We start from the raw sequence: 144179 nt of genomic DNA on the forward strand, positions 1-144179 counted from the left end.
ACGTTTTTGAAAATGTAGTCGTGTCGAGGGATCTTTAAAGTGTGCAAATAGGCAGTTCACGTCCATCGCGAAGACAGCTCACTAATTGCATTACTGTTCCTATAGCAAATTGTGAAAAAGTGATGTGGAAGGAATGGGGGAAAGACAGGAATTTAATCCTCCAGATTAAATGTACAACTTGCTCTATTCCTTCTCATATATGAGTACATGTTACGATGCTTTATGTTCTGTATTCTACCATATGAGAGGCTCATTCTTATTTTATAAATATTATATCACAAATCACATATATACTTCTCTAGATATGTGCCCATAATTTTTTTGGTGGAAATTTAAATTCCTAATTTGGGATTTGGACTTTAAATCTGAAACGCAATGGCTTGCTCCTGCGACCGATGTCAACAGATGTTAATGTCACTAACACCCCTGAGGGACTGTGCACAGTCTTGGTGTGGTCTGGGACTATTGTTGTTATTGTTTTGTTGCCTTGCCCAATCTTGCACATTGAGTGTTGAAAATATCGGCAGGAATTGCTGTTCTCATTTAATTTGAACTCGTATACTTCATTTATTATTTTTATTAAGTGACTTGCTTACATTTCCTATACTTTGCACTCCTATAGTTTTTTTTGTATTGTTGTTGTAACTTTCTGACCCGTCCCTACTGGGCATCTATGAAAAAAATGAGCTTCATAGCTCATCGGATCCCTCCGGGATAAATAAAGATGCAGACTGTGAAAACAGATAGAACCCTTAAATAACCCATTTCAACCCCCTCACGTCTGAGACCGTGGGAACAATTGTCATCAGGACGGACGCTTTGTTAACCCTACGAGAAAGCCACCCTTCCAGCCAGAACTGGACAGCTCCTAACCCTCCTAAGTTACCCCCACTCCCTCACAACCCCCTCCTCTTTTCCCACCCCTCGTGCATTAATTTGTGAAAACATTTCAGCGAACCATGATGCAATAACAACACTAAACTCTGTAAATAAGGATGTGTGTGGAGTGTAACGCCAAGACAGTGTGTTTAGTCTTGATTTGAAGCTTTCGTGACTGCAGGAATCCATACTCTTTAATCCAGCAGTTCCACTGCTGGATTATTTTTTCCGCCTGAGGACGACCGCTTGTGTTGCGATTGAAACGTCGTGATATATTATATTTTTTATTTTATGTTTCTACTTTCGTCACTTTACCGATATAACCAAAGAGCATAGTGTGTTTAGTGTTGGAATGTTACGTACTGTGCATTGGAAACGTGAACTAAGAATACTTTTTGGAAAAATGCCAACACGGAAAACGCATTTTTCATTTCCCACCAAACAAATTGCAGGGAAAGAAAAAAAAACCTCCAGCTGTGCAAATTTACCCAAAGGCGCATGTCTTAACTACAAGACCGTTAAGATGCTTCTCAAAGAAAATGTACAAATATGTCTGGAGTACATCGTGAATAAAAAGTAATGTTTAGAAACAACAGTATGATAATCACAGGCTTGCATTCTTTTTGCAATTGATGTTCCAAACTTGTGAAAAAAATGAAAACAATCCCAGCCACGTGGGTTACAGTGAAGTTGCTCCTGATTAATTTAATATCACGATAATATCCAGGGTGTACGAATGTTTTTTTTTGTTTTCAAATGACACTATATATGTACCTTTGAGATGGTACCGCCAGTATCAGATTATAGCCACAGAATAAAAGTGGGAACGAGAGATTGAGGAATATACTATAAAGATCACTAAACATTATCACACGAAACGATTTGCAGTCATGTTTAAGTTTCTACCTTTTACATCATCTCTTATTTGCCCACATATTTAATGAATACTGCATGTTGATAGAAAGTCTTCATATCACTATAATCATAACTTTTCACATATTATTATGAGCCGGGTGCTGGAAGTGGGATTAATGATGTGTAAAGGTGCAGCCCTGCAATTGTTTTCTCGCACAACTTCTGGCAGAATAGCCTCCAACAGAGGGAGCTCTTATAGAGCCCCTCCCAATGGGTGCTTGGCCTATTCTTCCATGCTGGCCACACATCTTGAAAGAAGTGTAAATGGGGGTACCCAACTTCACCTCACCGCACGCAACTTACTGATCGACTGTGGTGTATCCAGTTGTGAGTAACCATACCCTATATATAATGTGTGTACTACGTGACTTTGAAGTAGGGTAGACGGATCATGTAGAATATAAAACATGTATGAAAGAAACACACCGGCAAAAACGAGTGTTGTTCTTGCAGGAGACAGTACATAGAGTCGAATGATAGCCGACAATATTTGTGCAGAGTTTGAGAATTCTACCCTGGTATGGATCGGTTGTTTTATTTCTGGTAGTCTGTATTCCTCTCTTATGGCATGTGTATAATTTTCAAGGAAGTGTCCAAATGTGCTGAATAGCATTTTCCTTTTCAACATATCTTGTGAAGCTATCCGAAAACTACGTGAGGCTTTCTTGAATAAAAACTCATGGAGCAGCCCACAAATAGATTCCTCACAGCACTGCAGACGGAAGGGCCTCGACGAAAGGGAACTCAAGAGGGCCCCTTCTAGGGGGGTGTTTGGCCTACTCTTCCACACAGGCCAGTTCATTTGGGAAGAGGTGGTAGAACCTACACTTTACCCCACCACACATGACCTGCTGATGAACGTATGTGTGGTGTACCCATGTATACTGCTGCGTGGACAGAGGTGGGGGGGGGGGTGTAAGAATCGTGACCAATTGCGTCAACTGCCTTGTACTTCATGAATGCGTACATAACTGTTCTACATTTTTTCGCGTGTTTTTTTTTGTTATTTATTCGAAAAGAGCCCGGAACAGAGCACGAGCAATAACAAGGGAAGGGTGGCACAGAAATTCCGCTTGGGCAGAAGACCTGAAACGCAGCGCTCACACGGGCTGCGGGAGAGGGAGATACAAGGGCCTCATCGCCCTGCTTGCATAGGTTAATGCGAGCGGGAGCACGGGATTTTTATCAGGGGAAGGGAAGGCAAGGGAGGAGGCGAAAGATGTAAGCGGTGGGGGGAAGTGTACAACAACAAGGTCTACCAAATAAAGTAACCGGCATGCGCCAAGTGAACTTATTGTCGATATGAATCCCGCAGACCAGCGGTTACCTTGTGTGATACCTCAAACGCCCATCCCCGCTCCGCACTACACCTCCCTACCATGCGCACCTTCACACCATATTCAGGAGGACTGAGGGACCATCTGGCCTCGAACTCCCCACTCTTTGCCCTTGGGCTCATGGCTTAAATGCTCCTTCCCTGCAAGGGCTACGAGGGTACATTATTATTGTTATTATTTAACCCACCTGGCCAATGTGGGAGGAGTACGATGGATGCCCCTGGAAAGCAGAATGCTTTTCAACTGGTGGACTGGAAGAGAATGTATCTTTATCTTACCCCACCCCCCTCGCCATCTGCTGTGGGCTTTCCAAATTCCTCTAAGCAGCAGTTGCTGCCAGATTGACTATCATTAAATTTACATTCACTTTAGACATTATCCTCACTTGGTGTCTGGGACACCTTAGCTCTAATGGAGACCATCAATGAATCAGAGACAGATATTGAAATTTTCCTTTGAAGAAGGGCAGTCGTTTAGACGTAAGAATAACCACTGCTAAATTTCCACGAAGTGGTATTCAATGTATTGACCCTGAAAAAGCGATGGGCTGAGCCAATCCACTCGCGGAATTTTCTTATAAAATTAAAGTGCAGGCAATAAAGTGTGTAAAGCGTCGATAGTTTGTGAGCAGAGCATCATTTAGTTTGCTCATTCACCTACCTGCATTCAATCGTAACGGGAGGATGGGTCTGGGCTCTAAAGGTAGGAGGACATTTGACTAAATGAGGCCCAAAAAACAAGCAGACACAAATTAAATGATGCACGTGTAATTGACAGCTCGTGCACAACTTTGCAAAGGCACTGGGACAGTTTGTGTCATGCGTGTCCCTGCTGTTAATATGCTGCAGCAAAACAAGTATTGGATTTCTTCTGAGACTTCCAATCCACTTGCTTGGTGACACGAAATAACCCATCCATGCCTATTCTTAGGTTTTTTCGGTAAAGTCACGTAGGTAAAAAATTTAAATTAATAAAAGTAAAATAAAATAAAAATCACGTTTCAGAGGCAACACAAGCTTCCGTCTTCAGGTGAAACCGTCACAGCCACGACAGCTGTATCACGTAAATGAGAGATTACAAGAGCTACCACTCCGTATATATAATGGTTGAAGAGGGGAAGGGCCAAGTACGGCACACTTTTTATTGATATGGTAAGGTGATGCTTAAGACTAAGAATAGACTGCATAACAAAATACTGAGCCTTTGTTATGGAGAGGTGCGGTTTGTGACTACGCCTAGCCTACATAACAAAAGTGTGAGAAAAGAAAGAAAAAAAAACTAAACCTGGTAAAACAAAATTGGCTGTCTATCAATAACCTGTAATAGTTGTCTGTCAAATAAGATGGTCCAAATAAGTGTAGTTAAATCTTTTTTGCATGGTTAATCACATCTTTCCAATGATTACTCAGTTTGTAACCATCATCACGGTTGAAATTATGTCTGTGTTTGTATATTTGTATGGCTTCGTGTACAAACCTTTGATGGTAGCCAGGAGGTTTGCAGAGCACCTTGGTCTCGGAAAAGACAATTTCACTGTTGCTCTGATTTCCACTTTTGTTATGGCACGTCTGTCTTCAGTACTCATGTCACACATCTCTTGCTATTCCACCCGTAAGGCAGCCTGCTGGGGAGCGCTATGAACCTTGGCATTCATTTCCCGGCCACAGTTAACATCAGTGGCGAGTGATATCCGAACCTGGTCTTGGGGCCTTCCCTTCACCAACCCGCACTGATCAGTGTGGTCAAAGAGCTCTCATTACTGATGTGTCACGGGGAAGCCTTTACCCAGCAGCATTATATTGATAAAGGGCATTACGTTGCTATCCTGTTATCATGACTACTACATCTATCTGCTTATTTATTTCCTTCTCCATCTCAACATGCCCACTGCGAAGGTCATATGCATAACGTTACCCCCTTCCTTACCACCAACATACTTGACGCCCGTGTGCGTAGTTCACACTCTGAGCAATTGCGGCAGACATTGGGATGCGAGTTGCAATTAGTGGAGACCACAGAGGAGGATAATCATGTGTACTCGCCAACCCATGTAAGCTTGATTCCGCCGATAATAACAATGCAATTTATAACGCGCGTTATAAATTGCCGATAATAACAATGCAATTTATAACGCGCGTAAATTTGCGGACGTAACTGCTGCAACTCAGAGGCGCGGAGCCAAGCTCAAAGTCACTTGAAGGCGTGGTTGTAGAGGTGAGTTTTTAAGTGTCTCTTGAAAGAGACGATTGAGTTGATGCTACGAATGTGCAGAGGGATAGCGTTCCAGACGTGACCATCCTGGATCTTGGTATCAAGAGGAGGTAGTGTGTCGTGCTGCGCAGGCATCTGCCGTGTGCTGAGCTGCAAGTCGTCAATAGTGAAGAGAGGTAAGGGGGGCAGGTAGATGTGAAGGCACGGTGGCAGAGGCAGGCGATCTTGTATGTGACCCTGCTGGCAATGGGTAGTCAGTGGAGGGCACGGAGACAGGGAATTGAGGCGAGACGGGGATGAGTGCGGCCAATGGCAACGCGTGCCAGGTTGTTTTGTAGTCTTTGAAGTTTTTTGAGGTTGCCAGAGGAGGACCGGACTAGGTCGGAGTTGCAATAGTCGAGGCGAGACCCAACTATGCAACATGCCAATGTGTTGGCGGTTTCAGTGGAGATGAGAGGACGTCTGTGTCTGAGAGCCTTCAGGTGAAAGTTACACGAACTGATGATATGATTGGTTTGAAGGTCGAAGGATAAAGTTGAATCTTTGATGCCACCGACTGCACACTGATGTTTAAAGCAAACATTGCACCGAAACATCTTTTTTTTTCTTCCAAAATATGTTAGGCGGTGTGATTAGCTTTGAAATGTTATGTGTTTATTGTTTTTAATAAAGCAGCAGAATGCCGCTTAAATAAGTAGCGAGTGTTTGGCGAGCGGATATTATTGTCCTACTCGGTATTCTCTACCAATTACAACCCGCATTATATGTTGCCCATTGCATTTGCTTCGAATTTGTAGATGCACATTGCTGGCAGTGACCTTGACTGTAGGTGGTCACGCTTTATGATTGTAATACTCTGTCAGAAAGAAGACACGTGACTTTTTTCACTGTGGAGGTGGTGTTTTAATGTTTTCTGAAGATGTAACTCGCGCGCGCACACGCACGGTTGTCCAACAGCACCACTAGAGGGTGCTCAAAAAGTTGGCTGAGTCAAGCCGATTCAGCCGCTTGCCCCCGTTGTGCGTGGGCATGACCGAATAAATAAAAGCTGCTGCTGCCAGCGCAGCCACGGCAAACAGTCACTGCTGATGGAAATCCTGCGGCAGGCTTTTGGCATGCGGAAGGCTGCGGAACTGTGCGTCTTGTATGCATATCATAGTCATGATGATGATGGCATAACACATTGGTCATGTTATTATTATTACTACAGAACTTTGCAGCACATTGTAAATCCTTGCTGTTGTCGATCGTGGCAGTTGTTTGACCATACTGTACTTCATCACGATCAGTAGAGCTGGCTGGTAAACGGGAGGGATGCAGGACTGGGCTCAGATATGACTCACCACAGAGTGAGTGATTAAAAAAAATAAGCTCAGGGTTCTGTTTGTCGTGCAGTGCACTCAAGATTGTTAATTAAAATTCCTTAACTTACAAATAATTTCCCGGATTGATTCATGCAAGCTATGTTGACTGTCATTATGCCACTGTTCAGTGGAGTGATGGTCGATTCAACTAAAAATTCATAATAATTTCGCATTGGACAGGTCACGTACGGCCAACTTTATACAAAAGTTAAAACATTCTGCCATTACTCATGGCACAATTGCAAAATGGTCCAAAGCATGTGCGGGAGTAGGAAGGAGCCAATAATTGTGAATGATGATAAATGGATGCCGATGGTGAAGAAAAATTGATTCTCATGCTGTTGTTGCAGATGATGATTAAAACATAATTATACTGTTAATTGGATGCTGCTAGTGTTGCATATGATGATCAATAAGATATGATCATGATGATTTGTTGGAGTATATTTCATCACCGTGATTATTATTATGGTAACTGAGAATAGTGGTACATTCGAGGATAACAGTCATGATGATGATAAATGGATGCTTATGATGATAAAAAGGGGATGATGTTGATGCTACCATTGCTACTGTGAATGCTGATTTTCCATCAGCTACTAATGTTGATGAAGATAACACAGCAGAGGTGGAAATCTATACTGAGTCATAATAATAATTTGAAGAGTGTTTTGCTTGTGAGAGGAAACTTCAGTAGCGAGAGATGAATCATATGTTCACATAGTTTGAAGAACCTATAGCTCTACCGTCTTCTCCTGGCCATCTCGCAGCCGAGCGGATTGCGAATTTTTTGTATAAATCTCCATGTGATCCATCAACCCATGCCTCACGAGGAATTATATGTTTCATACACACATTGTACCAGGCACCATTTAAGACTGAGTTGACCTAGGAGAGGCTCGGTACAGGTTATCAAGTTTGATACATCCCGTCACTCACGCGTGCTCCGGGCTGGCAATCAAAATCAAGTCAACGCAATTTGGAGCGCAGTGCACGCACCGCCACATTTCGCACAAGACGTACACAAACACCCACGTACATTAATGCATTTACATGCACAGGAGGCACACGGATAAACATAAACAAAATACATAGACATGTTCACGATTGCAACCATACACACAAACAACAATTCCCTGTGTAGCCTTATAGACTATTGATGTGAGTCTCGGTGTAGTGGAGCGAGTGGGGGGGGGGTCAGGAGGGTTCAATTTGCATGACAAATGTCACTGGAGATCGTTCCCAGGCCCCTACCTTCATCAGCCCACGCTGAGTAGCATAACTGAAAAAGCATGAGAAGATTTTCCTCCAACAGTGGGTTGGCAATGGGCTTTACATCTTCATTACATGTGTTTTACCAAAAGCCTGTGGATTACCTGGTAATGTGGACATTGCTGTTGTCCAGGCATGCGGTTTATATTAAGCGTCATCATTGTCTAATATATCTTTCGTTTTGAACTTCAGGGTAGTGATTTGGGCCGGAAAATTGACATCTGGATTAAGCAGCATACATGGCAGGGGCGGTTTCTTCATTAGGGCGATTGGGCGACGCACCACCAATGTCATTCAACCACAGAGTCACGCTAGCCGTCACTGTGCCTCTGGGTATAGTCCAATCAGCGTCATGCTACGTTCTGTGGAGTACCGCCTCTTTTTGGGCGATTTCCCTCCAGCTGAGAATCGCCCCGAGTGGTCCCATAGACTTACATTCAAAGATGTTTTTTTTCGAACGAGGGCGCTGCAATGCATTCTCTATGGCTTCCGGGAGGGCTCGCCCTAACGTGCTTACGTCATCATACGTGCTTACGTCATCATCCAACAATATAATTTGTCGCCAACTAGTGGAATCTTTAATAAAATAAACTTGAGTGGTTTGTTTTAATAGTGAGTATAGAAACAAACAAGATGTATTGTAAGAGTCACTTTTTTTTTCATTAATATTAAAGAAGTGAAGTTGTCTTTACAGGCTTAAGCTGTTAATTTATCCATTGCATGGGTGGACCTTATCCTTATCAATCATCCAGACATTTGCCCCCCCTGAGAGATGTTGCAGGAGCCGCCACTGATACATGGTATGGCATTTCCGTATCAAGCAGGAATTTCACAAATTATGTGCAGCAACAATCTTTATAGGAATCAGTACCCCGATTTTTGTTGGTAGTTAACTAAACCCAATATTCACTTTGGGTAAATAACATGAAAATGTATTTACCCAGGAAAAGCTACACTCAGTCCAAATGCTCTGTTTGTCAGAAAGGTCGTGCGATGGCAAACCAGCATCGGTTACATTAAACGTGTGTTTAGTTCTGGGATCTAATTGGAGAACCCGCAGGGAACCCATGCAGAACTTGGAGGAGATAACATACACACTCCGCACATAATCGGTACCGTTTTGTGGCAAGCCGTTAGTGATCAGTAGTGTGTATTAGAGAGTCCATAAATGGCCATTGGCAGTGTTAAATTTTCACCACTGGCTCATGGCTACGAAGAGAGATTAGAACGACTGCATTGCTTGAGCAGGGATGCACTTTGAGTTATTTGAATGACTTATGATTGCATTAGTTCTCTGAATGCATTAGGCTCTTTTTTTCGTGAACACTTACATGTTATAAAGATTATGATGTGATTAGTGTATTTTTGGGTTATGTAGTGTTGGTATAATGTACATATTTCACTGTGATAGTCCACCACCAAGCAATGCTTCGATTGCATTTCAGTATTCTGGTTTTCTGAAAAACCAAATACATTTTCATCCTTGAGTACGTGGCAGCTTTGCAACAGATCCAAAGCGGTGTTATTCCAGACTGCACATCCGTGACTGGACTCAAAAGAGTGCACGAGAACAAATGTTTAGGCTTCCTTGCTAATTGGCATGTTAGTCCACGTGTCATCTTGATTTTATTGGCTCTGTCGGATGGTTTTGGGTTATATTTAAACATTAACTTTTTACCTACGTAATCTAACCCAAAACGAAGTAATTATGATGAGTAATATTCGTTGTGAAAGCCGACGTATACAATTAAGATGATGCCACCGTGCAGTAATATATAACTTTTATTAATACTAAATATTAATATATGCATTCACCTAATAAGTAATGCACCCTTATAATGGCTCGCCATGTTATGGTACCATAGTAATTATGGTGATTATTTGTATTAAGAAAGCCTCACAGAATGGCATGATGCAGCTCCCGGAGGGTCCTGCACGTTGTTTAACAAATTTCTCAGTGAGCATTACGCACGTGCAAAGGCAACCGGATTTCTCATTAAACATTGAGGCAAGGCGCTAATGCTAAAACATGATTACAGAGAGGTTAGAAACCTCTCTGGTTTTATTGCGATATCTTGGCCACCTCACAGATCAGCAGGGTGGAAGTGTCACTCACTCACATGCTCGTCTTTGCATGTTAATAATCACACCTTTCTCTCTCTCATGATTACTCTAATTTCTCCATTTCTACTCGTAATTATATGGTCAGTGCTCATATCAAATGCCTTATATTATGCAATGCTTTATGATTTGCGCACCCATTACACTCAAGTGCCAGAAATTGAATTCAACCACTAGCCCCACTCATGCATTCTAATAATCTGGCCTCAGAATGAAAAAAAAACAGTGTAATTGTTCAAGCCCTGACTAAAAACTAGATATATAACAAGACGTGCATGACTAAAGTTGTAATAAAATGAAAGCTAGGTCCGTAATGTTGGAATATATTTGAAAAATTGTCTTACACTCATGCCAGCCAGAGGAGATAGTCAGCCTTCCAACTACCAGGGAACAAATGCCTCCAACATCTGACATTAAAGAAAGTATTGGAGGTCGCCGGGTGGCTCAGGGATACCACTGAGATCCTGGGTTTGAATCCAGGCAAATGCTTGTGATTAAACCGGATTCTCAAGTACTTTGAGTTGTTGGTCTCAGCGAGGTCACCAATGCCTGCACGAAAAAATATATCAATAGGAAGTTTTATTATTAAATTTGGCTACATGCTGGCTCTGTAAATTATATTACCGAGTAAATTGTCATGCAAATAATATTACTCTCACATGTTTCCAACGCGTAAGAGCTGGTGGAAAAGTGATTTCCTCGACTGTGTGAATAAGAGGTCACTTAAAGGGATCTCAGATGGAGCCCTGTGATATCTGCCTATGTGGGCTGTGAGCTTACATGCAGATTTTCACTGTTTTGTGACATATTTAAATGCATACTTTGACTTGTGACACGACGGCGAAATACCAATTGGGATGAAATTCGATAGTGCAAAGGATTATAATTTTTGGGTGAGATGATGCATGCTGCATTCGTTGAATGAATACCGACATAAACACACAGCACGGGTCTTACCTCCATCCTCTGTGAGCTCTCACTACGCCGCCACGCATCAATTTTACACCACAGGCTGGCCACTAGCACAAATCACCCATGGAAGAGGCCTGTTATGGTACTGTGCAGAATAGGTGACCAGAATTGGCACCGAATGCACGGGGCTTGTTCTTCATTCCACAGGGAACAGGCTTCTCTGCAGGGGTCCTTTTCCGATTTCCCCACACTGCTGTCTGCTAAGTGGCTGTGTGTAGTAGCGGGCTGTGTTCTGAGTGATTGTGTGTGTTGGTAGCCTGTACGGTGAGTGGCTGTGTGTGTGTTTGCGGGAGTAGTAGTGTAGCTATTGGCGCTGCGCTACAAACCCGGCTTCCCGAGTTCGATTCCCGCTCACAGCCGACACCAGTGACGATTATCTGAACTGGGCTTGGGCCTCCCCTATGTCGACTCAGTCTCAAATGAGTACCTGGAGAGGTGTCTAGTATACATCGCCGGTCGGGAGACAGAGGCAGCCAGGCGTGGTGCTGGTCACCCACCCCCTCGTGTGCTGTGCCGGCCGTCATTGGTGCTTGCTAACAGCACTTTCTCCAACAGTCTGTTAAGGTGAAATGGGGGATCTTTGTCTTTGTGGTAGTTTAGTGGTTAGCGTGCGGTGCTGCAAACCCGGAGACATGAGTTTGATTCCCGCTCATGGCCAACACCAGGGACAATCATCTTAACCAGTTCTGGGCCTCCCCTAGGTCGACTAAGCCTCAAATTAGTTTCTGGTGCCATCATCGCCACTAGGGAGACAAAGGAGGCCAGGCACGGTGCAAGCCAAACATACCCTCGCGTGGGGTGCCGGCCTTCATAGGTGTCCACTAACAGCATTTTCCACGATAGTCTGTTAAGGCTATGCGGGGGACATTTTTAAGTGCTGGCCACACATTAACCACACCACCTTGCTGAACTCACCAAGGAGCATCACACAAACTCCAGTCATCCTCGCAACGGCTTTTGGCTTATCATCGAACAAAGATGGCTACTGCTTCGCACACTTTCAGATGCGCTTCTGCGGCCATCTTGAATGCTCTTCCTTCTGATAATAATTCGGAAGCCACTGGAGCTCGGCACTTTTAAATCTAGATTGAAAACCCCAAAATTGCTTTTTGTGTATCGTTTGTTCTCCTTGCTCCACACCTCCGATTGGCTACATATGGTGCAAATGAAGTTCAACTTATATAAATGCCACGTTGGCGAGATGTTAACTACCTCACCTAGTATACAGGAGGTTGCGGGTTCGATCCCAACCCTGATGCCTGCATATTTGAAGAGTGCATGTTCTCCCCGTGGTCGCGTGGATTTTTCTCCGGGTCCTCTGGCTTTTCCCTCCACATTTAGAATCAACATGCGTTTTAGAATATTTAACTGCTATAAATGTCCACGTGATAAGCTACTTCGGCTATATGTTGTGGCCAGGTCGCTTCTGAAAACGAGCTCTATAGCCCAGTGGGCCTTACCAGCAAAAAAACACATTTGAAATATATAGTTTAGTTTAGAAATATTCATTTATATTCATTTGTCTCGTCTTTATGTTGGCAGGCTGGTGGGCAACCTGGTCGGAGTGGGGTGCCTGCTCGCGCTCGTGCAGAGGCGGGCTGCGGGTGCGGAGGCGGGAGTGTGACGCACGCTGCCCGCACGCCTGTGAGGGCCTGGCGGAGGAGACGGACGGCTGCAGCGAGCAGGACTGCCCCAGTAAGAACACGCACAGCAGCGGTGGCGGCAGCTGGGAGCCGAGGTTTGGTGAAGCACCTTCTAGCCACACCACGGGACAATTGCATAGCAAAGTCCCACGTCCGACTCGCCGGAGGCTGAGGCATAGGCAGATGTGTGAAAAGGAACGGATTTGTGAACACCTTTGGCAAGTGACAGTTACAGAATCAGAATATGTATGCATGCTGGAGGAATCCGATGAGATACAAAGCTTTTTTTAACAGATGTCCAGTCGGGGCGAGTCAGAACGTTACAACAGCAAACGATACAAGAACACGATAGGAGTGCAAAGTAAAAAAAAAATCTTATTTTCTTTATCTTACCAGGAAAAGCCCACTGAGCCATTGGCTTATTTTTTAGAAACCGAAAACGTTAGCTCAACGAAGTGGCTTATCGTGTGGAAATCTATTGCAGCAAAATAATCTAGTAATCTAACTGTGTGCACAGATACTGCATTGGGTAGGGCAGTTAATTGGTCTGGGCAGATATGATACGGTTGGATATGCGACGTGGTCATGTAATTGGATGGTTGCGAGTTCAATATCCAGTTGGAGGTTGATAAAAACAATATATATCACCCATCTGGGGGTCAATTAAATGAATGATACTTTTCCAAAGTCGGCAGTAGTTGTCCAAATGGCCCCAGCTGGAGGAATCTGGAATATGTGCTGCTGGTTCAGGACTGCCAATTGAAATGACCACCGCTCCATGTTCATTTCAGCAGGGAGGCAAGACACTCGGATTTTGGGACACCGAGTCCCAGTCAATGTATCTGCATCACATTTTTCGCAACGCACGAGTCATTGTTTGTTATCCTAAATGGAACTTAATTGTCACCGCCGGTGGAGTCTCCGAAGGCCAGCCGCTACCGTAGATATTTGCGTGTAAGTAGAATATGTATAAATCGTCATTTCTCCAAACCCCATAGGTGCCTCAAAGCAGCACAAATGTGTACGGAAAAAGAATCACAAGCCCTATTATCCACGTGCGTTGTGAAATATTTACATATGCCACATGATAAATTACCAGGTGTCCCAAGCCACAACATAGACCCAGCGTTGCATGAAACACAAGGGCTCAATTGTATCTTCTTTGGGAGTGCACCACTTCATTGGTAAAAAGCTCAGTAAAATTAATTATTGTATTGTTACGCAATAATTAGTTAATACAAGTGCTAGCCACTGTCAGTATACTCATACACATGGTCATTATGTGCTGTGTTCATATTGTAATGAGATTAAACTCTTACGTATTGTTGCCTTGTGAATCATCATTGTTATTGCAGAACTAAAATCTCTCTCTTCACTTTGCATTTGGAACATTGATGCGGTCTTTCTGACAAGGAGCCAAGAGGTTTATAATAAGCGATGGAATAAATGCCCTTCACAAATATATGGTTAATGTATTGTGTAATTATAACGTCATGCAAATCACATAGTTGGTTAATTTACATTAAGTTATACTGATCTATAAACATGACCAGACTTGTATTTATTTTCCTTTATATATTCACAACTGCACACGAGCATTCATATTAATTCATTTAAGACATAATGCTCAGCTTTTTTCCTAACTTTTATATTGAAGTCGGCATTCAATGACAAATATTATCAACAGTAATACATTCTCTATAGCAATGATTATATTCAATATAAGCATACAATAATCTGATAATAATGGTGAGATCAATAAATCCCACCAATTGTGCCGATTTGAATGTCTAAGTATAATAAACGCAAATTAACACATTATATGATATATCTTTACATATTACTCAAGATAATACGTGGCTGGGAGTGCAAATTTAGATACAATCATTTGGGTATTTTTCGGCAAGCTAATACATTTAAAGATACACTCCACTCACACTTCTATTAAGAGGCTCTCTGTTACATTAATGGGCATATATGTTCAACGGCCGAGTTTTATGAGAGTACTAATGTGTGACAATTATCTTTAAACTAGCCATAACATTCCTTCAACTGTGGTGAATATTCCTGTTTGTTCAATTTATATGAATACTGCACATGTGCCCCTGAAAAATAATGATGGGGAACATTGTCAAGATGTGAAAATAATCCATTATGCAGAAATGCCTGCAACAATTTGCAACTTAAGTTATAGTAACAACGCCATATCATTTACAGTTATCATTATTATCATAATCGGCCCTGCTCTATCTACTGTTGGATAACGACTCTCCAAATGCGACACCATCCCCCGTGGTTACATTGCCAACGTCCACAAGGCTGTTGCACATGAGTTGTTCTCATCACTCAATGTCCACAGTGGTCATCCTCTTGGGTGTGTTCTCTCCTTTAGCTGCCATTGTCACCAGTTTTGTCCATCGGCCATCACTCCTTCCAGCGACGTGTCCAAGCCCATTTACTTATCTTTACAATTATTATGATGTCCCTAAGTTGTGTTTGTTCTCTGATCCGTGCAATTGTGTTTCTTTCTCTATGTGTGTTTCCAAGCATCGATCATCTCTCCATGCTTCTTTGCACACTTTTCAGAATTTGTGCCATATTCTTTGTCACTGTGCTTGTTTATGATGCATGTAAATGCGATAAATCTACACTGATTTATTTGTTTCTTAAGGCACAACACATTGAAGCATCACGTCAATGGAATGTGATTCACTCATTCACAACAGCATGAAACGTATGAAAAATGAAATTCATAATAAAACAACTCCATCCTCTTGTTAATTGCATTCAGTCTAGGTCCAAATGTCTATACTGGTTCATTAAATGAAGTAATCACTTGGAATCTATAATCTTCATAGATGCCCCTCGATATCTGTAATATTCATAGTTGCATTATCCATACCTACAATATGTATATTTATGTCCATGCAACTCTTGTTGTTAGCAGATCTTTCTCCTAAATCAGCAGTTGTCCTGCTGTATCGGTTCCACCTGATGACGGTCGCTTGTGTTGCAATCGAACCGTCGTGATTTAATTTGTATTTTATGTTTCATACCTGCGTGACTTTACCGAAAGAACCAAAGAGTATAAACACATACTCTATTAATGTTGTTTTAATCCATATCTTCTCTCTTCTCCTCGTCAGACAGAAGGAGCCAGACAAAGTATGCCCTACGAAGCCACGGCCTGCGCTCCGTGGACTTCCGCAACAGGGAGACACGGCCTGCTCCTCCCTACGTCGGCTCATCCTACAGCTCGCATTCAGGTTGGCTGTGCACAGGGCTCACACTGACGTCTGGTCGCACTGGGCTGTCTTGGGATCGGTGCTTCTGCACGCTTGCGGCATCACACGTTTGCCATGCACGTGCCAATTGACCCCCCTTGGACACCCTTGAAAAAAAACGAAATGTTTCATCAAAAGGGACTTTTGCAGTTGGCATATTTACTGTAGTAATACTACTATAAGAGTTGCAGAAGTGCTTTATCGTGCTGTGGGTGGAAGCTGGGATAGGTAGACAATGCCAAGTGAGCTGTTGCCCCTGCTAGGATAGATTTGGAGCTCGTTTTTTTTGTTCTCTCTCAAAATTGTAGGTTCAAAGTAATAGTGATTTCAAATCCAAAGTGTCTCTTCTCCAACACTGGGGCAGCATTCATCTCCTTTGGCAGTCTACGTGTCAGTTGTGGGAATCCGGTAAGTGCCATTCTCTTCAAAGCAGAGGGTGATCCGTGCATAGATACGCCTCTAAAATAACGAGGAATCATAAAGAAGATTACATTTAAAATATTAAAGCGTTAATGTGTGCTCCACCAATCGAAGTATGCTTATTAAATATGTGAATGCTTTACTTTGTAAGGAATGTAATAATCACATTCTCAATAATCAACAGCTGTAACAGGATAAGAAAGTAACAAGGTCATTAGAAAGCAGTGGGATATCATACCTGTCAACCCCTTATTATAGACCAATTCACCCCGTGCCGTTATAAATCTCAATGTTCATCCTACAAAGTCCCATCACAAGGAAGAAACACGAACAAATAGACAAAAAAATGCCAATATTGAAACGGCTGTATGCCGTTTGGACCTGAAAACTCAATTTCCCTCTACAAGAATATGGATAAACCGTATGTGTTGACAGGTATGGGATATATATATATATAACTGGATCAGATTGTACAGCCACTGTGGACGACTTGGTACACATTTTAATGAACCTCGAGCCATGATGGGTTTAAATTTGCAAATGTCCTAGCGAGCAGCAACCACATTCCACTCTTGCAGTATTCAGACAGTTTCCTTGAACAGCAGCAACAAAATGCATGATAATTAAATAAAAGCATGAGATTGTTATTAACTGCAATTGGTGTGTTTGCACTGTAATTGAAAATATACTGAATGCATTTTATAAGACATATGAAATATTATCTGCTGAAAATTCCATTTGCAAATGTAGCAAAAAGGAAGATTGAATTGATTTTATTGTTGCACAATAATTGCATGGAAAATGGGACTGTAGCGATTTGAGGAATAGCATTTAAAATCCGTATAATTGTAGCCACAACGTCGCATGCATGGCATGAGTGAGTTGTCTGCTAGGGTCCTCCTTGTCCGATTGATGGGAGTGACAAGGTGCGAACTGGGATGTCAGGACTGCCTTCTTAACCTCCAGCCAAAGAGACGAGACTGAAGACTTGCCGGTCAGAGAAGATGCAATTGCTTAGGACCGTCTCCTTTGGACGAGCAAAACATGTTTTTTGGTCCAAGTATAATGCTTGTGTATTTTTGTGGGTACAACCTACGAAAGGCAGACTTTACATTCACACCCTGTGCCTTTCTCACGAGCTGTTTCTGCTGATTAATTCTCAGTTTGGCATTTTCCAGAGAATGGCATAGTTAGATCATGTGAAACTGTTGATAGATCACATATCATATCACAACTCTCTTAAAACGAATCAATGCATTGAGTTGCCTGGCTGACTGCTGACTGGGCTCCTCTGCACCCCTAGACAATAGCCTTATTGTTCGTGGCTGCAGGCCATTGCCACCAAATCTAACTGGGTAACTGGCTCTATGCGGATGTTCGTGTAATCGATGCAAATTGAGGTGAATTGAAATGGTGGAAGGAGTCCGGCAGACATTTAATAGATAGTGACACTGAATGGGTGGCTGTAACATTTCCAGAAGATTGACACGTTTCTCTCGAACCTTTCAATATGTGCTCCTATTAACGTAATAGTGCCCCGGGTTATCGACTCGTTTTTTCATCATTGTGGAGATTATATATTGAGAAAAAGAGATAGGAAGATAATATCTCTTTCATATATCTGTCTCTCCACGTAAAAAAAAAATACACTATTTATTTTACACCCCATTGACCACGTGACCTGATGGGTGTGCATCATTTTAGCAGCATTGATAAAAAAAACAAGCAAACTCATTTGACCAGCATTCAATCCATATAAGGAAACGTGTATACCAATGGTCCTTAAATTATATATTTCCTCAAGACTGTGCACCCGATGGGTTTTGTAAAACATACTTTGAGTTCTTTATTTTTACATGGAGAGGCCAATATATATGGAGACATATTTTCTGATTATCTCGATGTACATATTACAATGAGAAAGTTGGGAGCTCAAAATCCAGGTCGTGGATCAAGTCGGCAAATCATTAATCTGGGGTTCGTAAAATAGGTACCACTTTTGTTAAAACAAAAACAAACGCGGTTGTCCTGTGCAGAGACTGGCCCCATCATAAGGAATATGACATTTCCACCAATAGCTCAGGGCCACCGATGGAGACGTGATAATTTTAGCAGGGAGACATGTTTGAGTCTATGGAAATGGCACTCCGTCACTTATAATATAATCTGTTGAGTATTGGCCTTGAACATGCGGCAATGTCACGTGTATTGTTTTATTATCTCTCTTACGAGCACTGTTGCCCACGGACAAGGCATACTTCTGGTCATATTGCATAAAATATCTGTTCATGAAATCAGTTTTTTCCCCCACAAATATTAAATAACTTCCCTGCAGAATTCCTTGAATGCTACAGCAAAAATAACATTATAGGTTTAAACTATCATCATAGAGCAATCTGCAAAATGTATTAAATCGTGTTCCTTTTGTAATTTAACATATGATACCACCACCATCGCTACTCCATATACAAATAATCACCTACATTTTTTTTTATTCTCAGAGTGCTATCATAATTTAACATATGTTAATATGCCCCTTGAATATTCTCACAAGACAGTGTAATATGTCCTAGATTTCAGAACAAATTAACCAGCGCTACACTTTTAATACATTTTCAGAACATTTGGTGCACGCACAAATGATATGCTATCTACATATAAAGGCTCCAACGTATGACACTTTCCTTGTTCATTCAATTAATTAAAGTTTTGTCCAATTCCAGCTATCTAAAAATATTTGCATCCGGTCCAATTAACACGAGTGATTTGGGAGTGGGTGCCCCTTGCGTGACTTCCTTGCAGTAATTTCTTTAGTTACTCCCACTGAGAGATATTACCATATTTTCCAGGTAAAAAAAGATGCTCTGGAAAGTAACATTAACCCTAAGACTTGTACCCAGTATCCATTATGTTCTCTACATCACACACCCACACACACAACTGCCTTGACGATGCACCCAAAACTTTTGTTTAGGGAAAAAGTGCGTGTTATGATCCAGAGATACGGTAATGCATTAGGGTCGGAGATATAACAATGTATATCTGTCTCTTCATGGACTCATCAACCAGGAGGCCACATTCTCAAATAAAATAAACTCTGGACTTCTTAAAATAACTGCCAACATGTAGCTATAAAAAGAAAATCTCAATTATATGTAATTTATAAACTAAACTACCAAGTAAATTGTTATTTTACCAGGTAAATTCCACTGAGCTATATAGCTCTTTTTTATAAGATACCTGGCTATCATGTGGACATTTATAGCAGTCAAATATTCGAAATTCATGTTTCTAAATGTAGAGGGATAAACCGGAGGACACGGAGGAAAAAATTCCCCGCGACCACAGGGAGAACATGCAAACTCCAAATATACAGGTGTCAGTGTCGAGATTTAAGCCACAATCTCCTGCACACCAGGCGAGGTAGTTAACATCTCGCCACCGTGGCACCCTTTATACATTTGCCAAGGGCTCAACATGTCCTATTTGCTGTATCTGTGTGCAATGAATGAATGTGCACTCATGGGTTATTCATGAGCACATACCTGCCCTTCTGTAAAATATACAGTCGGTGCAACTTTTTCGGAACATTGTTGTGAATAACAATGTTTAAGTTTAAATTTCGATTTAAAGCTTTCGTGACTGCAGGGATTCATCTTCTTGGTTCTTTCGGTAAAGTCACGTAGAATGGAAATAATAAAATAATAAAAATTAAACATAATAAAATAATTCTCACGACGTTTTGGCCACAACGCAAGCAGCCGTCCTCAGGTGGAGAGCAGGTCTGTCAGACTCTGTTTTCTCGACAGACCTGCTCTCCACCTGATGACGGCTGCTTGCATTGTGGCCGAAACGTCGTGAGAATTATTTTAGTATGTTTTATTTTTATTATTTTATTATTTCCATTCTACGTGACTTTACCGAAAGAACCAAGAAAATGTTTAAGTTTGTGTTGCCCCAATGTTTCATATGCCAGTGTATTCGGTGCAGTAATGTTGCATATGAGTCTGCGGCATTCAGCTATTCAAAAGTGTTTGAACAAAATATGTTCCACGTGCACTGTGATTGGCTGGAAGTCTTGTGGGGTTATCATGGCAACGCAAAGGTAATAATTATAGTCTAACACGTAGGCTTTCGCGACCAATGTTATTCATAAGAGGTTTTTGAGCTACATCGCGTAAATATATTAATGTGTCGTTAAACCCGCCACCACCCGACACTGCCAATTAGCAAGGTTTGTCACGTAAACAGAACGTGCCAATTAGTTACAGCACACCGGTGTGTTGGAGAGTAAACCCACAACATTTACAATTGGAGTGCAACGTTTTGCCAGTGGAAACATCCTCCTGTTTCAGTCTTAAATAGAGGGATACATGTGATGTCGTTACTTGTGAGCCAATCAGGTGTAAAAGCCAGCGGGGATAGGGGTAATAATTATATGCGGTGGATTTATTTTTTAATGTATGCCAGCATGGAATGGCAGGGACATGCATAATATATATATAACTGGATGAATCTGTCCTTACTGGAGTAATTTTACTTTTTTTTGTAATACATATATTTCTCTGAATTACTTATCTGAAATGCCTACTTTTTTCATTGGCTGAATGTGCACATTGCCTTGCCTAAGATGCTCTTATGGGCTCCATGAGCCAGGCATGCAGGAAAGATGGGAGAGCAGCTGCTGAGTCTAGAGCCTGTAGTCTGTACACAATTAATGGCATAAGCTGTAATTGATTGTAATCGCCTCGTGTTGAAAAATATAAGCGGCAAAGTTACATTGTTTAGCGTTGGATGCTTTGCAACATTTGAAGAATACAACAAGGGAATGTGCAACAACGTTCGAACATTTAAATCCAGCTCTAGACAACATCGATGTGCTCATTCACATTTGAGACATTACGCTAAAGACGTACGATTCGCGGCATTCGATTTTAGTCAAAGGGAGTCTGCGGTGGTGCAATGGTTAGCACACTGGATTTGCAATCCAGAGATATCCTGGCACTGCAAATGCACATTGGTGCAACGATCTTAAATCCTCCTACCTCTGTTCGCCCAGAAATACAAACCGATACACCACAGGCAGATCAGCAGGTCTGCACGCGGTGAGGTGAAGCGTGTGTAGTCCCACCTCTTCCAAAACATCGGGCCAGTATAGAGAAAAGTAGGCCGAATTACCTACTCGAAGATGTATCTTGCGCTCCCTCTAGTGGAGGCCCGTCCACCAGCAGTGTACATGAGCAAGCAGTTGTATCTCTCCACCTTTAACCTTCTACCCCCTGACTCAAAGAACCAACATCAAGTCGAATTAGAAAGAGAAACCTTCCGTGCCAGTTGTTGTAGTTTGCCTTGCTTTTTGTTGTTGTTCTAACGTTGCACGTGTTTTGTTTCCGCAGGGAGTGAGCTCAATACAGAGGAGTGGTCTAAGTGGAGCGCTTGCTCCGTCACGTGCGGCCATAGCATCCAGATCCGGACGCGCTCGTGCGTGACGGCGTCGTACGGCTCGCTGTGCGCCAGCCCGCTGCGCGAGACCAAACCCTGCAACACCACCGTCAGCTGCCCCAGTGAGTGACCTCCCATTGGCCGACCTCACGCCTCTTTTTCACCATGCGGATCAGAACCGTGTCTGGGGCCGTTCCTGAGCCGGCCTGGCATGGCACAGGAAGGCGACGGGTTATTGTTTTTTTTATTCCCACTTCATGAGCAGAGGCCGTGCCGCCCATGTCACGCAGAATGAACGGGTTGAGTCGCGCGTACGTGACGTGGCGATGCTGTGTTTAAGTTGTCCTGATACGTTGCGGAAAATTAATGTGTCATTAGTCAGGCACCCTAGTTGTGCTTGGCACATAGCCAGGTTCACATGCTGTATGAGGCCAGCATATATGTTATGGTTCTGCTTAAGCATAGCGAATAGCCAGTGGAAAACCACCTGTACCATGAGAGTCCCACAGTGGCTCAGCTCAGATGTGCCAGAGGTAAGGGGGCATTACATTCCAGCTGTACTGTTTGATTATTCCATGAGATTACGAAATATATTTTATGAAACTATCACAGTGAAACATTACGATTTTGAGAGCTGCCCCTGGAAAGTGACATCTTATCATTCCTTTTGGGGGTCACGTAAAAATACCTGTTATCCACACCTGGTGGTGCAGTTTTTTGTTTACTGTAAATATGGAGTTCAATGGGTTTATGGCAATAACAATCAACATTTCCCATCATCAGAGGTAGAATATACCTAATTAAGCCGCAAACTAAATGTTCAACTATTTTGTTTACGTATTTATTTGGGCCCAGGCTATGATGATGAACTCTCTACACTTGAGAATTTGCTTTTAATCACAATAGTTTGAAACCAGGAGTTGAACCTAGAAACTCAGCAGTGCTGGATCAGTGCTCTCGCACGGTACTTGCATGCAGAGGTACCTGACCAACGTCTTCATTGCTGCCTTCTTCATTCGACCTACAAATGTGAAATGGGTTGGGTAGTGCTTCTGACAAAGTGGCCCACACAGTTGGCTGGTGGCAAGTTCAAATACTGGTAAGAGGTCATCTCGGCTCACCATCATCATCAGCCTTACTTTACAGTCGGTGAAATGAATATTGCTTCATTTGCGAAGTGAGTAGTTGTTTTGTGGAGGGACTGGTCCTTGCCATAACCATGTTGAATTTCCACTGCCTGCTCTGGGTTGGAAATGGAGGTGATTGCTGTATCATTGCGTGTTTGAGCAGAGGGACACTTTGACTCGACTCGTCTCAAGTCGATGTGCACTAGTCTGATTACACTGGTAAAAAAAAAAAATCTGGCCTGGACTTTTGCAGCTGTTTTAGACTAATTTCAGGGTGCTGATTCCAAATCTGATCTCAGATTTGCTCTATCACATCTTATTTTTATGCTATCGGCATACCCCATTTTCATTGATTTTACCTGAAATTAACTCTGTCACTTATGATTACAAGTTGTTGCGAGTCAGTGACTGCTTTAGTGTTAAAATATGGTGCTGTATTTTTAGGATAGTGTGTTTATAATAAAATTTTATGTAGATATCCACATTTATGTGAAATTTTTCTTCTGCAGTTTTTATTGAAAATGCAATATATGATATCTCAAAAACCTGATGTGATAGACAAAAACTGATGTCTGATTTGGAATCAGCACCCCAAAATTAACTTAAAACCGTTGGAATACCTTATGCCAGAAAAAGTGTGTTGACCAGTGTTATATTATCACCCCAATGCATATGCGAGGCAAAGCATTTGAAACACGGAAACACTGAAAACTGAGTATTTGCCCATGAACACGTGTGGCTTTACTCAGAATGTAGGTTGCAGCTTGAGTCATCTCCACAAACTCGAGATTATATGACCGACCATCTGTGCGCTGTGGTTTACATAATAAGCTACTGGGTAGTACTGCATTTAATGTCAGTCAACCTTGGAGGCACACAGTCGAGCCAAAGTCTGTCACCGTTAAAGTTTTCGTGATGTTTTTTCGGGAAGGATGTCATATTTCAAAGGAACAAATTCAAGGTTATTGCATTCATAGCTCTATAAACAAGCACTAAACATCAGCGTAGAGTCTACACATTTTATATAATAAAATGCCACCTGAATATATTCATGGGTAAGAATTTTTATTTTATTACTATAGGGACATTTGTATGGAATGACAATGGTATTCAAAATATGTTAAGAGTACTGTATCTCTGTTGAGAAAGATGCAATAATTACTTGGGAGGCCTTCATCCAGCAGTGAATGGACCATTGATGATTATGCAATTAGTAACACTAATTATTTTATTGCTCAACTAACAATCAGAAGTTTGCGGGTTCGAATAACAGTCAGAATTCAACTCAGTCTACATCAACACTGTGTGGTCACTAAAATATGTACCAATTTGTGGACAGACTGACCCCTTTTATTGAAATGCTGAATTTCTACTATGGGCTCAGATCGGACAACAAAGATGAGAACTACTCCGTGCTCCTTTGTGCATAGACATACTTTATTGTTCATAGTTTTATAGCTGACGGGAATGGGCGGGTGACAAGATATAGTGGGGCGTTGTGAGTTAACGAACGAGCAGCTTGCGTCTTCAGCCTGAAGCTGCTCTGCCACAGGGCAGAGTCAGGCAAAGGCAGAGCTTTCATTTCCCCACCGCTGCTCTCCACCTGCCACAGCTGTGCCCAGGCAGGATGTGCTCCTGTGATGCTGTGCATGCAATGGATTCTAATGGACTTTGATCAGTTGCAGGATTCCCCCATGGCAATACCGGTGTGCACCAATACTCCGTCGTTGAGCAGATTCGCACGTTCAATGATCGTCGTTTTCGGAAAGGCCTACACGTCAACCTGCTTTCTTCCAGCTTGTTTTATACAAATGTAATTGCGTCCGATCTCTTATAACAAATACGAAGCTCAGGATACTAATTGTATTATCAATATTTTACGATTGAAAGTGGAATATTATTGACAGAAAGGATACAATAATATTGATATATGTAGTTAAGATATATCACGGTCATACACATTTATTTTTGTTAGAGTAATGGAAATCATAGCTGCCGTGGTGTAATGGTTAGCACACTGGAATTGCAATCCAGAGGTCATTGGCAGTTGAAACAATGGCTCACCATAGTTAGTCAATCAGCAGGTCATATGTGGTGGGATAAAGTGTGGGTAACTCCCACTTCTTGCAAGACATCTGCCCAGTGTAGGCCAAATATCTTATAGAGCTACTCTCTAAAGCTCCCCTTATTGGAGGTCTTTCCACCAGCAGTGGCCTGAGCAATCAACTACAATTACCTATAACACTGCTCAAGCCACATAATAGACCAAACAGGTATCCAGATAATATGCATGTACTGTGTATGTTGTATACCTGCATTATTACAGGATTGTTTACCTTTTCAATATATAATCCCCAATACTCTCACATTAGACCGCACTCCCAATACAGCCTATGTTCATACGAGTTTTTGGCTGTGGTAATCGTCATTGGTGCTCATGAGCCAGTGAGAACAATTCCACATCTATGACAAAAGCAAGTCTCTACAATGGAGAGGCATTGTTGAATTCCTCCAAAGTCATAGCTATTTTATCCACCTAAGTGGGATGATGGGATTTACCTCTCAGTCTTTCAATTGCGAATCAAGCCACGATGCCTCCCATCCAGATACAAAAAGCACGGTGCAAAAATAATAATTTTACAAGTGCCAATTTTCACTGTTCATGAAACTACAAGTAAATAAAAATAACAAATCAGTCCATAGACCAAAAGTGTCAGCAATTCAGTTTCATTTTACTCCTTAATCTTTTTCCTCTCTTTTTGAAGGGAAAAAAACACAAAGGTGACGATGGATTGTTGGGCCTCTGCGAGTGCTTGACCTGACCTCGGTCTGGTACAAGCAAGGCTGCAACAAGGCAGCCTCTTAAAGGCATGAACTCTCGCACCAAATTATTAGAACAGAGTCAATGCCCCTTAGCCTTCCGCTGAAAGATCACTATCGAAGAGCAAAGGGTCAGAGATAATCTCAGATGAGAGAAAAAGCATGACGGCACAAGATATCTCCAGCCTGGTGTCCTATTTTGTCTGAAGACATTGAGAAGGAAGGCAAATCCGGAGTTATATTGTCTGCTGTTTGCAGCAGTTGGTAATATGGTGGAGGTAAAAAAAGGCTCAGAAGATTCAATCGTTATGTTTTACAATGCAAAGGAATTTCCTGATGTGTGATTCCTACCACTTTAACCAAATACATACTCAACCTGGTTTTGCCAGCAACATCAGCTGGAGCCGTTTGAGAAAGGCATTCCGTAATATTGTCTTTTATGTTAAATGACGCTCCCTATGCAACCTGGATTATGCAAGTGTGTATTATGAGCTTACTATCACGTGTGCTGTGAAATGGAGTGTTTTTGCAACTGCTTTGAAATACACTTTAATGCAGTACGTAATTAATGTTTTAATGTCTATATTTTACAATGTGCACGTACTAACTTCTGATATAATTTGCTGTTGGCTCCATTTTAATCACAGCGACAATATCAAACGGTGCACGTTGTAGGCTTCTGTTCTTTAGTTTTTATTCCTTTTGTGTTACTTTATTTCATAGAGTGAAATTATACACAGACCACGTAGCAGTTAACACTCAAAGTTTCCAAATTAAATTAATATATAGAATCCACCTTCACTGACAACCCAGCCTGGTCCATATCCATTTACTGGATCTCATTGTTGCTCTATGGTCACTTCGACCAATGGCTGTGTTGTTTGAAACAACACTCAACGTGTAAATAACACACAGCTTCTGTGTGAGCTGCACTTAAATAGCATCCTGTATGGTCGCCCCCCACCATCCAGCTCACCCCTTCGAGTTTCCCCACGTGCATTCTGTCTCCTTATAACCCTGCACAGATAATTATCAGAATCAGAATCTTTATTTACTCTGAATGAATCTCATGAGGTGTCCAGTAGGCGTGGGTCGGAAAGATACAACAACAAACAAAAAAACACGATAGCAGTGCAAAATATAGAAAAGGTAAGCAAATCACACGAAAACACTTTTTTATTTTTATCAGGTAAAGCCGACAAAGCTTTGAGCTTATTTTTCAGAAGTGACCTGGCCACAAATGATAGCTCAACGAAGTGGCTTATCATGTGAAAATGTATAGCAGCCAAATATCCAGAGGACCCAGGGAAAATCCAGAGGACCCAGAAAAAAAAATCCACACGACCATGGAGAGAACATTCAAACGCCAAATAATGAGGCATATGAACAAGGAACATCACACCACTGTTGCGCCCCATCATTACAAATTCAACCATTCACCCCATCACCAGCAATGTGATGAATTTTCATGAATCAAGGTAATTATTCACTAGTAGCTGCACGCATCACATGAAACCATTGCAGTGAACGCACGAATTACATACCCACATGGCATTGCATTGAGAGACTTAAAGAGGAATGCACAGATTATAAAGATTATAAAACAGATGCAGATTTAATGTGCCGTTCAAATTATGCAGGAAAGTAAACTTGGCTTGGACAGGACACGTCACGAGAAGAGATGATGGATAATGGACAATAACAATAGGGGTAGCAGCTGAGGAAAAAAACTACTCCGAGAGGGGACTGCCACAGAGGAGATGGAGTGACGAATTTAGTTAATGTGCCGGTGTTATGTTGCAGAATTGTGAGTGGCGGTGGTGGGTTGGGCAGGCCTTTATCCAGCAGTGGATTGACCATGGATAAAAATGATATACGAACCAAAAAGCTAGTTTAACACGTAGGTTTCCACGGCCCATATTATCCATAATATAGGGGGGTGGTGGTTAGGTCGTTTAAATAACGAAACATTTATATTTACACAATCTAAAAAAACCCCTCTATTTTGAATTTTAAAAAAGCATTGATTCTTACCCATGTAATTTGAAACGTGCATTACATGCTTCATTTTCCTTCTACTCTTCAACCTCCTCTGTCTGCCTCCATCTGATTATAACGTTCAGTCTCTCAAAGTCTATGGTTACTTGCTTATCTGTTTTTGGATAATTGTTGCCGACGGGGATTATGGTCAAAATAGGTATGGACCATTCCTTAACAGCATTCAATACAAATTTAATTGAAGACATGCATTAAATTTGATCCCAGTGATGAATGATGGCAAATGACTTTGATGATTAGCTATTGATTGCTAATTGCCGAATACCAAAGAGCAATGGTTTATAATGGAAAATGCTTACGTATGACTTATGATCAAGATTAAAAGAAACTCACAATGGTCATTAGTAATGACAGATGACGACTATAACAGTGATGAGGCTGTCTGAATATGACTATGATCGTAGCAATGGATTATAAGGAATTCAAATTAAGAAGCTAACGACTCTTGCTATTGATGACAATGATGGTAAAGATTGTAGCACGATATTATATACATTTCATCATGGTATTTTTTAGATAATCTTTTATTAAAATAAAAACAGTAATTTGGTAGTACAAGAAAGAGGTATCCATATCTAAGTTTGCGTTCATTTTATCATTGACCATAAATACCCCAGAAATATCGAATAAACTGTTCACAGTGTATTTTGGTGGATTGTGCTAGCCAGATGACTGAAGGTGCTGAATGAACATTGACGTAGAACATATTATTAATCGGTTACATTTAACAGACCTACAAAACTAGGCTGCATCAAGGTTATGATAAATAAATGCAATAAATGACTGTGGTCTGATAATGCCCGTGGTAGTGATGATGATTCTGATGAAACGTGTAATAATAACGATGATGATGCTGCATAAAGTTAATTCAACAAAAGTGAAATTCTCGAGGCATGTTGGAGTCTTTCAGCCCAATTGAACAATCAGCAATTCTTTTATGAGTCTAGTGTCCTCACATTGACAGGGGTAAACCCTGCTTCTCAAGCTTCCTGTGAATGTTTCTCCAGCACCTATGCTATAGAATCTAAATTAGCGATCAAAATAACAATTGGCGTAAGCTAAATTTGCAGAACGGTTATTTCAACACTGCACCCACCAAAAACCAAGAGAAACATGGCCACAGGTGTTTGAACTGCAAACGTTATGACCAAGATGATGACAGTCACATTGATATTATTTATATTATCGTGATGACAATAACAAAATCAATAATGATCATGAAAATTACGTGATAACGATGGTGGCAATTATAACAATAACAAATACCATGCAGTTCATAACACTTTAACAATGACAGTCATAATGATGACTGTAATGGTGACATTAATGATAGTTCAATGTTTTTTTTTATCAGTTGCATTGATGTGTTTTATGGATTGTCCGACGTTCCGTTCCATTCGCTGGGAGCTTCTGTCGGGAAAAGTTTCTGGGAATGTTTTGCTTCAGGTGCTGATTAGCTTCAGGAACTGTATGCTGGAACTCTTCCTGAAGAATAATGTGGTGCAACATGTATTTTATTTTAATGCAACTTTAATTTCCATTGCTAGTTCAACTTTAGCAAGTCATGACTGCCCCACTTTGCCGAGATCCCTTGCATGGTTTAAACATACCTGGGCCTTGGTGTCTAGGCATGAAGGGAGGGGAGGTGTAGGGCCACAGTTCCTCACGAAGCTCCCAGCACAAGGTGCAAAATCGTCGCACAATTTGCCCCAACAACCGCAAAACACAATGCAGAGCAACAACGATGGTTATCTCTGCTCGACATAGATTACCCCTCGAATTTACCAGCCTTGACAATGCATTGTTGACTGCCTTTGTTCCCCTTCCCACCGCCACCAGTTAACGGGCTGTGGGACGAGTGGAGCCCCTGGAGCCTGTGCTCAAGCACGTGTGGCCGCGGCTACCGCGAGCGCGTGCGCTCCTGCACTCAGCCCCAGCACGGCGGGCGGCGCTGCGAGGGCCCCGAGCGGCTGACCAAGAACTGCAACATCGCCCTCTGCCCGGGTAACTTCGGTAGCTACCACAGGACCCGACACTTCTTGTTCTGCCTTGCGTGCCCCGCTCACGCTGTTTCCCCATGTGTCCACGCTCGCCGGCGGCGCTTGCCCCAATGGTCTCTTACGGCTGTATGGGGGATCTTTGTCTTTGTGCCCTGCCACACACCATCACCACTACCCACCACGCTACCTCAGCCCCTGACCCTCCTAGAGCCCCCACGTCTATCGATGTGAATCCCATGTCCGGCTGGATTCAGCCTGTGGACATTCTTTGGTGGGGGGAGGGGGTATGTTAACCAATCCTTCTTGACAGATTGAGTGAGGATATTATTCCATCTTTGCTCACATCCCTCTGGAACTAAATTATATAACGCATATATCTGTAACCTTTTTTGCCAGTATCCAAAATGATGAAAAATAAGAATAGGTTTTACCCTCTCTGGAAATCAAACAGGTGTTAAGATGTTCAACCACAAAATGGCTACCTTTTGCAAGGCATCAAGTCTGCAATAATCACACGTATTTGTGGCAAAAGGTGCCAGCAAACATGCTCTGATAACGAACGCATTGTCTTTTAAACTGATTGGCCTAGTCTTACCGGTGACGTTCTCTGGTTTAACACCGGTGAGGCAAGGCCATGGATTAAGTTGTCTCTGGTGTAGGCCAATCAGTTTCAAAGACAATGCATTTGTTATCAGGGGATGTTTTTTTAATCTTTTACCGCAATAATGTGTGGTTAATGCAGACTTGATACCTTGCAAAAGGTATCTATTTGGTGCTTGAACATGTTAATACCCGTTGTATTGCCAAAGGGTAAAACCTATGTTTTTCATTATATATAATACGCAATTACCATTTCCCGTTATTTTTTCAAATATAGATAATAACATAGATATGCAGAGAGTATACCTCCTGTATATATACATCTCTCCACGGACATTTTTCAATAAAGCATTATTACACGACCCAATGGCTGCAAAGACTTCTGGAAGTGCGTAATTTCAACAGCATTGAATCAATACAAGCAAACCGTGGACCAGTTTTGACTCGCAGTGTCTCATCAGCAGAGCCAGGCCTGCTTCGTTTGCATAATTTTTGAACGGCCAGCTGATATAGGGAAGTACATTTTCTTTAAGATATAGTTCCTAGTTCGACAAAGATATGGTTTCTCGTTTTGTTGAACTCGAACCCTTATCTTACAGAGAGAGAGAGAGTAATTGCCTATACCATCTGGCAGCATTGATTAAAGCAAGCCTGACTACTGATGAGGCACTGTATGTTGAAACCAGTCCAGAGTTTTTTTGTGCTGAATTAATGCTGCAGGCATTATGCACTTCCAGAAAGCCGTGGGGCTGATATGTTGTGCAAAAAATCCTATTATATTTTTTGTAAAGAGAAACAGATTCATGGAGACATTGCTTATCTATTTTTAACCAGATAAACAAAATCCTTTCAACCGGAAAGTTTTACTTTGCAAAGAGTGACCCGAAATTAATTCAAGGGCATTTTTTTTACAGGATATGGAAACACTCAAAATAAGCTATGTTAGAAAGAAAAAAATATATATCGTGTAATTAAACGTCATGAAAATGTCTAATGTCATCAATAACAAAAGTCTTGTCACGAAAACTATTTTTATTGAACATTTTACACATTTTGTAATCTTGAGCTCATTCCCACACCTATGCTAAAACTGCTGAGAAAAAAATCACAGTATTTAATTGCCACTGTGCCAGTGGCAGGAGAACAATCTCATTAGAGTTTCATTGGTTAACATGGCACCCATGTCAATACATGCATTTTGAAAAGGCCATGTTTAACATTCAGTTGCTACATTACATTTAAATTAGCTCCCCTGCACTCCCCAAACGTGTTTGTAAGCCTGGGGAGCTTTTCATTGCGATCGCCGATGACAAATCTAGCCATCTTACACCTAGACAATGTTGTGGTGTAAAAGTATCAAAGAGGTCTCACTTAGCCATGATAATTATGTTTCAAACGATCCACTCTTGCAGATATTATCTCTTCCCTGCTTCCCTTGTACGTATGCATGTACAGCATAATATTCATAATTAACACCATGTTGTCAGTCCACTGCTGAATGAAGGCAACCACGTTTTGTTCATGTGTTGTTTGAGCATACTTCACCAAGCTGGTGTGTGGGTTGGTGAAGGAGGGTTCCAGGTCTGTTTCGGATATCATTCGCCACTAATGTTAGCCGTGACCATAAATGAAACTCATGTTGCAGGATTCATAGTAAACTAAAACTGAACTAAACTATTTTTTTTATTTCACCAGGTAAGGCCCACTGAGCTACATAGCTCTTTTTCAGAAGCGACCTGGCCACAAATGATAGCTCAACGAAGTGGCTTATCATGTGGAAATGTATAGCAGCCAAATATTCTAAACGCATGTTCATTCTAAATGTAGAGGGAAAAAAACTGGAGGATCCAGAGAAAAATCCACGCGACGATGTGGAGAGCGCATAAACTGTTTACCAGGTGAGGGAGTTATAATTTCGCCATCGTAGTGCAGTGTGCGAACCAAACTAAGGCACAAAACGATGCAACAGTGAAATCTCCCCCCTCCCACCAATATTTCTTTTTTTGAGGGGGAGGGGTTCTCTTATCTGGTTATGGAGTCCATTTAAAAGGTTCCCATTCATTCACCATGTATGTACATTGTCAGCACCAAAGCAATATCACAGATGGTGGCACTGAAGAGAAACACCAAGTAAAATAAGTTATGTGTAATTATAGCCAACAAGAGCACAGTTGTGGGTTGATAGGACAGTGTGCTAACCACTGTACCACTACTTCACTCAGCATTGTGGTCCCCTTGTCGGAGGTCACCATTTTGATGGTGTTAGGTCACCATTTTGATGGTCCTCTTATATTAGGTCGCCATTTTGATGGTGTTAGGTCACCATTTTGATGGTTCTCTCATCTTTGGTCACCAGTGTCATTTTCCTCTTGTCTTAGGTCACCATTTTGACAGGCCTCTTGTCTTAGGGCACCATTTTGATGATGTTAGGTCACCATTTTGATGGTCCTCCTGTCTTAGGTCACCATTTTGATGGTCCTCTTGTCATAGGTCACCATTTTGATGGTCATCTTGTCATAGGTCACCTTTTTGATGGTCCTCTTGTCTTAGGTCACCATTTTGATGGTTATCTTGTCTTAGGTCACCATTTTGATGGTATTAGGTCACCGTTTTGATGGTTTTTGCTGATGGCTTTTGCATATGCATGGAAGCTGTGTGCTTTTTTTACATGTCCATATGTCGTCGGTATTCCACATATCACACGTTGTTTTGAGTATAATTGATCATTGGGAGTCAGCTCAGTCCATCCCTCCTGTGTTGATAAGTATGGGAATCACATTGTGAGAAGGCAACATTTTATCAATCTATAAAAAAAAAATCAGTCTCTGACTTAGGAATGTGGATGTTCCCAACTTGCTGCTCAGAACTGAAACTGAAATTAACCTCACCCCATTGCTGATGTTAGAAGGGAGTCGATTCAACATAACTTTGACTTAATGACAAATATAAACTTGCTTTATAACCAACCATAATATGCAAAACCAAGGTAAAATAAAAGTTTGACGTGGAAATCAAACATAGTTATCATTTAGATGCCCCCTAAACTGACCTGATATGGCTTTTTGAACATCATTATAAAAATCCATCTCCCTTCTGAGTCATTTAATTAAAGTTAATTAAAGCAGCCCATTAGCGTGATTATTTGAAAATGAAATGCAGGTTCACATGTTTTGATTATTTTGGCATAAACCAAATAGAGTGCTGTGGATGTGGGGAATGTCTAATTAGAATATGCATGTCATGATGAATGCCAACAAGTCTCATGCCTAAGTGAAGGTCACCTTTACTCTAATGGCATAAAAGTTTGAGGTTCACTGATAGATCGAATTATATTCATTACATCATGATTTTGTGAATTCATTATTCATGACTTAATGCATTAGTATTTACATTCACTTAAGCACGAATGGGAAACTAAATATTTATAAGGATTGGATTTTTGGGGGGGGAATGGTTCCAATTAGTACAGTAATTGGTGATTTAAAATTTTGAATTTTATAGACAGAGAATTTCGATATAATTAAGTGAGGATGCTCTTGTGGTGTAATGGTTAACACACCAGACCGTTTCATCTCCCGGCACTGCAGTTTCTGAAATCCCCCGGCCTCTGTCCACCAAGCAGGATCAGTGTTCCATGGTTAGTCAAATGGCAGGTCATGTGCAGTGGTATGGTGGGCTAATGTGTGAGTACTCCCACCTGTTCAAAAATGTCTGGCCACTGTCAAAGGAGACACCAAAATAACCTCAATAGTGGCTCGTTAGAGCTCCCTCTATTGGAGCCACTTGGACCAGCAATAGCATGAGCAATAAATTGCACGGCTGCACCTTTATATATATATTAATTATAATGCATACTCAGCATGTTGAATGCTGTTCAAATCACATTCATAAATGCAAGATGTATTTATGAATGTTTATGTGACGAAATTTAAGCACAGTTTTTATACAACTTTTGTATATTATAACATTAATATTTCTTTACATTTCAATTATTGAGTGATTTATTTCTAGAATAATTGTTATGTAAGCGATGCAACGCACATTTGATAAGATGAGTTAATTATTATCATTGTCTCAAATGACATTGTTAAAATAAACAAATTATTAAAAAAATACGATTTTTAGGGTAATGATCAAGGCGCTATCAGATGTGGCATTAATGCCACAGATGGTGCCTTTACAAAATGGAATTGGTGCACACAGTAACAGAATTTTATTTTCCCCCTCATTATGAAATATTTGGCCTGATTCATGTAGCCATAATGGCCATCATTTTTTGTGAATTGACATCCATTTTCACAGGAAATTGGACCCATTCGGCAGTTTGAAATTCACAAGGGAATTATTGTTGTACCATACACAGCCTATTCTGCTATAATTGTGGAATGGCCCAAAGTGAGCGAGGCTTCGAGGTGGAGCCTAGCTTGCGATGATACCCGCGAAATACAGACGCATTCCACCACTGTGTGGGATCCGGCCAATTATACTTTTGTGATGAACGCTGAGGGAGCTTCGTGGCCCATTCCTCGCTCATTCATGGTGTGTTTGTTGCCTTCATCCTCCAACATTTTCGGGGGGGTGAATTTCTGCAGTAAATGTCGCACAGGTTTTTGAACCTCCTGTATTCTACGGAGGTGCAGGCAATACCAGTCCAGCTCCTGACAGAGGAATGGCAACCCCTCCTCTGCAGTGAGCAATCAGACATATCATGTGGCCATGCCCAGTCACCTCTTCTTTCCCAGTGCTGATGTTCACATGTACAAGTCAAGCTCAGATATCATGCTTCTACCCTTGCTGTGCACAGCGAGGAAGCAAAATCGGGTTGCCTGCACACTGTGCCAACAGCTGCACCACCACCCTGCCCCCCACCCCCCGGGATCCTCGCAACCCACCTCCCACCCACTCCTCTCTTTATCCCATCACACACACACATAAAGTTAACCGGAGTAGCTGAATAAAGTTATGGATCAAGTTATGTTAGCGAGCACTTAACCGACTAGGTACGTAATAAATGGTGTGGATAACAATGCAGAGGCTATGGCACCTGAATATACCATGACAGATTATCATTTATGACTGAGTTGACCTTGGAGAGGCTCAGCCATGGATGAGAATCGAACTCAAGTTGCCTGGGTTATAGCAGAATCTGCTTATCACTGCACCACCACTACTCACTCTTCACACATGCCCACCAACAACATAAAATACAATAACCATTCACCCCTATTATGTGATGTCGCTAACATTTGTTTGCAATAATTGGTGCGAAACAAGTCCATGTGAAGGCTCAATGAATAAAAGCAATAGGACACCCACGTATTACGTGTCTGTCCTGTGTTCACTCTATTAGTATTATTAGTCCCATAGCCCTATTCAAATTGCTAACAGCACATTGGGTGCGGCTGTTTGTGTTTAATTTAAAATAAGAGTTGGGATGAGCCTGACCTAGTTGGCACATGCCTCACATCTGATTTGCTTCACTGTCATTTATATTTACTTGCTCTTGGACCAATCAATAAAGCATAAGTGAATCTTGTTTTTGGCTTCACAACTTTTATTCCAAGGGTTAAGCGCACATCGTTGTCTGTGTCTTTTGTAATTCAATGTAGTTTGTGGTTTATCCATGTGTGTACCACTTTGCAGTACAAAGGGGATAACATTCCCATCATTTGATATACAATATGCAGACACGTTCTATCCACCACATAGTTTGTCTACTTTTTTTCTCCCAACTTATATTTATGTCATGAGAAAGTTGGGACATTTCCACTGAACATCGCATCACATCTTGTCAGAGAATGGTCCCAGAAGATGATATCATGAAACTGCTTCGGAAAGCACTTCAGTAGGCCTCCTTTACCTCCATGGATGGTGCAGCTTGGTACATCCTTTGTAAAGAGTGTTCTGCACGTGACAACTAAACAAATATTCCAGTCTGCATAGCTGGAATTTAGTATCTTAAGTGGCAAGTACATTTAACACGATATAGTTTGCGCAATCATCTGTGACTGGGCTGATAACATCAGCCGGCTACTCTTGGTAATCCCGTTTACTCCTGGTTGGTCAAATGGATTGAAATCCAGGATGTAAGTTGCTATGGATGTAAAACATTCTGAAAAGTTAAATGGTTTATGTTTCATATATAGTATTTATTGTTATACGACATATCTGTATCTTTTACATTTCATGTTATAATACAAAAAAACAATAATCTACCAAGTGGTTCCTCTTATGGCCCACTTCTAAAGCTCAGCTTTCCATTGGTTACTTAACCATAAGGTCATATAAATGACACATACACATCCCCAATTACGATACAAACCTGCCCAGATCCTTCATGTGATTACATTTTTCCGTTCTTAGCAAGCATGCGGATATTTTATAAATAAAGTTGATAACATTAAAAAGTAACATTTTTTAAATTAACCAAAACAGTACAACGTTACAGAGTGAGGTTACAATTTACGCACAACAGTTGAGATATTAAGATTTTTATATTAAATGCACAAATTGTGCTGGAATGGGGTGCTTTCATGGCACCATGTGCTCATGTTTGGAAGTCAGGTCTTGCCTGTCCTCTGTTGGCTTTCCATCCACGCGGTGGGCTTACATCCAGCATCACACTCTCACACTTGTCAAGATTCCCATTATCGGCACAAGACTCCTGCTGACAATTGGGATTTCCCAATTGCAAATTGAGTTTCACAATGTGGAATTTATAATTAACCTTTACCCGGAGAGACATGCAAAGCACAACGTTTCGTACCTTAATAAGCGGTAGAGCAAATCCAAACTGTCCTTGGTCTGTGTAGCTAGCTGTTACTGTGGCAAATCAATTGCATGATAATTGGAAGGTTTGGTTGAAAGTTGACCATGTGGTTGAAAGTCAACTCATGACTGTTTAACACGTAGGATTTAACGACCATGAACTAATGTCTGGTCTCTGCTATAGGAATGTGGAATTTCTACAACTGGCTTAGAGCTGTCTTTTTCCCAAAAGTCTTTTAAAATAAATCTGCCAAATATCTAAAGGACCTCCTGACTCCGCAAATTCCCCAGCAGCAACCTCAGAAGGGCCTCCATGTTTTGTTTTATTGCAGCTATTAAAACTAGAGGCTGACCGAAACTGAATTTCTGGTTTCGGCCGAAACCGAAACCAGACCGAAAGTTAAAATTTGACTTTCGTCGAAACAGAAAGGTATATAACCGAAGCTACCGAACACAATATTTATGAAATGTCATGTTACTTTTATTAAAAATAAATCTAGAACTAATAATTCAGAGCCTGCAGTGAGAGTCGCTAAATATCAAATCTTTAGGTGTAACTTATTTAGTAATTATATCCAAACAAACGAATGTTGTAGTTAACCGCATTCTCGCTCAGCAGGTTGCTGGGCCTTGTTTTGATCAGAATCGACTTTAGTGAAGTAATGCCACACCGCATGTTTCGACATTCTTGACGGTGATTAACTGCTCCGTTTATTAACTTTAATTTTCTACTTCACTCAGATTCGTAATTTCGTTATCACTAATTCGCTAAGGAACTATTAACTAACGAATATCAATATTGTCAGACTTCGAATCTCGGTATCAACACACGTGTAGACTTAAGCGGACGCAACACATAAGCCAAGGCGGGCAGGGCAGGCGGCTGGGAACAGACAACAGATGTACTTTGTTGTCGTCCTACCAAAGAGACTCCACCCACGGATGCAGATGCAAGCTGCCGTCTGTTGACATGAGTAGACCAAGCTGCTGCTGCTGACGTGTGTGTTTGCAGCCTATCGCATAGGATTGCCTAGCGCCGACTGACCGACCGATTGCAGAGAGATAGACGTAGCACTAGCGTTATATAAAAAAAATAGATCTTCGGTTGACGACCGAAAGTCAATATCAGTTTCGGCCTAAATCGAAACCAGACCGAAAGTAAAAAATTTACTTTCGGCCGAAACCAAACGCAAACCGAAAGTTAAAAATTGTCTTTCGGCCGAAACCGAATGTATGCCGAAAGTGGCCATTTGCCAACTTTCGGCGACGAAACCAAATTTCGGTCGGCCTCTAATTGAAACTGGTCGCTCCTGCTCCACCAGGTGAGCGGACAGAGGCCTGGGCTCAGGTGAGAGCCTGTGCCTGGCCTGAAAGGGAGAGTCATCGTTTCTTTTCGTTTCCCTTTCTCGCTAAGACCTGCGGTTACTGCTGCCTTTCCACCATGGCGCAATATCCAAGGCTCGAGTGTCTTTCGCGAAGGAACGGTTTAATCTGCTATCCACCGCCCGAGATCACAGCCGACATCGTCGCTGCTGCTGTGGCCACGTGTGTGGGCCATGCGGGCATCCTCACCGCCCAAAGGCAAGACCGAGGTGTGGTGGTGTACGTGACCCAGGAGAGTATGGTGACGCGCCTGGTAGAGACGGGGCTCGACGTCGGGGAAGGGCTGTTTGTGCAGTGCACCCCGCTCTCGTCGCCCGCCATCAGGGTGATGCTCTCAGGTGCGCCGCCATTTCTCAAGGGCACCGAACTGCGCCGAGATCTACAGCGCTTCGGCACAGTGATCTCGAATATAATTATGCTGCCTTTGAGGTCGAAAGACCCAAAGCTAGCACACGTTTTGTCGCTGCAGCGTCAAACGTTTATGATCTTAAAGGAAGGCAACACGGAATTGGATGTGAACTTCAAGTACACCATTGATGGTCACGTCTATACCGTGTATGCCTCCACGGCCGCGCCGAAGTGCTACGGGTGTGGTGGTGTCGGACACACCCGAAAACACTGCACGGCAAACAAACAGGAAAGGGGAAAAGCAGCTCCGCCTGCGCAGACAGCAGCAGCAGAAGTGCGGGAGCAGCAGAAGCAGCAGCAGGCGTCGCCGCCGCGGCAGCAGCTGCAGCAGCAGCAGCAGGCGCCGCCACCGCGGCAGCAGCAGCTGCAGCAGCAGCAGCAGACCTCCACCGACTCTGCTGATGGTCACGCGCAGCCAATGGCTGACGGCGGGGAAAAGGGTTTCACCGTCGTTGAGTCGAGAAAGCGGAAGGCGAGAGGAGGCAATGCGGGGGGGGGGGCGCGGTGGCACCTTTCCAAAACGCGTGGCCGCCGCCGCCGCCGAGAAAGACAACAGCGACAGTGACGAACGGGACAACCGCCCGAACGCAACAGCAGGGCGCGGCGGTGAGGCCGAGCCACAGGGTGAGGTGATCGTCATTGACGAGGCCCACCGGCCGGTTGATGCCGAGGCAGAGGGGCGACCACCAGACCCGGACTCTAATTGAAACTAGGTTTGGCGATGGGTCTACGCTGCTGTTGCTGCTGCCCCACGTGACTGGATGCTCGACTCCCTGCCCTCCCTCCACCGATTCCAATCACTCCTCGCTCAAAGCGTTCTCCGTGGTGGTTATTTTACTCGCTCAATCGTATTCGCTACACCTTGTACTCATCTTCTCTCTGACCTCTCTGACGCTTCGATACCTCGCCCTTGTGTTTGGTGCAATTGTGTCTTTTTTCCTTTGTTAATATTGTTCATTTATGTTCTTTAAACATCATTTTTGCCCAGACGCACCCCCCACCCCCCCGACCGATCCCTAGTTTTGAGGCTATATTGTACCGAGATTGTTACACATTATCTTCAGTTTTTTCCCTCTTTTTCAAATCTTCTCCGTATTCTGTTTTTTTTAATTAAAATAAAAATACATTATTTTTGCATGCACCTACAACACTTTCTATTCCGTTGTTGCCTGTTTCCCCGTATGAATTACTTTGTTGTTCTTGTTCTGTGCTGATGCACCACAGATCTCGCTTGCAAACTAGTTGGGTCAGTGGCTCAATGGGATTTCCATGTAACAACTAAATATTGATTGATTCACACCGAGGTATGATCTCATTGAGAAACAATGTCTTCTGCAAATGAAGACCCACGGAGAATAAACGTCACGTGTCATGCGCCAAAACACAGTGGGACCTTACGATAATGTATCATCTTTCTGTTACCACTTGATTTAAGTTGCTATCCACACGACCAATGATTGCCTCTAATGTATCAAGGCATTTGTAGTGGATTCCACTGAGTCGCAGATGTACTTCTTGAGCGGAAACACATTTTTATTAACACCAACACATAACACAGGGGTTACTGCCCCTTTACCAAATAACCAATGGTGGTGGACCACCAGGCTAACTACGCTAGTTACTGGGAGTAGCTACAACGGGCAGGACCCTAGCTTGGGTCCTCATCCACGTGAAGGTCACTTCTTCTCGGATGTAGATCATAGATCTTCAGATGACGATAGCAACGCTGAACCCCGGTCCCTGTGCGGAGCCGGTTTATATGCTCCTGGGTAATGACTGGCCCCGCCCTTAACCACGACCACCTTGGAGAAACCTCTTGTCGTTTCTCGACCCTTCCCGTAGGATCTCACCCTGACACGTGACCACCCCCAAGCCCCCACCTAGGGCCCTTGTGTAGATCTTACTGGTCACGTGCCTTCCAGGGTCAACCAGATTGCCATGGCCTAGGGTAACCTCATCCCATGGCTGACACTCTCATACTCCATCCTGTCGGAGTCAGCACTGCATGCCACGCGTAGTGCCACTGCGATATCCCAGCACTCACCGAGCCCCCTCTACGGCTGGTACTACACCCACCTAAGGGGTGTCCGTGATGACAATGCATCGCACGACGTGCCTTGCGAGAGCCGGCATTACTCAGTGACATTCACGATGTCGCTTCATACGTGATGTCCACAATGTGAGTACATCGCACACCGTGCCCCTCTAGGGCCATCTTTCTACACAGTGCTTCAGATGCTGCTGCTGTTGTATGTATAGTGAGTCACTTCTGAGACACTATTTTAGAAGGTAACAACGTTTATTCTACACTATATATTTTACACACTGTTCACACACGGGATAACTAATTACGGGTGAGAGCAGCCAACATGCTGTCTGACCCACGACGCCAGAGACGGAGACGAAAACGTAGCACCTCGGGTTCCATTCCACCTGGAGACAGCCCTGATTCAGCCTCGGGGCTTCCCTTTAATGCCCCTCAGCGTGGCCTGGCTCTGCCCTCGGCCACGCCCCCTCCTGGAACCCTCCAGAAGGTCCTGGGCCATGCTCCCTGTGTCCCATCCGTCATATTTGCCCTACATCCTTCACCCCGGCCCATGACGTGCTTTGCCAGCCGGCAAGGGTGACGTATCCCCACATGCCCCTCTCCACCAGCAGCCAGTACCAGGCCCCCTAGTGACCCACTCCGTGGCATTACCTGCTGTGATGGCGGGATAGCTGCAATACCATGCTCTGCCTGTAGGACTCATATGCCTCTCTCTGCCAGCAGCCAGCACCACGCACCCTAGCGACTCACTGTGTGGTATTACATGCTGTGCTGGCTGCTACACCCATATATCCTTATTCTATTGTACCTATTGCTATGCGCCGTAGTGATCCATTCTATGTCACTACATCACCCCCCCCCCCACCCCTTAAAAAACACAGCCGTCCCGGCTGACCTCCCACACCCTGCGCAGTGGGACGACCCATCCGGAACCAACAACAATTCTGACATGACAACAACAACTGTCAGCACCTTTGCACGAGTCAACACAACAACGACAACCATAAGCCTCCCTCGCGAGTCAACATAACAACAACTGTTAGCCCCCTTGCGAGTCAACACAACAACCAACAAAAAAATTTGCGACGCACCGTAATAACCCACCTCCGGACTTTAAACAATACCTGACAAATGCTGGCCCGCCACAGCCCACGAACCCAGGAAGGACCCAGTTCAACCGGCAACACACAGCCCGGCTCGTGTCTGTGACCTCTTGCCAGACGGTGGCGGGATAAATAGGATGACTGGGGCGGTCATTTAAACCGCACAGTTCTCGAACGGTTCCTCGTCGCCGGGCCCCCGGGTGGGACAAGGGCGGGTTTCTCGGGTGCCCCAGGGACTAATGGAAGATGGCCTCATGGGCGCAGCCCCTCCGGGACAAAAGATGGGGGGGAGAAGAAGCGATTGTCGGCCGCTCCTTCCTCCTTGGATGGCTTTCCGACGGCTTAACGGGTGGTTCCGTGGTCGTCAAGTGCTGGATTCATTTGGGCTCAGAGGAGCGGAGGTCGACGGGGTGGAAGACGGTGGAGGTGCGATGAACTGTCCCTGCTTGGCGCGGCATCCCTTGGAAACTTGGCCTCGCAGGCCACGCGTCCCAAGGGTGGGCATCTCTGAGCGTGAAGTCGGCAGCGTCTCAAATTTGGCGGGAGCAGTTTCCCACCCATCATATGCCCCTCTCTGCCAGCAGCCAACACCACGCACATTAGTGACCCACTGAATGGTATTACATGCTGTGCTGGCTGCTACACCCATATTTCCTTATTCTATTGTACCCAGCGCTACGTGCCGTAGTGATCCATTCTATGTCGCTACATATGTATAGTAAGATTATGAGCTTTAAAAATGCATTAATATTTTTTCCTGAAAGTAATTATCTTATGTTTTGTACACTTTTATTTTTGTGTATACATCCGTAGATGTTTTATTTTTTCACGTGCAGCATCTTGAGGCGATTTTATTGTCATGGTGTCCGTATATAAACGAAAACCCAAATTAATCGATTGAGCAAACTGCACTTGCCGTAAGTGAAGTTGAATCGTGTCTGAAACGTGTAATAATCTCAATTCCACCTCGCTTTTTTTTGCAGTGGATGGACACTGGTCCAAGTGGACGAGTTGGAGTCCCTGCTCGGTGAGCTGTTCCAATGGCACGCAGCAAAGGACCCGGGATTGCATGGAGCCTTCATTCGGGGGCTCCGACTGCAGAGGCAGTGTGTCTGAAGAGCGCCCTTGCTATAATGCTGACTGCCCAAGTAAGATGGTTTTATATTCTTCTTTTTCTGCATTCACCATGGTCAATTCACTGCTGAATGGAGGTCTCTCCGAGCTGTCGCTGCCTCTTTTAATCATGCCCTGTAATAATGATCCACGTTGAACCTGCACACGAGTTAATTCCATCGCTCCATCTCCTCATACGGATGGCCTCTCAGACACGTTCCATTTCCTGGCTGCAACTCCATCGTTATTCTTGACCATTGGCCATCATCCCTTCCAGTGATGTGTCTTCCCCAAGACCACGTTGATATTATTATACGGTGTATGTTCTGTAATCCATGTGTTCCTTTTTCTGTATATCAGTGTTATTCCAAGCTTCCATCTCTCAATTCTCTATGCACTTATCAGTGTTTGTTTGATATTTTATGAATATTTTCATTTTATTTTAGTATTACGGTATTATTGAGATACCACTGCCATTGACCACAGACACCATTTTTGTATCATAATGGGCTTCATAACTACGTGGCCTAGTGACAGCTAATAACGTCTGGTTAATCCACCTGGGAAATCAATTCCCTGCTATCGATAGCATTTAAGAAATATCTATATAAAAATCCCCATACGTAGCACTCGACAAATAGGAAGGAATAACCCGGGAGTTAAGAACAACCAATGTTGCTATGTGCTTTAAAAAAACATTGTGTATTATGGACACATACACTACCTCGCAAACACGTGTATAATTACAAAAAATATCATTGTAATCTTGTACATCGCTAAGTTGCACCTTTCTCTGTAGAATATGCATTGACAGTGCACGTGACTACACACTATCTGGGAGAGATTGTTATTCCTTTTTCAATTGTAACATCACAACAATACAAAAATATATAACTAACATTCGAATAGACGGTGACACTGAGAGTGGGAAGATATATGAAGAGGGATGAACATGCAAGACAATAGACATATAGACCACAGAGAACTATATTTAAACAATTTGGAAAATTATGAGAAACTAAATCGGTGGTGAATGCAAAACAAAAATAATAATAAAATGTTTTAACACGCATGAAAGTGGAAATGTGAAATAGGTGATGGGTAAATCATGAATAGGAGCCATTAGATACCGAGATTAAAATATAGCGCATGACAGAGACAGAAAATAAGACTGGCAGAGGAATCCATCCATAAGTTTCAGGAAAAAAATATTGTATGTACCAGGAAACTAATCATTCTTTTTACTTATAGAAATAACGACTGAGTTTTGCAGCAGGAAAGTATTATATACATCAACTAGTATGATATGAGCAGTCTATATAACCACACATGTGCATATATACTGTTCACACATACACATAGCTGATGATGTAATGACACACATATAAGATACTTTTATAATTCTTAGGGCTTCATGTTAATACCCCTGGCTCACAGAGCGAGACTAAGGCACCTTGAAGAATCTTAGGGTTTAATTTTGTACGTCCAATAATCAGAGAACCAGTATTGAGCAGCGCAGCCATGGGCATCCGTCTCATAATGAATACGATTTTTAAAGGGAAATCAATTAGGGAATTAACTTTTGGAGCATTCGGTCTTCAAGAACTACCTAATGCAAATTCAAAGCGTGTGGTGGAGTGTCATGTTTTAGTGGAAATGACCCACATGTTAAGTTAATTAAAATCGTTGAGAATTCTAAGAGGAAATGGAAATTACGTCCCAAGATGTATACGTACAATGGCAAGTCAAAGTCAATTGTCAAATTATCTCTGCTCAAGTAAGCGCTAGTGTTCCTCTTATCTCTGCCGTATGTATGTCCATTGAACTAATTTCGCAATGTATGTAGCCAACCGTGCTTATCGGCGGTGGAAGGACAATAAACTAAACTAAAAAAGTTGTAAAGAAATTAGTTTTCAATCTCGACTTAAAGGTGCAATGCTCCTGTGGCTTCCTAATATCAGAAGCAAGAGCGTCCCAGATGGCCGCAGAAGTACATCTGAATGTGTGTGATGTAGTGCCCGTCTTTGTTCTGCTGGAGGCCAGTATACTCATAACAATGAATATTGACAGCAACATGCAAGGTGGTAGTGTTTTTATAAACACAGGAGGAAAAGTAAGCTGTTATTACTCCAAGCAGGGTTTGAACTTAACAAGTTCTCGTTGTGAGTCAAACCCTCTAACTACAGTGCCAATCACATTCAATCCGCACACAGACATCCACACACATAGATGCCTGAAATCATACAGGAAAGCAGCATGCTACAAACTAAGAATCACATATCACCGAGTGTCTCTGATCTTTACATTGCTGTGCAGGTCTTTATAATTTACTGAATAATTCCATCTCACATTTGTTTTCATCCAGAGCCAACACAGCTTCAAAAAGATAATTGTCCCAGTCATTGGAATCAAACCACTTATTTCAAGAACTGCCTCACCCAACCCACTAGGCTGTTGTTGAAATCATACACACTCTTCGATATCTTTTAATTAGATGGTGCAATAGTATTGCTCGTGCCTCAGCAAAAAAGACCCTAGGTTCGATTCCTGACTCGGTGTGGAGTTTGTATGTCCCCCCCCTGTTCTACACGGCTCTCTGATTTAATTCCAAGGCTAAAAGAATGCCACTGGTATTGACCAAACATCCAATATTGAAACATTACCTGCAAATTACTCAACAGGCATTACAGCCATATGTTATCTAGAGGCCGACCGAAATTCGGTTTCGGTTTCGGCGCCGAAAGTTGGCAAATGGCCCCTTTAGGCATAGTTTCGGTTTCAGCCGAAAGTCAATTTTTTACTTTCGGCTTACTTTCGGTTTCGGCCGACCTCTAATCTTAACAAGTTATTGTGTGTTGAAGTAATCCTGCGGGTGCAACGTCACATATCTGCCATGACCAATTAACTGCTCACACGCAGTGCAGTACTTGTGCACGATGGCATAACCGTAAATTTCTTTAGATGTTCACATATCCGATCTGTTCACATATCTGACTATATGAGTTGGATATTCGGCGTTATACTGTGCTATATATTTGCAAGAGAAGGACGATTTGTGGCAATGTCACGGCTAATTTAGTCACCTGCTGTATGATGTATTCTCATTATATATTAATTAACAGGTGCAGGAGGTTATTTGTTGAATCCCCTGGTGTAATACACCCTCGCCCCACTCACCCCGGGATATTTGAAATACATTTGCTGGAATTTAATCAGGCAATCTCTTGGTGGATTTTTTTCTTAGATGTTCATAACAATCAGGAATAAAATGTAAAAAGTTGCTCATCCCGTGCTAAATGCAAATTAAGGAGCAATTTCCACAGTGCAGCAACATCATTTATTACCAAACAAAATGTAAATATAGGCCGGTCTAACAGCTTTAACGCGAATATATTTCACTGTATATCAATGCGGGTTAACATTAATGGCAGCAAGCCTACTTATTTTCATAATAATTTAGGGAAAGGAATAAAAATGTGTTTAATTAAGCTGGCGCTTTGGTGCTTTTCTACTGGCTATGTATATCATATGGCTCACACCCTTTAGGGCAGATGGCACATTTATCACTGCTTGGGCTATGCAAATAAGCCCCTTCAATGCTCCGCACAATATTTCAGAAGTAATGGGTGACCACTGTGGTTAGGGTGCTTGAGTCACTTTCCGAAGTTTCCGAGTTTACAAGCCTCTTTGGAGATTGACTTGGAACATGGTACTTCCAGGGCAAGATACAATATAAAATGAGTCCCATTTTTCTTTTGGATGATAAAGTTCTTAACTCTACTCATCCCGACAATACGAATATGAAATTTCCACCACAGGCTCAGGGCCACAAATGGGCTACATGAGCACTCTCCCACTGCTCACACATGCATGGGAGAACCTTGAATACAATAGGCTTCAGCAAGTGAGTGCACACATTGTAACTTGTCACGCATATTGGTAAGTCATCTCTCCCTGTTCGGTAATACTCCAAATTTGTATGGGCCACTGTTTGTAAGCTCAACGTCCTGCCCCTGTGCTGAGGGATAGCCATGCGCAGCGGATAAGTCACGGATGTCTGCACTGGCGCAAGCTGCACCGGCCAGCACGGCTGCATGAGTAATGATCGCACGACGTGCAAAATTTAATGGACTAATTTTCATGAGCAATGTGGCCTTGTGTCTAGAGAATCAGATATTTCAATTACACCCCCCGATTCCATCAATCCAGCACCTCGGGAGGCTATTTACAGCTGTACGAAATCATTAAATATAATGAAACTGGCCCAAAATGCTATAACGATGCGTTTGGACAAATACTATTCAATTATATGCAACAGTATGGATATAGGTATTTCATGATTTAAAGCAGGTTAGACACATTTATTATCCACTGAGCAAATGCTTAAATCTGGGATTTTAATAGACCGTCGATAAAAATTATCATATATTCACACTAATAAATTGTATATGCACGTTGCCAAAGATAATAATTTGTTTAATGTATATGTGCCAATATTGATTGTAGGGTCTGTCTATTTAAAGTTATGGTAGTATCAAATAAACAGAAATGCAATTTCAATACATTTGGCATTTGCAATTCAAGTGCTGTTATGTCCGCTTTTTTAATAGCTTCAGAGATGTTTGTGTTACATTCCAATGCAAGAACAGGTACTATTTTATAATAAAGAGTATATAAAAAATACCTGCATTATGTGATCCTCATTATTGTTACAACACCGTGTAATAAGCGCTGCTCTTTGATACCTTAGTGGCATTTCCATCTGCCTGGCTTACATTTACAAACGATCATCAACAAATGAAGACTAAAATTAACATCGTGCCTTCCAGCCAGGGTGAGAAACACAAACAGATTCGCAGGGAATATGAACACCGTGGAGAACGTTTATCCTGACGTGCATGTGCTGCCCATAACTGTGGGAAAAGGCTACCGCAGTATTGGCTTTGGATTAAAATTCTGCACAGAGTGCGATAGCACAATAAGGTCAAAGCAGGCAAATTGTGGGATAAGAGGCAAAATATACCCATCATAAACATTGCTAAAATATGCTATCCGCTGGAACATTCCAAATCACAAATAACTGGTCTTTACAATTGAATTGAGGCTGTGAGGCATGCCTCTTCTGCTCTTTAAAACGTGTCAACATGTTGAAGCCGGAAGATTAAAGTTTATTTACAGTCTCTCTGTGTGCCACGTCCTTTCTCGAAGACGTCAGCAATATTGTCCTTCCATTTAGCTCCGTCCATGATATTACTCAAGGACTCTGCATTTATTTAGTCACAGATGGGCATTGCTGCGAGGATAATACATATTTTATTTGAAGAAGACTTTGCTTATCAATGTTTTTTTTATTTAAAGTATCCATAACAATGCTAATGATTATTTTGAATCCGTTTAGTGATTACTTACCATTTTCAGAAGGAACATCATCATAGATTTTGTCTTATCAAAGTAACATGTAATGTAATTACTAACATTGCTTTCTTATAAATTAATACATATCAGGGATCTTTGACCTTGAAATATGACAGCACTGTACTGATAATGTAGAACCCCGATTAGCACGGTTGGTGACATACGGTGCAAAAGAAGTTCCAACATACATACATTTCCTCGCACTGCTGCCATCCTTGCATTGACCCAACAAACTGACGCCAGAATTGTCCCATTAAAATTGGAAATTTTTTATTTTAAAAACCTCAAAGCTTAAAATTATTTACATAATGCAGACTTGATTTCTTGAAAAAGGTATCTATTTGGAGTTTGAACACCATAAGACCTGTTTTATTGCCAGATAGGGTAAAACCTATTTTTACTTTTCATACTTTATAGATGTTCGACCCTTGTGTTGAGGTCTAAGTCGCATTTCAAAATAACGTGGCTCTAGAAAAAAAGGTAATCCACGTTTACAAATGAACAGAGAGTTATAATCAATGAGCAGCGTGCCACTCTACAGGTGAATGAATTACACTTCGTCTATGCAGCCTTTCGTCATCTTAAGGCTTTGTAAAAAAAACACATTTTTGAATACATTCCCTATCGTGTGCAAGCAGTCGACATTGGTCATAATGTTTTATTCATTTTGTTACAGGCTCTCTAGAAGAGTTAAGAAAATGCAACGGTCGAAAATGCACAGGTGGATATTCATTTGATGTGTATGTGTGTGTATGTGTGTATATATATGTATAAAAATGAATAAAATGGCGAGCGGTGGCATAGCTGTTAGCGCGCTGCACTATGAACCCGGCCACTTGGGTTCGATTCCTGCTCACGATTGACACCAGTGGCGATTATCTGGATCAGTCCTGGGCGTCCCCTAGGTCGACTCAGCCTCAAATTAGTAACTGATGCGGTGTGCAAACATCGCTGCTAGGGAGATAAAGATGGCTGGGCGTGGTGTTTGCCACCCACCCCCTCGTGTGTCATACTGGCCTTTATAGGTGCTCGCTAACAGAACTTGCCCAAACAGTTTGTTAAGGCTATAGGGGAGGGGGGGGTATTTGTCTTTGTTTCACACTGCACAGAATAAAGACGATACAATACAAGAGTGGCCATCTCATGTTAACCAGGGAGTGCAAGTAAATAACTAAAATAATTGTCTCATTTTACAACATGAAATTATAATGCTCCGTAAAACACAAAGGGTTGTTTTGACATTGCTTGGCAAAGCTTTTAAACATGCATCTTCAATACAGATGTATCCTGTCAACATATTGAATCGAATATAAAAGCACAGCTTTTTTACGTTGAAACTTAAAAACGCATGATCTCAAGTGAAGTCAAACTTAACGGTGCAACCCTACGGCTACGTGTTCGTGCCATTTTCGGGCCTCCACGTGTATTTTTTGCCGACGATTCGATACTGACCAGACCTTGGCATAGGTGAGAGTACCCACACTTTACCCCACCGCATGCTACCTGCCGATCAACTAATTGTGGTGAACCCATTCATGCTGTTTGGTGGACAGAGGCACGGTGATTTTAAGACATGCGGACCCCGTTGTTCCAACTGCCACGGCAGGAGAGTGCAAGCCCGCTGTGCTAACAATTACACCACAGCAGCATCCCATGGCTTAATGTGTGAGAAATGAAACCATAATAGCATACAAGAGTGGGTGTTCAATGCTACTATAATCCAGATAATAACTTCATTTGACATTTCATATGACAGTGGGTGAAAGCCAGTTTGGCAGCGCAAACTCATGCGGTAAATAAAACGCACACATTTCGTTTTAATAATTTTCACAACAGCTGATGACAATATAAAATTAAAACTCTCCCTTTGTAGTTGTGGGCTAATTGGTGTGTGTTTGTGTGTGGTGGGGATTTGGGGGAGGTGTAATATGAAATAATTTCAGTTGAAAATATCAGTGACAGTTCTGGTTTTTATGTCCCCCTCCACCCCGCAGCTTTACATGAATTTTGCGACCAGGATGTCCACATTGGGCTGACGTGGAAACAAATATCAGCCGGAGAAACCGCCATCAATCGCTGCCCACCCAACGCCTCTGGTGAGGAGGGTGATTATTTAATTAAAGTACCGCGCGCACTCCACCTGAGTGCCCAGATTACATTGGCTTGCTATGTCGCAAACACTGATGCTGTAATCATTGTACCAGCTCCGTGAAAGTGGCAATTTGCAAAGGCTCTCGTCTTCACGTTATTTTTGTTCTGTTGTCAAGGTACACGGGCTTAAGTTGACAGAGAAAATTAAATGTTACTGGAATGCCTTGCCCTTGTGTTGTCATTGAAGTCTACAACAGAAATTTATTTGAACAACCAGTGGGCATAAAAGGTTTTTTTTCAATGTACGCGACGTATGAATTATTTATTTATCTTACCATTGAATGTAACATAAATAATGAGTTTGGTAAGGGGTCTTGTTAAATATCTTGAAGGCGATGACATTTAATCAATTGACTGATGTATTGAGAACTATTTTCACTCCGCAATCTAAGACACCTTCAAGTCATCGTTTAGGTTTTATTTTATTTTATTAGTTGAAAGGTAAAACATTGTAATTAACCTTGTGACCATAAATCCTTTATGCTAGTTCTTATAAAAAAAACTGGGTTACAGAGCAGAATTCTACTGGCTTATGGTAGTTGCTTTAATTATTGCTAACGATTATGTCGTAGCTGTGATGGTCAAAAATGAAATTCAAAGTGTCTCTGTGCTTCAAACAATTAATTGGGCAGCGCTAATCTTCGCTGGTAGTTTATCTGAGCCAGTGGTGGAAATCCTCATCCCCATGGCAGGGAAACTTGTCTGTGGCAAGGCAGCTGTTGATACGATTATGTTAGAGGCTAAACCCAGAAATTAACATTGAGGCACTGTTAAAACAATACAACAATTTATTGCCGCATGGGTACAAAAATAATAAACTTAACTTTCGTCATCGTTAAAAACAACAACAGCAACAACGATAAATGCAGCAACAAACAAAGAATACAAAGTAATAAAATAGTCAACATTCTGTATGTAATTACTTTTCTGTGAATACATTTCCCAGCTTAATGTTTGTTTGTTTAGCTGCATTTGCTTAATTGGGTGAAACTACAATGTAAATGTTATATCCATAATATAGGTTTTTAGGGTTAGATTGCGTAATTATATAAATGTGTTGTTAAACCCGCCACCACCCCACACAGCCAACTAGTATGGGCTGTCACGTAAACATAGCATGCCAATTCATCACTATTACAGCACACCAGTGTGTTGGAGAGCCAAGCCACAACATTTACAATCTGAGTACGACGTTTCGTCAGTAATTACAATGATTACAATTTGCTTCATCAGGCGACAGCCAGATTTGTGGAGAAGTCCACCTGTTTCGTTCCTCTTATTGAGGCGTAGATGTCGTGACCATACTTGTGGGGGGATTAATGAGTCAACGTACATTATGCACGTGCATGATGCGAGCCCATTGACCTTGTACTTCCTGCCCATTATGTGTACTAAAATAGCTGTACCAACGGTAATCCCTATTGAAGTATGGTGGCCTGTATAGGCATGCATTTAAATAATGTATTATTTGATGATTCGCTTCCACGCAGCACGAAGTCGGTAGCTATCCGAATGGTTCAAATTATTTTTACTTCTTTCAATTTAGATAGATTCTCGAATTAGTCTTGGCCAGTAGTAACTAGTATTGCACAGACCTTCAACATGATCAAAATCAATTGAGTGTCCTTGTTGGCAAGCATGTTCTGCTACTGCTGACAGTTGTATTTTGGAGTATTTAATACTTCTTTGGTGTTCTTTTAGTCTCCTGCTGATCATTCGTTCTGTTTGCTCAACATAGCAGTTGCCACAAATGCAATTAATCCGGTACACACCTTCTGTTGATAGCTTCCGTAATTAATCTTTCGTGCCAGATATTAATTTCTGTATTTTATGTACCATGCCAAATCTGAATCGGATGTTTTGTTTATCCAAACATCTGGCAGTTTATCAGTTACTCCCGCAATGTACGGTATTTTAATATGTTTTATTAGTTGGGCAGTTTCAATACTCGTGTTATTTGATTTGGTTTGGGCATTCAATGCCCTGTTGATTTGTGCATAATTGTAACTGTTCAATTGCAGCGCTTCTTTAACATGTTTAATTTAACTTCGCAGACTATCACCATCTAACACTTTCTTAGCCTGATGAATGAGCTTCTTGATGAGAGCAGATTTCTGTGCCGGGTGATGGTGTGACTCTGCATTCAGATAGACGCCAGTGTGCGTATTCTTTCGGTAAACGCTGTGTGTTATTTTATCATTTCGACCCCGTCCGAGCAGAATATCCAGAAATGGTAGAGTTCTGTCAGCTTCCACTTCCATGGTGAACTGGATGGATGGGTTTTGCGAGTTGAGATGATTTATAAATTCATTAAGTGTATCTTTGCCATGTGGCCAGGCCACCAATGTGTCATCCACATATCTAAACCAAGCAGAGGGTTTTAGTGTGCTTGAAGCTATTGCTTTAGTTTCAAATCTTCCATTTACAAATTCGCCATCACAGGAGACAAAGGACAGCCCATTGCTGCTTCTTCCTTTTGTTTATAGAAGTCACCTTTCCACAAGAAATAGGTGTTCTTTAGACAGTGTTCACCTAGTCGTGGGATAAATGATATATATATGTATAATTTCCAAAATGTCACCATTTTAGCTACCAAAACATAAATAAAATTATGCCATCCCCATCCTACCAGGCAAAGCAACCTGGCCACAAATGATAGCTCAACAAAGTCGCTTATATTTTGGACATTTATAGCAGCAACATATGCTAAATAGTCTAAACCAGTAGTTATTCACCTTTATTGCAGTCTTGCACCCCTTTGGTTCTGAATCGTTAAAAACATACAATGTTAATAAATACATAGGCTTGATGAAACAAAGTAGTTATACTTACGTGCCTGTGCTTAATGCATGCCAGGACGATTTACCTTTAAAAAAATCTGTCATATCTCGCACCCCCAGAAAGGGCAACTCACATCCCCAGGGGTTTCCTGCATCTCAGGTTAAGAACCACTGGTCAAAACGCATGTTTGAAATTATATTGCAAGCTTCACTTTACCACCTACACTCTAATCCATATATCAAAGGCAAAAACGAAAGGGTCTCGCTGTTGGTGCAGGCATTAACGTCATTGTCAGCCCCGAGCCAGTGCTGGTAATTCCACATTTCCATGGTCGGGGACAATCTCTCTAGAGTAAAACCACAGTAAAAAAATTATGTAAAGGTGCTACCCAAAAATGCCTTGCTCACATCACTATTGCAAGAAGGGCCTCCCCGCGCTAGAGGGGGCTCTACATTGTGACCCTCTAGAGAGTATTTTGGTCTACTCTTCCACACTTGGCAAACGTCTTGGAAGAGGTGGGAGGACCCACACTTTACCCCACCCAACGCCACCAACCGATCGACTGTGGGGGACCCATTTATATTGCTGGAAGCGTGGGGCGGGGGCATCTAAGAAACTTGGTCATTGTTTCAAGTGCCCTGTACTTGGAGGTCGAACGGGTGATCTCTATGTGCTAACCATTACATTACAACAGCACGCATAATCATGTTAATACATGTAATGCAGTAAACCAATGGGCCTAATACATATATCTATTTTGAAGATACCAAAACATAATTGAGCATATGGTGCATTCTTACAGGTGTTGACAAAACATAATTGAACAAAAAAACATCTTTCTGCTGTCTACCTGTGACGTGATTTTTTTTCTCCAGACTCATTTGACTGTGTGTGTGTGTTTACATGCGCAGGGATCATCACGCGGAGATGCTCATTGGATTCCCGGGGGCTTGCATACTGGGAGCCACCAAGCTATTCACTTTGTGTGTCACATCATTTCAACATGCTTCTGCAAACGGTAAAGTCTGTAATTATTTTCGGACAAAATTTTTGCTAGATGAAAAAAGGAAATATTTGAAGTCTGTGTTTGTTGCAATGGGGGTATTATAAATAATTTTCAATTTAGACTCCACCAAGTCCAATTTTTGCGAGGAAATTGCAATTTGTTGTATTGTGTTGGTGTGTGCACATGTGCAACGTGGTGTGTGCTCTGGTGTTACCGGCAGTGGTAGTGTTGAGGTTAGCGGACTGTGTTACATACCTGATAAACCTTGAGTTTGATTCCCTCCAACAGCCAGCATCAGTAGCTAATATCTGAGCCACCTTTGATTTCTGAAACAAATATATTGATCTTCATAGACAGCACTTGCCCCAACAGTCTGTTCTGGCTATTTGGGGATTGTTTTTATCTTTGTGGTATGCATGCACATCGGTGTGCATATTTGCATTTGTGTGTAATGTGGTTTCACGTTTGAATGCACGTGTGTTTATATCCTTACAATGGCGAGCGGTATTACAACAGTTAGCGCACTGCACTACGAACCCGGCGATCTGGGTTCAATTCCCGCTCACGGCCAACATCAGTGGCGATTATCTAAACTGGTCCTGGGCCTCCCCTAGGTCGACTCAGCCTCAAATGAGTACCTAGTGCGGTGTGTAAAAAATTAACCCGTAAAAACAAACTTTTTCACTATAAATCCTTTATATGTGTGGCGGCTAGAGTCCTCTCGTCCTCTGGCTTGAGATGGCTGCCACCTATGGGTCAGATGATTGCCTGCTACCATTAAGCAATTGGTAATTAAATATTATTATTTTTTTCCTAAAAAGTGTAAAATTTTGAAAAAAAATGTTCACGAAAATAAATTGTCACGCACAACGAGTCTGTGTGCAAAATGTCAGCTCGATTGGATCACGGGAAGTGGGTTAAAAAACGACCAAAAGATTTGCACGGTCGTAAGCGCGCAAGCAAGCAAGTGAACTTAATATAAAGGATTTAAAAACACTGCCCCCTCATGTGCCATGCCGGCCTTCATAGGTGCTTGCCAACAGCACCTGCCCCAACAGTCTTCTAAGGCTATGGGGGGATCTTTGCCTTTGTATATCCTTACATGTATGTGTGCTATAAATAATGAGGGAGTCTTCGAGTAGGGGTTAATGCACTGCTCTTGAATCACAATATGTACATTAATCTGTCCATGGCCTTTACTAGGTCAGCTCAGTCTATAATGCATGCCTGGTACAATATTTTCACATCAGAAATGGGAAATTAAATCCAGCCAAGTGGAGTGCTGACTGTACCACCATCTCTGAGTTCTGTGCCAAGTTTAAGAGGCGGTCCCTAAGAGTATTTGTCCCAACACTGTATACATATGAATATTTGTTTTGGTTTCTTTTTGGATGGTTTAACACGTAGGCTTTCGCGTAAATATATAATATTTACGTGATCTAACCCAAAAAAAACCTTTATTATGGTTGTTTTGGGATGTATGCTCATTTGCATGCAAATTGTGTAAAAATGTACTTTCATAAAATGGTCTTTCACATAACTTCATCCAAATCCATGTGCAATGTATTTAGTAAATGCAACAGTGTGATATCTGATGCACATCCGACGAATATATATTCAGGATTTGTAATTTCAAAAGTATTTTGTTTGTCAAAAGTGTAACCGTGTTCCACGTTCTGTTGTGCACCAGATGAAAGAACACCTTTCGAAAGGCCACAGGCCATCGGCAAGTGAAGGAATGGCACAAGTGATGAGAAATCTCTTTGATTCATCTCACCTGAAGCACATGTACAGCGGAGACTTGCTCGTCTCAGTAGATATTTTAAAGAACGTTACAGAGGCATTTAAGACTGCCAGTTACAATCCATCTTCAGAGGATGTCCAGGTGACCTTAAATTATATATATAAAGTATATATTTATATGTACAGGTATATACACACACTATGTGATGATTAGTATTGCATTTTTTTTAAACGTAATGTTTCCAAGGTTATATTTCCCTTCCCGATAGTCTAATGGGTATATATTCTGTTTTATTCTCAGAACTACGCTCAAATTTTTAGCAACCTGCTCTCAGAAGAACACAAAGAAAAGTGGGATGATGCACAGCAGGTGGGTTTTTAATAATGCTTCTAAAATATATTTCTGTATTAATGATTAGCAGATAATTTAAATGTGATTGCGGTAAATTAAATATGTTTCTTGACACTTAATCGGGGGGCGGCGGGGGGGGCATTTCTGTCACTTGACTAAATCCATCATCCATATACAGCACATATACACAGTAAAGCAGAGTGGTTCCTGCAGGAATCATATTTCATTCATATTATCCTACCCTGGACAATTCCTGTAGGATTCACGATTGGCAGGATGGGTATCATGAGAATTTGCCAGCTCTGTATGTATATTGAATTTCTTTCACACCATATGTAGCCAACCAAGCTAATGGGAGCTCTAATACAAAATATTAGTTTGTGTTTCTATGTGTAGTTGAACACGTAAAAACGTGCACTCAAAAGTGATGACTAATCATATTATATTCTGTTATATATTCATATTAAAGCAAACTATTCAGTGGAATATTTTTGCTCACACCAACACAACATGATTTCATATTTTAGCACACCGTTTTGCATGCAATTGTTTGAACAAAAAAAATGATTCTTGAAATGTCAGTCAATATACAAGTCATTTAGTAAATTTTAGACACTTTGATTCAGTTATGAATCATGCAATTGTAGGAACCAACGATTGAAGTCACCAATGGCTGTGCCATTGAAATCCCACTGCTACCCCATTGTCCATACTCTTTGGTTATTTCGATAAAGTCACGTAGGTGTAAAAATAAAAGAAAAAATAGAAATAGATAAATCACGACGTTTCGATTGCAACACAAGCATTCATCATCAGGTGTGACATCAGGTGTGATTGCTTGTGTTGCAATCGAAACGTCGTGATTTATTTATTTCTTTGTATTTTCATTTAATTGTTTCACCTACGTGACTTTACCCAAAGAACCAAAGAGTATGGATCCTTACAGTCACGAAATCTTCAAATCTAGAATACCCCAATGTCACTAAGAACATTGAACACCAGTGATTGAAAATCGACAGCGGCGTTATCACATACCTCTAACCTTGAGTGAAATGAGTTAATTGGGAATGAATCCATGAGGAAATACAAAAAAGTAGTTATTTATCAAATGTGTGAATGTTTACATCGTACTGTCTGCATTTCAGCTATACCCTGCGTCATTGGACTTAATGAAAATTGTGGAGAACTTCATTCATATTGTGGGAGCTGGCATAAAGTCAGTGCATACATCATACCTCATCACGGAAAACATAGGTCGGTTCAGCAAGAATCTATTATTGTCATTATTTCTACCCCGTGATTAGAAATCAATTATGCTGCCTTGTGAATAGAAACCTGGATAGTAACTTCAGAGCAGTAACTGCAATGAGGTTGACAAACTTGCTGTGATACAGACCACTTTGTTACCGATGTCTTGCATACATTTGGAACATTTTAAAATAGCTGATATGTGAGCAGTTGTTCAGGGGAAAGGTAGCAAATTAACACTTAAATTATAAAAATGGATACATGATGATAGAGAAGGATAAAGTAAAATAATATATATATAATAAAACAATGAGGAACTGTGGTATTCGATTATAGGAAGACACATTTAGAAACATGCATTTAGATTGAATGCATTTAGAGTGTTTGGCTGCTATAAATGTCCACGTGATAAGCCACTTTGTTGAGCTATCGTTTTTGTTGTCAGGTCGCTTCTGAAAAAAAGAGCTACAGAGTTCAGTGTGCCTTACCTGATAAATAAAAAAATATATATATTTGTTTAGTTTGAACACTCCGACTGTTCACGTTAAAATGTGTGTGCATTTAGTCAATGGCTTCGAACACCAATTGATACGCTGTCGGCCCAATCCCGCTGCACAGTTATCAGCATCCGCAAGCTGTTCATCATGGAGGAAACGGCCGACATAACGTTTCCGGTGAAGGCGAGGAGAGGCATGGTGGAGTGGGCACGCAACACCGAAGACAAAGTGACCATCTCGAAAGCGACCCTGTCATCATTCACATCAGGTAAGCTCATTGCCTGAAGCGCACCTCCCCGCACCCGACGACCTCCACTCCGGCACACAAGGCCTTCTGTCAGAATGCCTCCGCTGCCTTCTCTGCTGCTGATCGCTTGGACTAGAACTCCCTTCCATCGACTGTAGACACGAGTATTCTCCCTCTCTTTAAGTCCAAGTTTAAGCCTGGAACGGTAGGCCAAAGTTGGGCAACATTGGTCCAACGGTTCTATCCACTTGCTAACGTAGGCCCAAAATTTGTATGTTTACTTGGTAACGACTCCACCTCCACAAATGCCTTCTCATCCCCAAACTCCCTCTCCAATGTAAAATAATCTGAATGAAAAAAATGTCTCACGTTTCCAAAACCGCACAGTGTGCACATTCCCCTTAACCCTTTCTCATTCCGATGACGTATGTGTACGCCATAGAAACGTGTACATCATCGGAATGGAACCGGAAGAAAAACTTTTTTTAAATAACGTTATCGCTACCAAGATTCCCACAATACCATGCGGGAGGGCTTGTTGCCCAATTTGGCACCAACTATCATAGAGTGTGGTCATGTGGCTACAGTTCTCTGCATTGAGGACAATATCTTTAAAAGGAACGACGCTGTCCCTGTCTAAATAAAAATATGCTGACCGCTTGCATGTTCTGAGATTTAGCGGTGAACAGGACTCATCCTGCAACTTGCAGTCGTTTCGAAATGGGAAAGGGTTAAGTATACACACAGCCTTGATATTTGGTCATTTTTTAGATGCTTGGTGAATCCTAACTGTTATTAGTCGTGTAGTGCACACACTGCATGGACAAGAGTCGCACCAAATGTAATGTTTTCAGCCCAAATAGAGTGCACATCAGTCAAGTTGAACATAGCATAGTGGTTCAAAGAAAGCAGAGGTGAATCCCGCAGAATATTTGATTCCACTTTAATATGTGCATTCCCAACCAATAACACGATCAATGAAGAGTTGGCTCCCTGATACAGAAACACGGTGTGACATTCATCCCTTTCAGCAGACCTGAACTAGTGGTGGGAATTTAACATTTCGACGATGGTAGGCTGCCTCTTACACCATTGGAACCTCATTTGCCAGTAAAAAATATGATAATTGGTTTTTTACTCTTCTATCTGGCAACAAAACTGACACCTTTTTTTTACAAGGAGTCATGTTTGCATAGACCACAATACCTGCAGCCATAATGCAAACAAAAAACATAACTCTGATAATATATGCACTGTCCTTGAAGTTGATTGGTCCACACCCGAGACAGCTTTCCTTAGAGCCTAGTCTCACATGGGTTGGACCAGATGATGACAAACGGTCCACCTTTCAAGGACAGTGCATACATTATCAGAGCTATGCTTTTTGTTTGCATTATGGTTGCAGGTATTGTGGTCTATGCAAACATGACTCCTTGTAAAAAAGGTGTCAGTTTTGTTGCCAGATAGAAGGGTAAAAAAACAATTATCAGGCTGCCTCTTCTTAGAGCAACCACTTCTGAATCCCAGCAAAGTGCTTCTCATTTGATCAATGGAAAAAATGTAACTCATGCGTGCTCTTTAACTCAGAACCTGTGACTGCAAGTTGAGCATCGTTCCCACATTATTTGTCTGACTCAAATAATGGTAACTACAAATGAAATATCCAAGCAGTGGCATGGCCTAATAACCCAACTGTTGGGTAATGTTAAGGTATTAACTTAATTTAAACTTTTGGGTTTTAATCCCTTTATAATTTGTTGAGGATTACATCTCAAAACATTTGTCTGGAAGACAACACGTACGAAATGTGTTCCACAAGATAACAAAAAAGTTTCCTCCTGCCACAATAGCAAGATTGATGCTGCATTTCAATTTACAGGGCAGCTAAACGAGAGCATGGGCACGAACAATAATAGACAATTATAAAGGTTTCAAGAATGATACTAAATATAGGAACGCTTGCTTTTCATATCCATGGTGTTGATTGCTTGTTATTTTCAAGCCTGGGCCTTGGGCATTTTTACATATATATAAATAAAATATTTCTACCGAAGAAAGGAAATGTCAAAACACGTTCCAATTAGTAACGTAATGGAAACGTTATATGTAGAATCTCAATCACAAATGTTGCTTGAACATCTTCTACTTGAGCACTTGTGGAATTACTATCTAAATTAAGCTCTCCATCATGAAGTGATAAGCTTCACAATTAATACATAACATCTCCTGCTCCATGCAAACTGGGGTGGCATGCGCTTGCAGTGGAATCGGGGGCCTGCGCTCGGGGTGTGGGGCGAGCCCCGCATCGCCAAATGTCCCTCTGGTCTCTCACTCAAGTTCACTCCCCTTCGCAGTCTGATCACTGTTATGGTGCCCCCCCCCCACTACACGACAGCTCTGCTGATACCCCACCCTTCCCCCCACTATCCGAGAGGAGCTGCTGCGCTGGCCTAGTTAAGATGTGATAAGAGGCACGAGTCGCAGCATGGGCCTTGTTGGAGGTGGTGGATTGTGGACGTCGGAAAAAACTGTCAGCCTACTCCACCCAACATGGCGCCGTGGTGGAGAGATGTTAACGACCTCGTCTGGTATGGACGAGGTGGTAGGCTCGATCCCGTATATTTAGAGTTTGCATGTTCTCCCAGTGGTTGCTTGGGTTTTTCTCCGGGTCCTCAGGGTTTTCCATCCACATTTAGAAGCATGCGTTTAAAGTATTTGGCTGCTACACATTTCCACATGACACTACATTGAGCTGTCATTTGTGGCCAGGTCACTTCTGAAAAAGAGATATATAGTTCAGTGGGCCTTACCTGGTAAAATAAAAATAGGTAAATAGGTTATAAGTACAATCCCTCATCCTCCCGTCTAATAACATTCTCTCCTTGCTCACATCGAATCTTCAGTCTGGATATAATTCAAAAGTAGTTTAGTTGACTGATGAGGCTATGCTCAGTTAATTGCTCCAGTCACTTTCTTGCCATTGTTCATTCTCGTCTCACCCTTATATTGCAACTGCCAAAGTTGTAATTCTGGAGTTCATGCAATGAGTGCAGTCCTCCCTGTCTGCTTTGCATTTTTGGCTGCATGATCTGTGTTCAATAAATTGTATTAAAACACCCATTTTAATAAAACGAATTATTTGGTGACGCCGTATTGGCAGTGGTGCACAAGCTAGATTTAACAAAAATAATAACTCAACACACTCACAAACAGCACTGCCTCAAGATAAATGAGGTGTTGTTGAGCAGTGTGTGGATTTTTCTAATTTTAATAAAATGTATCTCCATACCCAAACACAATGGGGCAGCGCTTATCTGAATTGCTGGCCTCAAGCGAGTGAAGGAAATTCCACATTTCCATGGCAGGGTACAGACGCCCCATTAGGGTGGCCACTTGTGACGTCACTCAAAGTGATTTTCACCTCTTTGAACCTAACGGGATAGTGAGATAAATCGATATCCAACATGGTTTTGAGCTCATCTTCTTGGTTCTTTCGGTAAAGTCACATAGAAGGGAAATAATAAAATAATAAAAAATTTACATAATAAAATACAATTCTCACGACGTTTCGGCCACAACACAAGCAGCCGTCCTCAGGTGAAGAACAGGGCTGTCGGAAAGACAGCGTCCGAACACATTACTCGAAAGACAACGTCCGGACGCTGTCTTTCCGACAGCCCTGTTCTTCACCTGAGGATGGCTGCTTGCGTTGTGGCCGAAACGTCGTGAGAATTGTATTTTATTATGTAAATGTTTTATTATTTAATTATTTCCCTTCTACGTGACTTTACCAAAAGAACCAAGAAGATGAATCCCTGCAGTCACGAAAGCTTTAAATAGAAATGGTTTTGAGCTTCTAACCTTTTGATTGTGAGCCAGGTGTTCTGTCACATTACCATCCAGCAGATTGGACAAGGCAGTTTCGTTGTCTGTGATGTGTAGTGATGATAATTCACTGCACATGTGTTGATGCCCCTTTAGTTACTGTCAGGACCCTTTTGTTGCAAGGGCTATGACTGACATGTGAATCACTAAATATTTTGCCACAATATAATCGAATCCTATGTGAAAATTAAGGCAAAGACTCATCCGTTCACGAGATTCAAGTGGACATGTGATGCAGAGTTCAAATGGGCAATGATTGATTTAGAACAAAAGGGAGAGAAAAGCAATTTTTGTACGGTTGTGAAAAGTAGGGATTTGAGATAGCTTTAGCTTGATAATTATATAATCATCTTCTTGGTTCTTTCGGTAAAGTCACGTAGAAGGGAAGTAATAAAATAATAAAAATAAATACTTCCCTTCTACGTGACTTTACCGAAAGAACCAAGAAGATGAATCCCTGCAGTCACGAAAGCTTTAAATCGAAATTATATAATCATCATTTCACACTCATAATGCTACAAGTTGAAGTCCCTGTCAGAGGTTTGTTCAGGCGTAGCAGTCTATTCTGCACAAATTCACGTGTATGCATGTTGCTTCCATCATGCAAAACGATTACGAAAAGTTGGTGCTGACTTTAAAACAGGTTTGTGTTGCTAAAACGATGCAGGAAGCATCAGATTGGATGCAAGCACACACGTGAATAAAAATATAAAGAAGATGTGAATGAGGATTACGATGACGACAATTGTGTTCATGATGATGATGACGACAGTGATAAGGATGATGACAATTATGTTCATGGTGATAGTGATGATGATGAATATGTTGATTATGGTGTGAATGATGATAACGATGATAACAAATATGATTTCTCTGTTACCACTTTTGCTGCTACTGATGCTAACGAAGATGCAGATTATTATCCATGTCACGATGCTCTATTCGCTCATAGTATATATAAATGAGGGCCAGTGAGTAGGGTTATTGCAAACAGTTGAGAGGAGGGAGGTTTTTTTTCTGAATGTGTATGAAAGATAAGGGAGCCAAGCAAACAGGATAATATAATACAATAACATTGACAAGCAAATATGGGACAGAATAAGTCAATCACCGGAAAGGGATAGGACATCTTAAGTGTGCACAACCAAAGAGAGAGATCCAGAGAGATCCAGGGGACAACAGAGGAGTTACCTACTATCAAGTGGAAGTTGACTGAAAGTATCAATAGACGTGCCAATAGAAGTGTCAATAAAAGCCAATGGAAGTCGTTGTTCCTGGAAGAGGGCAGAGTGAGACCTCCCGAGCAATTAACCTTCCTGCCAGCAGTGACTGGCAGGGATTAAAGGTGTAAATGATTGCCTGTCGAAGCGTACATGAGATGACATTACTATTGTTGGAGAAAGCACCTTGTTGGTGAGATGCTTACTTACCAATAATTGTTTAGATTTTAAGTCTAAATCCCAACCGGCATAATGAATACATTTCCATAATGAGGGGAGTAAAGAGAGATGACATAAAATGGGTAGGTACTGCTCAATCGATAAACGATGTTAAACACCGTGAGTGTGACCTCTTCGTCGGTCCAGGTATTGTATTGTCTAGCTGAACCCTGTCTCATGCCCATACATAAGATCATGCATACAGATGTAAAACACATTACTCGTTGCTTTGTGATTAATAAAAAAAATAGCAATTCGAGTGTGCAATACAACAATACCTAAGATTGCATCTACTAATGCCACAGCATGTGCCAGGATAACTATATCCCTAACAGGCCATTGGTTCACATTTAACCTCATCAACAAATGTTGTGGTCACTGCTTTCCCATCTGCGTCATCGCATTGCTGTGACATCAATGCAATTTTGGTAACGTTTCTGTGCAGCTTATCCGGCAAACACACACTTAATCTGAATTTCATCCCATAACAGACTCTATATCCGCTTACAACCCTTCTTCTTAGTGTGGTGACAGACAATTATTTAGGGCAGCCAGCAATTGTGAACAAATGCATGCAGTCTCAGATGACATTCTTCGTGTTTTTTTCTTAACTGCTGTAAATGCCCAATGGGAACGAAAGACAAACAAAACAGCTGCCTGTTTGCATCCCGATAATTTCTTGAAAGGGTAGCCAAAGGATTGTCCATGCCTCTCGTTTGTGAGTTCAATGGCGCTAATAATGCCTTGCCTCCGCAACTGATACAGTGTACAAAGCCTTAGATAGAGTGCTCCCTGAGCAGGTCCACTTTGTTTATTCCATGATCTTATCCATACACAAAGCATCCTAGCGGAGGCTCACGTCTTGAAGAGTGACACAGTTTCTTTCTTTTTTTGGGCCAACGTCGGACACAGTGGCAATGCAACAACATCACCGCTTTATGAGATGCTCATGCCACAGTAGCCAGCACTTACCTATCCCAATATTTGGCCACGTAATTGTTTTTGTTAGATGCAATGTTATTGTTACATCACGCTTCACGTTTGAATAAGAACTCGATGTGGATTATCACTTGACAAGAATACGATATCATGGCGTGAACAAGCATAATCTATTAATGTATACATAATGTCATACTTTAGAAAAGTTAACTTCTCGTTACATTCAGATATGACTCATTCTCGAAAAGCCAGTGAGTAAAAATACGTCTGGAGATGTGCGTTATAGCTGACAACACTTTTGCAACTGCGAACTTCATGCAATGTATTGTAATGGAAAGTTGTTGAAAAAAGGAACATGAAAAGAATACTCAAAAGAAAAAATATAAAAAAAACATGTATATTTGAACGAAGTACAGCCTAATAGCAATGTGAGCTTGTGAAGAAATGTCATCCTATTAGTCAATTAAAGCATTTATGATCATTGTCCCGTACCCCCCAACCGAGCCGAGATCCCTGCCTCGTGATGGTTTGCCTTTCTGAGGACGGACACTCGGCTGCAATGGGTAGGAAAGGGCAAATGTTGGCAACTGGAGATAGAAGGGCAAGGAAAGTGCAACAAAATGTGCTGAGGCAGTGTGGAAATGAATTGCCCATATTTGCTACGTTTGGGCTCAGTTTTTGGCTCAGGTTGAGCTCAATCTGGGCATCAGCATCACAGTGGGATCCTTTTGAAACATATTGTGGAAATGTGGGATAAGTCTTGGTTAAACTAGCCCTTTATCACAGCGCTGCATGCAATTAGGCGCAACACACACATCCAAACACCATTTTAATCCCTCCAGTTCGCACAGCCCCATCAAGTCGAACTCCCCCACTCCCATTCGCATTTCATATGAGATGTGCCTTTTTTGAATGTTACAATGGAAATATTACTAATCTTCCTACCATTTTCAATTAAAATTTGCCGTTTAAAGGCGGGACTTTTTATTAATCTAATTTAAGCAGCTCTCACGGAGGAATGAAATTCACGATCCTTAACAATTTGACATGTTCTTTTGTTTTTGCGTAGTGGTTGTAACATTGCATTCATGTTGAAATTGGTGTTCCCTTATCTATTGTCATGTGCTCATTAGGCATGCAGGAGTCAGCAGTTGTTGGGAATGTGCTTTATAAGACGCTCGGAAGCATTCTTCCACCTCCAAGGTTAGTACATATATCGGTGCTAGTAAAGTATTCCTCCGTTAAAATCGTACAAGAGAAATCAATGTGTGTGTACGGAGTTATGGTGTGGTTGAGGGGACGGAAATGCAGCGGTTAGCATGCTGCACTACCAACCAGTGACCCGAGTTCATTCCCGCTCACGGCCAACACCATTGACAATTTATTTCTGAACCAGTCCTGGGCCTCCCCTACATTGGCTCAGCCTCATATGAGTACCTGGTATGATGTGCAAACATCTCCACGAAGGAGGCAAAGGCGGTCGGATATGGTTCTGGCAACCCACCCCTTCATATACTGTTCTGGCCTTTATAGGTGCCCGGTAACAGCACTTTCCCAGATAGTCAGTTGAGGCTATAATGAGGATCTGTATCCTTTTGTGTAGTCAAGCACTTTGCTCTAAAGTTTAAACCCTGAAACCTGGTTTGGATTTTTAGGCCACAGAAAACATGAGTGGCGAATAGTACTCAAACCTTTCCTTTGTTTTCAATTGGTTAAGTCGACTTTACACGACCACTCAAAATTATTATTCGCGTAATTGCGGAAAATATAAAGAACATATATACTCGTGGAACAAGAGTGGCCGGGTATGGTGTTGGTCACACATCTCCTTGTGTGTCATGCTGTCCTTAATAGGTGCTCACTAACAACAATTGACTCTACACCCTATTGGGCTAAACAGGATATATGTCATTTGTATGTGTAGTTGCATGTGCGTGTGTTTCCGTGTGTACACATAATTACAACCAACATTTAATTAAACAACCGAAAGTAGCATGATGTTTTAATTGTTCATTGGGTATTCGAACACGGAACATTATACTGTGCAATCCCCCCCCCCCCACTGTGTTTACAATAATTCCTATGCGATACGCGTTGCCATGGCATTACGGTGGTTATTGTACTTGCCACTGAGCCACTTTGCAATGGCTCAATCGTTTGATTCCTACTGCTGATTGCCTGTGCTATGCGGAATTGCCAGAGCATCCGATGACTGTGCAGGGGATATTGAGATCACAGGCCAGAACAGACAATCATGTACATTTGGTATGATCCAAATAAGAAACTCTAAATTAACTAAAAACGAAAGCTGTATCAACATTTGTAACATTTGTATGTTCACTACTAATCTTCTATGATTGTAAATCTAAGTATTGAGAAATGATTATTAAAAAATTAAATATTGCGATGTGTATACATAGTAATTTAGACGATATTACAATGTGGCATATACAGTGTTAAGTGAACATGTATATACAGCATGCGGGGTAGTTGGAGCGATAGCGTGTGGGTGGCGCGGATGTGCAGCGGTTCAGGCTCTGCGCTACAAATCCAGCGACCCGAGTTCGAGTCCCTCTCACGGCCAAACTAGTGAGGACTATCTGAACCAGTTCTAGGCCTCCCCTAGGTCGACTCAGCCTCAAATTAATACCTGGTGCAATATGTAAAGATCACTACTCGGGAGACGAAGGCGACCAGGTGTGGTGCTAGCCACCCCACTCCCTTCGTATGCAATGTCGGCATTCATAGGTGCTCACTATAACAGCACTTGCCCCAACAGTCTGGTAAAGGCTATATCGGGGATCTTTGTCTTATACAGCACACGATATGCATGTGTATAATATGTACTTTAACTTTAAATAGCATATAGATTCATTAAATTCGAAAACTATGTGTCCCTGCTTCAAAGTCAATGTAGTTCTGTGAACCAGTCTCACCATAGGACAACCACTATTATATGTGCATGATTTGGTAGGTATTTTATCCAAGTAATAATGATGATGGACCGAATCATCCCGTGACAAACATTTTAATTAATGTAATATAAATCACTTTTAGTTTTTATTCACATGGAATTTTTTCCACTTGACATTCAAAAACATATTTTCAACATGACAAATGTATAGCTGTTTATGTTTTGAAGAAAAAATACCATACAAATCACAGGTTTATCAAATGCCCGCGTCTGACAAGCTGCCGCTTCACTATCCCTCCACAGGAATGCGAGTGCTATAAACTCACGGGTAATTTCCGTTACCGTGAGCCCGACAATGAAAACCATTACCCCTCCAATTGAAATTGTGTTCTCACATCTACTGAACGTAAGTACAAAATATCAACAACAACAAATCTGGAAAATGCACGTGCATATGCATGCATTGGCTCTTGCAAGAGCCATCATATTTCAAGTTTGAGATCGTAAGGCATGTGCTGCAATATACATATGCTTGTTTGGATCTGTCTTATTTTTCACAAATCGGAAATGTGTTTATAACACATTCATTTGAGCTTAGATGAACATTTAAGGAAGTGAGAGCATCTCCTACGCAAGTCAGTGCCGGTGTGTGCACCTCATCATGTGACCTATTGTCAGTTGTCAAAATTCCACTCATTCATATACAGTGACAACCACCTCATGCATTGCCTGGTAATCATCATCATCATGAACAGCCATTGCCTTGAAAGAGATTTCAAAACTGTGTACGTGTCCAGCCCTTTTTCAACCAACTGCTGGATGAGGGCCTCCCTCCACTGCGCAGCCCATTGGGTGTTATTTAACCATACTTCACCATGATGGTCAGTGGACGTTTTGGCGAAGGCGGTGAGCATAGACATGAAAGCAGGGGATCGCTCGGACCTTCCTAGAGGCCTGGGGCAGAATGCTAAATGGGGGCTCACATATTCAATAGCAACAATAAAAACAGGCCCGGTGTAGGTTTCTGCTTTTTGTAAGTCCTGGACACACTGCCTCTTTTGCCCCCCCACCACACCTCAACCCTAGATGACCCTGTATGCAAGCATACAAGTGCAGTACAACAACGAATGTTGGTACACTTCCCACCACATAGCCCCACAGCCAGATGACAACACTTGTGTGCCTGATGGGCATCCATACATGCACTTTACAATCTCAAACGTGCGTATCTTTGGAGATCAGACAAACATTGGGCACATTCCGGGTGATTTCTTCATAAGCTTCAAGACTATCATCCGTAAATTCAACGTTATTTCAGTTTATAGTAAGTGCCAGCTCATACACACAGATTAAAATACTCAAATAGGATTACCCTTACACAAGCAGGGACTTAGTAAAACAAGTCTCATAGACTTAATTTAGTAGAGTTTTTAAGTCGACGGATTTCTACTTATTTACTTACACATCTCAATGAAAACTCTGTCCCTAGAATAGCAGCGACAATGTTTTTCCTCTCCCAAAAAAACTATCTGAAATTCCTATGGTATGACGAGGCAGTCTCATCAGCAAAAAAACTTAACACATTTGTCACAAAAACTGCCTTATAAATTTTTCATATAACAGGTGACATTTTTGAACAATTCTTCATCGCACATAAATAGAGAGCCCAAAGACACAGAGTTAATACGGGTTTGAGACTGCACATTATACTATGGGACATGACGATAATTTATACATATATAAACTCCTACTGGCAATGGGCAGAGCGAGTATACATGAGATCAGCTAACAGTATGAAAAAATAAGAATCGTTTTTACCCTTTCTGGCAATAAAACTAGGCCCTAAAGAAGGCTGTCTCTGGTAATCAGTTTCAAAGGTAAAAATATAGTCTCAGAGTAGGTTTGTTTGCATGTTGACCACAAGTACGTGTGGTTAATGCAGAATTGATTACTTGAAAAAGGTTTATATTTAGTGTTTGAACACCTGAACACATGTTTTAATGCCAGAAAGGGTCAAACCTATTCTTATTTTTTCATACCTTGATACTGGCAAAAAGGTCCCAGTTAACAGTGTTGGTGCAGCTCATTTGAACATCTGCCTTTGGAGGTTTAACACAAGGGTACATTGCACAACTGATTGTGAGTCTTGGGAAATTGTTGGTCCTATGCGTTTTTTTTTCATAATTTAGTACAAAAAGTAGAATTGTATCCTTTGTCAAAAGATTTGTTAGCAGTCATCTAATTTTCTGTACATTTCAAATACCATAGCAGGAGAAGTCTATGCACATCATGAACAAAGAATAGAAACATTCAGATGCAGATATAACAACACGAAAATGTGTCCTCACAAACAGCAAGAAGGCACAGCTCCCATCATGCCTTGCAGTCACGTCATGGGATTACCTTAGTGCATGTACAATGCTCTCAGCATTGTCCAGCCTTTTCTGTTGTGATGTTATCATCATTACGGAGAGTGTTAGATTTTAAATATTCATACATGGATTCCATTTTCTGGCCTCAAATACATGTTGTTTTTAATAGTAAAATCCTAAACTTGAATATATGAGCACAAAGTATATATGTTTAGGCTCTGCACATAAGCTATGTATTATAATTATTATCTTGACTTTCTGTAGTATTATATCAGTGTTTTAATATATATGATGAGCACAACCAGAGCAATAATCACGTAACATTATGCATGTGTGAGTTATCTCGTGGTTTGTGCCATTTCATGCAGATATAACAAAGCCAAATTCTCTATATATCGCCTTTCCCCTTCTGCTAGCAATCACTGTCTGCCATCTGTTTTAATAATAATGTTGTCCACATAATTGCACACATGACTGGTCATTGTGTATTTAAAAACTAAGATTTATGGCATACCTCTTTAATGCATTTCAATTTGTGATGATTCATGATTCCGGTTTACTCGCAAAACTTAGTTGCGTATAATTGTGTCCCTCAATCATTGTTTTTGTTCAGCAACCTCATTGTTCATCTCTTCTCTATGCTCATTTTTTAATGGGACTTTGAATCCTTATCAGGCTCTTACATTGTTTGAATAAACACGTCATTGTAATGAAAATATGACTTACATTTTATTTTAAATCACGACACATTGGCTACATGCTCAAACAACCCCAAAAACACCGTGAGCTAACGTTAGACATTCCACGCGACTATGGCAGAATACATTTTGTCCAGAGGATGCTAAGGCTACCCTTATTAAAATATTGCTCTGAGACACGAAGGGATATTGCTGCGGTTTTGTATGTAAATAACTTGACTGACACCCGGGCACATTCTGTATTGTTCACAGGTGACGTCCAATTCGTTTTGCGTAATTTGGAACAGTACAAAAAAGTAAGTGCGAACGCGAGCACCTGCAAACAACCCATGATTTTGAATGATTTACACCACGGTACCGAGTGACCAATTTGGGAAGTTGCACCACTTACACGTGTAATTCGGAGCTTTCCAGAGTGTAGCCGTCAAGGGGATAAAAACCTGTTTATTTTAAGATTGTTGTGCTTTATTTCTGGAAAAAAGATATTTAAGTAATTACGGATATGCATTTTGAGACGATATGATCTTTAAATGAGGCAATTAAGTCACTTTTGGACTTCATCGGCCAGCACTTGTGGTAGACCCATAGATCAAACTGTCATCCTTGGCTTTAAAATGAAGGCAAGCGAATCAGCACCAGCATATCCTGGACAGCCAATTACTTTTAATGCATTTCATATAAGCTTTGAAAGTAAAACTAATCACGTCTGCTTACTGCGAAATCAAAATAAGGATATAATTAGGAAAACTAAAACAGTCTTTATCACAACAATCATTGGCACATTTGAATGACGCTTTTAAACATTTTACTTTTGAATTATAGAATCATATATGTATGCATGCATAAGAGAATGAAAAGGTTACCCCTATAACATCAACAGATTGTTGGGACAAGTGTGGTTAGCGAGCACCTATGAAGGCCGGCACAGTACACGAGGGGGAGTGTGGGTATCACCACGCCTGGCCACTTTTTCTCCCTAGTGGCGATGTTTACACACCACACCAGGTACTCATTTGATGATGAATCAACCTAGGAGAAGACCAGGACTGGTTCGGATAATTGTCACTGGTGTAATGCAGTGCATACATGCAAAAAGACAATAAAAAAATATCCCCCGTGTTGCTTAAACAGAAGATTGGGCAAGTGCTGTTCGCGAGCACCTATGAAGGCCAGCATGGCACACGAGGGAGCGGGTGGCCAGCATCGTGCCCGGCCGCCTTTGTCTCCCTAGGGGCGATGTTTATATATCGCACCAGGTGGTCATTAAAAGTTTAATATACCTTTTGAGACCAATTTTAACTGCAAAAACGACTTGCCACTGAATACAACTCACGTCACTACGAATTACACTGCAGTGCACTAACCACTGTACCATATAGTCACACGTGTCCATACCGACGGCTTCACTTAACTGACATGGGTTTTGTTGGAACACCATTAAATAGACAAATGGATCCGGCATGGATGTAAAGATGAGCATTGTTGTGAAGTCCAGTCTTGTTCACTCTGCTAATTATTTGTAAAAGTCAATGGTTATATTAAGTGGAGGACATTTAATATAATCATGGACTTTTACAAATAATCAGTCAAAATCCTGGTCATCGTTTATCCAGGGTCAATGAAATTATTACCACTTTGTGGGAAGTCAGCAGTGGTCATCCTATGGACACTACTGACCCAGTCATGAGAAAGTGGAAACTAAACCACCAGCTAAGAGCCACCAATATAGATGAGCACTGCCTCATTGCTCATTTGGGTGAAGTATCAGTTTCACTTTAGGCTATATATATTTGTGCAATGCATTGCATATGCTGTGGGAAACAGAACTCAAGCTATATAATTTCAAATCCAAGTCAATAAATAAAATAATAATGACGATAACCAAAAAACTACAAATTAGAGCAGCATTGACAAGCACGGCCAATACAGATGCGTTTTTCTGTCAGTAGCAAATGCTAATGTGCTGTGTTTGTAAAATGTGTAAATCTCCCTAAAGGGAGTGCGATCGGTCAATACCCTGTCGGCAGATTAACGCGATGAACCGGCTGCAGGGGAAGCCTTTGCGTCAAAACAAAGTGACATACTGTAGGGCACGGCCCTCGTGAATGTCTACCCAGGGGCAGGGTTAAAGGTGGTCAATATGCGGCTGCGATCGTGGTACAGATGTGGTGGGTGGTAAAACAACAACAAAAAGCCGCCCGAATCAGAACCGTCCTCCCTCGCGCAATGGTTAAAACTCGCATATCATCCCAGCGAATGCACTCAGGATGCTGTCACATGGCTCTGTGGATACGTGGGCTGACGTCCACTCGCATCACATCGACATACATGTGTAGTTATTTAATTAACAATGCCCCCTCGTGTGTCTGCTGCTCTAACTGCGCGAAAGGCACGCGTATAAAAAGAAAACTAGGGCACGGAAATGGCTTTCCATCCCTGCTCGCAAAAGCCATCGATGGCAGTGACGGCTTTACGGCGCATGCCGAATAATGCCCTCTGCAAAGGAATTAGTATGCATGTTGAGCATTTCGCGATTGAATCGTGCGTGCCGTTCTCAACGTCGGCGGCCAGATCAGGAATCGACTATCGGGGCAAGTCAAACCGCGTTAGGAAGGTGTGGTATCAAGAAGCTGGTCCCCAGAGAGCCACAGTTATCACTGCTGCCATGCTTCATTAAGCACAGTTCTGCGCCGTAGCTCTTATTCTAACAGCGTGCTGCCAAGCTGTGTAGGTCAATGCCTTGAAGAAAACATTTTAAATCTTGTGTAAAATGGGGAATGTGCGACGGGCACATTGTAAATGTTGTTACTCGTCAAGATGCTTATATTAATTATCTTTAGTGTAGTAAAAAAAACATGTATGTTAATATGACTCGGTGATAATTATTTTATTTTGTTTATATTTGCATACATTTGTGCACACAATCATACTCGATCAAGCACATTCGGCCACGATGACTTGTGTGTTAGAGCAGCGAATATGTGCTGTTCAGGTCAAATACCCAACAGTACACATCGGTATAGCCACGGGCAATGTGACAGCATTTGCAGGATGATGTTTAGATGAGTATAGAATGTTCTGTCTAGCGTTTTATAGGTCGCATCTCCTAGGAATATCCATGTATGCTAATGCATCGAGCCTCCATAGATGGATGAATACTCGATACAAACAAAGAAAACATAATTTACAAAAAAAAATAATTCATTAAAACAAATAGATAATAATAAATTGTCAATATTTGCAGCCAATTTTTTTTATCTGGTTTGTTGTTTTTTCCCCCCCATTACATCTAGTCATCTGTTTGTATTCGACGAGCTGAATTATTGAAAAAGAAAATGTCCTTGGAACATTTCGTGAAAAGTGTGCATGCATCTGCAACCACACGCAATGATGCATTTCTATCATTGCATTATTTTGCAAGCGTGCATAGATATACAAACAACAACAAAAGACAAAGTCTCTCCAGTTAGCCCAAAATACTGAAGTGGCAAGCATTCTTAGGGAGTGCTTATTACGGGTGACACAACACACAACAAAGTGATGTAGCCATCTGTGTTTCCCCAGTGCTGATGTGTACACACCAAATACTATTTAGGGCTGAGTTGACCTTGGAGAAGTCAAGGACAGATTTAGAAACGACTTTCCACTGATATTGTACATTGCCAGGAATTAAACCCGGGTGGCTGGGATCGATGTGCAGTGCGCGAACCAATACACAACTGCTTCCATCTGCACACATACCTACACATCCGCGCCACTTGCATATGGATGAATCCCAAGTACATATGATATATCTCATTTTCTATACACACTACAACATGAAATACATATACACGGATTATTATTTGGTTATTTCGGTTAAGTCACGTCTAAAAATAAGATAATAAATTAAAATTTAATTTATTATTTTATTTTTAGACGTGATAATAATTCCTGCAGTCACGAAAGCTCCAAATTAAGATATACACGGATACTGTACAACTCGATATTAAAATTGGAGAAAAAATTGACACGTCGCTACTGCCCCTGCCGAGTAATAAATCTACGTTGTACGTTCACATCCGGGCTGTCTGTGCGCCCACATCCCACCATCCCCACTCACCTAACTCACCCCAATGCCCCCCATCTCTCCAACAACCGCCAACCCTCTCCTGCTTTAAACTTCCATTCACCTTCCACCACACACCAACCCACTCCACATCTCACATCTCATCTGCCCCCTCCTGCCACCCCATCCCATCCCATCTTCTCCCTCCCATCTTTCTCACCCCATCGTGACTGGACCCCCCTCCTCCCACCCACCCTCCGACTCTCCATCCCCCTCCTGGTCCCACCGCGTCACCCCCACCACCACCACCACTTTCCTCCCACCGCCTCCCGTTCTATGCGGGGCGGCAGCGGCGAGGGGAGCTGGAGCGAGAGGGGCTGCCGAGCCGCGATCAGCGACGCAGCTCACACGCGCTGCCTGTGCGAACGCGCCTCCGCTTTCGCCATTTTAGCGCCGCTCTCCGACGAGCAGGTACGTGCCGCGCGCCTCCTCGTCGATGCGCATCCGCGCACCCTGTCGCTACCCACAACACCACCGCCAGCTCTCAGCACTTCCTCGCTCGTATTCCATGTGCGCCTTCCCCCCCCCCCGTGCCGTTCTTCACCGAGCGCGCTCTTCTTCGTCCACTTCCAGCTGAGCGCATTTAAAAAAAGAAGCCGAAATGCCCCGCGCTTGTCAAACCGTGGGTGGGCTCTGCTTGCAGGACGGACGCGACAGTTAATGAGTTTGTTTATTCGCGTATGTTATTTTCAGCTGTTGTTGTTGTTGCTGGTTTTTGCACAATGCAGTGTACGTAACTATACATGCATGACAAATGAATGTGCATATGTGTATCAGTGTTGTGTTTGCTTTATATTATAATTGGTAGTGTTTGAATGGTTCTTTGAGTATATATCGTGCGTTAAGACGCTGGTTTAATTTTCTCGCACTCATGGAATTCATGTATTCACGCGCACATGATATAAATGTATCTGCGTCCATGTGAATGCAAACATGATCAATCTGTACATGTCAGCCGAATGTGTGCCTGGTCACGGTGAATGATGGAAACCGACACAACCATCACAAGATACAACTGCGATTATTAGTGCTATTAAAAAAAACACACATGCAACGGGATTGATTGACGGTGTTGGCCGTGCAGCTGCACTGACCACATCTGCGACGAAGCGTATCGCTGCTGTGGAAAAATCTCGTGCCGGCCACTCTCGCGCGGAGCGAGTGACATCGGCTGGCTTGCTCGCAGTTGTATTTTGATTTGCGAACGGCACAATTCATCACGATTTGTTTTACTTTTACTCGCATCCCCGCTTTGATTTGAAGCATAGCTTGCAAAGGCTTCGGCCGTGGCCTTAATTACCCCCGGTGACAACATGTGCATCGGTTTAATAAAACAAAGGCTGCCCGATGCCGTTGGTTGTGGCACAGATTGGGATGCGAGCCGCGCGGCTAATTATTTTGACGGAAGCGACCGTGCAGCCTCTATTGTCATGCGCGATTATTGACACTCGAAAAGGGAAATTTAATCCCCCCCCCTTTTTCGCTCTCTCATTTATAATTCCTGCGCCCATCCTCCTCTCGCCAGGACAATGCAATACATACTGACACGGTTTCAAGTGAGCTCCGTGTAAATCAGATGTGGAATTGTGTATGCCACGCAACTCATAGTCTGACTGACAACACGTCCGAAGTTAAATGCATTTAAAGTAATGATTTTCTGACCTGGTTTTTTTTTGAGGGGGGGGTTTGGGTTTACTCAAGCAACACTTGGTTACAAGGAGAGCTGCTTTGAATGTGGCTATGATGCGCATTCTGCTTCAATTATGCGACGTGTTCCCACGTCCTCTGAACCGTGCAAGTGATAGTAGCAACGTGGCTCGTTAATTTCCAATCTGTGCGCCGTTTAATAGGCAGATGCATGGCGTAATTAGACCCCCCAAAAAAAGGAAATGGGGGTGTGGGGCAATGATAAAGAATGCCATATCCTGCACGTGGAAGCAGTTACACTAATTCAAATGGACACATTCATTTGCCCACCCATTTACACCTATAACCTCTGTGTATTGTGGCGTGTGACAATTGCCTATGCGTGATGTGTACATGCGCAGATTTTGTCCGTGTGCTCTCGCACAATCATTTTGCCATCCAATTCTTCGCTTCCAATCCCCCCCCCCCCCCTCGAGAAACTAAATTTTTTTTACTTGGCCTCTTCTGAAATTCTGATTGAATGCCCTTAACCTTTCCCACTGACTTTCATTTGTTTTCTCGATGCTCAGAGAAGAGAACGTCATTTTTTGCGCGACTCTCTTTTCTCCCTAATTAGACACATGACCAAACGTCTGCCTCAAATTGCCATCGCGTATGCAATATGCACTTCCCTGCGCATTTTAATTATCAACGTTGACATTGTTTTAATAAATGCGGTCATCCTTGGGAATTGGAGCACAGGCAGAACCGAATTTGTTTATGGCCAGGAGGGTAATGCATCATCCACTGGAGGCGACACCATTGTCAGCAATAGTGCATGCAGTTGGAGCACACCAACCTGTGATGTCCGCATGTAGACATTTGAATGGCAAGAGGAATGATTTCTTAGTGGCGATAGTGTTTCTTGTTCACCCACACACATTTAGCATACCCAGCTGATAAGCAGGGGTAGGACAATGTATCAATCAATTATATTGATTCAAATGCTCCCAATATATGCGTGGAATTGTGTGTATAAGAATAGTTTTATTTATATATCATGCAGCCACTAGAGGCCCTAACATTCATCAAATCGTAATAAAGAAGAATCGATTCTTGAATCAAATGACAACTTTGAAAGCTGGAAGTTAATCAAATTGGTTATCGAATTGGGGTGAGTCATTCTAAGCGCTACTGATAACCTAACCATTGTGTAATAGACAGGGTTTGTACACGTTTCAATATTTAGCTTCGAGTGGAATTATATCCAGACCCAAATAGGAGGGGCTCATCTCCATTGGTGGACTTGAGCGTGTGGTGTGAAAAAAAACTCCACATTCCTATGGCATGAGATAATGTCCACATAAAATTTGACACAACACATCTACGCCTCTATATAAGGAACGAGACAGTAAGACTTCTCCACAGATCTGGCTGTCGCCTGATGAAGCTAGTTGTAATTACTGGCGAAACGTCGTACTCCTATGGTAAATGTTGTGGCTTGGCTCTCCGACAAACCGGTGTGCTGTACTAGTGACCAATTGGCACGTTCTGTTTACGTGATAACCCTTACTAGTTGGCTGTGTCGGGTGGTGGCGGGTTTTAACGACACATTTATCTATTTACGCAATCTAACCCAAAAACCTCTATTATGGATAAGATTTGAAGTTCGTTTAACCCAGCCGGTCACAGGAAGAAGGCTCCCCTTGACTCTGTTTCTGTCCAATTTGAAACAAAACTCGGCCATAGCGTTGGCCAAACAAGCAAATGTAGGACTTTTCCGAAAGCTTTCAAACTTCGAAGGAATACATTAAGGACGATTGTCATTCGGGTTTAATTTCCCACTCAATATTATCCAAACAAATCGAGACTGGATTGGAGTAGGTATTTTTGGCATAGGGTACTACCACTACTGTTAGACCAAAAGGTATGCTGATACCTAATTATTCTATATTTGAGTACCCTATTTTATTACATTCCTATGAACAGGTAAAAATCACACAATAATGTAAAGTGGATGAGGTGTGCCAAAGGAATTTCCAGAACAGTATTCTGGACTGTTCGGCTGAAATTAAGCACTGATTATGAGTGTTGAAGTAAATTCCCACTCAGCGGTGGTTTGAGATAGCCATAGCTGGGAAATGACCTTCATGGTGTCTGTAAGCTGACCATATGGCTACGATGTTAACATCAATTACTGATTGAGGCTTTCTAAATTTATATCAGTCAGTGACTCAATGACTCAATTTACACTGTTAACCATGGTATATGGCCATTAAAATAATCTTCTATATGAAAAAAAATCCTATTTAAAGCCAATTTCTTTTTTATATAGATTATGGTGCCAGTCATTAACTTGTTTGTAATGAAATCTTGATGAAGGCAAATAACAGGAATAAATTACGCATGCCCATTGTTTTGTCAGTAATTGATCAAATTCGCTATTTTTGAGGTTGGGTGATGGTCAAGAATAGTGATGGAGTGACAGCCAAGGTACGGGATGCATCCTAGAGGGCCGCCAACCGAGGAGATGGAGTGATTAAATTAGCTTGTGTTTAGGTGCTGGGTGAATTGTCCCATCGCAGATTAATGAGAGATGGCGACAGTTTGCGGAGGTTTTCTTCTCGCAGTGAGTTGATCATGGCTGCTGCTGCTGCTGCTGATAATGATAAATAAATTAAACATGGATTTATTTTGCTATATTACTGCAGCATTAGAATGGTCTTCTCCTTCAGAATGGCATCACAGGATATTTATCATCAGCTTGACAGCAAGGCACCGCGATGTGACTGGGAAGACATTACTGCCGCAGAAATCGAACCGGGGAGGCCTTGCAAACTGACCCAGCAGTGGGTGTACCACGCGACCGGTGATTTAGTTGTCAAATTATAATTCACGAACGTGCAAAAGGTACTCATTGTGTACCGAGTCAGACGCAACATAATACGCACCTGCTTGCAGAGATAACTTGATTAAGTACAGGCAAGGATATGATGTGCTGTTAGTCTAGAGTTATTTTTAGCCAATCATGCCAACCATTTAATATAATCAGACATGGCACGTGTAAATATGTTTTTTTAATTCTCCAGTGATGGTATTTACTGAAAATCACATATAAATGAAAGTCCATTGTGATGCATTGAGACATAGCCCTCCCGTTAATGCACCAATGGAATGTGTGATCGCAGATTTTTCAATGACGTGATCCACATTTAAAGGAATTGGGGTATAAAATGGTTGCACTGAGGAATTTCAAATATGATTTGCAACAGGTGAGTTTAGTTGCCTCAGATTATTCGCACATTGTAATTACCAGCGTAGAATAGCAGGAGGTAATTTCTTGACAAAGTGTTAAAGTGCCAAAGTACCTATTAAAGTGCAGGCCATGAAGTTTCATCAGGAACACCATATGAAGCCACTTGAACCTAAGGCAGCCATTATCACCACTGCATCATTGTGTTTCAGTGTGAATTACCAATGTGAGGATCGCATTTCATTGTTATCTATGTTTAACTGTATCTATTTATCTGTATGTGTGGGGAGCAGTGGCGCAGTGGTTAGTGCACTGCGCTAAGAACCCGGCGACCCGAGTTAGATCACCACTCATGGCCAGTAACAGCGGCATCTATTTGAACTGGTCCTGGGCAGTTTGACATCCATTTGCACTGGGGAGGAAAAAGGCATTCAGACATATACATGTATATATACTATATAAATATGTATTGCTGACCAAACCTGACCTACACATTGTGTGCTTTGTTGGCCCAATAGGTGTTCACGAGTAATGCATTCTCATACAATCTCTGAGGCTGTCATCTCTGCATTAGCGCATTCACTCGTTCCAAAATAATTGGCATAGCAATTGTGCGGTGAATAGTATGCAAAAAAACACATGAGGCATGGCACCCAATGAGATAGGAATTTCCGTTCCGTGGGACAATACACGTTGGCATTGGCAGATGCGGCTTCTATCTCACAGTGTGAATTGTTAAACGATACGTGAGCATTGCGTCCTGCGTGATGCTGTATTTTCAACAACATTCTGCTCAGTACAATGGTGCAACGTTTTTTGAAGGTCGAGCATTGTTGTATCTCTGAGGAAAAAAACTGGGCAAAATAAAAAAATAGCTTTTATTTTCAATAATCAACCGAACTGCACCTCATGAAGTGAAGCGGTGGTCATAGCAGTTGCTATGGACTCATTGTTCGAATCATTACCATGGCTAGCGTATGCATGTGTGTGTATGTTGAACTTCTTTCGCACTGTACGTAGCCATCTGTGCTAATCGGAGGTGCAAGGGAAGGACAACAGACAAAACAGAGTTTTACATTTAGATGGATAGCTGAACCGGTTCTCAGCTCCCCCCTCCCACCCTTTACCATACTGATTATGATCCCCTTATATTTTGTCCGCCATATATTCGTTGCGTGCGGTTGCACTTCATTTTGCGCGCGGTTGCACTTTATTTTGTGAGTCGGTGTTCGTCGCTGAGGTCATGACGACAGGTCTCTCCATTCTTGTTGTTCCATCGTCATATACTGTTTGCATTCTGTTGAAATTTACACATATGCCTACTTTATTGAGGGCAATAATGGCACGTGAAATAAATACTGATTGATTGACCATCAGACACCGACCATGGTGTAGAAGTATGGTCAAACAACAATCCCCATGACACTGCATTGTAATGCCTTCATCCAGCAGTGGATGCACAAGGGGCTGTACATTGTTATTGTCGCTATGGAACTAATTATGTCAGACATACATACATAACAGTGAAGTATGTCTAAGGGACATGGGACTGAATCGATTGCTGTCTCTAACGTGCAGAATGTTGCTTGTACAGGGTGGCCACAAAACAAAGTCCCTTTACATGAAAAAAGATGATGTGCCCGTTCGAAACAGCGTCACGTGCTGCGCTCTATTCTCAGCACGCAGCTGGATTTGTGCCCAAGTTCTCCTTGACAGATTCTCCCAAGTGGATGGCTCCATAACTATAACAGTAGTTCTGCACGTGTTGTTGTTGTTAGGTTATGGGCTTTCGGGTGGCCACATCAGATGAGATCCTCTCCTAATCCACATTCTCCACTGAATTCCTGATTCAAATATTCCAGAATTACGACGGCAGAATACGGCGGTGAGCATGAATATGTCACGCAAAGGGACTTCATGGCCACGCTGTAAAATGTTTACCTTGTCAACATTGGCCGCCTTTGGGTAGTTTGGTTTCCTCCCACAAGCAAAAAAATGCACGAAAAGGAACTGGCCAAATAGCCCCTGCTAGACCTTCCTGCAGAAATTGTCCTGAGACCTATTGCATCTTTCCTTGATAACATTTTTTGTTTCCATTCACATTTCCCACATTGTATTACATTCATGTAAAAAAAATAACTATTGCGCTACGGAAATGTATTGGAAATTATAGATCCTTTTTAAATGGATGCGTGTTTGTTCATTCATATAAAAGTCAATGCGTCTCCCTGTAGTGCACACCTCCATGGGTGGCCCCGAAGCCTTTGGTAGAAGCTCAACATTGATTTAGTGAAAGGCACTCTCTCCACAGAACAATCACTGTTGACTTTCCAAAGAGTGATATTTATTTTATCTACCCCATGTGGATGATGGGCCAAGTCATTTCCCAATCAGAACTCGCAACCTTCTGCTGCAAGGTGCAGCGCTCTAACCGCCCTGTCACCCAGGCAAATTCACCTACATAACACCGGTTTTTATAACCAATGCTGTAGTGTGGGACAGCATTTTATGTTTTACAGAAGCAATCAGAGTCCCAGAGGATGGCCATTTATCTGCCAAGGAAATCTACAAAGTTGAATAATGAACTTTTTGTCTGTAACATTGTTTCAAGTGACATTGGTTGTACTTAGCCTTCAAAACGGAGTGCTTGCCTTTTCAGCACCCTGTCACATTAATCTATTGATGCAATGATAACTTTATTTCATGTTACATGCTATTCTGTGTTTTTTTCCTCTCCATTGGCCAGTGTTCCACTACGATTTGATTTTTGGAAATTGCAAGGCATTCTGTTCTCTGAATAAAACATTTATGGTGTAGTTGATGTGTGGGGATGAGGGGAAGGAATTCCATTACAGACGTTAGTCCATTTTGCCCACAGAAATGCTGCACTGCCTAAAAAGGCCACTACATTTCAGTGCAATGGAAAGTATAACGTGGATGTTTTCTTGTTGCTCAGAAAGTGTCTATGAGTCTGCTAATGGTGTTCAACTCTCCTCTTTGTTCACAACAGAACACGGATCGTCTCGGCATGTCTTCGGTCAGCCTCGCAGTGGGATGCATCATCTCATCCCTGGCCCTTTCCTTCTTAATTGTTGTTTATTTAATATTCTGGAGGTAAACGATATTCAAACATTCGAGTGCATTGCCTTTTAAGGGCTCACGATAAAACACTGGGACGAATAAGCAGGCTTTTATGGATTGGTGTGTTGATCAAAAGTCAGAGTGAATGTTTGCTTAGGCGGGCGTGGTACTCCTCTCCACCGTCGGTTCTGGGCAAGCTGTATGAATTCTACATGCCTATGCTGGGGGACTGGTTTCTCCATATGACGACCATGTAGGCTTCCCACAAAGTCTCATTCATTTTTATTGACTCGAAGTGACTGCAAGTCGGGAGCTCTGGCCGCAGCGCCACCGTTGATGTGCCACATTATTTCACGGGGTGTGCAGATTTCGACAGTGGCAGGAAATAAAATAAAAATCCGTTTCCCTTCAAATGTCACGAGCTTAAATTTTGCTCGAGTGTTAAGAAGCAAAAATAAATAAGTAAATGTCATGACATTTCAGGCGAATGTTGTAAAACGAAGGGCAAAGCCCATATCAAAAGAGTTGGTGACCCATGTCCAAATGACGACTGGATGTTGCGCATTCACAGTGAAGTTCCTGAGTCAGGTGGACATTCCACATTCCAATATCAGGGACCAATCTCTAGACAGAAAAAAAGAACTGGTAACTTCTCACAGAGAGGGTATATGCTGTTGAAGAACATTCATAATTAAGGTTTTTGGGTTAGATCGCGTTATTTATAAATAACGCGATCTAACCCAAAAACCTTAATTATTTATAATTAACGCGACCTAACCCAAAAAACATTATTATGAATAATATTGGTCACGAAAGCCTACATGTTACACTTTTGAAGAACTTGTTAACATCATAGAGTATACAGCACATATACATGAACACACGTGCTCTTCATGCATAAAAAAGAGGCAGTCAAATTGCCTGAAATTATTGTTTTTTTTAAGTACACGGACTCTCAACCATATTGATTTACTTTTGCTGTAACAGCCCTAGGCAGCCATGCACCTATTCCATGATGTGATTAGCACAACAGATGTGACTTCAGAAGAAGCATATCACTGGTTGTATGACTTTTATTAATGTCAAAACCTTTTGATTACGTCTAGTTTAGATTTATACACACTCACACATATGCATGAATGCATACACACATGCGCACACACGTAATCATACTTCGTTTTTTAAAGCACAAATACTCAAGGTAAATTATGCCTTCCAAGATTTTCTCCTGACCCTCACGATATTTGATATGGGCCATTATCAGCGGTTATGTATACAGTAATTTCATTTTGTTCAGGCTGTGGTATTGAGCCTGCCACCCTATATGGGACTTCTACGTGAATGATTACTCCAGAGTCCCATCTGGTTTTACCCTACACGGTTGCAATTTGCAGCCCGAGTGGGCTACAGATGGGCCATGTGGACTCGCGCATTAAAACAAAAACACGGACAATTTTGCCTAAAAATTACACGCCATGCATTCTTGTCCTCAAAATATTGCCTTCGTGTTTTTAATGAACACTGAGCTGTGGTTTAATTTAGAAAAAAACAAGTTGTTTGGGTTCGGTTTGTGAAATATTAAAACGACGCCTGTTTTAATTAAATGTGTACAGATGCTTACCATGTTGTTGTTTTTTGCCAGGGCTATCAAGTCCGATAGATCAGTCATCCTGATCAATTTCTGCTTCTCGATAATTGCTTCCAACATTCTTATTGTTGTGGGGCAAACACAGATGCAAAACAAGGTAAATAACACTAAATCTCTAATTGCATGACAGTATAACTTAATGTGCATAACTCGGATGTATTATTTCAGCATTTAGAAACGCATTTCAATATGCACATTAGCACGAATATATCTGTCAATGTGCGATGAAACCCTCGTGTTTCAAATATCAATTTTAGCTAATGAGCTTTTAGAGGGCACGTGGAGTGCTCCTTGTTTTGGTATTGCGTCAGCTTTCTTGTACACCAGAAAAAAATCTATTGCATTTACGTGCTGTGATTTAAATTGCAGGCGTAGGTGGCTTGGTAATTATATTCTGGTGATCCAGTGATCAATTTCGGCATCTGTTCATCGTCAAGCACCTCTTATTAGGACACTCAATGTGAAATGGTCACATGCAACTGCAAGCATAGACAACGAATTGTTACAGACATCGCCCATGGCACTCACCCACTTGTGTGCCAGCAGCACTTTCTTCTAAGTGCCTGTGAATGCGTGTTCCTTTGTCCTTGTGTCCTTATAAATTTAAACAAAGCAAAAAAGACACGCATGTGAGGCTACTTGCTCACTCTTTTCAACCCACGATACAAAATTGGGTCACGAATCCACCAGCATACTGTGTGCAGGTCTCTCAATGAACAGATGTCTCTGTCCATTCTTCAACAAGCTTCGTGGCAGTGTGTTGGTGGCCCTGGGTCAGCAGCAGAAATTCCACATTCCTATGACAGGGGCCAGTCACTAAAGCCACTGTTGAATTCCCACAAAGTGATACTGATTTTAATACACCCAGAGGGACAGGATTCGAACTCGCAGCTTTGCGAGTGGTGATTAATCTGCAGCATCACTCGGCCATGTTCATGATAATGTACTGGATTTAAAGCCCATTGTACATTATGCAAGAAATTTTTTTTTTATAAACATATAAATCCTGGAACATGCCTGCAGGTGTAAGAGTCTGCATATATGGACAAAACTTTAATGCGTCCCTGTAAACAAGCGTTTTTTAGGTTTAACACTGCACTTAAAAAGCAGGGAGATGTGGTAAAATTCCTTCGCCAGGCCAAAGGATAAGAATTATTTTGGCGTCAGGAAATTTACAACAAATATCCTCTCAGGCACTCAACCGTTGCTGCACTCATAATGGCCACGGTTTTCTCTTGAAATTGGCCATTTTGGAAGAGGCAAAGACAATGTGTGCTGGTCTCATCATGTGCATCACGGCCCATTGTGACGGGCATTCACAGCAAACTATATCTTTACAAGAATGCCCTGACTTTAGTTATTTTGGTCAGATTATTTCGTCAGTGAGCCCAGCGTAGTAAAAATTAAGTCATGGCTTTCCATCTACAGCTGCCATAACCTCGGCCAGCCTGCCGCATGCGTGTGTGCTCGTGAGTGTGTGCATAAGGGCGTGTATGCACTATGAACCTGGTAACCTGGGTTCAATCCCCAACCATGCCTAACATCAGTGGTGAATATATGTGAATCCGTCCTGGGACCACCTATGTCAACTCACTCATATATGAGTATATATATGAGTATCTGGTGCGTTTAGCACCAGGTACTCAGCAATAGAAAAACAAAGGTGTGGCCAGTTGCGATGATAACCATAATAATCCTCCCATTTGCTGTGCCAGCCTTAATATTGCTCAATAGTAGCACTTGTCTCAACAGTCTGTGAAAGACTACCCAGGGGATCTTTATATGTTTTGTTTGTTTCCTGTATGTATGTATGCGCGTATCTTTTCATGCAAGCATGTGCGTATTTGTGAGCAAACACATGCGTGCTTGTGCACCTGCGTCCTTCATGTGTGCGCTTGGTTGTGCATGCATGCGTGCGTGCGTGTTAGCGCGTGCAACGCTGAGACAGACGGAGAGAGACAGATTATGCCTGAGCTCCCAGAGTGGCGCTGAGGTCAAGACCAAAAAAAAGAAAAACACAAAATGGCTGCATGCCTCAGAACAGAGAGCACTTACACGGACAGAGTGAGAGATGAGCGAGGGAGAGAATAGAGGGGCGATGAAAGTGCTGCCTCAGCTGCCCTGCGTGTCCTTTCCGACAGGTAGCCTGTGCCATCATCGCCGGGCTCCTGCATTTCTTCTTCTTGGCCTCGTTCTGCTGGGTGCTGACCGAGGCATGGCAGTCCTACATGGCCGTCATCGGCCGTCTTCGGCACAAGATCGTCCGCAAACGCTTTCTCTGCCTCGGCTGGGGTACGGTGTGGTCAGGCCTCCATCCAGCAGTGGATTGAGAAAGGCCTCTTGGTTATTTTCATCTTACCGTATAAAGATGTATATATGTATATATAGCGCCTTTGTCCGAGGTGTATATATGTATATATATGTATATATAGCGCCTTTGTCCGAGGTGCCTCACAATGATTATAAAATAGTACGTTTGATGATAGTGGTTAAAATAAAGTGTGGTGTTATTAAAATTGGTGGTGGTGTAGCTCTACAGTAAGGAGGACAGGTAGGTGTGGGTAAGGAGGGGTATGAGTAGTATTTGGGGTAGTGACAGGGGTTGGGGTAGTGATTGGGGTAGTGATAGGGGTTGGGGTAGTGACGGATTGGGGTAGTGATTTGAGTAGAGGAAGTGATAGGGGTTGGACTGGTGATAAGGTAGTCATGTGGATGATAGTTGTTGGGGTCGGCCTGGTTGTATTTGGTGGGTGGGGGCAGGGAGTAGTAGGATTTGCAAGGGAGAAGAGTGTGTGGTTATTTTAAGGGAGGAACGGAAGCAGGTCAGTGAAGACGATTGTTTAATATTACCGTTATCACAGGCTGATCCATTGATAGATACCACACTGATATCTCATGAGCCCGGGCTTGTGCAGTAGTACCTGATTGGATGCAAGAGCTGTCTGTGAGTTGGACCGGCCCCAGTAGAATAATTGTGAGGCCCTCGGAAACCTGTCAACCCATACAGGGGAATTGAGTAAAAACAAATGTAGATTTTTGTTGTTTCTCCTTTGTGATGGGACTTTGTAGGATGAACGTTGAGATTTATTATAAGGTCACGGGGTGACCAATAAGTTTTGAATTGGTCTGTAATAAGGGGTTGACAGGTATGCCCCCACATCGACCGACACAATCCCCCCCACCCATGGCTTGATTTCATTCGGTGGGGTGGTATGAAAAGCCACGTGTGTGTGTGCTCGCGACAAAACTGCGGGATATCAATGACCTCAGCTAACGCATCATTGATTTGTTGTGAGCAAAATTGTGCCGACTATGTATTATGAAGTGTGTCATGAGAGCGTTATAATATTTAGAAAGTCTACTGAGGTTGGTGGAGACGTGCAAGAGTCTTGGGCATGAAATAATGCATCCTCTTTAATTGCTCCCCATTATTTTAGTGGAGTATCATGAATCACGTTATATATATATGTTTTATTACAGAAACATACACACACTTTCGTGAGAATATGTATCACTGCTCATGGCACCTGCATAAACATTGTGTGAGAATTCATTATTTTACAATTTATTCAAAATATTTGCTAATTATCTGTCAATGTTACATTTCGGCTAATGGACTAAACCAACTTGAATAAATTAAACAACAAATTATAAATTATGTAAGCTACACAGTAAAACCTGGACAAAGGAGAATTGATTCTTGAATTAAATCATGACCCCAAATCCTGACGATTCATTAAATTGCTTTATACTTAATATCACAGCTTAATTTTTCATTAAATATGTTCTGGGGCCCCCAGATCATAAGACCCTAGACATTACCCTTCCTCGTACAAGGGGTTGGCAAGAAAACACTTTCTGGAGCTCAAGCCCAGAGAGCTCATGTTTAAATTAAACCCTGATTAGTGTACATACATTTATGCATTTATGTAAGACATGAACATAGAGACTGAATTGACATAGAAATCAATGCTTCTTCTTTCATATCCTTGACCTTGGTAATGATGTTTTTTGCTGTCTATTCCCCTTGAAATGCAACGCACTTGATCAATCGGTGATCCCCACCCAGGATCACTTTTTGTCTCACTCCCTGAAACCACTTGGTCATGGCCACACTTTGGTGCATTATCCACAGAATAATCCCTTTCCACGCAGTCCATTCGTTAGCCATTGTAAATACATAGAAGTCCCTGGGAATGAGATCTGCGAGTGTATGGGCTTTCTCCAGATTTCTCTGGATGTTATATAAATGAGAAAAATTCCGTGACAAAATAAACAAAGGTTGATTTCAAACATATATTAAAAGTGCAAATAAATATATTACTATGGCATTTCATAATACGGTATTTATTTGTACATGTGTATTGACTCAACATGTCTATGTATGTATGTTGAACTTATTTTGCACCGTACGTGGTCAAACGTGCTAATCCTTGTAGCGCCAGGTTTTGGCGGTGGTGGTGGGGGGGTGGCTGAAACAGCAGCCTGCGGAGAATGCTCCCTCCTATACAGGTGACACTGATATTCCCCATCAACAACCAAGGCTCGCTCGCTTCTTTGTATCCTGTATTATTTTATATTTATCGAGCGCCTTCACTCACGGTGCTTGACATAATTGAAAGAGAAAAAAAAACTGTGACAGATTCAAATGATTTAGATGGCAGGAGTGTGCAAGGATTGAGGAATAAGTGACTGCGATAGAGATCAAAAAGGGTAGGGAATGGACAGGAAGCAGCAATCATCGCCCCCTACTGGAAGACTAATGCCTGCTTGCAAGCCAGGTGCTGAGTAACTTTGTGCCACACAGGAACAGCTGCCACTTGGGGTGCCGATTCATATGTTCGTGATGTAAGTTACTTATCGCATGTAACCACTGAAATGTCTCCGGCGTATGAAAAATATATTATTGTTACGGACAAAGCCAAGGCAACGTGAGTATATTGATGATCAAACGATCCTCCGCCAATGATGGAAGTCCCACAGTCTGAAGGTAGTGGCCAGCTTTACCCATAGGTTATGACAGCTAAAGTCCACCAATCTCTCAGACATTTTCTCTCACTCTAAACCATATTCTTCTTCATTCAAGGCGATCGATTTGCCTCAAAGATCAAGATATTATTTTATTTGTGCAGCAGGAAAGGCTCCTGTTATGTTCGCTCATCCTGTTAGTTACAGTGTCAGATTTATACAGAAGAAACACGTCGTTTACCATACATATCTGTCATCCGTTTAATAACATGCAACTATGCACGTGCTTCTGTATGTTTCTAACAAAAGCTGCTATGCCTATTTGCTTTCACAAACTAATACGGTACTTTTTTTAAAAATAGTCCTATATGTGATGCAACATATAAATCGTAAATATGTAATCTCCCCAAACCAATTTGAGGAAAATGACGTGAGTATATGCATGTGTGCCACAGTTGAATATGCCACTAATGGCGTTTATTTTTAATCCGAAACAATTATTCCCCTTTACACTCAATCACAGCATCTGCTGAACATACTTTATCTGGGGGATACTGCAGCCTACGGACATTTTCAACATTGCTCAGCTTATCAGCTTTTTTTAATGCAGTGTTTGCAGCAATTGCCTGGTGTAAATTGAATGTGAATTAATCAGAACCCCACTCAGCCCTGGAACGTGAAGTTGCCTCATCATTTAGCCGTACTGGCCGTATATACTTCACTGTTATTTGCAGACGTGTCCGAGACTAACAGCCTTCTGCAAACTTGAATCTCTTTTAGCTCCTACCATGTCTGTGTGCCGCGGTGGCGAGATGTTGTCTCCCTCGCCTAGTATGCAAGAGTGTGGATTTTTCTCCCGGTCTCCTTTTTTCCCTCCAAATTTAGAAACATCCATGTAGAGTATTTTGATGCTGTAAATTTTCACATGGTAAGCCACTGCGCTGAGCTATCATTTGTAACCAAGCTTCTTCTGAAAAAGGGATGTATAGCTCAGTGAGCTCTACCTGGTAATTTCATATATATAATTTTGATTTTATGCTTTCGTGACTACAGGAATCCATACTCTTTGGTTCTTTCGGTAAAGTCACGTAGGTATAAAATAAAATAAAATAGATCACGACGTTCCGGGCGCAACACAAGCGCCCGAAACGTCGTGATCTATTTTATTCATATATATAGTTTATTAAGTGCATATGTGCGTGCAGCATTAGTTGTAATTTAATAGGAGAGGGCACTTGGCTTTTCAGCCACAATAATTAGAATCAGTCAGACTCTGTATTGAGACTGGAATAATCCGATGACCTATGAAGCTCTTGTTCACAGATTTCCGGTAGGTAAAGTTGTCATCTCACACGTGTACGTGGCATGTGTACAAAAGTAGTCGTCATGCCGTGGAACATTGCTTGGCTTTAAGCTTGTAAGCACTCAATGTCCAAATGGACATTTGTAAAATTAATTCGTCCCCTTTTGTGACACTGTCGGTTATTAATGTTTCCAGGTCCAGCGCAATGTTTGAAGAATGTGTACCCAGCTCACGGAGAGCATAGCGATGTCAAACTCAAGTGAACTGCAACACTGTGTACCGTGGGAGGAGATTATCTTCACAGCTTGACCGCTGCTCCAAATATTAAACGGGGACGCAGCACGGCAACCGACCAATGCCTGCAATGGCATATAACTCTCATCAACATTTAGATTTAGTCACAGTATAATTTTTTTATGAATGCTGAGGAATCTATTTTATTAATTCTGCAGAGATAACCGTTCATAATATTACATACAAATACACTATGTAACACACTTTTTGTGCATGAGTAGTAAGTGTTATTTCGTAACTGCTTATGCCTAAAAAGTATAGAAATTTTATATTATTCCCCACAAACTTTGCTTTTGTGGATGAATTTGTGTGTTTTGGATGAATTTGTGTCTTTTCGTTCACATATAAAAAAAATCTACTAAAGCAGTACAAAAATTTTAACAAAATATTTGGAAGTGAGTAGTTTTTCGAGATTTACGATTATACTGTAAATCACTTTCACGAATCAGCCCCCAAATGTAATCTCCCATCATGTTCTCGTTATAATGTCCTTGGTAGCGGCATTCAAAGGACCAATATATCCTGGTGGAAGCGCTCGCCTTGCTCCTCCGAGTACGCTCCCATGTTTTCCTTGAATTTATCAAGATGAGCATCCAGGATATAGACTTTGAGGGACATCCTACAGCCCATTGTGCCATAGTTCTTCACCAGATTCTCAACCAGCTCCACGTAGTTTTCGACCATGTGATTGCCCAGGAAGCCACTAACCACTGCGACAAGGCTGTTCCAAGCCGCTTTATCCTTCCTAGTGAGCTTCGTGGGGAATTAATTGCACTTCAGGATATTCTTTATCTGTGGTCAGACGAAGACAGTGGCTTTGACCTTTGCCTCAGACAGCTTAGGGAATAAGTCTTGAAGGTACTTGAAGGCTGCTGACTCCTTATCTACAGCTCTAAAATAAGGCCCAATTTGATGTGCAGTGGTGGCATCAGCACCTTCTGGGGGTCCACCAGTGGCTCCCACTTGACGTTGTTCCTCCCCACAGAGAACTCGGTCCGCTATCGCCAGTCCCACCTGTGGTAGTGCACCTTGGTGTCCCTGCTGTCCCAAAGGCAAAGATAGCAGGGAAACTTGGTAAAACCGCCTTGGAGACCCATCAGGAATGCCACCATTTTGAAGTCTCCGATGACCTCCCAGCCGTACTCATCATACTTCAAGACGTCAGGCAAGGTCTTGATGCTGTTGTAATCCTCTTTGAGGTGCGCCGAGTGAGCCAGGGGAAGAGATGGGTACTTGTTACCATTATAGAACAGCACGGCTTTGAGGCTCCTGGATGAGCTGTCAATGAAGAGGCGCCACTCATTCTGGTTACAGGCGATTTCGATTGCCTCGAACAAACTGGTCACATTTTGGCAGAAGCAGAGCCCATCTTGACGTGTGAAGAAGCTGCAAAAAGGTTGGTGATGCTTCCTCTGATCTGCGACTTGCACACTTTCATCCAACAAGTTCTGATGTTTGAGCCTGGACGTCAAAAGCTCGGCATTGGACTTGGTGAGATCAAGATCTCTGATCAATATATCCTGGTGGAAGCGCTCGCCTTGCTCCTCCGAGTACGCTCCCATGTTTTCCTTGAATTTATCAAGATGAGCATCCAGGATATAGACTTTGAGGGACATCCTACAGCCCATTGTGCCATAGTTCTTCACCAGATTCTCAACCAGCTCCACGTAGTTTTCGACCATGTGATTGCCCAGGAAGCCACTAACCACTGCGACAAGGCTGTTCCAAGCCGCTTTATCCTTCCTAGTGAGCTTCGTGGGGAATTAATTGCACTTCAGGATATTCTTTATCTGTGGTCAGACGAAGACAGTGGCTTTGACCTTTGCCTCAGACAGCTTAGGGAATAAGTCTTGAAGGTACTTGAAGGCTGCTGACTCCTTATCTACAGCTCTAAAATAAGGCCCAATTTGATGTGCAGTGGTGGCATCAGCACCTTCTGGGGGTCCACCAGTGGCTCCCACTTGACGTTGTTCCTCCCCACAGAGAACTCGGTCCGCTATCGCCAGTCCCACCTGTGGTAGTGCACCTTGGTGTCCCTGCTGTCCCAAAGGCAAAGATAGCAGGGAAACTTGGTAAAACCGCCTTGGAGACCCATCAGGAATGCCACCATTTTGAAGTCTCCGATGACCTCCCAGCCGTACTCATCATACTTCAAGACGTCAGGCAAGGTCTTGATGCTGTTGTAATCCTCTTTGAGGTGCGCCGAGTGAGCCAGGGGAAGAGATGGGTACTTGTTACCATTATAGAACAGCACGGCTTTGAGGCTCCTGGATGAGCTGTCAATGAAGAGGCGCCACTCATTCTGGTTACAGGCGATTTCGATTGCCTCGAACAAACTGGTCACATTTTGGCAGAAGCAGAGCCCATCTTGACGTGTGAAGAAGCTGCAAAAAGGTTGGTGATGCTTCCTCTGATCTGCGACTTGCACACTTTCATCCAACAAGTTCTGATGTTTGAGCCTGGACGTCAAAAGCTCGGCATTGGACTTGGTGAGATCAAGATCTCTGATCAAGTCGTTGAGGTCTTTTTGGTTGGGATAGTATGGGTTTCTCTCCTCGGCTCCACCTTCTGAAATTGTCATCTGGATCTACAACGTCTTTCTCTCTCTCTGACTTGCTGCTCTCTTCGAAAGATGTCTGCTCTCTCTCCGGAGGAGTGGGTACATGGAGTTCACGGCAATGTGGCACCAGGGTGATGGATGAAGGAAGGTCCGGATGCGTGATAGCAGGTGCATTCTTACCAGTCCGACGTTTGGAAGGGTCCACCACGCAGAAGTAGCAGTTGCTTGAGTGGTCAGTAGGATCCCACCAAATTCTTGGGATAGCGAACTTCATGGCTCTCTTTTCCCCTCTCTACCATCCTACAAAAATACATTTATTTCACCCATGACTAATGTGTAAGAGATTCTCGCAACATTTTTCATACATGATATATATATATTTTTTTTTCAATAACATTGAAAATTGTTAAACATTTTAAAATGAAAACTTTTACAATTTTTAAATATTTTAACACATTTTTAAAATAAAGTTCCGAGCAACAATTGTCCATCTTACCTTCCAGAGTTTTTTTTGCATTGCTCGCAGGTGAAATAAGATGCCCATGGTTTGTCTGGATCCCTGACAGGCATGCCGAAATATGCCTTGTAGGCCTCACACATCTTAGCAGATGCTTCCATAGAGTACTTTTTCGCTCTTGTCTTCATAAATTGGCCGTAGACATAGCAAAATGCGTCTGCCGGATGCTTGCAGCCTTTTGATGCCATCTCAGAAAAATGCAGATATGTATCCACTTAGGCAGCTAGAACTAAACTGAACTGGTGGGCTTAAGGCCCCTGTATTTATACTCCTAATTATATGACTGGAAAGTTTCAGAATGTTCTAGAAGTTACTCCAAGTTTACTCGGCACTGAATCTATCTGGAATGTTCTGGAAAATAGAAATAAAATAAAAATATCAATGTCTTGGTCACAAAAGCAAAGTTTGTGGGGAATAATAGTCATTTTCTGTACTTTTGAGGCATAAGCAATTAGGAAATAACACTTACTACCCAGGATTTTTTTAAATTGTTACACAGATATATTAAACAAAAAAGTTGACGTGCCTCCATGTTCAAACGAGCATTGCGGGGTGATTATTGCATTGTTGGTGGTCATGACCAGTAATGGAAACTCCACATTCCTCTGGTAGTGGCCAGTCTATTTATAAAACAACCCTGTATACTACAGCACTCACAATTAACATATTTTTTCATGGTTTTGCAGGACTTCCAGCACTGGTGGTGGCAATATCGATTGGCTTCACCAAGGCCAAAGGTTACGGTACAGCCTCTTAGTAAGTCACGGCCTTCAGCCAAGGGCTTTACATTCTCTATCCCACTATTAAAATGCAAAGGCCATATAACCACACTGCATTGCCATTCCATATGGGATGTGCATAGACGCTAAATTATATTCAGAAATGAATGCACACAAGGAGATTTTCTTTAGCATTGTTCAAATAGAAATGCCACCGTCACACACATGCATCGGAGTAAATATTTAAATAGTACACATAGGTAGCAGAACATTTTTTGAATCTTCCTTATGAGATTACAGAGTACGCATTACCACCATGAAACCATATACATCATGCTTTATCAAACCATAAAACTAACTCTGCGACAATAATAACAGTAGCTGGAAAGATTTCAAAAATCAGACAGACAGGGAAAGTCACATGGAGAGCATGTGGTAAAGAGTTACTGCATAATGCATGACGGACTGTATCATGTTACATGCAATGTGTATGAATACAAATGTCATTTGTTCAAAGGTCAAGGTGTTTCCTCAAGGGGCAGTGTTCATGTCGCTAGTGGCCAAAGGGGTCAAGTCAGTGGCAGATGCTCCATATTTCTATAGCAGGGACAATCTTTGCAATAAGGCAACTACTACTACATAACATATTCTGAAAATACTTCTCATCTCTTGTCGTTAAAATGGATTTTCATACTGAAAGTATTTAATTTTCAATTATTGCTGAGTACAATGAAAAATATAGTCCATCCAAAAGTGCACTGTGGCAGTACTTGACTCACAAGTAAGTGAGTTACAATACTAGGCTATATTTATTGCCATTGTCTTGGACAGTGTTGTGACATGCAGTATTACACGAACAATGATGTCATTACTCTTTGGTTCTTTATATTAGTCTGCGTTTAACCCCCCCACCCCCAGCCAGGGAAGTCAAACAGACCTCCACTCACCCTAGTAATGTGGAGTTTTCACCACCAGCTCAGGGCTGCCCACAAGAATGAGTAGTATTCTTTGGTTCTTTCGGCAAAGTCACGTAGATAGAAAAATAAAAATAAAATCAAAATAATATAAAACTAAAAAAACATTAATGTAGACTGTAGCTTGGTTGTTAACCTCGGTGAGTGTACATTATAAACTGCCAGTACACTCACCCAGCTTAATAACCATTACTACAGTCTACACTATAGACTGCTAGTACACTCTCCAAACTTACTAACCAGGCTACAGTCTACATTATAGACTGCCAGTACACTCACTCCAATTAAGAACCAGGCTACAGTCTACATTAAATGGTGATTTCTTTAAAAATCATTTTACTCACTTTATTTTTCTATCTACGTGACTTTACCGAAAGAACCAAAGAATATGAATTCCTGCAGTCACGAAAGTTTGAAGTCATGAATGAGTAGGCCTAATAGTGAATGTCTGAATGATGCTCAAGTTAGAATGGGGTCACACTTTGACTGTATGCCTCTTTGACCTCATGATCCGTCATCTGTTTATTCATTGATATTTGTTTTTTTCTCCCCTAAGCTGCTGGTTGTCTTTGGAAGGTGGCCTCCTGTACGCATTTGTTGGCCCTGCAGCAATGGTTGTTCTGGTAAAGAGACATACGAGTGATCTGCAAGTCACATTCATAACAGTCACTTTATTTTCAAATGATTAATTCAGAAACCTTCACGATACAATTCCGTCGTATAATCTGCATGTGAAACATTACCTATTTTTTTCATACTTGTGTAGTGAGTCACTTCTGAGACCCGGATAGTAAGAGGCAACACACGTTGATTCTACACCTTTGAACACTGTTCACACTTGAGATAACTATACATTAGTTAGAACAGCCGGCACGTTGTCGACCCACAACGCCGGAGACGAAGATGAAGACGTAGCACCTTGGGTTCCATTCCACCGACAGACAGCCCTTATCCAGGCTCGAGACTTCCTTTTTATGCCCCCTGGCGTGGCCTGGCTCCGCCCTCAGCCACACCCCCTTCTGGCACCTACCAGAAGGTTCTGGGCCACCTTCCACGTGTCCCCTGCCTGGCTCCGCCCTTGGCTACGCCCCCTTCTGGAACCCACCAGAAGGTTCTGGGCTATACCTCACGTGTCCCCTCGGTCACCTTTCCCCACATCCTTGACCCCAGCCGATCACGTGTTCCACCAACCGGCCGGGGTGCCCCGTCCTCATATGCCCCCTTCTGCCAGCAGCCAACGCCACACACCATAGTGAGCCACTTCGTGGCATTGCATGCTCTGCTGGCAGAACGGCTGCTACACCCCGCTCTGCCGGCAGGTCGGCCGTTACGCCCACATGTCCTGTCTCTGTCAGTAAGTAACCAGCGCTGCGCTACGCGCTGTAGTGACCCATTCTATGTCTATGTCACTGCACTTGTTTCAATGCCATATCCTCTCTAACCACCTTCCTCCCTTTGAATCCAACAGGTTAACATGGTCATTGGGATTTTGGTCTTTAACAAGCTTGTGTCCAAAGAAGGAATACCGGACAAGAGGCTGAAGCACAGGGCTGGGTGGGTTATGCATAGATATGCATGCAGTGTGAAAATGCATGTCCCTTTGGTATACATGTCGGACGTCCGCATGCGTATTACACACACATTTTATACTTTGTTTAACCCCATGCATGCAAACGTATAATTGTATATACCAGATCAATCATTTTTCGTTTTTTGAATTTGCAGTCATTTAAACGTGCCTCGGCTGACCGTGTGTGCTGCATAATGCATAGCTGTAATCAGCCGACGAGTGACAAGCGAATGTGGAAATCTGCACAGCGATTGGAATGCTTCCAAACACAATCTGCCACGTGTGTGGAGTCGCGCGGCACTCACATTTCTGCGGGGCATCTCCTCTAACGATATCATCTGCCGACTGATTACAGAGATACTTAGTAGCCCCTTCGTTTCCATGTGGGCAGGCCTTGTTAATAATTTCTTTGCAACCCCCCCAAAAGTGGCTTGCGCACGAACCTGTGTTTGCATTGAGGCAATGTCTGCTACGGCAACCGTTGTCATGACTCCGCGTGAGTCACAGCATTTCCTTTATTTAGAAGCAGGTGACAGCCCATTGAGATTCATGATCTATTTTACAAGAGCGGGCCAGATGAGTGTTCTGGATCATTATTATTCATTATTAGTCATTATCAATAATTTATCGACGTGGGATTTTCACATTTGCCATTTGGACCATGACGACTGTATTTAATGCCATCATGCGGTCATTAATATCCAATTAACAGTGGCGAGCTTGGTTAATACCCAATATTTCTGATGGTGCAGTGATGGGATCCAAACCAATGAACCCGTGCAAACTGCCTACAAGCAACATTAACCACCTTGATGTTTTGGCTGTGGTCTACAAGCTCAAATCAGTACAACTCACACCACCCTTGTCATTAATACTTTTTTTTATATCATCAGCATTTGCGGTGGAATAACATTTTTGGGCAATGACCGCTCTTAAGAGCAGAAAGTGGGTGGATGTGTTGACTGGCGTATAACATGAACGCCATCTGCCTCGATTGAGCCAAACGGAATAACTATTTTCACGTTGCGCTGAAAGTCTGCCATTATGCTGTGAAATAAGATTATCTCGCTCTGCCGCTGCATTGCAGCAGAAGAGCGATTCAAATGTTGGCAATGGCCAGGCCCCCCCATGTGTAAACGAATATACTTGTGTCTGTCTGGTTTGGCTGCTCAACATGTTCTGCGTTGGTTTTGCATTTGTTTACAGTCCCATGACTCTGCCTCAAAATGGTTTGACACTTAAATGCTCCAAGTGTGGCGTTGTGTCTGCGTCTGCCTTGTCGACTTCAACTGCCAGCAACGCCATGTTCGTGACCTTGCATTTATGTCATTTCTGTTTTTTGTCATTTTGTATTTTACGCTTTTATCAGTTGCATGCCTTTAAGTTTTTTTATATGTATATATGTATGTAAACGAGAAATGTTGTTCTCAATCGTTTTGTCCAGCTTTCTAGAGTCACGTGTTTGTAACCCAGAAAAAAGTCAAGTACACCACATTAATATCGGACAACATAATCCTTGCCCCAAGTTGAAAACGCATACTGTAGATAAATTATCAGACACTAGTATATCTGGGTATAATATAATTAATAACTGGTTAGTGTTGTGTCTAGAGTGCATGGCTATTGGAAGGTTTCGACTTAAAGCTTTCGTGACTACAGGGATTCATTTAAGCCTCCTATACTTGCTTAACGACCAAATCACTTAAGGACCGGTTTCGTGGAACCAATTCCTGTCTTCTTGGTTATTTCGGTAAAGTCACGTAGAAGGGAAATAATAAAATAATACAAATAAAACATAATAAAATACAATTCTCACGACGGCGTCTGAAGGACGCTGTTTTTCCGACAGACCTGTTCTTCACCTGAGGACGGCTGCTTGCATTGTGGCCGAAACGTCGTGAGAATTTTTATTTTATTATGTTTTATTTTTTATTATTTTATTATTTCCCTTTAGCAATGTGCGAGCATGCAAATTAATTATCGTATCATCTCAATGCACGAGCGTATGTACATGTGCAGTATGCGTATGCATACGATCAAGGTAAACTTTACTGACTGGCTTATCGTAGGCAGTTGTAGAGCTGTCTCGGCACGCGTGCACAATAGTGAATTTCAATATTAAACAGCCTCATTAAACACACACTGACCTGCAAAGCATTGTGGCTGGTACGTGTACAGACTGATAATAGTAATCATGCAAACGATAAGGCTAAACAAAGATCCAGTACGTTTGTATAGGGCCTTGTTTATTAACCTCAAGTTCATATTTTGTATGCCAGTCTCCCTCAATTCACATGTGATTTAGCCCGAGGGTTTTAGTGAATGCATTTTAATCAGCATGTGTTTTAAAGGATCTACTCGGCACACTTCACGAGGCTTTGAGAAAAGACAATCAATGTAGGACAACACGTACAACTAGGAAAGTGGTTTTAATATACAGATCCACACTCGGGTTCGAACATTGGCCCATTGTATATATACATGTATTACGCAATGTCAATATGGGTTATACGGGTGTATGTTGAATTCAGATATCAAGATGCAAATAACATGATGCCTTTTATAGCGCTCACTTCTAAACATGATCAAGACATTGCAAGCGTAGTGAATATGTTATAATCTGTTTGAAGACAATGATAAACCTTCAAAAAAACACTGGATTTGTAATCCTCTATATAAAGAATTTAACAAATAAAAAAACTTGACACATTTGTCAATAATGCTGCATTAAACAAAAAAATAATGGGCCACAATTTTGGGCAATGTCTCTTCTTCATAGATTAGTGTCCGAATGTTTATATATGTCTTTTTTTGTTGTAAGGCAGTGTTATTTAAGGGAGCGTTAATTGTGCTTGTGCACCGCTGCCAACGCAGCAGCAGCATCGCCAAATAATTTCTTGACCAGAAATTAAACAGCAACGCACATTGATAAGGAGCTCTCTCTCTCTCGATTATATGTAGAAATGGGAATTCAAGGTCAAAATACATCAAAAAATTATAATGGGAGATTTCAAATGCAAAAGGCGTGTGTTTGATTGTACCAAAGTAGACCACAACGTCGCATATCGATTACTCGGACATTAAAATATAAAAAAAAAATCATGTACTGTTCTGTAGCATGCATATTTATTTGACACAACTGTTTTTAAATTAGACTTGATGATATCTGCTCTTATTACATAGTGGGAAAGCACATCATCCGAATGTAGCGTGACCACGAAAGCGCATTGCACTTATCTGTAGAGTAGTTCCATATGAAGGCAGCGTGAACGGAAACAAAGTGTGTTGCGTTCGTTCGCCTAAAAGTGCTATGCAGTCAAATGTGAAACTGCATTTCTTAAATAATAAAACAAATGACAAAACGGCTAATTGAATACCCTATATCATCAAAAGACATATGTGACTTAATCCACTATTATTAACTGCATTACACATTAATAACTATCATCCCTTCACCGTTGACTTTGCAATTTGTTGCAAGTCAATGATGGTAGTATATGGATAGACTGGCCTATTCTACAGGCACGTAGAATTTCTACCACTCAGGGCCACCGAAGCAGACGAGAGCTGCCCCAATTGTTGTTGTTGGAGAAGTGATGCAATTTTTGACTTTGCTTTCTTAGTTATACATTGCAGTGAATGGAACATTCATTAAACTTGATTATCATCAATTGCATTCGTGGTTGCTCTCTCAACAACAACAACATAAAAGCCACAGTGAAATCGTGCCAAGATCACTGATCAATAGCACGCTCTTGCAGTACAAGCCCACGCAATCTGAGAAAAAATTGGCTCCACAGATTGGGCCAAACACAGAAGTAACTTGGGGCGGGGGGAGCACGATGGGTGGATAGGTGAGTAGGCAGTTAAAGACATGGAGCCAATTAAACAATTAGCTGTTATTTTGTACGTTCATAACATTTCCTCGGTTGTGCGAACTGATCTGTATGACATATCATTACTGTAATATGAAAATGCTACGTTCAGGCACAACACCGTAGCCCATTCTCGTGCCATCACTGGGACGAGCTTGCCTGATGTGCATTACATTACTATGAGTTTAATGTGCACATGGGGAAACGTACACGCGGATACAGAAACAACCAAGCTCACACAGATGTGCACCATACAATTGCACAATGAGGTATCCGTGCAGCCTCAACTCTCACCTCCACGGCCCCCCACACTCGAGTGCTTTCACCTCCATTCACGAGGTGGGGGACCCCTACTGCCCCCAGCTAACTCGTGGTGCGCAGTGCAAGTCTCAATATACGTCGACGCAGCTCAGATTAAAGACGGGGGATTTAAACCCCCACCAAAAAATACTCAACGGGCGGTACTCCGCTCTGTGTAGCCACGAACCGGGATTCCAGAGGTGAAACGAGTTTTCTATTTAAAGAAACGGCAACCGCCACGTGACTTACGGATCGATCAAAATTACTTTAATGTTAAAGTGAGATAGAACCCGATGGGTTTTTTTGTGTTTCGGCTTACGTCTTCCAGTTAGTGGGTGGAGCAAAGGGGAGATGGGGGGGGTGACTGCGGCAACAGGACTGCTGTATTGAACACATTGAGAGTTGCAAAGCTATTGGGGGCGACGAAGCAAAACATTTCTGTTCATAAACTCCCAGTGAGATGACCGAAGAGATGTAGACGAGAGCGAGACGAAAATGCAAGCTAAAATAGAATTGGTGTGAAATAAGAGCGATGTGATGAGAGTGGACCTTATCGGCCCGTTTTAAATGCATTTGATGCACCTCTATGGTTTTCCAATGAGCAAGCGGCCCCTTGAGCCACTTGGGGCCCTAAGAATATGCTTAGTTTGCTTGAGCCTCGCCCCAACACTGATTGAATAACGCTGCTCGAAGTCTTTAAGTGATTTACCGAACCATACAAACGTAGCCTCACTCACACCTGTATTGGTGGACGCGTGTGTGCATATGTACACACGTGTGTGCGCTTGCACGCGCATGCTTACGTGCATGCTTGCGTGTGTGTTTGCGTGTGCATGTGTGCGTGCATGCACGCGTGTATGTGTGCGCGCGCGTGTGTTTGCATACGTGCGTGTGCGCAGGGCCTCCCTGTGGAGCTCGTGCGTGGTGCTGCCACTGCTCGCTCTCACCTGGATGTCGGCCGTGCTGGCCATCACCGACCGCCGCTCGCCGCTCTTTCAGATCCTCTTCGCCGTCTTCGACTCGCTGCAGGGCTTCGTCATCGTCATTGTGCACTGCGTGCTTCGGAAGGAGGTGTGCAACCGCACTCCGGGTCGTGCAGCAGTGTCACCATCAGCTTCGGCCCTAGGATCATCATCAGCATCATCTACACCATCTGCATCATCTACACCATCTGCATCATCTGCATCATCATCATGGTCAACAAAATCAGTGTCTTGTCACTGTCATCATCAGCATCATAACATTAACGTCATATCATCATCACCGTGACCAGCATCAGCACCATGATCAGTTGCAATATCAGCAGAATCACTATCATCATAATTGTCTTGCTCATCAATCTCATGAATTATACAAATTTGCTGCTGTACATTATTTAAGCTGTATTCAGTCAAGTCAAAGTGTTTCCCTGTTCAAACAAGCAATCGGGCAATGGAGGTGGTTGTGGTGGTGGTATTGGACATTCTTCAATTAAATGGTCAGAGCCTGAATCTCCATAAGAACTACCACAAATGAGTACCTCACTTTATCGACCCCAGAGGGATGATGAGCCAAGTGAATTCCCATTGCAAGTTGAACACTCTAACTGCAGCTCCACCTGGCCAGATTACATAAACTATGTTATATATTTTTTTTATCTCTATATGTGTATGATATATGGTTCCCGATTGTACCATTTGTAGCACATGCTAATTTGTACCATCAATGAATGCAATAATATATATTCCTATAAATAATTCATACGGTGACATAATAACAATTTTCCTTTGTATTTTTTTGGCAGCCTAGTTTGGAGCTCTTTGGAGAAGCGCGCTGCATTATGCTGAAAGGAGTTTGGTTGAAAATGCCCGTTTCATCTCGTTTTGCAAATGCAGTTTACAGCAGGAGGGGATTTAACCGCAATACAGACACACGGCACAAACATTGGAGCTGCTGGGCATTGCATGCCTGCTAATTTTATTTTAAATAAATTCACAGCACACCATCAAAGGTTGCCAATATGAAGGAACTGCATTGTGTGCACTTGAATTCCCAATCATCTCATAGCGCGCCTCACATCAGCAGACCTCACCACATTTATTAGTGCCCAGCTTCAGTTTTATTTTCTTTAAGCCCAGGGCACCCCCGAATGACAGCTGTCCCTGCATGTCACACGGTGATGGAAATACTGGCATGCAAGTGGGTATTAGTCTATCAATAGGGGGGCAATGAGAAAGACTGAACGATAAAACATTAAAAGTTAAAGTAATCTAGCCGTCAAACTTGATTTGGCGCTTTCGTGACTGCAGGAATTACTCTTTGATTATTTCGGTCGAGTCACGTAGAAAGAGAAAATAATAAATTAAATAATCAAATATATTGAATACAAAATGTAATAATAGCATACGCTATGCTATTATTTAATTTATTATTTTCTCTTTCTACGTGACTTTACCGAAAGAACCAAAGAGTAATCTAGCCGTGTTGAACTCATTTATCCCTCTGGTAGATTTGCAGTGATGAATGCATGCCTTTAAAGCAGCATCACCATTGTCATCAATTGAAGCCCACTTTGCTGTTCATGAATAGCATGATTGAGTACGGCACAGCACAAAGCCGTGTACGTTTTAGTAATTGTATGCAGGTGCACATTTGCAAATAATCCTGCAAATTAAGTACATTTTACTGCAGTAACGGAACACGAATTCAATCTCAGGATCTCACCTCAACATTAAAAGATAGTTGGGGCCAATGTTGTGCATTGTGCCGCAGCTTTCCGGCACCTCATTCATTGTCAGATTCCACAACTCTGACACAACTAAGGCCTTCCCCTTGATTGCTGCCCTCTAAGCACCCACTCAGTCCCTGTCTTGGCAAGCTGCCCTCCCCCATGCTGGACACATGCTCCATCGATCGCAACTTCCTCTCCTGATTTTGTCTGCTATGCTTTTTTTCCCCACACTCTATTCCGAACTTCCAAGTTGCTCACCTGATATTCTGCGACGATATTCCAAGCATCCTCCACAGCTTTCTCCATTCAAAGGCCAGAAACATTATTTCTAGTTTCAATAAAGTTCAGCCTTCTAACCAACGCTCGTAAAGTCACTTGCAGAATATAATGTAAGGCATAAATAATGAGGGCCAGCTCCTGCGCTCGTGACCATTCCAACTTTCAAAGTAGTTATTTATCTGGCATTTAAAAAAGGTATTTAAAATGAATAGGGTTATATGTTTCATACATAGGTTTTCACGGCCAATATGATTCATAGGGTTTCACAATAATTATAATATGAGATCGTTTAAATGTCACTTCCAGCTGTAGCACTTGTCTACCTGACAAAGTAAGAAAAACGTGCCAATGGATTTAGTTTCTCAGCAAACGGACGTGTTGGAAAGCAAGCACAATTCGCAAGCAATGTGGCTTGCTGTTGAACATGCTGGTTGCTGAAAAACAGAATCCATTGCCACATGTAACCAAAATGACAACTTGATTAGTTTGGCTTTGTTTGGTGGTGGACATCCCAACATGATCTAGCCAAAAATCTACATTTTAAATATACGTGATTATTTAATAGATTTTGCATTCCGTTTTTTATATATATATCTTCACCTCTTAATTAATTTCTGTTCCATGTCATCTCCTATACCAATGGGATTAAATAATTATAAACCGTATCACGTGTAACCGTTCACAATTATATCTACGGCACAAAAATGTAAAAAACACATGCTATATAATGATAAAAAATCAACTGTAGCATTCGTTTAAAAACAACATTCTCATCGGAAAATGCTGTACGAAACCCCACATCCAAAAAAATATTAAATAGATATTGTAAATGGGAGTCAGTACTTTTTTTCTGCAGATTTTTAATTTCTGTCAAATATTTGCCCATGGAATCAGTTTCGAGCAAGTGCACAGAACAGGCTTTTTCCAAATTCAGGTCCCTGGGTAAAACAAACCAGGTGGCAAGGCAAACGCATGAGTGACCTAACACGCTCTTACTATGCAGATTGCCAAAGCGAGATGGTGTGACTCTTTAAGCACCTGTCAAGGCTACACACGTAAGCCTGCTTAGCGATAGAATTTTAATAGATAATATGGCAGGGCTTACTCTTAATCACTGCCGTGTAAATCTCTCCCTGCTTCTTGTTGGACAAAAGAGGGGAAAGGAGTCAACATCTGTGAATTGTAACTATGTTGAGCTAACCTTTTTGTTACATTAAATTTTCTCATTGTCAATTAGCACTAACTAATTTATGTTTTAATTAACTTTAGAAATCTATCTGAGGGGCGATGTAGCGGAGCATTTGAGATACAATAGAAATGTCGTAATTTAAAATCTCACTTTGAGGTCGATCCAGCCTTGCATTCCTCCAGGGTCAATAACGTGAGCACCACATCCACATGGGAGTTTGAGAGTGGTTATTCTGTGGATAGACTGGCCTCCGTCATAGGACAATGTGTACTTTCTGCCACTGGCTCTGGCCCACGAATGGAAATGAGCACCACCGCTCGTTCGAGCAGGCAGATACTTTGACTTGACTTGTACTGCATTGTAACGTGAATGCAAATTACGAGTACAGTACTGTGCACAATAATATTCTGGTAAATGCTAGTCTCACACGATTAATGTCTGCAGGTGCAAGATGCCCTTAAATGCAGATTGGGTGACACACAGGACCATGTGAATGGAGATTCAAGTGGGTCCTTTCCCAATGGCCATGTCCAGATCATGGTAACTGTTATTTAGACGTAACACATTTTCAAGCTATTTTGAATGCACGGAGTTTTGTTTTTGGTTTTGCTATTCATCACTATAAAGAAGTACGAGTAACACTCATTCTTGAATCTTGTATAAGATAGAAACTGTCCTTGAGGACGATCACAATATAAAATGCAACATCACCAATACTTTTCGAAACAAACATTAAAAGCCACACACCGTAAATATTTGCAGCAGCTGGGTGGCGCAGTTGCCAGAGCACTCGACTCAATTGGAGAGAGGTGCATTTTCAATGCCCTGGTCAGGTGTCAACTCAGCCCATCAACTTTAAATTAGGCCATGCAATAAGATGACAGTGGTTGTCCTATGGAGAGACTGGCCCCCACCATGGGAATATGGAATTACCACCCCTGGCTCGGGCCACCAACGGAGATAAGCACCGCCCCAATGCTTGTTTTGAGCAGGGAGACACTTTGACTGTAATTATGTTAAACAATTGCATATATGAGGGCACCCGATATAGAAAGCCCTACACGTAATGCGATGGTTACATTGTAAAAAGGCTACACTAGATTCAGTGTTCATTTAAAGTAAGCATGTTAATTGATGCATACGAAACACTTTCACGCATTACACTTCTTAATGTTTAGCAACACAGTAAAGTTGTTATTGTCGCAGCTAATCGCATTCACACATTTGCTCTGCCAATTTTTCTTTTCAGTCTGATTTTGAAAAGGATGTTGATATGGCCTGCAGATCAGGTACGTGTGAAAAGAACACACACACACTGTAACAAATGTGCAGAGATAGAATATCCACACTGACAAAATAAATAAAAAAATACGTAGCAAAAGTGGCATGTGGGTGCTTAAATAACACATAACGAATAAATGCAAAGCATCTGCATCATGCCTGAAATAAAATAACATTTAAGCCATAAATAGGGAGGGTGGCAGAGAGTGACCCGTAGTGGTTAGAGCATTGCATAAATCCTGGTCACTAATAACATCAGTGGCAGGTAATATCTGAACTGGTTCTGGACCTCCCCCAATCTGCACAATCTCTCATGATTAACATGATGTTGGAACTCATTCATTCATGAAAGGATTGACAAAAGGCTGCACATTATTGTTCCATCAACCAATACGTTGCTTTCAGATCCTTTGTATTATATTAGCATTCGTTTAAACATATAAATCCTAGACCAGTTTGAACTTCTCAACAGGATGTGACCTGTGAAATAAACTTCTCAAGCTTTTGCATCTTTTAAACTAATTCCATTGACAAAACGATGATTCAAAATAGTAAAAGTACATGTTATATTATTGAAATGCTGAAAAGGGCACCTCACCTATGCACTTATTCCTTTATTACGCTCGCCGCTAAGATGCAGTCGTTAAACGGAAATCTCGCGAGAGACTTCACCGTGACATTTAATCGCAGATCTCTAAAACACGCATGCTGATCTTAAGCGTTCATAGCGTACAGACGCGTGCAGACTGATGTAGCCTAATTGCATGCAGTTCTCCACAAAGACATCAACACCTGCCGGAGGTCCGCCAAAGGGCCCCTCACGAGGGCGACGGTGCGGGAGGAGGAAATCCTCGACAAGAAGGACTTCCAGGCCATCCCCGGTGGGCCTGCCATTCCCATGGGCTGCGCCATCCCAGACATCCAGCTGCAGGGACCCTCTGGCTACCTGTCCCCCATAGGCATGGCGCCCATCCTGGGCACCGAGCAGCCGCCCTGGAGCATCGAGGGGGACGGCAGCGGGCGGCCGCTCAGCGGCCTCTACGAGGGCGGAGATCTGATGACGCCACTGCAGCCACAGCAGCAGCAGCCGGTGGCGGCTGTCGAGCTGTCGAGCGCCGAGAAGCGCGCCCTCGAGAGTGACTATGTGGTCCTGCCCCGGAGCTCGGTCACCTTCAAAGATCAGGAGGTGATGGGCATGGGCGTCGGCCTCATGGGCCAGGGCACTTTGAGCCGCATGGGGCTCGTCATGGGCATGGACCAGGGCATGGCGCTGGGTGTGGGAGGCCCAGACATGGAGCAGTACGGAATGGCTGGGCTGGAGCAGCCACTGCAGATGCAGCACCAGCAGCAGCAACACCAGTATCAGAATGTGCCCTTGGAGTCAAGGCCAATGGCCAAGCATTACAGTTTGACCAAAGTGAGCAAGGAGGCAATGATGGGAGGCACCCCACGCAGCGAGACCAGCTCAACCGTGTCTATCAGCTCCTTAGAGGTAACAGCAAATTGCTAAGTGATTTTAAAGTATTACGTGCATTCAAAATGTGATCGAGCAAATAACTTGGAAGTTCGGTTCTTTTTTTTGTAAGGACGAAAGAGAAGTTGCATTTTTGTTACCTTGACAATCATGCGATATTTATCAAGAGGGTTCTGCTAAGGAGGTTTATCCAAGTTGCTTTTGAATAGATTTTGCATGTGTCAAGAATGACAGCCCAGAGAAAACTAACACACACGAGGGGATACTACTTAAATTCCCTAGAGTTGGATCAGCAACCTACTTGATATACTGCAGTGCACTGATCATCTGATAACCTTTCCTGATGGGTGTCATGCGATTGCGTGATATGCCAACCCCTCGTATAGTGAAGTGGCCACAGGCATGCATTTAACAATTAAGTAAATATTATATTTGTGCTGAAAAATTGTGATGAACTGTGCTGACATTTTAGACATGGCGTTCATTTAACCTTGTTACATTTTTGTTGTTTCAGAGACGAAAGTCCAGATATTCAGAATTAGATGTGGAGGTAATACAAGCCTTCAATTCATTTATATACTATTTATGCATTTGTACACATATATAGCGTGAGAAACTCATGTACTATTTAAAATTATTTACCATGAATGTCAGAACAGCACAATCATATTGTCCATTTTAAGAAGCATTTTAACGTTCACAAACGAACAGTCATGTTCAGTGTGAGCGGTCCAGATATTGCTGTATAGTATTATTCATGTCGTTTTAAGCAAAACTTCGGCTGGTGTGACTGGCAGAATGTTGTTATGAATGCTGTCATTCCAACCCACCCCACACGCATTCAGACAATTTTAAAGATGTTCCTTTTATTTAACTGTCTTACGTTGGCGAGGTTTACATTTCCATCTGGGTTTTCCCCCCTCTTTTTTGCCAGAAGATTATGCGCACTCGCAAGAGACACCAAGAAATGTTCCAGGAGCTCAATCAGAAGTTCCAGACTTACGAGAAAGGACGGGAGTCCCCTACTGTAGATATTGCAGTAAGCGACCCACTTAAATTCCAACTGCCGCACGTGAAATTTTATTCACCTATAAAATTAGTTGGCTGTGCCGCCTTGCATCGTTACAGTTATCACAATGAAATAACTACGAGGATTCATGTGAAATGGACAAGTAGTGCATGCTTATAATGCACACATAAAACATAAAATTGTTCCCATGTTCATCCTCACTGGCAGACGGATGCCAGGGTTGAAAATCCCACCGTCTGTCACGTGACAAAAAAATATATAACTCCGCATGATGACCACTGTTGTGTCAATGGAAAATTCCACAGTGCTATGACAGAGACCTATCTGTCTGCGCAACCACTATTGACTTCCTTACCAATTGGTGCAGCCTCACCAGGGTGGTGACCATTTTGCCATTCCTAGAGTTATGCTTGGCTGAGTAGAACCTGCTCGAGAGGTAGATGTGTGATCTCCGTACAAGCCATGCTATGTCCCAACAAGTATATTGGCAAGATGAGAAAAACTGTAGTGTAATTTAAAATCTCATGGAAATGTTTTAAATTACAATTGTAAATTGTGTAACTCATTATGTTAACCTTTTACACACATATGACAGCCCTGTCTAGTGTCTTATTCAATTTAATCATTCAATGGCTTCGAGTTGAATTCCTAGGAGAGCCAATTTAAGTGCAGGCTTACCATTTATACTCTGGCTTGATTTTATTTGTTTACATTGTCATACGTTCACTCTATAATAAAAAAAAACCCAGCCAATAAACAATGCAGTCCACCGTAGCACTGATGATGTATTAGTTACAGATAGTTACTGGACAGAAGTATTAGCTGTGGTACAAGGCAGACGATGACGTACATCATCATGGGACCTCCTTTACCAGTACCAAAATATAAGAATAGGTTTTTCCCCTTTTGGCGTTCTCTGGTCTAGCACCGTTTGAAACGAGGCTCAAAAGAAAGATGTCTCTGGTGTGGACCAATCAGTTTCAAGGACAATGCGTATATTATCAGAGTGCGTTTTTGTTTGCATTCTGACCACAAGTATTGTGGTTAATGCAGACATGATTCCTTGTAAAAATTTCAGTTTTGTTGCCAGAAAAAGGGGAAAACCCTATTCTTAGATGACGTACATCGTTGAAGACTGCCACGCTCATCAAGGCTATCGCGGCTGTCTGAGGATGATGCTACATTTTACAAACGATGAAGCTTCTGCCAGCAGTACTTCCCCATTCACGACTTTATCAAAAGCTCGCGCTCTTTTTTGCCTCTGGTGCTGCACAGCTTTAAATCCATAGCACTCACATTGGTGACTCAGTTTTGTTTCTCTGCGTCCTACTTTGGATCGTTTCTGTCAGCCGTTAATTTTATCCATCAGTTGCAATCATCCCGATGTGTGCATGCTCTTCTCTTAGTGTGATGCCCAGGAATTATGTTTCTGCTGCACTTGGTTCGCTTCAAATGGTTAAGCACACATACTTGCACATTACGTGATCCGATAGTGTCTTGTTATTTGGAAAAAAAACATCTTCAAGCACACAGTTGCTATGTTACGGTGTAAGTTTTACAGTAAAAAATATGGAGTATAGGGATGAAAAATCACATTGCTCCGTTATGGGTTTATATTGATTGATGATCACAGAGAACATCTCATGAGCAATCTAACTATGGATAACTATCTCGTGAATATTAGGTCAAAAATCATTATGAAAATAACTTCATCCGTCAATCCAGCATTGAGTGCCTGACACAAATAGCATGTCGTAAACTTCCACTCCTGGATGTCTTTGCATAGCAGTCTCTACAGAGTTAAATACGAGTACCACTGTAGAGTGGTGAGACTAGTCCCTGCCAGAGAATTTCCACCAATGGCTCAGGGCCAATGCAGATGGGCATCTCCAAATGTTACTTTTGAGCATGACAGCAAAGAGATACAAATTTTTTGTATTTAGTTTATTATCCTTCCCCCACACTTCTGATTAGCGTGGTTGGCTACGTACGGCGCGAAATAAGTTCAACATACATACATACATCTTATATTAAGAAAGGTCTTGGCCCAAATCGTTGCCTATTACATTTCAAATTTCCCTTTTAAGGGCAGTTATTGCCAAATGTGTTCAGTTGCTGCTCTTTGAGCTTGCGTACCACTGGCAGCGCAGTATTTTCACCACCACCGTTGTTGTTTTGTGCAATTCTCGTTGTTGCTTCTTTAGTGCCAAGAGAAGCAGACCCCGAGCAAGACGTCATGGGATTGCATCCGGAGGGCTAGCCCCACCCAGCAAACCTGGGGCAAAAAGGAGGCCTACGGAGAGGCCCATCAACGGGTAGAACTCAAAAACATTGAGTGGGAGAAACCAGGGGCTACCATTCCACTGGGGGGTCACGAAAGCGACATACAAACCGAAGTGTGACCGCGCGTTCTTCTGCAACGCCGTGGACACCGGGCCTTGCGACGAGGGGGGTGGGGGAGTGGGGGGAGTGGGTGGGTGGGCGCTGCTAGGCTCGGTCGGGACGGGGGAAGCCCACCAACCATCACCTTGCTGCTTGAAGTCGAGCTTTAGGACAATCGGCTGAATGGAAAAAAAAAATTAAACCTTATCTCCATCCACCTAACTTTTGTCAAACTTGTTGACGGACTTATATTTGCTTGATATCCAAGCATGTTTCAAAACAGACCTTTAAGACGACATTTTTTTAATGTCATAGCCTGTTATATGTATAAACCTATTTATATCATATAAAAAGCTGGACCTATACATTTCCATCTCGATAAACTGCAGATGTTTTTTTTCTTTCTCATGAACACTTTGATGTGATTTACGTTACGAAAAACGTTCCCACTTTTCACATTTGCATAGATGCAATGGATAATCACCTTTACTGTTGGATTGTGTTTCTTTGTAGAAGATTTACTGGGTTGACTATTTTGTGGAATGCAGTATTTCTATAAAAAAAAGTTCTCAGTCCATTAAAAGTTTCATTTTGATATAAAACAAAAATGTTGATACACACAGTCTAGAGACTTTATGAAATGAAAAAAAAAGGATGTTTATGTAGATTATTCCAAAATATTCATGTATATTTCTGTAACACATATTTGAAAGATTACATAACTTAGGTTAATAAAATTTTATAAAAAATGGTTGTTCGTGCTCGTTCCACCCACACTTTGTTCACTATAAGATTGTAAATCAAACTAGCGTATTCATTTAAAGAGATGCAGTAACTCTTTGTTGAACTTGGAACTTTTATTCCTCAAGCGAAAATCTTCGGTCAAAAAAATGAAAAAAATATGACGGTGTACATGAATGCAAACATTTTCCCGCTTGCAACACGTAATTTATACATGTGATTTATTTGTGTCTCAATATTTATTATGATCTGCAACATTGATTAAAACACGATCGGTCTACTGTCTCAAATAATCGGTCACATAAATCCAGTCATTGATGCCGAATTTTCATGCTGTCAATTACTTGTCCATGGCTTATTCTTCAATGTGTTTATCTACATTTGCACTCTTTGAAAGTGTATGTGTGACCACAGTTGCTATGAAGAGTATAATATGTTTTGTTATATTCGTCATTTTTTAAATTGACAGATCGCCATAAATTTGTAACTGAAGATGAATTCACATGGTGAATCGATTAATAATGTATAAAAGTTATTTTAAAAAAACATAGTTTTATTTGTCACAAGTAAAGCGTTTTTGTTATTGCAAACTTTAATGGAAGGCAGCAGCTATGCTGGAACGCACACATATTGACGACTAAGCCTGAATAACAAAATCATATCGATTCCTACAACTGTAATGAATGTTAAAAAAAACGATTATCATTGTACATGCACGTATGTGAGCGTGTGTTTGTGTATGTATGTGCAGACAGGTGAGCAATGGAACAGTGGTTAGTGTACTACTGCACTACGAACCCAGAAACCTGTTTTAAATTCCCAGACACAGCCAGCATCAGGGGCGAGTGATATCAAAACTGGTCCTGAACACCCCCAAGATAAAGGAGTCGCTGGTAAAGCATCTGAACATTAACATAGAGGAGATACAGGTGGCAAGGCATTGGGCTGGCCACACCATCCCCTCGTGCACCATTTCGGCCTTAATAAGTTCGCTAACAGCACTTATCCCAACAGTTTCTAAATGCTATAGTGGTACATGTGTCTATGAATGTGTGCGCACATGTCTCACATACGTGTCCGTGCGTGGATGCGTGTCTGAACCTGTGCCTGTGCGCGTGCTGTGCTGTGCACTTGCCATGCCACTGATCGTGACTGACTGCGACCTTCATTGCAGTCTGTGGGCATCAACAATCAATGCCTCCCCTTCCAATGAATGCCTGAGCTCCCGACTGACAGCACCGACACAGGCACGGTGCAAAGATTGGCATATACAGGTCTTTATTAAGGGCAATGTTTTCGGCACAATTGCTTGCAAGGCTGACATCTATTACATTTTGTAATCAAGAAACGTGGTCACTTAAACCAAATTGTGAAAAAGCCAGCAGTACATAAGACTGCATTCTCATTTCAACGAATGTCGATTTCTGTAAACGTGAAACGGCTTGATGAGGTGAAGCGATGTTTACGTGGAACATAACCACACGCAGAGTTGCCAAAATGCGCCACACTGCTGATGTGGGCTGGGCTCGTGCGGCACCGTTAGCACTGCGCAGCTTTTTTATTTGCTTGGCCCTGTAATGTCCACAAAATGATCAATTGGAGAGAAGAAAAAAAATCACGTTGAATTGTAACATCCATCATTATCGATATAAGGGTACATGCAAACAAATATTTCGCTACTTCAGCAACAATAAACAATCGGCACGCACTCATATCAGCAATTGCAAGAAGTAGAGCGTCATAGGTTTTTGTGAACCATGCAAAGATGGTGAAGTTTATCATATTCCCATTGGGACTATCTGGAAAGATACAATTCTTACTCATTTCCCCCATATATACTCTCCACAATTTACAATAAGAAGCACTATTGCAAGTAACATCTTTTTTGGAAAACATAAAAATTGTTAATGTGTGTACAGTAATACATTACGTTAATAATATAGAGCCCTTTTGTTAATCCACTGCTGGATGAAGGCTTACAGACACCGTGTTGATCATGGTGATGTATTGGCCATACTTGACCACATTGATCGGTGTGGGCTGGTGAAGGGGATCCAGGACCAGTTCAGATATCACTCACTCGCGTTACTTATATAGAGTACAGAATAATTAGTTTAAAAAGGCAAATTAATGTTTAATAATTGATTTAACTAAAACAGTTACTTTTGTTCAGCAAAAGCTACCCAGTGACGAGTTTGAGACAGCTGAATGTAGAGGTATTAAGTAGGCGTTTAATGATGCATTGGTTCAATCACAATCGACTAATACGCTCATGATATATGCATCAAATTGCACGTGTAAAAGCAATTATTTGCTATTTTTGTAAACGAGTTGCTGATGTCACCGGTTGCGCGAACAAAAATTATACAATTGAGTCAAAAAGGACAGTGCCAACGGAACGACAAAAAAAACCCTTCAATTAATTGGTTCTTGATTCGGATCGCGACAATTCAAACATTGTAGCTGTATCGATGTGGGAATTGGCAGAATCGTGTGTTTAGGAAAAGATGTCGAAGTGGGGGGGGGGGGGGAATAATGATTCATATTCTTGAATTATTCAGGCGTCTATGACTACTTTGGTCAGTCGGGGCAGTAGACACTACAGACGGTTTCAGGGCTCTCAAAATTTGGGAATGCCTTTGTGTGAGATTTGACCGGATACGTTTCAAGCATATTTTTGCCGGTGAGGTTCAGAGTGTTGACCGTGGCAGACGCCCGTCAGTGTGGATGGCGGCCGTCTGCTGGGTGTGTGTGACAGGGCCCTACATTGCGCGTGTTACACACGCAATGTCCCTTGTAGTTTGGGACGCCAGTAGCTGACTGGTCTCGATAGAGGATATATGTGTTTAATTTTCTTTTGTATCGCTTCGAAATAAAAAGGGGAAAAAATTGACTCTTTTGCTTTTAAAATCAAATTGTGCTTTTACTACTTCTGCAAAAGACATTACAAAAGTATATGAAACGGTCTTTACCGTGTAGATGTCATTGCTGCATTGAACCTTCTCACTGCTTTGAATATAACTTTGTTGGGAAACGTAGATCACATACCCTATTCAAAAGGTCTCAATAAGAACCCAAATACACGTTACATTTATTTACTTCGGTTAGGCCACAATGGTCTCCACCACCTGAGATAGCCAAATAAATTAAATCGTCCACATGTACAAAAGTTCGATTCACCAATTATTATCGTTTCAACTCACCGGTGAGTCAATGAATAATTTCCTACAACCAAATGCAGTCATTCGATGCTTCTTCTGTCTACTGGGATCCCTCATAGTCGAGTATGATTTCCCTCCAGGTGTCACTTGTCTGTGTTGTGAGGTGGACCTGGCTGTCTATGGGTCCGGAGATGATTTAATAGGCCAATCCGTAACTTGCTGATCTTGGCACAGTGGGGGCACGGATGGTCTATCCTGGAGCTCCCACTCGTTGTTGCCTCTGTCTCTGGTGTATGTGCTTTGCGGCGCGCTCTTTTCCTGGCTATCAACTCTTCGCTCGGCCTCAAAATGCAGAGTTCCATTGTTTATTTTGGCCCTCCATGATGGTCTATCAAGAGCATTGATTCCACAGTTGTTTTGATCTGTGTGGCATCGCTTGAGGTGCATTTTAAGGTTGTCATAGAAACGCTTCCTTTGACCTCTGGCGGCACGTGATCCATCGCTGAGCTGGGAATAGAAGATTTGCTTAGGAAGCTTCGAGTCATTCATCCTCACAAGGTGACCTGCCCATCTGAGTTAATACCTCATGATGATGGCCTCTGTGCTGGATGAGTTGGATTGCTCCAGGACACTGATATTAGTTTGTCTTCATTCCCAGGTAATGTTTAGTAATTTCCTGAGACAGCGTTGATGAAACATTTCGAGAGATTTTACGTGTTTACGATAAGTGGTCCAGGTTTCTGCACCATATAAGAGGGTTGGAATGATCACAGCATTATACACAGCCATTTTCGTCTTGGTGGTAATGCTGTGGTCCTCAAAGACCCTGTTCTTAGGTTTGCCAAAGGCAGCACGAGCTCGGGCAATCCGATGTTGGATTTCATAATTAAGACATTGCGAGAGAGATGGCTGCCTAATTATGGGAAACTGGGAACGTTTTCTAGTATTGCATTGTTTGTAATGATTGCAGGGTGGTAGGTGTCCTCCCGGAATTTGTTGAAAATTGATATTTGTTTATTTGGTATTAAATGTTAGACCCATCCTGCTGCAAGCATCTGTAAATATGTTGACGATGACCTGAATGAAGGTGAGCTTCTGAGCAGGCACTGACTTGGGCATCATCAGCATATTGGAACCCAATAACGGATATGATTTATGTTTTTGACTTGGCTCTGAAACGGTTGATGTTCAATATGTTCCCATCTGTCCTATATTTGTTATTTATGCCTCTGGGAAGTTTGTTCTCTGTCAGGTGAATCATTTCCGCCAGGAAGATGGAGAAAAGAGTTGGTGCAATAACGCAGCCTTGCTTCACACCGGTCCTTACTTCGATTGGCTCTGAGGTTTCACCATCAGAGAGGATGACAGCCTCCATACCGTCATGCAACAGACGGAGGACTTTAACAAATTTTGTTGGGCAGCCATATCTCAGAAGGATTATCCATAGTGCAGCACGATTAACAGAATCAAAAGCTTTAGTCAAATCAAAGAAGGCCATGTACAATGGTAGTCTCTGCTCCTGGCACTTATCTTGGAGTTGACGGGCTGAGAAGATAATGTCTGAGGTTCCCCTGCCAGATGGAAAATCATTCAGCGATTCAGGAAGGGGTTTTTCAGCAAGTGGTAGAAGTCTGTTTAGTAGGATTCTTGCCAGTATTTTTCCAGCAGTGGCAAGAAAAGAGATTCCTCTGTAGTTGTCACAGTCTGACTTGTCACCTTTTTTGAAGACGGTGACAATGATGGCATCTTTCAGTTCGTTGGGAAGGTCTTCATCATTCCAGATCCTGGCCATGAGGGAGTTCAGGTGTTCTGGTAGGCGTTGTTTTCCATGTTTGTAAATCTCAGCAGGAATATGGTCTATTCAAGCATCGTTGGTTATCCAGCTAAATCCTCAGTGGTAGAGTGTTGCGGAATCTCACTGAATATAGAAGCATCTACAACAGCGTTGCAGTTTAAAAGAGTGCTGAAGTGTTCCTGCCAGCAGGAGATGATTGTATTTTTGTCTTTGAAGATTTCTGTCCCATCCTTAGACTGAAGTGGTGCAAGGCCCTGTTTTGATGGTCCATATAAGACTTTGGTTGCTTAAAAACATTCATGTGGGTTATTGGAATCAGCAAGATGTTGTATTTATTCTGCTTTTCTCTTTGTTTTTTTTATGGTAAAGTCACGTAGGTAGAAAAATAAAATAAATCAAATATATATGTTTCTATTTTTTCTCTACCTACATGACTTTACCGAAAGAACCAAAGAGCATGGGTTCCTGCAGTCACGAAAGGTTAGTTTGAGAGTCATCACTGATCGAATTAGTCTGTGGTCAGTCCAGCAATTGTCTGCGTTGATCATGGCACAAGTGTTGCGGACGTCTGTGCTGTCAAGCTTCCTAACAATCACGTAGTCCAGTAAATGCCATTGGTGTGATTGAGGGTGGTACCAGGAGGTCTTAAGGCTATTCTTCTGCCTGAATAGGGTGTTGGTGATTGTCAGGTCGTGCTCAGAACAGGTTGTAAGAAGAAGGTGACCATTGGAGTTGGACTTTACAACTCCCTCTTTACCAATTACACCGTTCCACATTCGATGGTCTCTCCGAACTCTAGCATTGAAATTGCCGAGGAGAATCAGCTTGTCAGTTTTTGGTGTTTTCTGAAGAATTTGGTTGAGTTGGCTGTAGTAGGTCTCCTTAGTGTCTTCTTCAGAGTCCAGTGTTGGTGCATAGGTGCTGATTATGGTTGCATCTTGGTCTTTTGCGAGTTTCAGCCGTAGGGTCATGCAACGCTCATGGATACCAATTGGGAGCTCACTTAAGCTGTCGATGAGCACGTTGTCTATTGCAAACCCTACACCATGCAGGCGTCGCTCATGCGCTGGTTTGCCCTTCCAAAAGAAGGTGCAGCCTCCACTTAGCTCGGTCAGTTGGCCTTCATCCGCCAGACGGGTTTCTCTGAGGGCGGCACTATGGATATTAAATCGTCTCAGCTTGTGTGCCACAAGAGCTGTTCGGTGCTCTGGACGTTGTGAGTTTGGGTTGTCTGTGAGGGTCCTGACATTCCAGGATCCAATGTTTAGTTTAGATTTGTTTTTGTTTTGACCGCAATTATTGATGCTCCCTCTGGTCGCGGTAAGCCAGACAAAATGTTGCTAGGCAGGCTATGTTTAGGGCACTTTTTCTAGCCCCTCCCCATTTGGGGTGAGCAGAGTGGATCCTGGTGGACTGCTCAGTCACAGCTACAGCTGCCGGGATGCACTCCTGCCTAATCCGAGTGCATGACGACCTTCTAATAGCTGCCGCCTTAGTGCTGGGTTGTGACTAGGAGCTTCTAGCCGCATAGGCCTGCCCCGCTCACCACTTGCCAATCGCCCAAGGGCTTTGGGTGGGTAGTGTGGTGGCGCGATGGCACAGTTTCCCTGAAGGGTGCCAGTGCGTGAATTAATTTACGTGCAGTGTCTGTTGCACACCAGCTACCGCACGGGACTTAACCAGGAACCAAGCCTGGGTCCAATGGCGAGGCAGAAAACCAAGACGATTGGAAGGCTTGTCCTGAAGCACCATTCGATGCTATGTTTCATTTTAACCTACATCAAACAACATCAGGACAAGATCCAAGATGTCAGAACTAAAGAGTCTCGATCTTTTGACGAAGATGCTCTAACAACAACAAGTGACATTAAACGCTCGTACACGCGGCACTATAATTTTTTTGGCTGTGTCAGTTGTGGAGGGCCTTGACAAAAATTCGGCCATATAATTACATGGTATTACACAAAAATCTAGTATGAATAATAATACTAGCATAAAAAAACATCCTTCGTGTTGAATTGGAGCTGGTATGCATGACCTTGAATTGGATATGAGCACACATTATACAAGCACAGTCCAAATATAAGAAACAAGTTCTGACATTACATGGGTGGTTGGAAAAGGCATAGGGCAACTTCTGATACAAACACACTAATGTGAATATAAGCACACATGGCCTTGCTCCCAATGGGTGTAGCTATAACCAGCTTTGACTGTGATGATTGTGTTTGTGATGTGGTCGGTGCTCTGCTTTGTCCAAACACTCAACAGAGGCACACTTGCAATAATCCAGAGCACTATTGCATACGGGCAAGAGAATCGACCTTGTTTCTGGGTTAACTCTTACGACGGGTCAATGACAATGTCACCCGGAATGTGCTCAACGTAATCAGATCTCGGAAGTTAAGCAGCATCGAGCCTGGAGAGCACTTTGATGGGTGACCACCATGCATTAAACAAATGTCATGGGCGCCTGTGGAGCTCCGTGGTGGGCCACTGATGGTAGTGAGGCAACATCTATTTTTGCACTGTACTTCTATGCTCTAGTATGTACGTCTCGCCACCTTCACCAACACACATTGACCAGCGTGGTGAAGTATAGCTAAATAACCCCCATTGGGAAATGGTCATCTGAGTTTATCAGTGGCTTGAAATTATACGTTCCCATGACGAAGACCAGTGTGTCTATCTACTTGAACAATGCCACCAACATGGGAAATGTGTGATTAAAATGCATGCTCGTCATTGAAAATAAGACAATTGCATTTAAAGCAGAAAAAGTCACACAAAAGTACACCTCATCGAATGTGTATTGAACAATTCTCAGTTGGACTCGCAGAGCTGATGGTAGAAATTCCACATTTGCAAGGTGGAGGTTAGGTTTTACCAAAACATATTCAATTGACTTTTAACAAAGTAGTATTTTACTAATAATGTCATATCCCTTTGGTTGATGATGGGCTAACGAGTTCTCAGATTTGAGCTTGCAGAGTTTTCTGATTGTAAGACGAGTTCGCTGTCCACAGCCCCACCTGGCGGCATAGTGGATGCCGCCCTGTGTTGTGCACATATAGGTTTCAATGTGTATTCCTTGCAGCCATCGACAAGTGTTCGTCTAATGAAGCCATGCATGGCACACAAGGGGAGAGTGGTAAGCATCCATCATGCACACTGTGGCCCACGGTAATTTAATGGATATGGCTCCAGAGATGGCTATTGTTTGATGGATTGAGATAATTTTGTATAGACAGCAAAGCAACAAAAAACACACTATGTCTTGCCAACAATTCCATAATACATTTCATCATATCTCAAACTAATATTCGATTATTGCATTAACTCGTTGTATGGCAATGTACTGCATATTAAATAACTGTGAATTTACAAAATGCCAACAACCATTTTGACAGGATTTTAGTCAATTTCCTATCTATCATTTCATGACTAGCTTCACAACTGTTATCCGCACATTCGCTGGCTTTTTGCTCGATATGAACGCCCTGCTATAGCAAGTGCCCATAATTGCAATGGTATCACGCATTTTTCTTCTTTGTACGGCTGTGGAGGTGATGTCGGTTGGATGAAACAATGTTTTATTGCAATGAAGCATTGAAATGAAATGCAAAGTAACATTAATAAGTAGATGCTGTCATGGTCTTAATGGTCAGCACACCGCTTTTACAATATAGAGGTCGCTTGCTCCTTCTCCCGGTGCAGCAGTTGAAACAATGGACCAATTCCTTAAATACCCCCACAACCCCCCGCATTCACCCTGAAGTATAAATGGATACACCGCAGTCGATTTTGCAGGGCTGTGCAGTTGGGGTAGAGTGTGGGTGCTCAAACCTCTTCCAAGGCGTTTGGCCAGTGTGTCAAAAAGGGGGCCAAGACACCTTGTAGAGAAGCTCAAGAGTGGAGAGGCCCTTCTACCAGCAGATGGCTTGAGCAAACGTTTGTAAGTCTAAACCTTTTCCTTGTAAATAAGGAAATCCTCAATGAGCTACACATACTCCTTTTAAAGATAATCCTGATTCTGCTGTAAGGGGAATTGTTGAATTGAACATTTTTGTACATGACAGGAAACTAAGCTCCCTGGAGAAAACACCGCCAAGATGTCGAAAACACATTTGCTGTACTGCATACTACCAAACAAACATATCGCTGCCCTGCAGGTGGCTATATCACCAACACAATGGCGTAATGCATCCAACGGGCGATTTAACGACCCACTACTTTACACCATTTTTGCCGACTTCACTCTTCATCGGACAGCAACACAAATGCATTTCAGTTTAACACGTAGGCTTTCGCGACCAATATCATCCATAATAAATGTTGTTTTCTTGGGTTAAATCACGTAAATATATAAATGTGTCGTTAAACCCGCCACCACCTGTCACGAGTACAGCACGCCGGTGTGTTGGAGAGCCAAGCCACAACATTTACAATCTGATTATGACATTTTACCAGGTATTACAACTAGCTTCATCAGGTGAGAGCTCACAAAATGTGTCGGTTGTGAGAAGAAAAATATCCAAAGAGGGTGTTCCTCCTCTTCACTCTTCATCGGGCAGCAACACATGCATTTTCTTCTTCTATTGGGGATGACTCTTAAACCCCCCGCCCACCCCAATGGTCAAACAAACCCCTCTTATTAAAGGCCGAAAAGGTTAATCTGATGGATTTAGAGATTGCACCGGAATAATAGAAGTGGATATGAGGGCTATAGATATGAGGAGTTATAATGAAACACGTAGGCATATGAGGGTAAACTAGACTTGCTGAATGACCATCACCGTGTAACAGAATAGAACTATAGGCTGGGTCTCTTCCAAATGATGTTTGAATGATGAATCAATGCCATCTCAAAAGCAATGCATAACAAGCCTTTAAACTCCCCAGCAAAACTAAGGGCTGGTTTTCAAAGTAAATGGTGGATAGAAATGCGTGTGAAAGATCTGTGGTGGAAATGTTAGAGACCAATCATTGAACCCTTACATTCTCCACTACATATAAATACAATTAACATAATTTAATTCCTAAGGACACTTTTGTGGTGAATTCAACTGAGTCGCAGACGCAGACTTGGATGCAACACATTTATTTAACTCCAACACACGGGGTAACTTCCCCTTAACAGGATAACAACCTGTGATGGAGACCACAAGGCTAACTACACTAATTACAACGTGACTAGTGTAGTTAGCCGGGTGGTGACCACCAGGCTAACTACACTAGTCACAACATCACTAGCTACTTTGGACCGGACCACAGCTCGGGTCCAGGTCTACGTGTTGGAGACTCGTTGAGCGGAGAACTAGACAAAGAATCTTAATTTTGGAGCTTTCGTGACTGCAGGAATTATTATTTGGTTCTTTCGGTTAAGTCACGTCTAAAGATAAAATAATAAATTAAATAATAGCATATTACGACGTTTCTTTGTGCCGATATGTGTTCTCTCTCTGTGTGTCCTTGTGATGTCTGTCTGCTTGTATGTCTGTCTATAGTTTTCTAGTTAGATTTTTGTTGCTATTTCTTTTATGCCTGATGATGATTGCTTGTGTTGCAATCGAAACGTCGTAATATGCTATTATTTAATTTATTATTTTATCTTTAGACGTGACTTAACCGAAAGAACCAAATAATAACTAGACAAAGGTTTTTTCCAGGATGAACAACAACCGCGGTCCCTCTGGGGACCCTGCTTATATTCTCTGTGGCGTGGCTGGCTCCGCCCTTGGCCACGACCACCTTCCAGAATCCTCGGGAAGAATCTGACTGCTAACCACGTGCCCACTCCTCGCCCCCACTTGGGCTCTTTGTAGACTTAACTGGTCACGTGTCCACTCGGGTCAACCAGAGTGCCATGGCTTTTAGTAACCTCATTCCTACGGCCATCACTCCCACACTCTGTCCTGTAGAGTTGGCACTGCATGCCAAGCGTAGTGCCATCTAGCGCTATCCATTAGCGCTCACTGGGCCCCTCTAGGGCCGGTACTACACCCACACCCTTGTGGTATCCGCGATGTCGTTACACTGCAAGCCGTGCCTCTCTAGGGCCGGCACTGCACAGTGACATCCCGCGATCTCATGACACTTTTATGCAGACAATAGAGTTGTATTATTGCCTAGAATACCATTCAGGAGATTCAGAATCTGTTACACTATTTTATTTTCTGCTTAACACGCTGCGACTGTATTCTTATAACCATTGCACTTTCAGTTGGTAATTATCTCCGGTCAAAGTGATTCCTGCTTAAATGAGCATAGGGGCAGTGTTTCTTTAAGCAGTATCGAATCTAGATAGCACTTCGATGGGCGACCACCCTGCATAAAACATATCATGGGCAGCTGTGGGGCTACGTGTTGGGTAACATTGAGGCAGTGTTCAAATTCTATGCATGAATATCATGTGTACAGCTCCGTGCCAGCGGTGAAAATACTGCATTTCCTATGGCGGGGTGAGTCAATCCATTGGACCACCACTGTCATCTTCCTCACAAATGGTTATCATTGTATCAAACCCAGAAGGATGATGGGCTGCGTCAACCCTCAAACAGAATTTTAACTCGTAACCTCCCGACTGCAAGCCGCTCGCTCTATCGCTGAGCCACCATATCGATATGGTTAATAAATACATTGATGCATATGTGATTAATCAACGTTACTTGCATTCCATATGTATATTATAATGGGATTGAATATAATGCTTCATAACAAATATATCAGCAGACTTACAGAGATATATGGCCTACAAGTTTCCTGCTTGGGTATGTTCACACATCCTGCGCCATCTTGCGTAGATCGTATCAGTCGTTATTTTTGTGGGCGAGTTTGAACCTGAGCTACTAACGCACGTTCTGCTCAGATCTCAAGGGCCCCCCATCGCCAACCCCGTCCTGCCCCAACACTGGTGCGGAATGATGAGTACGGATTCTATCTGCAGAGAGAGATTGCCATCTCACACGTGGTTATTAGACCTGGCCCCCCCTGAGCACAGGCTATTGGGGAAACATATTTCAGGAATTACTAAACTTGCAGAGCAATCACTTTGCACAGTAAGGACCTCCTTCCAACAAACCCAATGAGAATCAAGCTCAAATTGATAAAATGCAGCCCTAGGAAGTAAAAAAAATGCAGCTTTTTTATATTTAGCAATAAACAAGTGAAGTCAAAATTCAGCAAGTCCCCGTGGTCAAATGAGCAATGGGGCACCACTCATGTCTGCTGGATGGCCGTGCTGGTAACTCCACATTATCATGGTGAAGGCTCCAATGTGTTCACAGGACAACTGTCTACAATGTGGTATACGTTATATAACTTAGGATATATGATAACCCCCACTGTGTTTGGAAACACAACATTCTAATTGGGATTCAAACACTATAACCATGATACCACCTTCCCAAAATGAAGCATTACAAAAAAAATACGAAAATATTAATTGTACATGAGGATATTTATGGAATGTCATTTTTGCTTTGGATGCTGTTTTGTTCAGGTTGTTTTTCCGTTCCAGTGAGAAACAATGGCAAATCATATATGAATAGCCTGAATGGCATTGATTTGCCGTAACATTTCACAGTATGTCTTTTTTCAATTTCCAAAATTGCATATAAATTTTCTATTTCTTTATGGTATAGTCAATAATGTTTTCCCTCCGCACACCTTTTAGTTTGGAGCCCAGTGTCAATTGTGCATCTCACTTAATTGGTTTTCAGCGTAAATATTGCCAGGCTGCCTATGTTTGTGTTTGGATTTTTTTTGTCCTCCATTGATTCATCCACTTTAATTCAAAACTAAATAATTTTCAGTACATCTCCATTAATTTTCTCTGGGTGCTCACACTGACAATTAGGACTGATCGCTCAAGGTCACATCACTTTCTCTGCGACAAAAAAAAAACACTAAGTGTGTCAAATTTCGATTTAAAGCCCAGGTCATACAACCTCTGCAACCAACAAGAACACTGTGAGGTAAATAAAGATGCATATGGGTTGATATTTCAAAAGAAATTCTCACATTGACTGACACACTTAGTCTTCTTGGTTCTTTCGGTAAAGTCACGTAGAAGGGAAGTAATAAAATAATAAAAATAAAACTTAATAAAATGAAATAATTCTCACGACGTTTCGGCTACAACGCAAGCAGCCGTCTTCAGGTGAAGAATGAGACACTACCAAGCTAGGAGCTTATATATAAACTGGGTTGGAGGTGGAAGAGCGCCTTAACAAAAAAGAATGTGCATATGAAGAGGAATTTAGCATATTCATGGAAAATGCGTAGGAGGTGGGCGGGGGGGGTTTCAAAGGCATATTATGCCCATGCATTATGCAGGATCAACAGCACCAAGGGGGGGTGCAGGGAGTAGCATTAACAAAGGAAAGGAATGTTATTGATATGTAGCTGCAGTTACTAAACAACCACGTAGAAAACTAAAGTATAAACTACATAAAAAACTAAAGTATAAACTGCATAGCACCATCAGTATACTTACTATACTCTACAATAAGCTGAGTTACTAACAGCAAGTAATACATTACAATTCTACGTCGTAAAAATTATATAATATGCTTCCATCTAAACTTTATTCTCTTACATCACACGAGCATATACCGTACTATATACTGCCATAGATAAACCCAACATTAAATTATATACTGTATTACTATAAACCACCTTATACATTTCAACATAACACTATGTATTATTCTACCCACCCTAATGTGTATCGAAATGGTTTATTACGTCCTTCCAATCATTGCTAAGCCAGAATCCATTTTCTCGGTTAAAATTGTCTCTGTGTTTGTATATGTGGATCGCCTCATGAACGAATCTCTCATGATAGCCAGATGGCTTATATCATATCATAGAGCCCAATGCATCTCCGACCATGAACACATTTCCAGTTAACTCAAACACGTACGCCAAGCTCTTAAGGCTAATGGTTACTCCGACTACACAATCCGCAAAGCAATCACTCCAACCATCAAGAAGGATCCTGTTGAGGAGCCTTTCAAGACCATCACCTTACCCTACATTGCTGGGGTCACAAAAAAGATCTCCAAAATCCTGATTAAACACAAGATCCAGGTCCGATTCAATACAGTACATAAAATCCGTGATCTGGTACCGTCTGTAAAAGATGTGGTTCCAGACATACAGTACCCTGGTGTCTACAAACTAAGTTGCCTCTGTGGTAGCAGTTACATTGGGGAAACCAAACGACATGTCTCGGACCGCATCCGTGAACATAAAGCTGACCTGAAACACGGTAGGACAAACACCTCAGCCGTGGCAGATCACTGTTACAACTCAGTGGGCTCACATGACATTGACTTCTCCAAGACAGAGGTTCTCTGCAAGCCATCTGGCTATCATGAGAGATTCGTTCATGAGGCGATCCACATATACAAACACTGAGACAATTTTAACCGAGAAGATGGATTCTGGCTTAGCAATCATTGGAAGGACGTAATAAACCATTTCGATACACATTAGGGTGGGTAGAATAATACATAGTGTTATGTTGAAATGTATAAGGTATAGGGTGGTTTATAGTAATACAGTATATAATTTAATGTTGGGTTTATCTATGGCAGTATATAGTACGGTATATGCTCGTGTGATGTAAGAGAATAAAGTTTAGATGGAAGCATATTATATAATTTTTACGACGTAGAATTGTAATGTATTACTTGCTGTTAGTAACTCAGCTTATTGTAGAGTATAGTAAGTATACTGATGGTGCTATGCAGTTTATACTTTAGTTTTTTATGTAGTTTATACTTTAGTTTTCTACGTGGTTGTTTAGTAACTGCAGCTACATATCAATAACATTCCTTTCCTTTGTTAATGCTACTCCCTGCACCCCCCCTTGGTGCTGTTGATCCTGCATAATGCATGGGCATAATATGCCTTTGAAACCCCCCCCCCCCGCCCACCTCCTACGCATTTTCCATGAATATGCTAAATTCCTCTTCATATGCACATTCTTTTTTGTTAAGGCGCTCTTCCACCTCCAACCCAGTTTATATATAAGCTCCTAGCTTGGTAGTGTCTCATTCTTCACCTGAAGACGGCTGCTTGCGTTGTAGCCGAAACGTCGTGAGAATTATTTCATTTTATTAAGTTTTATTTTTATTATTTTATTACTTCCCTTCTACGTGACTTTACCGAAAGAACCAAGAAGACTAAGTGTGTCAGTCAATGTGAAAATTTCTTTTGAAATATCAACCCATATGCATCTTTATTTACCTCACAGTGTTCTTGTTGGTTGCAGAGGTTGTATGACCTGGGGTGTTTTATGCCCTTGTTACAGAAACTGAGCTGGCATTGTTGAGATTTTCAGTATGAATCCAGGTGTTAGCTAACCCATGGTTTCAACAAGTTCTGACATGTGCCCGGTGTGATGATTTTAATACAATGGTCAAACAACAAGGCCCACCATGCACTTAAAATATAGTGCACAAAATGTTAAAACGTACACAAGGAATATACACCTCAACTGATTTCCATCCATGTCGCATGTCACTATGAAGCTGGTATATGGTGACCAAGACAGTTAAGCAAATTTAAAAGCTTTGGTGGGCCATTTTTAATTGTATATTTGACCGATGCCTGGGGCCAGATTAAGTAAGTTGGTGAACTGAATATGACCAGCACACCATAATTTGAACAAACCCGTTCTGGCTTCATTGGCCGGTACGAATGTAATGCTCAAACTCTTCCAAATTATGTTTCCTTTGCTTGTAACAGGACTGTGACTTCACAGCTGGGGTACTGTAACGCAAATAGCAAAGGTGAATTGCGATGGGAGTGTTTTGATTCAGATGCAGATGGTGATAAAACAGTCAAGGGAAGGAATTGCACGTACAAAGAGGTGCCCTCAAAACTACAACAGCCCCAGGCTCCCATCAAATGTCACCAGGCCCTGTGCTTTACGATATGTTTGACAGTTATTAATAATTCTGGTGTTCACAAGAAAAGGGTTTGTCTTTTTCCCTCTCACATTTATATCCCGTACAGATAAATTAGCAGAAGTGGACGTCAGTGTTTATGGGGCATGAGTTTAGGGATATCGCTGTCCCTTTATTGGCAATTCATTGGCCAAGCGACCACCCTGCCAAATAGGGATCAAATATGAAGCACCGCATATTAATAAACCATAATTGCTAACAACGTGCCCAACTTAATTATGCTTCCATTTTCAGGCCACCTTTATTGGCCGGATGCTGCCCTTTTGTGTGCACAATGCTAAAAGGGGGCTCTGTTTCTGGCAGAAATATTGTGCCAGTTTGTAAATTGCACCTTTAGCGCTCAGTTTATTTCCCCCACGGTAGCCGTTAGGGCAATGGCGCAAAATGTTGGGAGCAGGAAGGAGGACGCCTGTATAAAAATCCAGCTTGCACATTCCAAAAAGGTGGCGTTATGATTCGATTAGTATGCAGCATTCGCACTGCCAATTAGCAGCCGCGTGATGAATTATTTATGGCGATGACAGCGGTGCACCGTTAACGTTTGCCAGCCGCAGGGCACGATTTTTAGGTTCCTCCTAGAATACATTTGAAAGTGTGAACGATAAAACAACACAGAATGTGCAGTGGGGAAGGGGGCGAAAAACACCCACGAGGTCATGTGCAAGTTCGTGCTCAAGCATGTACATACAATTAGCAGTCACGGCACTGCACCACTTACAAAGTAAGACAACGCTAAATGTTAGCATGACACAAACACCTCTGTGTGCATGTACATGTGGATGTACATGCAATATAACGTTACACAGGGCAAAAATTACAACATTGAAAGTCTACCACTGAGAATTAAAAGTTACGGCATTGTTACAATGTATGCCCAATGGTTTTGAAATTCGAATGCATCTTTTGTTTGAATTAACATCTAAAGTCGCAAATAGTCTTTGTGCTCAAATAAGCAGAGGGTGATGCTCATCCCTGTTGGTGGCCCTGGGCCAGAAGTGAAAATTCCAAATTGCACGTCGACACACACACACCCCGTGCACATGACCATGCACACCCCACACGTGTGCATGACCATGCATACATTCCGGTACAAACGAGCACACACAACGACCTCACAAAGTCGCAGCAATTCCCTGCTTAAATGAACACCGATGCCGTGCTCATCTCCTGTTCACAGCCTCGAGCCGTCCATGGAATTTTCAACATTTCTATGGCAGGGAAGAGTCTCTCCAAAGGACAACTGCTGTTGACTTCCCCCGACAATGTGATAGTTCTTTTAGATACACTCCAGAGGGATGACGGGCCGAGGCAACCCCTAACCAGGATTTGATCTCGCAACCTTCTGATTGCGAGTTGCTCACTTTTACAACTGAACCACCTACACGTAGCATAGTAACTTTCTTGACGTATCAACACCGTCTCGGGTTATAGTCGTGCACAGCGGTGGAAGATTACGAAATACGTTTACCAAACAGTTCAGAGAGTGTGATGATTGTTCTGGATTTGTCTACTGACACTGAATTTTGAAAAATGATACCAACTTCTAAAGCTACATTCAGGAGTGAACTGTAACCGAGAAAATAATTCCGTTAATCTGATTTCAATGGTTTATCACCCCATGTTACACAGAGTGTAAACACTTTTAGATATATGTACATGCCCTGTAAAATTCAAAATAAACTATACCAGAGCCATTCTAAATGAGCATATGCATTGGAAAACTTCAACGATTCAAGTGTGTTAATAATAATATTCGGAGTAGAATGACAGTCATTTTCCTGTTAATTTGAAAAAAAATCCACAAACATATTACCATAAAACAAAATCCAATTACAGTGTAATATAATGTTTTGTTGGGCAAGTTGAAAGGTTTCTGCCATACTCGAGTAATAAAATACACGAATGGATTGTATATCTAATTTAAATCTCAAGACGTCGCAAATACATGTGAAATTGCCCTGAATGCTAAATAGCAAAACATATACGGTGATATATGAAAACAATCTTTTTGTAAATTTCTGCATATTAAATAACATTGTGTGTGTGTTGTGAGGATCCATAGCGTAGTGGTTATCGTGCTACGAACCCGACTACCCGAGTTCGATTTCCGCTCATGGCAAACACCAGTGACGAGTATTTTTAATGAAGTTGGGCTTCCCCTAGGTCGACTCAGCCTCAAATAAGTACCTGATTGAGTGTGTAAACATCGCCACTCGGGAGACAAAGGGGGCTGGGCATGGTGCTGGCCACGCACCCCCTTGTGAGCCGCACCTGCGTTCATAAGTGCTCGCTCTATACAGCATGTGTGTATGTTGAACTTCTTTCGCACCGTACGTAGCCAACCGTGCTAAATGGAGGTGAGTGGAAGGACAACAAACTAAACACAACATAAATTCTGAAGAGCAGCACTTGCCCCAAGAGGATGCTAAGGCTATGCAGGGAATCTTTGTCTTTGTTGAGGAGTGGTGAGGTAGCGTTTGACAACATTGTACAACAGACCGACCACCCGGGTTCAATCTTCACTGTCAAAATCAGTCACGCAGTATGTGAACCTGGACTGGGTTGAGTTAGAAACTCAACCTAAAATGGGCACCTTACACAGTGTGTGAATGTCGGCACTGGAAGGAAACAGGCAGCTGGGCATGGCTCTCAAAATATCGATTAAGTGCCATGACAGCCAAAATAAATGCCAACAGCACCTGGCGCTGCAACATCTATATATATAAAATCGCAAATCTGTCTGTCTGTCCGTCTGTCTGTCTGTGTGTGTGTCTGTCTGTCTGTGTGTGTGTCTGTTTGTCTGTGTGTCGCCGGACCATACGCAGTTTCATTGGACGGCGGTTGCCCCTGGCAACGGGTAGCGACGCATTCGCTGCGGGGTGGACGCCATTTTTAATTCCCGTAAAAAATATGCGCACGCATTAACACGCGACTCTGAGGTAAATTCATCAAAGTTTCACGTCCTCTTCACTCCCCGCCCACCACAATGTGTGCAATTACTATTATAGGGTCGGTAGACAATAAAATTATAGCGATTAAACAATATTATTGTAGCGCGGGGGGGGGGGGGGTTACGGCCCCTGTACCCAGCTTCAGCCGCGGGGCAATTTAGGCGAGGCCGGAGGCTCTGCACGGTACTAGGCCTCGACACCCCACCACACTATAGGCCGTACATATTACTGCACAGCGGCCCAGGAGATCGTGGCTGGGGGGGGGGGGGGGGGTAGCAGCCCATCTGTGTATATATGTAAGGTTATTAAGAAATATATTTTTCACCCGGGCAACGCCGGGTACTTATGCTAGTATGGAGATAAATGTAGGATATTTATTCGTGCATGCCTGTGTGGGCATGTGCGTAGTATGTATGGTGCATCTGCAAGCACGATTGTGTGTGTGCATATATATGTATATGAGTGGGGAGCGGTAGTGTAGCGGTTAACGCGCTGCGCTACCAACCTGGCGACCCGAGTTCGATTCCCGCTCATAGCCAACAAAAGTGACGATTATCTGCACCTGTCCTAGGCCTCCCCTAGGTCGACTCAGTCTCAAATGGATACTGCACTCGGTGTGCAAACATCAGCACTGGACGTGGTGGTGCTGCTGACCGACCTCCTTATATGCCCAGCTGGCATTCATAGGTGATCGCTCACATCAATCGCCCCAACAGTCTGTTAAATGCTCTAGAGGGATCTGTCTTTGTGTGCAGGCATGCACATGGGTGTGTGAATCAGTGTATGCAAGCATACACATGTGTGTATGTGTAAACGTGCATGTGTGCGTGTGTGAACTTGCAAATGAAAGGTGCAACATTGCCTTTGGATTTTCACGAATAGCGTGTTGTGACACTTTGTTTGTGCTAAGCCACCTGCTACTTGCATAGTAATCAAGTAGACTTTGGTTTCATAAAGGACCTGGCTTCCTATGCTCCCTGGCATTGGCACCAACAGCATGTTTAACAACACCCCTGTTAGAGACGAATCGTTTAACGACGGGCCTCTGTACAGCCCAATGTGTTCGCTAACCAACATTTTCTGTTGACGATATTAATTAATGCACTGGTTAACGATGTTTCGTTTAATAATTTGTGTTTAGAATGTCGTTAGTATCTTTATGTATTTATAGCAATTGTTTAAATATTATAAATTACGTTTTTTTGGGTGAAAAAGTGTAAATTTCGATGCTATCAAAACGAATAAAGCCTTTAAGCCTCCTATACTCGCTTAACGACCAAATCACTTAACGACCGGTTTCGTGGAACCAATTACTGTCGTTAAAAGGGGTTCTGCTGTAATATGATGCTGATCATCTGGTTTAAAAAAGCTGTAAGGACAGATTCGGAGTAAGCTCAAATATATTCTTGTAAGCGTTAAACTGTTGATGACCTAAATCTTGACTTAAAGCTTTTGTGACTGCAGGAATTCATATTCTTTGGGTCTTTCGGTAAAGTCACGTAGATAGATTAAAAAAAAATACCAAAATAACAAGCAAGAACTACGACGTTTCGATTGCAACACAAGCGGTCGTCATCAGGAAAAAGGGGTTAGCTTCTAAAGACAACTGAAAACATTCAAAAATGGTAACTTGCTATCCTTTTCCACCTCCATGGTGAATTTGATGGCTGGGTGTATGGAATTGATGTGGTTAAGAAATTTGTTCAGAGCTGGTCGGCCATGTGGCCAGATGACGAACGTGTCATCTACATACCTACTTAATGATGGTAGCTATACCAAAATTAAAAGAGATCCGACCAACAGCCCCGTCACTAAAACCAACAATATCATCACTGATTCGACATTTTTAATCGAACCAACCAAGCTGTTTTCCTTAAAACCCTCTGCTGCTAGTCCACGCAGATTGTATGGCTTATCAAAAATCCACAAAGAAGGGACACCCCTTCGTCCTATCGTCTCCACCATTGACTCACCCACCTACAAACTAGCCCGATTTCTGTCTGAGACCTTACAACCTTTCACTGGTAAGACCACCTCAGCTGTAATTAACTCAGCTCACTTGGTATTGTTAATTAAGGACATCTCACCATATCCAGGTGATTTGCTCGTTAGTTTCGATGTGGTCTCTTTGTTTACAAAAGTTCCTGTGCCTGGCACCATTGCAATGATTGAAGATTTGGTCCAACAAGGACTGAATGCTGATGTACTGGCCATGGTGAGACACTCCCTCACCAACACTTACTTTACCTGGAATGGAACATTCTACAAACAAGTTGAAGGTGCCCCAATGGGTTCTCCCTTATCTCCAGTTGTCGGCAATGTTTTCATGGAAAAATTTGAGACAGATGCCATCCAGGCATCCACTCTACGTCCGTCCTTGTGGAAGAGGTACGTCATCTGGCCACATGGCCGACCAGCTCTGAACCAATTCCTCAACCACATGAATTCCATACACCCAGCCATCAAATTCCCCATAGAGGTGGAAGAGGATGGCAAGTTACCATTCTTGGATGTTTTCAGTTGTCTTTAGAATCTAACCCCCTTTTTCCTGATGACGACCGCTTGTGTTGCGATCAAAACGTAGTTTTTTTGTTATTTTCTTTGAAACTAACTAGATGTCTTTACCGAAAGACCCAAAGCATATGTTGATGACCTGTTGTTCAACTCAGCCTGAGATCTTGTTGTTGTGTCATGCGACAATCCAATGGTCATTCCTCACAACATTTTAATTTTCACGAGAGAGCAACCTGGACAGTGCTCACCATTTCTCTTGGCAACCCTGACAATCGTTGGAATATAGCACATTCTTTTGGTAGAAGCCTGTCTGGAGGAACAACAACAAAAAAAATAGTTGAGACGATGCTCATTGTATCAACGGTGAGCTGTGTCAACCACTGGCCAGGAACGGGACTCAAAACCTTCTCTGATTGTGAGACGAGCATTCGTGTCGCAGCATGAGCCAATCACCTTTGCATCGTATGTTCCAACTGTGCCATTTCACGATACAAATATATTTACATTTAGAACTCTGCAGCTATCAGTCCACCACCCCGTGTTAAAAAAGCCAAATCAGTCATAATGTTTTCTGCCAAGCATGCTTCAGTACACCATACATAAGTAAAAAAATGTTACATTACTAATTACCTAACAGATTCATATACAATTGCATCTTTAATATCATAATGAAAAAGTGATTTTAAATATTGATCTCCAATGACCAATCTGGAGAATCCCAGAGCATTCTACACATTTGCGAATGACAATGTTTTCCATAGAAAAGGAATTGATAAATTAAGAACTCCATCAATAGAGTGCTACTCACAAGTGAGAATGGGAGACAAAATAAATGTAGGTTTACAATTACATTTTGATGAAGTGAAATTAATGAATGTATTGATAAAACATGATGAAGGCAAAACTTAAAAAAATCTACAAATGAAGACATTTTTATTGTTTCAGAGAATAAACAAAAATCTTTACGCAATTATTGAGATTGCATTCTCAAGTGGCATTTTCTGTCAAGACCATGAAGTAATAATTGCTCAATCAACAGCAAAATAAAAGTTATTTTCCTAAGCGTGGTGATTTAAATTAATGTAATGAAAGTGCACATCACAAAAAAATGTAATGGTGTCATAGCACCTGCAACAGGAATAAGAGAAAAAAGCGAGTTGGCATTCACACGTTCTGATCAAAGGAGGTGTCCTGCTGATTTAAATTCCCATTAGCTGCAAAGAACATGAATTATTCCCTATTATATGAAACGCTGAAGTCATTATGGCATGATGAAAATAATAAAGTGCAAAAATTGTATTATATGACATTACTTACTCATGGTAATATAACCATACATTTATCTTGGTTGAATTTATCATTACGTTTATCTTAAATTCTTCCATTTTTCCATTATTGGAATTTTAAAGTTGGGAATTTAGGGTGGGAAATATTGAGTAATAATGAAATAAATTACATAAAATGTCAAAGACTGTGGTTCATTAAGAAAAAGGAATGTTGATTATTTTTTTCAAATCTATTTTTTTAAGGTTTAATATCTGAAAGGGAATAACAGTTTAATTAATTTGGCTCCGAATAGTTTTTAAATTGGGTGAGAGTGAAATTATTTTCCACATCAATGAGTCTCATCAGCAGCATGTGGCCTCAATCAAGTACCACGAAGTATGCTGATGTTTCGGGTAGAAGTATTCTACAATTATACATTGCAAATGTTCTCAAACTATCTGCATCAATACGGATTAATTAGAATGCTGCAATAGTGTAAAGGTCAGCTCACTGGACTTGCAATCCAGAGGTCGCCGATTCTATCTCCTGGCACGGTGGTTGAAATGACGAAAATGCTCCTTCAATTCCTCTGTACACCCAGCAGTATATCATGGGTACACTATAGTTCATTGATTGGCAGCTAGCGTGCAGTGGTGGGATAAAGTGTGGGTCCATCCACCTCTCCTAAGATGCCTGGCAGTGTAGGCCATAAGCAAGAAATTGCAGCGCTGCACCTTCACTTGCAGCCTTGGATTATGGGTTTAAAATAATATCATGAGGCAGGTACAGGTGCTTATTTCACCAATGAAATTAAATAACATTTAATTCTTTAGAAAGCGGGCTCGTGGATTATATGTATCCTAGAGGCATCAAAATCACAAGAACCCTACCTCTTTTGAAGGCCAATGGTGCCAATGTAACATTTTAAAGCTGGATATAAAAGCAGCTTGTTGTTCTCACTTTACAAACAGCAAGGTTGTATTTGTCCCCCCCCCGCCTTCCCAACCAAAAAAGCTCATTTAATTGAACAAAATATAAAATAGGGTGCTTTGCAATATATATGAAACATACTGTCAGCACCTGTTATATGTCATGAAGTCAGTAATGCTTAGTCGCATGAAGAATGGAGAAAATCCCGAGCGTGCTGCTCCGTTTCAACAATATCTCCCAAGCGTAACGGTTTCAAGTTATTCGTTTGGTGTAATGAGATCAAAAAAGGATTATCGTCCGCCCAGCTGTAGGGCACATAAAAATCGAATCAGCAGGGCCGAGTGCAGTGCGCTGGGACAACTCCAAAAGCAGTTCTGAAATGACACGCCTGAGCTACCCCGCCAACAAAAAAAATAACCGAAATGGAGAAACTTTTTTCAATAAAAATTGAAAAAGATTGTGGTTTGGGGGAAAAAAATATTATTGAAGCAATTATTCATCTCTCCCGCATCACAATACCTTTTCTAAAACGCATTTTTGTGATGTAATAAGATACATATTTTTTTACATCTCATATGCATATGGTTTTCTCTCGCCACTATGATTTACTTCCACCTGGTAAATAATCAAGAAATTGAACAAAACCCCCGAAGTTGGTCCTTGTTGAAAAAACACTGTTGAGCCTGAGTAAGCATTTCCTGTGTAAAAATTAAAAATTCCAGAGTAATTTACAACATTATAATGACTTACAACATAATGATGATGCTGCAAAATGAATTTATCACTCTTGAATAGACGACTGAGAGGCACGAGGGGGGACCACAGGCAAGCGGAAAGGCAGCAGCCAACGCAGCGAGCCGGTGCCAAATTCCACCCAAAGTTCTGGAGTCCTCCATATACAGTAAGATGTTATTGGCTAATTGATGAGTGTTTACAAATGGAAGGAAACTGGAGCAACCAGAGAAAAGCTACTTGTGTTAGGCGGCTGGACAACACTCTATCCCACACCAAAATATAATAGTTAGGTAAGCCAGGGCATGGCACCTCCTCAACACCCACGGGAAGGTAGTTTTGTCAACATTCCTGTGATCCACCAATTCTAGCCTCCACAGTGCTTGATTACATGTGTAGGGGTGTTAGAGAGAGAGCCGTTATGCATGGCAGCTTATGGGAAACAAACACAGTGGGCGGGGCTACGTGAGTGCACGGGGGGGGTGCTCTCAACGACGTCCGCACCAGGCAGCCCGGGGCCCCACCCCTCAGCGGGGGTGGAGTATAAAGGGGGATGTGTCAGAGGGCTCGGGGCAGAATGTTAAAGCTAAACCAGTGAAGACCGAAGATCGTCTAGCTAGAGCCCTGGACTCCCCTGGGACGCCGCCCTTGTCAGGGCCGCGCAGGACCGAGCCAGCGGCGTGGTCCCGAGAACCAGAGCTAGTGCTCTGGGACTCCGGGTACCGTAGCCCGACTTACCAGTGTCGGGCCAGACAGCCTCCCCTAGCCCGTTAGTGGAGGACTAGGAGGTAGGTCAGAGATAGCTAGCAGTGTATTCCCAGCTAGCCGGGTGAGGGGGCCGATACCCCCTCCAGTATTGTATGTCCACAGTTGTGACTACTTGTACGAAATAAATACGTGTGCCTCACCAACGGTGTCCAAGAGTCATCAACGGTACTTCATCTGGTGTCAGAACAACTACGAACATGGACACGCGCCGGACAGCTCGAGCCGGAGTACCGCAGGTGGAGGACACCGCTGAAATTGTCGAGCCCGAGACGGCTCAACAAGACATCGTGCAGCCGGGGCCGGACGCATTCTTACCGGGGCATCAGGATGAAGAGGAGCCGCCATCAGAAGGGCTGAGGCTGGCTCACGCGAGGCTGGCGGAGCTGCTTTACGCCGCTGCCGCCACACTCGAACACATCACGCGGCTGGGGGCTGGTGGACCACCACGGGGCGAGGAGAACCGACGTCCGATGCGCCTTCCCGCCATCTCAACGGATTCAAACTTTGAATCTCCCGCCATCGCCGCAGCAGCTGCTGAGGGCGTGGCCGGCCTGAACCTCGGGTCCAACATCGCTCTCGCTGGGGCTGCCGCGTCACCGCCAGCGGAGGGAGCGTCATCACGGCTGCGACAGGCGATACCATCTGCCGTTCGCGCCGAAGCGCAGCCGAGTTACGGGGACAGCAGCCTGCGAGCTTCCATGGCGACCGCTGCGCTGCACCAACGGCTGCCTCCGCTCAAAGAGTTTGTTGGCGCGGAGGGCAACTGGGGCGGCTTCCAGCGACGCTTCCTCGCCCACCAAGAAATGGCACGGTGGTCGGATGCTGAGGCTCTCTGCGCGCTACCGGCACTCCTCGACAGCGACGCACTCGCCGCCCTTACATCGGCGCCGAGGGAGAAGCGCTCCACGCTACAGATGGCGCTGCAGTTGCTGGCCGGGGTCTACGGACCTTCAGCGGAATGCAGGCAGCAGTTTTACGATCGCCAGCGGGGTGCAAAGGAGTCGCCCCTGGCGTACAGGACGAGTTTCCTGGCACTGGCGAAGACGGCCTTCCCTCGAATGGACGACGACGGCGTGGACGCCATGGTCACAGAAAAAATCCTCCTGCTGGCAGACGACCTGGACATCGCCGTCGTTGCACAGGAGGACACGGAGATGAGTTCCCTCCAGGCTGCGCGGCTCCTCCACGCCAACCTGCTGTCACAGCGTCGGAAAGCCAGCAGGGCAGCGGCCGGGCGTGCGGTGGCTGCAGCCACCCTCCCGGCGGAGGAGGTTTACGCCGTCGACCGTCGACGGCAGCAGGGGACGGGAGCACGGTCGGGCCGGGATGGGTCGAGCCGCTTCGACCGTTCGTCATCGCCGCCGGCGCTCCCGCGTTGCTTCAACTGCGGCGTCCGGGGCCATGTCGCCTCGGGGTGCCGCTCTCCTCGGCAGCGCGGGACGACGCCTCGACAGGACGCCGGCCCTCCTCCTCCCAAGCTCCATCAACATAATCCGGCGAGTTGCGGCACCCCTCATGTTTGGCCCAAGCACACACTCGTCACACACTCGCACACCGCAACGAACGGAGGGCCGACATTGCGCTGCGACGGGCCATCACGCACCACTATGGGGACTCAAATCGAACCCAGGCAGTGGTCCATGTTGGCCCATCGCGTTGTGGCCGCGTCGTCGGGGTCGTCGGCCGTGGTGGGACACATTGACGGGGTGGAGGTACGCATCCTGGTCGATACGGGGGCATCGGCGACCATCATTTCCAAACTCATTTACAATATTCTACCTGTCCAGAGCCGTCCTTTACTGCCAGTTAACGTCCCATTCTATGCTGCTAACGGGGGCTCTCTTGGCATCATTGGACAGATTCGAGCGCAAATTTGTATCGGGGATATCAAATTGTCGGGCCCGATTTTTGTTTCCTCCTCGCTGGCGGTTCCGTGCCTGCTGGGGACGGACTTCTTGGGCAAAATGCCGATTCGTATTTTAATAGACCAGGGATGCATTGAGCTCCCGTCGGGACGACGCATGGCGTTCCTGCCTTCCCCTACTGCGGCTCGGACGGCGTTCGTAACAGTACCAGCGTTCGTCGTTAAAACAGTTCGTGTGCCGCCGGGAGCTCAAATGTTGGTGCCTCTATAACTTCGTCGGCCCTTCGCTGAGGGCATTGGGGACCAGGGAATTCTGCTGGGACCATCTAGGGCCGGGGTTAGTGGACCTCATTTGATTCCGGCCCAGACCGTCGTAAGAGGGGACGGGGACCCTTTCATCGCAGTCCTCAATGTGGGGTCGCAGACAGTGGTAGTTCCTCAAGGGACGGTGCTTGCTCACGCGACGCCGGTGCCCTGCGAGGAACCTGTTGCGAATCACGTCGGCACTGCTCCCCAGCCGCACCCACATTCGGACAGCGATGGAGGGTGGCTCGATGCGCTTTGTGCGGGATCGACGGACCTGTCAAATTCAGAGCGCCAACAGCTTAGAACGCTACTGCGGGAATTTTCCGACGTTTTCAGTCGGGACAAATACGATTTGGGTTGCACTCATCTGCTGTGTCACCATATTGACACGGGTGACAGCACGCCAATACGCCAGAATCCGTTTCGGTTAAGTCCCGCCGAAAAGGACCATGTCAAATCGGCTATTGATGACATGTTAGCCGCCGACATCATTTCTCCTTCCACCAGCCCTTGGGGAGCGCCGATCGTCCTGGTTAAAAAGCAGGACGGCTCGTTGCGGTTTTGCGTTGCTTTTTGGCGCCTTAACAAAATTTCGGTTGCCGACGCATACCCGCTCCCACGGATGGACGAATCGCTGGACGCCTTGGCGGGAGCGCGATTCTTCTCCACACTGGATTTACTTTCGGAATTCTGGCAGCTTCCTCTGGACGATGATTCAAAGCCTAAAACTGCTTTCCGTACACCGCACGGCCTGTTCCAATTCAACCGGTTGCCGATGGGCTTACACTCAGCGCCGGCACGACTCCCATTGCAATCCAGCCAGGTTTTGGCTGGATTGCAATGGGAGTCGTGCCTGATTTATTTGGATGACGTTATCGTCTTTAGTAAAACTTTTGACGAACATCTCCAGAGGTTGCGGGCGGTTTTCCTAAAAATGCGGGCTGCTAATTTGAAATTCAAACCCCAAAAATGTCATTTGTTACGCGATTCGGTGCGTTATTTGGGGCACATCGTGGGGCGCTCAGGTATTGCTACCGATCTCGCCAAAACGCAGTGTGTCAGCTTCTGGCCGACTCCCACCTCGGTGGGAGAGGTCAGGAGTTTCATTGGCTTCGCGTCGTATTACCGACGGTTCGTCGCTGATTTTGCGACGATTGCCAAACCCCTACACGCTTTAACATCAAAAGGGGTTCGGTTCCACTGGGGTCAGGAGGAGGAGGCTGCTTTCTGCTCCCTTCGGGACGCCCTGGTAAAAGCTCCTCCCTTGATTTACCCCGATTTTTCGGCACCATTTTTGCTCGACACCGATGCGAGCAACACGGGTATTGGGGGTGTGCTTTCCCAGGTGGTTGACGGCGTGGAACGGGTGGTTGCGTACGGCAGTCGGGTGTTGTCTCCAGCGGAGCAAAGATATTGTGTCACCCGTAGGGAACTGTTGGCAATTGTCTATTTCATCCAACAGTATCGCCCATATCTGTACGGTCGGCATTTCACCGTCCGCACAGATCATGCGGCACTGCAGTACGCCCTGCGAGTTCAACAGCCATCGGGACAATTGTCCCGATGGTTGGAGATCCTCCAGGATTTTGATTTCGAAACCACCTACCGTAAGGGCGTTCGCCACACCAACGCGGACGCTCTGTCGCGCATGCCAACCACCTCCGAATGTGCATGCCTCCTGGGGTCGGGACGTTGCAAGCCAGCAGGGGACATGCCGGTTCCGGTCCTGGCGGCCGCCGCCGACGACGAAACATTGCTTCCAAATTCTATCGCACAACAGGGAAAAGATTTCCTGCTGGGTTTGCCTGTTAATGAATGGGGGCGCCTCCAGATGGAGGATACCTCCCTCCTCGCGTCGCGTCGTCGTGCCGGGGAGGTGGGGCGGGGGACGGGTGATGCCGACGCATGGGAAATGCACGCGGGGTTGCTGATGCATTGGGACGGGAAATCCCATCGACACCGGCTGGTGGTCCCTTCTGGGTTATGGGGTAGGGTGGTGTGGGCTGCTCATGAGCGCCTCCTCCACCTGGGTACCCAAAAGACCCTCGCCTTGCTCCAGCTTGATTTTTTTTGGCCAGGCATGACGAGGGATGTCGCAGATTTGTTGGCATCATGCCCTCGGTGTGCGCAGCGAAAACCACCAGCACGGGAGTCAAACCCGCCTTTGCAGTCTATCAGAGTCTCCAGAGTGAACTAACTTATCGCGCTGGATATTCTGGGGCCATTTCCCGCCACCCCTAGGGGCAATAGATATTTGTTGACCGGGGTGGAATACTTTACGCGCTGGCCTATGGCCTGGCCCCTGGCCAACCAGTCGGCAGCAGCCATCGTGGAGGCCTTTGTCCAAGGTTACGTCATGGACAAAGGTGCTCCGGAGCGGCTGCTGACCGACCAGGGAAAACATTTTTCCGGCAAACTCTTCCAACAGGTCTGTGAGCTCCTGGGAACGAAAAAAATTCGTACCTCTCCCTATCACCCGCAAACTGACGGGATGGTCGAGCGTCTGCATCGAACCATCACGTCTATGTTGTCGCAGCAGGTTTCGGACTCACAGACCGATTGGGACTTGAAAATTCAAGGGGTCCTGGCAGCATACAGATTGGCCCCCCATGCTGCGACGGGATTTTCACCCTTCTTCCTCATGTATGGCCGCGAACCTGACCCACCTGTTCGGGCACAGCTGCAGATACCCGCGCTGCTGGGAAAAACTAAATTGGCCGACCATGTTAAATTTAACCTTGCGAAATTGACTGAGGCACGGGATGCTGCCATGCTAAATTCCGACAGGCGTCAGAAAGCGAATGAGCGCCTCAGACTGGGTCGCGCGCACGTGCTACAGTGGAAGCCGGGGGACAGGGCATGGCTGCACTGTCCCCAGGTACCACTCGCGACCTCCTCAAAACTGGTGCGGCCGTGGCGGGGCCCCGTCGAGGTGGTCGAGGTTTTGCGGCCTCAGTGCGTTCGCATCAAATGGGGGAAGCGCCGGTGGTTTGTGCACCCCTCTAGGCTGAAACCCTTCGTTACGGTGCGAGGCCCCACTCCACACACGTGTGGCCAAACATGTGGGGGGTCGGCCGACTCAAAGGGTCCGTCTCTGCTGCTCTCGCCTGACGTGTTGCCGGCTGTCCCGCCCCCAGGTGCACCAGGAATGACGGGCTCCCGCCCAACAACCCCTACGGGGGATGCCGAGGGTCTCGCGACATCAAGCGCAGACTCACTTCGAAATGGACAGCTGCCACCGGATGGTCCGCCATCCGGGGTTGCCCCGTGTGACGGGCCTGCGGCAAGGACGCACGCAAGAATGCGCAGACTCTTGTGATGCACAAAAAGAATAATTTTTTTTTATTTTTTATTTTTTATTTTCACGTGTATGGTTACTGTGCGCTGCGTCGGTGGTGTGCTCCTGGCACATTGTGTTGTGTTGTGTGTGTGTTGGGGGTTCCTTGCGATTTGTATATACGTTGCTTTTACGGAATTCGTATTTATTCGGGGGGGGTGCGTCGGGTTGTTTTCCCTTCGGGGTTTTCTGGTTCTTGTTGTTGTTCTCTTCGCGTTATGTTGAAAAATAGTGAGGCACACGCGCGGTCAGGGGGTAAATGCGCTTTTATTGTCGTTTTTTTTGTATGTTGGCAGCCGGGACGGCTGCAAGCTATGCGGGGGGGGGGGGTGATGTAGGGGTGTTAGAAAGAGAGCCGTTATGCATGGCAGCTTATGGGAAACAAACACAGTGGGCGGGGCTACGTGAGTGCACGGGGGGGGTGCTCTCAACGACGTCCGCACCAGGCAGCCCGGGGCCCCACCCCTCAGCGGGGGTGGAGTATAAAGGGGGATGTGTCAGAGGGCTCGGGGCAGAATGTTAAAGCTAAACCAGTGAAGACCGAAGATCGTCTAGCTAGAGCCCTGGACTCCCCTGGGACGCCGCCCTTGTCAGGGCCGCGCAGGACCGAGCCAGCGGCGTGGTCCCGAGAACCAGAGCTAGTGCTTTGGGACTCCGGGTACCGTAGCCCGAATTACCAGTGTCGGGCCAGACAGCCTCCCCTAGCCCGTTAGTGGAGGA

At 42.8% G+C, this 144179-nt stretch overlaps 1 protein-coding gene across 1 annotated transcript; it reads left to right on the forward strand.

Annotated features, from left to right (window-relative positions):
- The first annotated feature begins 21087 nt into the window (after positions 1-21087).
- Positions 21088-115749, forward strand: LOC144722257 (adhesion G protein-coupled receptor B3-like). The gene is made up of 30 exons (XM_078600350.1): positions 21088-21124; positions 21815-21982; positions 29705-29869; positions 43158-43322; positions 49379-49423; positions 50697-50798; positions 54546-54652; positions 56331-56525; positions 56685-56753; positions 57881-57989; positions 58602-58748; positions 66124-66193; positions 68208-68310; positions 68583-68689; positions 74923-75493; positions 82972-83075; positions 84685-84787; positions 86832-86982; positions 95019-95088; positions 96582-96648; positions 97494-97579; positions 98802-98900; positions 102670-102841; positions 106393-106488; positions 107198-107265; positions 107864-107868; positions 108000-108721; positions 109218-109253; positions 109638-109742; positions 111938-115749. Exons 1-30 carry the CDS (start codon positions 21088-21090, stop codon positions 112133-112135), a joined length of 4242 nt encoding a protein of 1413 aa, XP_078456476.1. The 3' UTR covers positions 112136-115749.
- Positions 115750-144179: the final 28430 nt, after the last annotated feature.

This window comes from Lampetra planeri, chromosome 14, assembly GCF_965212315.1.
Source record: "Lampetra planeri chromosome 14, kcLamPlan1.2.h2, whole genome shotgun sequence".
NCBI lineage: Eukaryota > Metazoa > Chordata > Hyperoartia > Petromyzontiformes > Petromyzontidae > Lampetra > Lampetra planeri.

Bases quoted from the DNA above. Each gene is read 5' to 3' on its own strand.
- LOC144722257 (XM_078600350.1), top strand. From the start codon at position 21,088: ATGGGAGAGCAGCTGCTGAGTCTAGAGCCTGTAGTCT. The intron at 29,870-43,157 runs GTAACTTCGGTA...TTTTTTTTGCAG, and splicing joins CAACATCGCCCTCTGCCCGG to TGGATGGACACTGGTCCAAG. The intron at 56,754-57,880 runs GTGGGTTTTTAA...TCTGCATTTCAG, and splicing joins AGTGGGATGATGCACAGCAG to CTATACCCTGCGTCATTGGA.